Raw genomic sequence first — 102,494 nt, 5'->3', positions numbered from 1 at the left:
TGTCACCCTTTTCCCCCGTCTGCTTCATTCTTCTCCTCATCACAGTTCAGACGAAAGACTCCTCTATCGTTCTTTCCACTATCCACGACCTATATATGTCTATGAAGACTGTTATGAGAAAAACATGTATAGAAATGAAGATATATATATATATATGAATTATTATTAGAGAAATAAAAGAGTATAAGTAAGTTTGACTGTGATTTGAGTGTGATTTATCTTTTCTTGGTGTGGATAACCAAATCAGCTCTCAAAACACATCTGCTCACAATGAAACTTCCAAACCCATTACTGTAGGCCCCCTGGCTCTACTTATCTGAGTGTAGCTCAGTGCAAGCAAGTCTTTAACAGTTCAGTCATGATGGAGAGTTAATGGATAAAACATTTTAGGACATGTAAACCTACAGAAATACTCAGAAAGTCCACATCGAAGTTGCATCTCACCATTTTAACATTTTATCACAAATGTTTTTTGGTCAGAAGTGTTGACATCCTGTACTTCACAGTCAAACAACAATACCACCTCATACATTCACAACACATGTTACATCCCATGCAATTTGGCTCCAGAAAGTTCTGTTCACATGAGACCACCAACTGCTGCTTTTGGAGCCAAAATGGCCAAGGGGCATGCTCTTGGATGAAAGCCTTTGGTACAGTAAACCAGGTTCTGGTTTCTAAATCTATTCATCTCAGTTTCTAATCAAACGTTGAAATGTATGACAGATTTATGTAGTAAGACATGAGCTGCTCTGAAAAGCAATAGCGGTGTGCCCCTGGGTTTAATTCTGGGACCTCTTTTATTTAGTCTTTTCATCAGTAATTTGCTTTGTGTCTGCCCTCGCAAAATAAATACCCAAAACTGTATAGATGACAAAGTTATAAATATTCTTTGGGGAAAAAAAACATCAAACAGCAATCTGCTTATGAACTCTGTACAGCAAAAATTTATGTTTTAAACTTATGTTAAGATGATGAAGTTGTGTTTACATCTCTATGTCGATGGGAGAGACTGTGTTTTGGTTCACAAAGACGCCAATCAGTGGCCCAGAGCTAAATGGCTCTGTGACGAGAGAGCAGTGAGAGGTGGTAAAGGAGGTTGAGTATCCAGACGTCATCTGAGCTGATGTGAGAGCTTGGTTGCAGCTTTACAAAAACCAACTTCAAACCTAACTGAGACTTATAGTAAAGGTAAGCATTTAAAATCTTGGACTACAAAAAAAAGTGATCATTATCATTGTATCATAGTGGTAAATGATAGCGTTTTTAAATGAGAAAATCCTATAAATATACAGATGCATAGTTTTTTTTCCCCCATATTCTTCATGGTTTGCCCTTCCCCAGGTGAATCTATTAACAAGAACAGAGATTAGGGATCGTTGTTTGAGGGAAGCTGTTTGTGGACATTGTCTTGTCCCATTGTCTCATTTTATCAAGTTGCATTTTCAGCGAGAGCTGCACAAGTTTGGAGTTCACTACACAACAAAATAAGAACTCACCACTCCTCTGTCAGTTATCTCAAAATATATCTGAAATATAAATTAGCAATTTTTGCAGAACGTATGAACATACATGTTTACATCTATATATTCATAACATATAAACAAACATGCCCAGATATCTACCTAGTTAAAATGTTTTAGATGCCTCTGTTATGTTTAAGTTATATTGTACATGTCACATGCAATGTAATATTTCTTGGTTATGGTGTGATCCTCTCTGTGTGTTGTCTGATTATCTAAACTCATTTGCTCTTGCTGTGCTGATCTGTTTGTAGCATGGCATTACTGTTTTTTTGTGTACTAGGCCTAACGCTGACCTGTTTTTGTTAAATGTGTAGCAAAAGTGATAGTTATCTCTGTACGATCTGCGTTAGCCTCGATTTCAGGGTGAAGGTTTCATTATCCTGTTTCCTATTTGCATTTATATCTTTGCTGCCTTCGAAATGGTCCCTTGACCTTCCTGGTTACTGTGGATGAAAACTAGCTGGCTAGATTATTCTGGCGAATACACAGCAGTGTCAATTCAAGTGCATGGTACTCGCTAAATAAAGCAAATAAAATAAAACAAAGTACAATGGCAATCAGCTTTCATAAAATACAAATGAGAGCAGGCTCAGACTTGCTGCTTTAGATGGCTGTACGCACTCTTGACATTCTCAGTCAAAGGCATCCAGCCAGTTATTAAAGTGAAAAAAAAAAAATACAGACTAATTATAATGTGTTCATGTTATTCACTACCCAGAGCCCCTCTTTTCCCCACCGTTCACTCTGTTTTCGCCACCCTGTCCTCAGCCAACCCTTTCATCTTTGGTTGAGTTCTCCGTCCTTAGCTATCACTCCTAGGGAAGATGTGACAGTGATGGATTGTCCGTTGCTCGCGTAAAAAAGCGGAACTTTGGCTACTGCGGGTGTAACAGATTACAAGCACTTCAGCACGTTCTTCCCTGTGTCACAGAGGATCCGAGGCAACACTCATCCACTCTGTGTTATCTGTTCATCAATTCACTCCCACTCTTCACTGTTCCCACGCACACCACACTCACAAAAATCAAACACAGAAACACATGCCCAGACAGATGGCCTTGTTAAATGTGATCATTTTTTCCTTATGTGGTTTCATTTGACTGAAACTCTGTCTATTTACAGGTTTTATCCTCCCCATTCACCAATTATGACTGTTAGCTTATAATTAAACGGATATAAAAACTTCATAAATCAAGTAAGTATGAAAATGAGCTGTTCACATTTGGCCTTATTTTCACACTTATTGCCTTGTAAAGAGACCATCTGTGTGATTTTGCTGATACATTATGTCATTGGACCAATATTTACAATAGTTCTTTGTTACAACTGTTTTTTAAAACCTTCAGGTAAATCAGTTTAAAACAAGCTGACTGGGTGAAAAGAGCTGCTCTCCTGGGAGAACAAGTAAGAATAAAACGGGCCAAATTACGCACACTGCAAAACATCTTGTACTGGCTGGAAAAGGGTAATTATTTTTTTTTGTATTGTTAAACTTTCCCACTTATATATATATTTTAATTTTTTTTTTTTTTTTTTAAATACTTTTTTGTTCATAATTCAGGACCAAGATATCCTGCTCTGTTTACAGGATAATAATCTAGCACCAACAACCCAGCTCTGGGAAGCGTTAAAATGGATCCACATATCAACTTCCTCTTTAAACACAATCAGTTGTTTTACATTGTCGGCTGTGAAATGGCTTGTCTTTAACCAAGGTACTGTTTTACAGGTACATCGCCTCACATGCATTTTGACCTCAAAGCTGACTTTGTCAACTGGCTCCTTGTCAACACAGCTTAATCCAGCTATCATATCAGACTCAGTGTCAACAACCCACTCTGTACAAACACAAACACGCACACACACACATACGCACACGCACACGCACACGCACACACGGCAGTTAGACACAAATGGTTTAGGGTTTCACTCTCCTTTTGTGTGAATAGCAAAGCAAGATAATGCTCTTTTTTAAAAATTTTTTTATTAAATTGCAAACTCTTCAGCTTGAACACTCTGTTGACCATGGCCTGGTCCATATTTGACCATGTCCACTAGCTGACACTGAAGCAATGTTTCCATCCAAAAAGACAACAGAAACGCAGACCAGGCAGCGTTGTGTTAGTAAAACCCATGCAAGCTAAGACTACAGATCAGTCACATATCCAACTTCTCCTTCTTTCTGTGTATTTTATTATGGCAATTTCCTATGAGCTTGCATACCCACCCACACCACCCAACCACCCCTCAACCCCCACCACACCCACACACACACAAACACACACACACACACACACACCTCAAATGATGGAGACTTCCTGTTCTCCTGTCTGTTTTATCAGACACGATCTATATTAAACAGCCTGCCCCAGCCTTCTCTCTCTCTCTGCCTTCATCTAAGTCTCTACTTGTCTACCTATCAGTCCCCATCTTCTCTCTCAGCTTGGGATCATTACACTTTTTTTCCCCTTTATTTGACCCAGGGTTTCATGTGCTCTTTAAACCAGCTCACCACTCGTTTCGATTTAAACGCTGAAATGCCAAGCATCTTCTTTTCTATTACTGAAGAAGTGAAATCTCTCAAAATTTCACTCTTGAAACTCACTCATTTACGTAATCGAAATATTATATCGTCTTTTGAGACACTCTGGTGTTTGTTTGACTGATTACTGTTTAGTCTTCTCTAGAAACTCTTCATCATACATTACTCACTCCTCAAATTCTCAGACTCCAAATTCACAAGACTCTTATTCTATGACAGAATTTCCATTTTGCAGTGTTTTGGATTTTTTTTTCCTCCTGTTTTTTTTCTTTGCCTTTTGAATCCTGGCATTTTCCTCCTCGTCTCCTCGTCCTCCTCACTGTCACTGATCCTCTCCAGCACGGCCTTGCCTCCCACAGATCTGCCTTGATACGTGGCGCTGTGAAGACAGGAAATGAAACGTTTTTTTTTTTTTTTTGTCTCCTCTTTCTCCTGCACCAAATGCTGCCTTCTTTATCAGAGACAGCTTGATGTCGGCCTGTGGCTAATGAACTCATTTTGCACACAGAGAATGTTGTCTTATCTCCCCAAACACCCCCTCCACACCTCTGCCTTTCTTCCTCAATCCTCAATCTACAGTTAATATTATTGTTTCCAGAATGCTGAGAACTTCCCCCTATCTCCTTTTTCATTAAAGCCTAGGTTCTGAGAGTTGGAAAACAGAGAGAGAGAGAGAGAGAGAGAGAGAGAGAGAGAGTATATTTCAAAACAAAGAAGGGAGAATAGGGAGGAGAACGTTTCTGGGCTTAGCCTTCAGGTGGTTTTAAATGAGAAGTGTAACACTTTCTGCCTTTCATTAAACGAGAAGTGTAACATTTTCCGCCTGTAACATTTTATAGCACTTATACTACCGTTTTTCATAAAGTAATTATTGAAAATGTGTGGGCACTCTCATTTATAAGAAAAGAAGAAAAGTTAGACAATGAGCAGTGTGAGTAATGTGGTAGATAAGTACAATTAATGCACAGACTGATAGTTTAGTACGACATTCTAAGGACATTTTGCCTGAGATTTTGGCACTTATGATAATGTGGCAAATGGCGCCATCTATCTGCTAAAGTTGAATTACATGCTGAATGAACAACAAAATAAATTGTTCATCTAAAACGAACAAAATGAACGCTCCCTGGTTTGTCCTAGTCCACACTTGTTTCTGTCTCTCTTTTTAAAAAGCTGTCATTTGGTATTGTGATTAAATAATTTCATTGGTTAATGTAGGTCTATACTCACAGCTAAAACCGCACGGCCATGGAAGTGAGAGCAAACCATGGCCATGGAAGAGGAAGGGTAGAGATACTTCTGTCTGTAAGGCTAACATGCTCACATTCACCCCCAGTTACTGCCCATATAGTCACATGGACAGGAATGGATATATGCTGGGTTTTAGGGTTAATCTGTATCCTATTAGTTCTATAGTAGGAGCGGGCGAAGAAAAGAGCTTTGACGAACATGCCCTAGTCCATTTAATACCATTTTTATTGCCGGTTGATACATTTCTGGTAATTTCGATGCTGTGTGGAACATCTTCGTGGAACGCTCAATGTAGAATAACAACACCGGGTTGTAATAGTTTTTCCCCAAAGTCTGTCAAACTAAAATTTTCAGAGGCATATTCAACACCAGGCTGACACCAAGCAAAAATAAACAAATAAACAAAGTGCCACTTTAAGTGCCACGAGCTCCGCATAGGTTTGGACTCTGCCCCCTTATTCTTCCTTACAGAGGTCACAGAAATTCTCTTATCGTACCAACAGGCTTGTGAGGGTTGAATTTCTTAACAGCCAAAACGTCATGTGATTTCTTGCAACATGATCCGCTGTAACTCGTCATGTGAACTGAAAGTTCGTTTCCTCTAAAGTAAATATGGAGGAATTTACGAGTATTAACGGTATTATGAGACAACCAGGTAAATAAATGATAAGCATCTTGGCAGTGCTTGCCTAAACCAATGACTTCTTGGCTGATTTCCATCTCATTAACAGCTTGAATGTTTGTTGTAATTAATACTTTAAGGTGTCGCCTACAGTATCTTCGCCGAGCAATAGAGAAATGATCGTTTGGATTAATCAGGACATTCGTCTCAGCAGTAGAATAGAATCGCGCTGGGTATGGCTTCTGACTTGACCATCAACAGTTAAACTCAAGTTAGAGTGTCATTTTTTTTGTTTGCTGTTTTCTGTCCTTTCCCCCCTCAGGACTGACCGTGTCGGTGGGTCTGACACTCGGAATTCTGATTGTGGTTTTGGCAGTCGTTGTTTACATACCACCAGGATATTGCCGGAGGAGAACCAGAGATGAGGATCAACTCTCCCTTACAACTCATAGAATCTCGTGACCCCCGTCTACCTTTGTGAAGCTCAACAAAAGTAGACGGGGACACATAAAACGACTGAGAAAAATCGCCTTGGCTTCAAGGATCGGCGATAAGCAGCATGGCCATATATAACATACACATTTACGACAGTAGCTCAGATTTGCATTAGCCCTCTTTGGATAAGAACAGGCTTCACATAAAAACATACTGAACCCTTCAATACGAACCAGGCGATACCTCCTGTGTAGATCCACGCGGCTTTTCTCGGACTGCTAAAGAACTCTTTTTTTTCTGAGCGTGTTTGATCAAGAAGAAAATTTATGATTATGGAGAAGAGGAATCAACAGAAATGTTCTCTAAAGGCCTCGGCACAAGCAACGTCCATAAACATGAAACGACCGGCCATTATCTAATAAAGTGAGATTGCCTCCCTATTTCATTTCGTATTATTTAATTTATCTAGTTTAAGAAGAACATCTGGTCAGACTGCAATTCAAAATAATGACTGATATTAGCAATAATGCTGTTGAAGAGTTGAAATTAATCGAAGGCAAATTAATAATAATAATTTGATAATGGAGTTTGGTATTATTGTCTAATTGCTATCCATAAAGCATTCAGATGTTTTGCAGAGGGAATCTTGTCAGCTTTGCTTAATTATATTAAACACTGACACAGCTTTGACACGATAAAACATTCACGCCACATTGGACTATAAAGTTATTTAATGACGTTGCAGAGATTATACCCATGAAAATAGATAATCAAATACATATTCTTGTGAAAATCATCTTTTACTTTGGTATGCCAGCAGGGTCAATGTTATATGTACAGAAAAGAAACTCACTATAAACTATAACAGTTATCACATAATACAGGATCATAAGATATCATTTTTACAATTTCCTGTGTTTGTGCCATACTCTAAGACCAGATCAAATGTGTGATTGTATTGTGCATTTGTTTGTATAGCCTGAAGGGAAGTAAAAAAGCATCTATGCCAATGCAAAATAAAAATGTTGACTTAAGATATTCTGTTTCATTGTATTAAATTAGCCAACAAATAACCTCCTCAAATGCATTTACGAAGTAAAATAAAGATTAAGTGTACAAACTGATACAACACTGTGCTCTGGTAATACACATACAAACTGCAATAAAGAGAATAGTCTGTATAATTTCTTTCAAGGTCATAAAAATCAGAGAACAGACTGTTCTTTATATTACAAAATTTAGTCAGAGTCTGAGAGTGTGGCCACTCTTTTAGTTCCATGATACAAGGAAGTGAATTAGAAGACATTTGCCGTTGGGTAATGGGGCAATGAAAATCTGAAACATGGGGAAAGGGTTGACATGGGAAAGGCGATTAAAGGAGTGAGCCTGGGGAAATGGGGGAGGAATAAGACAAGGGGATGATGGTTGGAGTAGTAGATTTTAGGGGACGTGAGGCAGGAGAGATGAGCTGGTGAGGTAAAAACACCTGTATTTCTTCTCCTAAAATTGCAATACCTCCTGTGGACAACTGAGGGCGCTGATGCTACACTCATTGAATTTTTTGCCGTCGTTTAACTCACAATAACGTAACAAAATCCTGGAGAAGGTTTCTTTGCATATTCTCGCACAGAATCTGTTTTGGCTTTTGGCTTGGTTTGGTTCAGTGAGGACCCTCAGTGTAACAACCTTTGAACTGCAATTATTGTGATTAATCTGTAGATTTCAGTCCCATAGCAGTATTCTGTAGTTAATTTTTGCGTTTATGTATATTGAACATCTAATGTAGACCCCTGAGGCTTACAGAATTTCACGTCATAAAACATATTTAAACTTCAGCTGTACATTGGAGTACAATTATCCTGAGCACACTCAACCCTCTTCATTCAGAGTGAAGAAATAATAACATCTGAAACATCGCCGACCGGAATTTTGACATGCAACAGATCATTGAGCTTTTTCCAGATATAATGAGAGTGAGTCCTGCTGAGAGGACTAATCCTGGAGTAAATAATCTATAAGGTGTCTATGTCCGTGACAGGGTGACATCAGTTCATCCATCCATGCTCGGAAAATAACACACAGGAATGTTGACTTGTCACAGCATCAGCTTTCCCTTTCTGATGAAGTGTTTGTTTGTCTGTTTGTTTTCATCTGAGGAAATAAATTTTAACTGAATCATACCATAAAGATGGACCTAACTATGGAACACCATTGTCGACATTCACTCTCTCAGTCTATCTTTGTCTCTCTCTCTTTCTCTCTCTCTCCCCCTCTCTCTCTGTATCCCTCTCTGTCACTGAGCCAGCCTCCTTAGAGCTGAACTTTAATTAAAAGCTGCAATTCCTTAGGTCCTATTGTCTGCCTTGATGTTAAACCCTGACAGTTACCATCTCCACAGCAATCCCCCTAATCTTCTGTCTCTCTCTCTCTCTGCCCCCCCCCTCACTCGCTCTCTCTCTATCCTGCTAATCCACGTGCAGTAAGACAGAGAGAGTCACTAACAAAGGAATACACCATGGTGCCCATCATAAGCCACATTATTTGGGGGGGGGGGGGGAGCTATTGTTTCATTTTGTTGTGTACAATCTTAGAAAGATATGACAAAATGGACACACAAACTGTCCAAAGAAGGATTCTTCCTGTAATTTTGTATTAAACTGTTTCTCTTACCTCTTTTGATAGGCATAAAGAACATTGCACTAGAATCTCTCAGGATCAGAACCTCTTTAAAAGACTTAACTGATTGCCTTGGCACAGAAAACCCAATATGACAAAATTCAGAAGATTACAGACAGTGTGTGGAATTCAAATCCCATTAGTTATAATGAATGGAGCCTGGTTTTATGTTCTGATACATAATAATGTTTCCAAATGAACTTTTGAAATGTTCAGTTGCCCAAGATCTTATGAATTTATGTTATCAATCAATTCAACGAACATTCATTTTCCCTCTCTCTCTCTGTGTGCGTGTACATTGGTGTCCTTGTGTGAGCTAAACAGCTGTTTTATGGTGTATTACAGCCAGATGGGCCATAAAACAAGAAAAGCTACACTAGCATCCATCATGGGCATGAACTCTCATATACAACGAGAACTGTTTTTGTTATTCACTGAATGGCAATACATATGGAAACATACAGCAGGGATAATTTCAGGCTTATTTATAAAAAAAAAAATGATAAGCTAGGAAATGCATGAAATGACTAGTAATATTTAAATATATAGTTATTAAGGTGATGTAAGGTAATAAAAGACAGGCTGTAGCATTGATTAAGACTGGAGAGATAGAGAGAAGAGAATCCATCAATCAATGTCACAACAGTATAGGCAATCATTTTCTCCCTCTATCTCTATCTCTCTCTCTCTCCCGCTATCTCTCCAAGCTCAATTAGTCCCATCTCTCCCTTCTTTCACCCCCCTCCCCCCTCCCCCAACCCGGCTTGGTCAAACAGGCATAGAGCTCATTTTGGCCTTGTATGCCTCCTTTTTCCAATTCTAAGACATTACACTCTCAGCCTATAGCTGCATTAACAGTATCCCAGGCTATGGTGATACTTTGGTTTTACTGAAATGTTGTGTAGCTGCTTTTAGGGGCTGGAATTGGGGGTTGGGAGTTGAGGAGAGATGGGTGGGCTTTGGTAATCTGTGGCCCAGATATTTCAAGGGATTTGATTAACATCTCCCGTTTCCCATCCCTCACATCTTTCACTGCCCTGTCCTCCGTGCGGTCTCTCCTCCCTGCAGTATTTCAAAAAGATCTGGGATATTTATAAAGCATAGCTACAGCACTATAATAAGCAACCCACAAAATTCTCAGATTGTGTGAATGCATTGTTTGCAATATTGTGGTGAAAAGAAAACATGGGTTTGAAGGGTCAGCTATGTCTTGCCTGCCTGCAGTAAGGGACAAGGCAGTGATAATAGCAGCGTCTGCAATGTTGCTCCAGTGTTTAACTGTTTGATGTTCTCTCTTCAGCTGGCCTCGCCCTTTCTCTTTGTCCATATCATGTCTGTTATAATGAGATTATAACCACCAGACAATGGCCATGATTAAGATGAAGATATATGGAATTATAAATTGGTGTAAACTGTCATCTCTTGAAGACTAACTCATGGTCATTGTGTTTCTTTAACTTGTGCTTCGGTGTAAACTGTCATCTCTTGAAGACTAACTCATGGTCATTGTGTTTTGTATGTATATGACTTTGTGTTGTTATTTTTCTATGTGTGTTCCAGGATCATTTTTGCAGGTCATCTTGGGCCGTGTTGTTTTTCAAAGCTGTAGTTGGATCTTTGTTATGCTCTCCCCTTGAGATCCATCCCCAAATGACAATGAGTATTAGACACCAAATAAACAACCCAGTCTCTGTTTACTTCACCCCAGCACACCTCTATCTATCCTTACAAGCTCCCCAATGAGGGCGTGATGGTGTGGCGCCTGCAGGTTGCTATGCATGAGGTTGTCGCTATGGGAAAAAGGATCTTGTTCTTTCTTAATGAGAAAGGAAGCACAGGGATAGTGGCCTATCTCTCTCGCTGAAACATGAGCTCATAACTCAGCTAGGGAGTAGACTAGTGTGTATGTGCCTCTGTGTGTGTGTGTGTGAGTGTGTAACCATGACCACATTGGCTACATCACCGCAGTGGTGAATGTGTTATTAACTAAAAATGTGCTACAAACAGATCACCTTCCAAAATCTGTTCCTGTCAGCAATGTAATAAATTTAGTCCCAATTGTTTGAGAGACGTGTTAATGCACAAGTGATGTCATTTAGGCTTGATAATATTTCAAGCAGATATCTAGCCTCATATTCTTTCCTCCTGTTACTGTTTCTGTGTGAAATGGCTGCGCCTTTATGTTTCAGTTTAGTGTCAAGCATTTGTATTTGTGTGTGTGTGTGTGTGTGTGTGTGTGTGTAAGAGAGAGATCAGAGGCAGAGGCTATGACTGCAAGGACAAATTCCCATTTTGTATTGTCTTGTTAGGACAATTTTGGAGAGTACCCCCCCCCCCCCAGCACTATTCATGACTTCCTCAGACAGGGCAGAAGTACAAAGAATTGCAAACACATACACACACACACACACACACACACACAATATGACACACATATTCAAAACCCTTTGTGTACTTATAGACCTCTCTCTCTCTTTCTGTCTCTTTATCCATTTACCAATTGATTTATAGCCTATTTTCCATCCTTGTTCCAGCTGTATCGTCAGTATGGGAAGGCGATCATGTCCCCTTCTCTAAACAACACCTCTCTGTGAGGCAGTGGCTTACTGAAAATAAGGTAGTCCCTTGGTGTAATTGAATCATATATATTAACGGGCGAGATAAGAGAAATCCTCTTTACACTATCTTAGCCCTAAACATCAACAATTTCCAATGGCCAGGTTTAAATGCTTGGTGAATGTGTATGTCTTTGAGGCCTTAGTTCTAGCGGTGCAGTAAATTACAGGACCAAATCTGTTTTAACTTTCACTCGTTTGCCCGTTTGCCTTGGAACACAACAAAAGCCGCGAAACCTCTTTGATTCTTTTTGTGTTTTTCGCTTTAAAAAGATACATTCTTTTTAAGACCTTAGCTTGAAACACAGAATACGCCGTTTACAGAGGCGTTTAAAGCTGATACTGTGTCACTTTCCTCATCCAGGACACATACAGTTAATTGATATTTGGTCTGACAGCTGGGTGGTAAGGCGCATGCGTCACAAGCCGCTGAATGAACAGGAGAGTCAGTAGAGGAACGGAACACGGTAGGAGTCGAAGGCGATGTCCAACTAAGTTAGATACCATTCAAATTATGTCAATTTCACTGCCGCTTTCAGTTAGGTCTTCACTTCCTTGACCCCGAATGGCGCTGGTTACCGTGCAACGGTCGCCTACTCCCAGTGCTACCTCCAGTCCATGTGTATCGGTACGTTTCTGCTATATCATTTTACCTAGGCATTGTTATTTGCTTGCTAGCTAGCAAACCATTTTACTGATTTGTAAAGAACCGCTAGAGGAAGACTTATCGGTGCGCATGCGTTAGCATCGTTAGCTAGCAATCTAGCTACGGGAGTCAAGCTAGTGATGGCTACCCATCTTGCTCGTAGTCTCTTGTGCATAATTTTAGTTGGGTCCCAAATTTCTGGTGAACATGACTTGTCCGATCGAAGCACTTTTATGTCATTCACGAACTTATGTGGCAGTTCTTGTATCGCACTTTCTATGAGAGCAGCTGTACTGCACATAGTTTTCTGTGGTGGGATGCTAGCTGGTATTGATAACTCAGCCAGCTAGCTTATTTCTAGGCTACTCTGCTGAGAATATTTTAGCTTTCCTTACCAGGCATGGGAGGGTCAGCACATTTGTATCAGCTACTTAACTAGCTGATCACCTGCTACGAAATATATGGGAGTTAGGTCGAAATATATCCCCAGTTTGGTCTGGATCTCTTTTTTTTATACACTGAAATGCATCCTAATTTGGTGAAGCTGTGGGGCAGAGCAGCTGTCGCATTTGTGTTAAGGCTAGCTCAAATTGTGGGGAGATTGAACAGCGTATCCCAAGGGTGTGGTACATGAGATGACCCTTGGTTTGGTTTATTCATGGTTTGATAGCTGAGTCCGTTAAGATGTAATTCCAACCACGTGACTGGTTCATATTAGCTAAGTAAACAGTGTATGTGCTCTTTTACATCTAACATACCGAAGCTGATGTAGGATCTACTAAATTTGAAAGGAAAGGATAATGACTTCAACAGCCAGAGAGGGAGCTTACTTATCATTACCATTATGAAGAAACACTCAAAGGGTTTCACCTATTCAAAATGAAATCGTGTATAATTTTGGATAGTGTATTAATATGGTAAATGAATTGGGCAGTCATGCAGATTTGAGTGTTTTGAAGACCCAGTCTCCCAAAATGACTGAAGTCAGAATAGGCAGTTATCTAAGTGTTAAGATGTTGAGATGGTGTTTGTCAGTTTTAAATATCTCTATATAAGTTCACATGTTTTGTAGTTGTTGTCGCTGTTGTTGTTGTTGTTGTTGTTGAGTTTGACAGTTCTCTCTTCTGTCTGTCACACTTCCTCTCCATTTGTGGTGACATTTTACAGCCATCGTTCTCTTTGGTCGTTTTGATCATCGGGTTCTTTCAGGTGTGACATTTTACCAGAAGAGTAAACGAGAAGTGTTTGAGAGAAGGTTTATTGGCATTATCTAGCCTAAAGGACATGATTAATGATAAAAACATGATTTGGACGGGGGCGTGCTCTATAAAAAGTGGATTAGTTTGGTGAAGCCTAACTGTCATCCTTGGTCATGTCTTACTGTGTAGAGTACCTCACCTCCAGGCTGTAGGAGCCGTTGATGAGTCTGTGTGTGATATCCTGGTGCATGTGTTTTTACAGTATGCGCCGTAAGGCTTTTATGACTGTTATCCTGTACTTTTATGGCTTCGTTTATTGCAGGGGTTTTTCCATCATTTACAAATGATGATAGCTGCCCATCCCAGCGAGACGGGACGAGTGAAACCGACGGGCAGATAAACTGGGAGGGGAAAAAAATCAGGTTATTTTGTGTGAGCGAATGGGGCCAAATTTTTTTTTTTCCACCTCCCCGTCTTCTTGATATTAACCAGCTGCCTAGCATGTGACCCCTGGTGAGGAGCCCATGTGAGTCATCTTATGAGAAGCCTGGGGCCCTTCCCACAGAAAGTCTCCATTCAGTCTCCTCAGCACTGCTGGCATACTTCTCCCTCATTAAGATGCTTCTCTGCTCCGCTCACTCATCTGCCTCAGGCATCCCCCAACAAACACCTAGTCTTGTCGTTTGTTGTTGTTGCTGTTTGTTTGTTGTTGTTGTTGTTGTTGTTGTTTTGCGTAGACCTCGCCTTAGTGCCCTTCACCAGGTATTGATGCCGTGAACTGTCAGGTGTGTCAGGGCTGTTTGAAGACATTTTTTCCCAGTTCAAGCCTCTGTTTAAGCCCTTATGGAATGCATGGATACCGACTGTGTCCGTTGACATCACCGAGGTAATACCATTCCATGAAAGATCCAAGACAGTGAAAAGGGTTAAGATGTGGAAATTGGCTACACTTATTTGATTGGCTACACTAATTTGCCAGCAAGCTGAGTCCCCCCCTAACCCCTGCCCCTCTTTCCATGGAAGTGCATGGTAACCAGACGAAATAAAATCACAATAAGATCTGTAACATGACGTAAGATGTCATCTGGTCAGATACCTCAGAAACTGAGGCCATTTGTAAAGAGAAAATAAAGTTTCTTGCCTCTTTTTTTTTGTAATGTTTTCAGGGCGATTTTTTATTTTGTTGTCGTGTTTCGGAACATTTCTCCAATTGCATTAGTTTCACTGAATCTTCCTTTCATGGCGCCGTGAGGCCAGCCAGGGTTCACATTACTGAGTTTTATTTATTTATTTATTCATTTTCTGGCCTTGCCACACTGAATTCTTCTGTTTGTGCTGCTGTGGTCACATTATGCATTCGCACACAAGCCCACATCCGTCCTCACTGCAAACTCAGACCCAGAGCTGGACATCCCAGCTGCAGACCCAGCCCTCGTGCTCTGAATTCGGTCAGGCTGGTCCTTCCCTCGCTCCCTCCCTCCCTCCCTCCCTGTTCATGCCCACAGTCTACACATATCCATACAGGAGTTGTTGAGTGCGTGGGCAGCCTGGCTCATTAACCTAGTTTAGTGCCACAGAGCGGAGAGCCGACCGTGGTGCCCTGTCTCTGCACGGCGCAGAACTGGCCGGCTGATCCCTGGGAGAAAGTGCTCTGGGTTGGGGATTAATAGAGCAGGCTTGGATTAAAGCCTGTCTGTGCCTCTGGAGGGGTTGTAGACTGGACGGTTTTTGGGGGAAGAAGGCGGGGGTGGGTGGCTCACATGCCCCCTCCTCTCCACAACAGAATTTAGTGTCTGTTCCATTAAATGGGTCTCAACTACATCTCTGATCTGTAAAGTTAAGAAGAGAAGAGTCTATGGGTTATCAGCACTGATGACCTAATGAAGCCAGGCAGGCTTAGACTTGAATGATGCTGACATGGGGAAGCCCCAGAGAAGACATAAGCAGGGCCATACCATCACTGGATGGCTCTGTGGTTGGGTGTCAGATCCTGGTTCAGTAATGGGAGAACTGGACCGTTAGGAAAGGCAGATCTGACGCCCGGCTAGGCACTGCTCTGGTCAGGGGAAATCCCAGGACACTTCTTTTAAACTGATTTTAGCCCTGAATGTCCTCACTGCCCATTGTGGAGAGTGGCTGTATTATCCTCCACAAAGCCGAGGCTCACTGAGGGCCCAGCTCCGTAACGGATGCTGTAATACATTGACGGCGGGTTAAGTGACGTGCCCTGATTTTGCGTTAAGTGCTTCAGACTCTGAGGAGTGTTCAGGCAGTTTTCCATCTCTCATGGATAAGAAAAGCCCTTGTTACTGCCAGAGCTGTGGAGTCGGCACACAAAACCTTCGACTCCAACTCCTGAATTTATGATACCGCCAGCTCCAACTCTGACTCTTTGTAATTAGACTAATTATATATTGACTGAAAGCACACAACATACAAGGCATTTCATCTGTGCCAGTGTGAATCTTCAGGCTACTCTTTAGCACCCTGACCTGTTCAAGTTTGGGTTTAAAGGCTATAGCTATGCCGTTGTGGCTTTTTTAGATTACTTATTAGAGAAAACTTACAACATTAAAAATAGCGGGTATATTTTTATCAAAAGGTTATAAAGTAAAAGGATATTAAAGAAATAAACTATAAAAATACTATAATAGAAAATCAGCAACATCCTTCTTTACCAGTTCAAAAATCTGAAGTACATTCTACTACAATGATTTCAAAGTTAAAACTTAAAAAAATTGTACACTTAAAGTAAATTAACAAATAACCATTTTAAAAGAAATAAACTCATTTAGGTACATAACCCTTACTTTTCTGGATTAAAGCATTGTTTTAAGTGAATGGAACATGAAATATTACATTAAATGAAATGAAAATTAAATTGTACAAGATTGAAAAGTTAATCCCTACAAAATTTTTAAAGAAACATTGTATCTATAGAATAGGGATTAAATCCAAATCCAAATCCAACATTTACAAACAACATGTGTAATTTCATATGAAACGGGACTATTTGTTGACCTCTGCTGCCCAGCCGAGGTCCAAATCGTAAGCGTACGAGTCCGCAGGCCTAGCCTAGGCCCTAGAGTTGAACATTATTTTGGGGGTCAACTTATCCGGTGAATCTAGGCCTAAACCTATATTACACCTCTAATTTTGGGGGGTCGACTTATACGGCAGCGCACACGGTGCATTAAGTTGGAGTTGGAGTCGGTACATTTTTACTGAATCCGACTCCAGTAACCCAGTAATTGCTTCCAACTCCGGCTCCACAGCACTGGTTACTGCTGTTTAAACCGCTGTATTCATTGACCAGGCGAACACCTGCTTTTCCAATGTGTTCGCCAGTGTGTTTCACTGAATCACAGTAACCATCTTCTTCATACTTTTCAGAAGATATATGTGAATGTCTCATTTACTGCCTCTTATTATTTGAACTGAGTTGTACTGTTGGCCAGCTCTTTGCTGGCAGGCCTTGTTTTTGCTTTATGACGTGGCCTGTGTGGTGTAATGTACTGTAGTTATGTGGAGTGCTCCATCTATAAGCATTTTTTTTACAGCAGTGTTGTTTCTCTCCTCAGGAGGCGGGCAGCGGTGAGGATGAACGACGCTCCCAACCCCGGAGGTAAGACGACACCTCCTCTACCACGTCTCTTCCGTCAGGGCAGACGCTCCAACATTTTCCAAAAGTCACATGACTCAAAAAAATGACACTACCTTAGCAGAAGAGCGCTATGCTCTATCTTTGAGTTCTAAACCGTTCATAAGAAAAGAGAACAAAAGGCTGCTTTAGACCATTAACAGTGAATGCACCATTTATTACTTCAGAGATAAAAACTCAGAACTAAGCTACATCCATCCTAATCAGGGGAATATACGCCTATTTTGGATCATCAACGGAAAGTTTTTGCTAGTATTAGTATGGGCTTCTGCAAAACGTGATTGAATTCACCTGAGTGATAAAGGTCCCATGATGCTCAGATGACTGTGGGAACAGACAAGGTGCAGTACATATCCTGGCCACATGGGGGAGTCTTCTGATCAATGCTCACATCTACTAATCAGTGAGGAGCTCTGATAGAGGCATACTGTCACAGCTATTCTTCCAAACCTCAGAATCACTGTCACAGTTCATTTGCTTGTTTTTTGTTTCTTTTAGGGTTTTCTGTGTTTAAATAAACACACCTGCATAAACAGACTTGTTTTGGGTTAATACCGGCAGGAGTGAGAAGAGATTCAAAAAGAAAAGATTCAAGGAAATGTCAATGTCAACCTCTGTTTGTTTACGTTTTCTTTGTGGATAAACTAGTTTCAAACGTGTTTATTGGGTTATGGTTTATATAGACTTAGCTTACAGAGACCTGAAGAGGGAGGGGTGAATAAAGGCCTTGTAGAGACATTTTGCAGAGACAGACTCTGTGGCTATTTAAAGGTACGTTGTTTGCGTGACTGACTGTCAGACCAGCAGTCATATTTGCATAATTATCTGTAAAATCTGCATCTGATGCCTGCATGTTGTTTGTATGTGTGTTTAGATAACGTCAGGACCTCGTCTGGGACGTCAGCACCATTGTTCTTGCTTGTTTTTGATGTTAGATATTTATCTCCGAAACTATATCATGTGGAGGTGTGAAGTCCAGATAGACTTAATTATTAAGCTCTGTTTATCCAGATTTGGACCAAAAAAGTGAAACGGTTAAACAGGGCTGCCCCTGACCAGAGACTTCTCTAGTTGCCTAGCAGTCGTTAGTTCAAGCCGTTAGTTGACTCGTCGTGGCAAGTTTATAATTATTTAAATATATGGTTTTTGGGGCAACAGAAAATGGTTTGAGTTTCAGGGCTGAGAAAGAATGTTGTAAGTAACATTGGTAACACTGTGCTGCATTACAGAGAAATACAAAACTGTAAAAGTGAGCCTTTAAAATATAAAGTTTACAAGCACACACACTTTCGTAACTACCTAATGTACACGAAAGCTTAAAAATGGACAATATCCTGTTAATTTTCTTAACAACTGTATACACCGTGGTAAAGTCCCTATGGTATAGGGACTGAAGTGTCTGAGTAGCAACAATGTCTGATGGGTTCTCCCAGGTCGCCACACAATTAGGCCATTAATTATTTAGCGTGATGGAATAAAAACATTAGGCTACTCACATGTTTCAGATATGTCATGTTTGAGGTCGACGAGTGATAGGTGAATCCTTGCAGACAGAGGTTGCATGTCACCTTCTTGAAATTGTCCTTTACAAGCTCGAAATCATCCCACACTTGGGATGATTTCTTGCCCGACATAGTTTAATAACCTTTTTTACGACAATGTGCAGCTCCTGAATGGTGTTTGATCAGGTTTTTTTCTGCGACTAACCGACCAATGAAAACTTGGTCGACTAAGGCTCTTCTCATCAACTGACGGTTTGGTTGACTATTAGGGGGCAGCCCTACTGTTAAACTATGTCTATAGGTTACTAAACTTAATCTTTGTGTAATGTGCCCACAATAAGGACAGTTTACAGTTTGACAGAAAATTCTGTAGGTTTATGCCGTATAGAAAAACGTGAGCTTCTTTTCCCGATTCAGTGGGATTTTTGGGGGGGGGGGGTTGTCTTGTTTTGTTTTAAATGATGTGTGATGTGAAATGAAACAGGTGCACAGCTTTATGAGTAATGCCATGTGCAGTAATGGATGTTACACTTGTGAAGATGTAAGACAAAGTCACCCCCATCCACCCATCCTTCCAGGAACTGTTATCTGTATTAAAACAAACAAAACAAAAAAAAAAAAGAGAAACCAAACTATGTGCGGGATTCAATACCTCAGCTCGTAAGTGTTCCCATATGAGGGGCTCTCAGGCCTTGTCAAGTGTCTAACTGACTCATTGGGTCTTCTTACGCAACGCTATTTGGCCGTGCACTGTCAGCGACCAGACAGCCTCTTCTCAAGCAACATCACATGCTTTTCATGTTTCGGTATCCAATGCAAAGAGAAAAATACAACAAAAAAAAAACAACAACCCCAAAACAAAAGACCTTAAACTCTGCAAAACAAGTATCGCGCACCCCTGAAACTTGGCACCTCGGCTGAGCCGCGCACATGTGGGTTCAATTCCGCAGCGCATTAGGTAATTCTGTGGTGAGAATGATGTCATTTTTCTGTCGACCCCCGTCCTATTGGAGAGAACGCAGATTTAATTCGCCTGTGACTTCACACACAACCCAGCCCTCACACTGTAACTGCCTGACCCCTCTACTCACTTATGTAACAGTCGTCCAGTGCCGACCATGACTCAAAACCTTGTATTAAATACACCACATATGGTTTCAAGTTAAATAAATCCCTCCTAAATAAGCTGGTGTAATATATATATTTGTATATATGTTGGGAGTCCTTGAGTAAGGGGCCCATACTAGACCTGGAGTGCATATTGAAACGTTCCGCTGCTGATAGAAGAGGTGGAAACGTTCAGCTCATCTTCACACCTGCGGTCGTGCACCTTTTTGCCGCCTTCTCTCTCGTGAAGCCCCCCGCTCTCTTGTTTGCCTCTCTCTCAAAGGGCTGACAGGCTGTCGTACCTCGGCGGAGTGAGGTAACACACATGCCAAGAAGAAAAGTAATGGGGGCTGCTTACTGAAGCATTCCCAGCACATTCATATTTGCATTGGAAAAGTACAGTGCCTTTACCTCAGGCTATGTTTCATCTGGCACGTACGAAACACAACCCCTGTGCAAGCTTTAGTAGGTCACGCTTCCACAACATAATTATGATTTGTCTTCTTTTTTTCCCCCACCGGTCAAATATGAGAAGTGTGCCTGTTTTTCTTCTTGACATAAATCAAACTTGAGATATTACAGAAAACGTCATCTTACTGACAGCAAGATTAAAAAAAAAAAAAAAAAAGCTTTGTTGTATTTTTAATCTCAAGATAAGTTGTTCAAAAAAACACACACAGGTGCAAATGCACCTGTAAAAATAGTTTATTTATCTGGTTGGTACTGAGTACATATACTGTATTGTGTTTTTAATGTGAATGAAAGGTCAAAGGATTGTATATTTTCATTACCATAAAGCAGTGTTTTGTTTTTACTATGTTGATAGGACACTGTGGGTATTTTTATAGTGCTGACTGCCTTGGCCACATTCACACTGGCCTGGCATCAGTCCAACAGCGCATGAACCTCTTAAATGGAGAGCCAGAGGAATAGAAAGAGAGAAGTACAGGGAAGGAGAGAAAAACATAGAATTATGTTTTTTGCTGCAACTGCAGTGAACAGGCTCCTCTGTGGCTGAGCAGGTTCTTCAGGACTCTGTGAGTGTGTGTGTGTGTGAGAGAGAGAGACTGCTGATCTCGTTGAGGGAATGACCATGCAGGTGACACAATGAATCACGCCTTTGTACTTAGCCCTCTCTCATTTAACATGGCTTGTACACCAGCCAGGTGCTTTACCAACACCTCTCTCTCCTCCTTTCTTTGCTTTCTTCTCTCTCTCTCTCTCTCTCTCTTTCTCTCTCCACAATCTCAGTGTGATATTACAGCCAAACACCATCTCTGACACTCCTCTCCATCTCTTTCCTCCTTTAGTTTCTTTCCCTGTGGGGCTCTCTCTCTGTCCCATTTATGTGGCTCTGTCAGCTAATGTAGACCTACTCCCCTGCCTACAGCTCTCCAGCCATCTCAACTCAACAATGACTCAACTCAGAGCTCAATCCAGTGATAATCTCTCAGCACATATTTGATCCAGCCTACAATACAGATGAATACGACAGTCAGTGAATGCCGTCCCTTATTGGGTTTTCTGAGAAGGGTTTCTCACTGTTTTCGCCTGTGCCGTTAAGAGTAGGTAACATATGCATTCTCTGTTCCCATGTATAGGAAACAGCTGGCCTGGGGAGCAGGATGGTCATGAATTGGGGGTAACTGAAGGAGTATTCCAGATTTGTCAAAAAGGACCCCATGACCCTTTTTTTCCTAAACAGCAATTTACCATTGCACAACAGTCAACACCATATGACAACAGCAACATCTCAACTTACCAATCGAGGAAAATAAAATAGTCTAGAAGGGACGCTGAGATCATATAAACAGTTCTTGGGTAGTGCTTACACAACTCAGGTCGTGCACCCCTTGTGTGTTAGCTGGTTTGTGGCTTGTCCCGGCAGACTTACCCACAGCTGTTGGTGTTGGGAGAATGATGAAGTGCGTTTGTGTGTGTGTGTGAAGCAATGTATGCGATGCAGTGTAACATAAGAAGACAGGTGTGTTTATGCCTCTTGTCTAGTGATGTAATCAGCTTTTTGAAGCGATAGAGGAGTCTCTCTCTCTCGCTCTCTCTCTCTCTCTCTCTCTTTTTTTTTTTAAACCATGCACGTCCACACTTGACACCACGCGACTGTGTCACAACACCCTCATGTCTTCCAGCTTCTTCCTAATGTTGACACAGAACAGACAGTCAGGGTACACACACTGGTGCATTTCTCATACAGACTGATGGCTTGAGTGATAGTAGAACCACAGACACATACTCAGTAGATCTCTGACTGACAGCTGCCCGGGTCAGTCACGAAGACAGAATGCAGTGCTGACTGATGCCTATCGCAGACAGACAGTATTCTGCTCACTGCGCCACGGTTAATCCTATTCAAGAAATTCATCACCATCAGTGCGTTTTTTGTGTGTTTTTTTTTGATGATGTTGTTTTTTAATTTGTTTTTTGTACAGTATGGAACTCCATCTCGGTGTGATGCATGTATTATTTAGTATTCCCTGAGATTTTACTGAATTGAACGTAGGTGAGCTGGAGCTTGCTGAAAAGTGTGCCGTGCAGCAGAGAACTCCCTGAAGTGAACTGGAAAGTAAAGTGGTGTGAATTGGAAAATGGCTGTTGCCCATCGGACGACAGGCAGAGGGCTTACTTTACGCCACATCTGTATTTTAAAAAGAAACAAGAACTGTGCTTAAATCGGCTCAGTTTAGACAGTTACTATTTTTTTTTCATGTCCTGCTCCAATGATCTTAAGTTACCTAAAATCCTTATTTGCCATTTTTGTCCGGTTTATGTGTTTACCTTCTGAGTTTTATTTACTTCCTTATAATTGCTCAGAAGTGCCGTTCGCGGGAAAAGCCGTTGATAAACCTCACAATAGCGGCTTGTTTTGATGGAGTAAGACGAGCAATCAGAGGTGTGACGTAGACTGATTGCTCATAAATTAATTTAGTGTTATGCCAACACTCCACGGGTAAATATCAATAGACATAGACAAGAGAAAAGGCTTGGGTTTGTCTAAGCCACGTTTTGCACAGAATCGTGATTGAGTAAAAACATTTACATCAGTGATCGGCACATTCTCTATAGTTCATGATTTTGGGCTTTCCGTGGTTTTTCAACGGCTGAGAGAATTGATGCGATGACTTACATAACATTTACTGTGCTAGATGAGACGCACCTCTCCCCTGTGCAAACTTGTGGTTAAGTTCACCACACCGAGAAACTGTACGTCTCCAAATTCCAAGAGCGCTTAGAACGGGGGCTGGCGATGTTTTGGAGGCTAAATTTAGCTTTCCCTTTCCTTATTATGTTCTTTTTACTTTTAAATTCTATACATAGCGTGGCACTGCCACAGAAAACAACAACGGAAGGAAAGTACTCGTGACCGTTAAAGTGCAGGGATCATGTTCCCTCGCTTTGTCGTTGCGCGGGTGCCTGAACTGCCGTGTCTCCTGATTGCCCTGTATTAAAGGTGCTCAGATGAAGCACATGTCAGCAACTCCTCCTTCCTTCTATTCAAGCGTGAGTCCGCCGGAGCTTAAGTTCGTAGTCAAAAGCCCATGAGAGCAGTTTAAGTGGGTTGCTAGAGCTCGCACTCGAATTTTAATCGAAAGGAAACATAACTTTGTAGCTCTTATAGGCTAACGGATTATTTTTAGTTGTTTTTAAGACTGGCAGAGTGGTTTTATATTTGACGAGTTTACTTAGACTATCGAAAGACTTTATTTGGGACGCTTTGGAAGTGCCAGTGACGTCGGTGACTTGGTTTTTAATTATGTGATCAGTGTTTTTTTTAATATTTTACGTTTACCGGTCTACCTTTGGAGTTAATTAGGATTTAGTTCGATTCGTGCGGACACGGTATTTCAAGACGACTACACAAACCGGACTCTGAGTTCTATACATTCAATCTGTCGTTCCCCATGACTTGAGAAGACCGGCTTCAGCTTTCCCGTGGATATCCGGCCACGGTGTCATCAGTGCTCCGTCGTTCCTCAGCCATGACCCTTGGTAGCCTGGCCGTGTCTGGGAGCTCGGCGGCCGGGAGTTTCTGCTCTTGCTGTGGGGCGAAAATGATGCCATACTTTTCGGACAATGCAGTGGTGTCTCAGAATCAGATCAATCAACTGTAAGTTTGTGTCTTGGAAACAGTATTGCTACGTCGTGTGATTTTAATTGTTGGATGTTACTTTCACACTGCTGTTTTGTTACAAATGTATCCTGATTTTAGGCGAGATTAACCATGCTGTCACAATGAATAAATCGTGTGCCAATTCCACCAGCAGTTTTCTCAGCATAAAGCGTAGTCGCAGAATTAATTTAATTGTTGATAAGTATTATCTATTTAAGTTCCCCGCAAGATCTGGAATTTTATTAATCCGTCTAGAAAAGAACGGATTTAAGTGTTCTGTGTACGTTTGGAGACAAGCCATAATTTATCTTTAAATCAGAGGAGAAAAAAATTGCGAAATATTTAAAGCTGTGCAATTTGAACAGAATGCAATGCTTTTCTGAAGTGTGACGTAACAGGATGTATCGAGGCTTCCTCTCCCTGTTGTGAAATTAGTATTTTGGGAACGTAATTCACCTACCTGTCCGCGTTCTGAGCTCTGCCCGACAATACCCTTTATGGTAATCGATCGGGTCCGTACGAACTGCAGTACTAAGGATGATCGCTTATCGTCATTCATTCATAGAGATGTCAGTGATTGTGCATAAGTAATCCCAGGGCTCAGGCTATTTTGGCAATTTGACATTCGGCAACGGCGATAGCCCCCCCCTGCGTTGGAAAGTAATCGCCAGTACACACCATCCCAACACACTGTGAATACCTGTGGTGTGCTTTGAGTCATGCTTTTGTTTCTAGCACTGATAAGGTACACCTGATTCAATTAGCAGCTGCTTATCAAACCCTTGATGAATTAAATCAGCTGTACCAGCAGTGAGAGAACAGAAATGTTTAGAACCTGGGGTAATGTAAGAGTACTCTAGAGGAGAAACACTGGTTTAGTATGTGTTTTTAGAGCCAGCTCCAATTGGGTCCCTTTTTATGACAGTGATGAATGTGAATGTGTTTTTACTTTCTTTAGGTGTTCGGCAAAGGGCTTGTTTTCCAGATAAAGCTGAACAGTATTCATAATTTCTCTATTCAGGCAATAGTTCAGAGTTAGACGATACTTTAATCTCTAACTAAAAACCTGGCCCAGTCACCAAAACCATCCATCATTTTCTACATCACTGGTTGTGTGGCAACACTCACTGACTGGAAAGCATGAATTGCAATCATCACCATCGAAGCTTGTAATAGCGAAACTGAGAGTTTCAACAGGTAGATTACGTGTCATTTGCATACAGTTTACAGTCAGACTTTGTTTTTTAGAAGAGACTGCATCTAGGTAAAAATTTTGCATGTTTCCTTAATGCTGGAGGCAGTAGAAATGAAGCCTCGTTAGCTGCAGACATACTCTGTCCTCAGTCCAGTGTAAAACTCACTAGAAAATTACCTTGGAGAGACTTTTTTTTTTTATCGGCGTCTGTAGTTTCTGCTTACATTGGCTAATACAGTTCCTTGTGTGGGGAAGTCCACACGCTGTCATTATACACACACCTGAGCTGAGTCACTGTGGCTACGGAGGCAGTCATTGGCTTGTGTGAAGGGATCCTTGTTTGTTTGGGCAGTTTCCAGTGGCTCACTGCTTTGCCTACACATGTACTTTGCGTTAGCCCTAGTCAGGAACGTGTACCATCTCTAGTAATAGGTGGAGTCCAGTCAGATTTTTTTATTTATTTGGTTGGTTGGTTGTTTTTTATTCTGACATGGACATTTTCTGTTCTTTTTTCCCCATTTCTACACTCTTTGTACAAAGCAACGTTTCTAATGTGCAGTGTAAAATAATAAAGTGAAATAGTTCATTATCTGACAGGGAGGAATACATTTTCTCACATATCCATATGAAAACACGCCAGTTGACCAACTCTAGAAAGAGACTAGACAGAGAACTCAAATGGGAAAAGAAGAATTTGGAAGTCTGTTGTTATTGTGTGCATTGCGGAGGTTTTTATTGTTTGGGAGGGTTATCCTGTTGTTAAATTCTCGTGTGTGTTCGAACCACCACACATGCATTTCATGTAGGCACGTGGATTCCATAACTTCCACCAGATGCAGGGAGTTAAATTTTTTTCCCCCATCCCCTTGGAGTGAACTTTGGTCGAGGTTTTTTTTGTTTTGTTTTCCTGAGCTTTGTCAGACGGCGCACTTAGTCAGTGTTGGGAAGCCCCGAATGATATCACGGAAACGACAAAGACAATATTCAATTAATTTCCTAAAACTTGTTTCTTGTTTGACCACAAACATTGATGCATCAACTTATTTGGAAGTCAAGCCAACACTAAAGGAGGATGTCTGTGTGTCAAAGAACACTTTAATCTTTACCTACAGTCCCACAGATAATTACAGGTCAGAGTGAAAAGGAAGTTGTTTGAAAACCTGAAATCTAAAAGGAGAGATTATGTTGTTAGACAAAGTTCTGCTTTTATCGTAAGGCACACCCACAAACGCACACACACAAACACTCACATCACACACACACACATCTCACACACGTGCATGCTTGTGTTATTCCAGGAAGAAGCTGATAAGAGTGCGAATGTGACATGCTTAAGGGTGTGTTTTATGTCAGACAGCTGTATAAGGAAGTCAGATTTTAGGTCACCAGTGTGTGGTGCTACACTGAGAAAAGGACTAAGCATAAATAAGATGATATGCATGGCTTATGAGGATGGATCTGATGTCGTCTGATGGCGAAACCGGGAGTTGACCTTAATGTGACTGATCAGGTTTTCCAAATGACCGAGACGTTGCAGTTCCACCCATAACGGTAATGACTAAATGACAAGTCGATACAATACTTAAGCAGACACCGTTTTGACCAGTGGGAGTCTTTGACAGGATTGTTGAAGATTTTTTTTTTGTTGTTTCTGTTTTTGGGTTTTTTTGTTTTTTTTTATCCAGTCACAGCTGGGTTGCCTGTGACCTCTAGAACCTTTATATCCTCCTTCAGATTCTTCTTCTCTTTCTTTTCCTCTGTCTGCTGCTGTTAGGGAATTTCCCTCTTCTCCTCAAGTCATCCTGTCTTTAATTGGTCAGCTCTGTGGTCCAATCGGGAGCCTCGGGTTTTTCTAAAACCGGAATAGACCCAGACAGTCTGCCTTGAATTGAAAAACTTGAGCTCGAGGCTCAAATTCACATGTATGGTGTCCAAAACCAAGGTGACAACCACCTACAGATCCCTGCTCCATCTCATTACCGTTAGATCATCTTTTTTAATTTTTCCTCCCATGCTCTATATTTACCTATGGTTGGCCGTTTCTGCGTTGGCCTGCTCTGTGTATGTGAGTGTGTTCACACTTGAATGGTGTATATGGAACAGAGTGCAGTATCTGGGACTTGGAAGGTGACAGAATGCAGCCCCTTACCCTGCCGCCCCCCCCACCCCGGCCCAGTTACTACCACACTTCCCTATATTTCTCTCTATCTCTCTCTCTCTCTGCCCTGGACTCATAAGGCCTTTGCTCAGCCTGGGCCTATATTTATCTCTTGCCTTGTTTGAGAGTGACTAATATGGGCAGAGACAGGCAGGGGGGTCAGGCTAGTAGGAGGGGAGGTGAGACTCTGTCCTTCAGCACTCCCCCCTCCCAACCCCCCCCTTACATAGTGATGATAATGTCTGTGCCCTAACAAGTACCTAGCCAACACCGCATGCCAAAAGATGACCCTCCCCTCCCTCTCTCTTTCTCTCTCCCTCTCCCTGTCTCTCTCTCTCGCCTCATCATTCCACCCCATGTGAAAGAGTGAGACGAATGCAGACAAGTTATTTCTTCTGTCTGACCCATCAGGTTTTTTTTTCTCTCTCTCTCTCTCTCTCAGGCTGATGGTGTGAGTATGTCCTTACATGTCTGTGATAGTCAAATATCACTGTGGGTTAAATGCCAGATCCCAGTGACCTCTCAGCTCTGTCCGCAAGGATAAAACACTACCTTACAAATCAGCAGCGCACATCAGCCACTGCAGTGCATTCCCCTCTGTTTCTCTCCTTTATTGGGAGTTTTATTTATTTTATTTGTTTGTGCGTTTGTTTTATACCGCCTCCAGAGCCTAATTGCATTTGCTGTCTAGACCGGCGATCTTTTACAATCAGAGAAATGTTTCAAAAAGACAGGATTGCCATAGGCGAATTTCTTGACCTATAGAGAAGCATTAAAGCACATGTCAATTTGCACGTTTCTGCTACCTTGGTTTTTAGCAGAAGTGGAAATCGTCAACAGTCAGTGAAGTCTAAGTCTAAGGTGCCTTAATTGTTGCTTGAGGTCACCTGAGTTTGCCAGTGTTTTACAGTAATGGAAATGTAGCCAGTCATGGCTTGTCATTGGAGATGATCTACAGTAGGGACCCAAAACTGAACAAGTCTATCAATAGCCTGCATTCATTCAAGCTGCTTGGTATATATTTAGGGAAGTAAAATTAGCCACTACCCCGACACCTGGGTCCTCAGTGCTGCAGAGAGAGACAGAGATGCAGACACAGAGAGAGAGAGAGAGAGAGAGAGGCTTTTGGGCACAGAATAGTTCTTTCTCTGCGTTATACATCCTTCAATGCAGTTTTGAGATTCCAGCGTTTTAGTGTTCAGATTCACTTGCCTGCATGTGCTATTATCAGACCCAGCTCTGTTTCTACTCTCTCACTTTCTCTCTCTCTCTCCTTTTCGCCCCCCTCTCTCTTGCTTCCTTTCATTTCTCCTCTCCGCTTGTATAACTCTGCCTCTTCTCCTTGCCTTTTACGAGAGCGCTCCACTGTCCATCTCTCGGCCGTTATTGGAGCCAGCTGTCGAGGAGAGAGAGAGAAAGAGAGAGAGAGAACGAAACGGAGAAAACACATGGGCGAGAAACGAGTGGAGTAAGAGAAGGAGAGAGTGAGGGAGGAAACAGCTGGGTCAGGGGTGAGCGACTGGTGGGAAGTGAGCTCAATTCGAGCTGAGTGTTTTTGTTTTCTTACCCCCCCCCCCTCCCCTCCTCTCCTCTTCTTTTTTTTTTTTTTTTTTTAACTCAGGGTGTGACTGACCCCAACTACACAGCTTCTCATATTTCTCAATATTCTGCAAATGTTGGCATATTTCCTCCCTGTGTGTTGAAAGGGGTACACACATGTCAGTTTTTCTCTCACCATCTGAATGAGAAGGATTCTTTTTAGCGGTTAGGAGTTTTGTTTTTTTTTTTTCCCCCACAGTGAAATGAAATCCTATGCAAACCTTATTTGTGAGAATCAGAGGTTTCGTGTTAATCAGAGGAAGCCGACCTCCTTCCAGCATACTTGTCGTTCTGCGGGTTTGGGTTGAAACATATTTTGATGAAAAAGTATGTTCCAGAGATCATAGTCCTGTCTTCCTTCTCCTTCATTGAATCTGTTCTCAAGAAGCGCTTGGCTCACATTAGAAAAAAAACCCACACGACTAGTGTCCTTTCTGTAAGTCCCTAGAGCTTCAGGCATATGCATGCGAATGTCCTTCATCGAGGCCCAACCCCCCCCCCCCCCCCCCCACCCCCCACCCATTCTGTTTTCATGTTCTCAGCACTGGGTTGATTTATTCTGCTTCGACATCTCTGTCATGACTTGATTAGGTGGATCCTCAGCGTGCACTCGGTCTCCTCCAATACGCCTGGCCCCCCGCCGCGTTTGGCCCAGCCACGGGCTGCCGTGCTGGGCTACGGTAGAGGACCTCTCTCTGCCTCTCTCCGGAGGGAGAAAAAACTGGAACACGTCAGAACACTGTGTTCTGTGTCAGCGTGTGTGTTTTTGTGCAGCTACAATGGCTAAGACAGACCTGTGACCCATTTTTCCTTGTTCAGGGTAAACTGACAAACTGTTCTCTGTCTCTCTCACTCTCTCTCTCCCTATCCCTCTCTTTTTTCTCTTTCTTTTCTCAGTATCAGTGAAAGCTTCCTCACTGTGAAAGGTGCTGCTCTCTTCCTCCCCCGTGGAAATGGCTCCTCCCCCTCTTCAGTGCCCCGCATCACGCAGCGACGCAACAAACACACAGGTATGTCTCACACACACATACGCGGAATGCACACACACACACATACGCGGAATGCACACACATACTATATACAGTTTAGCACATGCAACTCCAGCCACGTCGATCTCCTCATTAAATTCAGTCTGATACCATGTGCCCAATAATGAAATTCAGCATAATGTCACAGTGCGGTGCAGTGCAGCTAATGGAATCAACCAACAGAGCTTACGCAGCCAAACACACCCCCCCCCCCCCCCCCCCCCCCCCCCACAGCTGAGTCTAAAGTTGTCAGAAGGTGGGCGCAGCAGCATGCGGTGGGGGCGGGGTTATCAGCGTACTGTAGAGTTTTTCCATGGGACTGTCCTTGAACTTGGGGGCCCTCGTTTATGCCAGCAAATGCCTGCCGTGGCATCAGACGCAGCGGCAGCTCTGCAGAGCGTTGGTGTCAGCTTTGATGAGATTATAGGACAGTTAAAGTGAAACTGATGTATCCTCAGAGGTATATCTGTGATGAACTAGTCAGGCCCAGGTGGGATTTACCATTTATATGTTAAAAAAAGGTCCTCTTTTTTTTTTCCCCCCTTTTTTTTTCCCCTTTTCTGAGGAAAGTGAGGCCATTAGCTGTAGCGTGTGAGCCGTGTGTGAGCTTTGTCTCATTAAGAGGAAGTGAAAGCCGTATGAAGCGATAGAGCTGTGAAATGTAAATTTTCAGACGCTTTGATGGCGGTGGCTGCGTCCTGAGCAGACTCCGTCCTCATTAAAGCAGAGTGACAGATTTAAGGGAGGAGACACTGACTCTGTGTGTGTGTGTCTGTGTGTTTGTTTGTTTGTCCAGGTGACCTCCAGCAGCACCTACAGACCATGTTCACCCTGCTTCGGCCAGAAGACACCATCCGCTTGGTGAGTGTACACACACACACACACACACACACCAGTGAATCGCTGCTTTAGCATAGTGAAATATGTAAAGCTCTCTCTCACACACACATTCCCATCCTCTCTCTCTCTTAGGCTGTGCGTCTGGAGAGTGCCTACCCTCAGTGCACACGCTACATGGTAATTGTTTCCACCAACGGCCGTCAGGACACAGAGGAGAGCATTGTACTGGGAATGGACTTCAGTTCCTCTGACTGGTCAGTTCCCATTACGTTTCCTCTATGGCATTATTTTTTTAATTCTATTTTTTAGTCTTTATCTTTCCTCTTATTAAAGTGTGTCTGTGTGTGTGTTTGTTTTAGTTCGTGCTCAGTGGGGCTGGTCCTCCCCCTGTGGAGTGACACTCTGATACACTTGGATGGTGATGGGTAAGAAATTACACACCCCTCACTTTCCTCTTCTAGAAAAATGCTGCACAACAGCCAAGAGCTGTTTTAACTGTGGTTTGTAATGTGTGTTTGTGAATGTTTGCAGGGGGTTCAGTGTGTCCACAGTAAACAGGGTCCATGTGTTTAAGCCTGTGTCAGTCCAGGCCATGTGGTGAGTCACAATCAGTTTGTATCTTTTACTCTTCCCTTCTTTTCTATTCTTTCTCTCTGTCTTTCTCTCTCTCTTTCACACACAGTCTCTTACTCATTCCTTTCAGCTCAGTGTCAGTTCCAGGCTGTAAAGCTTTATTGGCAAGACTTTTTAAAATAAAATATTTTCAGAGCTACTTGCGATACACACATTTACTAACATATATGGTACATACTAAAAACTATCAGGTGTTCTCACCCTCTTTCCTTGGTTTTCTCACCTTGTCTCTCTTTCCTCCCTCAGGGCTGCGTTGCAGTCTTTGCACAAAGCTTGCGAGGTGGCACGTTGTCATAACTACTACCCCGGCAGCCTGTTCCTGACATGGGTCAGTTACTATCAGAGCCGCGTGACCTCCGACCAGCTCTGCATCAACGAATGGAACGCCATGCAAGACGTGCAGTCCCACCGGGCAGACTCTCCCGTGCTGTTCACCGACGTGTGAGTACAGACAAGACTAACAGACCACACTCATTCGCATGCAGACAGACAATGAGTGAGGGACAGACAGAGAAAGAGTGAGAGGGAGAAAGAGGAACGGAGTCAGTCATTTCTGGGATGGCGGGGTTGCGTAAAGGAGAAGCGGTAATTTAATGACATTTCGCTCGCGCAGAGATTCCTGGAAAGGAGATCTTGTTGTGGCCGAAACACTTTGTCACACAGAGCGTGTCATGTGTGTCCCAGACTGTTCTGTTTGTTCCCAAAACACTGCAAGCACATGCACACCCTACATACACACACACAGTAACCCGTGTGTGTGTGCGCAAGTGTAAGTGGATGAACTTTGACACTGGGGGGGGGTGGTAATGGAGAGCTTTGCTGTGAGGGCTTTGAACTGGGGACACGTCTGCAGAAACACAGCCATACACAAGAGTTTACCAACACTACATTTCACAGAATAGCAGCTCCTACATTCCTACAGCGAACCGATGGTGCAACATGGGGCTTTGACACGGAGCAAAACATTGATGTATATCTCTGCCACTGGGCGGAGGAGGGAGGACAGGGGTGTTGTATTGGGAGGGAAATTCCCCCGGTTAGAGGTGGTCAGATGTGCATGTGTTTTTGTCTTCAGTGAGCATGGCCCGCCGCCGCGCCTTAAAATAGCCGCGCCTCTGAGCCAGCTTGATTTACGGTCGGAAAAAGCACGAGACGGATAGGTGGACTAAACAGACAGATGTAAACAGGTGCCGAAAAAGAGAGAGGAATGAAGGGGAGGGGAGTGAAATCGAAGGAGTAATTGAGGAGGGTGATGGTTTGTCGAAGCTTACTCTTTCTGGGGGGGGGTGGGTGTGGGGGGGCATGAGCCATAGATGTTTTATTTTCCTCGAGAGATGAGAATCAATTAGGTCAAGCAGAAACACACTGTCGAACTCTTATTAAAACCCGTCGTCCACTGGCCTGTGGAAAATTACACACACAGGCCATTGTGTCTTGTGTACAAAACAAGACAATGAAATGAAGGCATTCCTAATAGTCGGATCCTGCAGGGGTCAGAGCCAAAGTCAAGAGAGCGCTCTTTGTGCAAAGCTTTTGGTACACGCCGCTTCTATTCACAGTTAAGAGCCTTTCTCTTCATCTGTGTGTGTGTGTTCGTATGTTTACTCGCCTGTGTGTATTTGGGTGTAGCGCTTAGATATTAAAAGCCAATGGGCAGAGAGGCTTGTAACTCAACACCTGCACTGGGTCGCTTCTCAACGAAGATAAAAAATCTCTTCTGGTTTCTTGGCCCTTTTTGTAGAGAGGTCAGTCCGGTGTGTGTGTGTGTGTCTAAACAGGCTCTCTCTTTCCAGTGCTGGGGGAGCATCCAGCCACCATGTGAGCTTCTTGCTCAAACACACATGCACACACATACCCCATCACCTGCTTAATAGTATTTTCTCTTGTGGGAAGTGACCTACATTGAGTGTGTGTTTTTTTTAAGGGTTGCTGTTCTGAGGGCTTAGAGAGAATGGAGGCCCATTCTCATGGGAGCCAATCAGGGCTTGTATTACTATCGGCATAGGGACACATGTTCCTATGTAACCCTCAACACACACACACACAGAAGTGTCCCAGGAATGACGTGTGGTTCTCGGAAAAACCCATAGCAACAGTGGTAGTGTAATGCTAGTGGTTTGTGTTATGGTAATCAAAGTGTTTGTTGTTTTAAAGAGTTTATTTAGATAAGTGACACTGTATACACATTTACTAATGCATTTAGGGGTCTAACTTGAGTTTGTGTATGGGATGATGTTTTGTATATCGTTCTGAAGACGTGATTGTGTAATTGAGCAAAGCATGTTACGCGTCAGTTCTTTTTGAAGACGTGATTACGTGTTTGAGCGAAGTGTGTTGTTTGTTGACAGGCCCACAGAGAGGGAACGCACAGAAAGATTGATCAAGACCCGTCTAAGAGAGATCATGATGCAAAAAGACCTGGAGAACGTCACTTCCAAAGAGGTGCGACCCCCACAGCCCAGCCACGCCACAAGTGTTCACCTGCACTTTTCCCCCACCCTAATTTTCACCTCATATTACATAACTCATCTGCCATTTTAATTAACTAACTGGTGACCTCAGTTTGCTTTTTTTGTATGCCATATTTAGATGACTGTCGGTGGAAAAGACGTTGGTTTTAATTGTGCTGTTGTTTGTTTTCCCTTAGATTCGCACAGAACTGGAGATGCAGATGGTTTGCAACCTCCGAGAGTTTAAAGAGTTCATCGACAACGAGATGATCGTCATCCTTGGGCAGATGGACAGCCCCACGGAAATCTTCGACCATGTTTACCTGGTCAGTGTCCCCTTTCTCCTGCTAGTGTCGTGACCAAGAACAGCATTTAAGGGATTTGGGTTATGTGTGAGGTTTTTTTGGGGGGTTTTTTTTTTTGGGCTTGTCTTCCCAAAGCCTTTTCTGAAATTGTTTTGTTTTTGCATTTAGGGTTCGGAATGGAACGCGTCCAATCTTGAGGAGCTTCAAAGCAGTGGGTAAGCACTGTCACACGGCAGAGGAACTGTTTCAAATTACAGCCACTTCTCTGGCACAGAACTTGTCGTTAATTCACTCCTCTCTCTGTCTCTCTCCCTCTTTCTCTCTGTCTCTCTCCATCAGAGTGCGCTACATCCTCAACGTGACCCGAGAGATCGACAACTTCTTCCCTGGTCTGTTTGAGTACCACAACATTCGCGTGTACGACGAGGAAGCCACTAACTTACTGGAATACTGGAACGACACCTACAAATTCATCTCCAAAGCCAAGTGAGTGGTCAGACCGGACTCCCAAGGTTGTTTTTCTCTGGAGACCGTTATGGGTGTACTCAACAGGAGTTTGTCTTGGTTTTGTCTGTTGTAGGAAAGCGGGTGCCAAGTGCCTGGTCCACTGTAAGATGGGCGTCAGTCGTTCGGCCTCCACCGTCATCGCCTACGCCATGAAGGAGTACGGCTGGGACTTGGAGAGGGCTTTCGAACACGTCAAAGATCGCCGTGCCGTCACCAAACCAAACCCCTCCTTCATGAAACAGCTGGAGGAGTACCAAGGCATCCTGTTGGCCAGGTACGGAGACAACACACACTTACACAACGTACTTACACAACGTACACACTGCACATACATAAACACATTCCCCCTCCCCAACAAGTGGCCCGAATGTAATGACCTACAGCGAGAGAGAGACAGAGAGAGAGATGTTCACACTCCCTATATAATAACATTAAGTCTGCCAGGGCATCCTGCTAGTCAGGTACTTGACTACTGCACACACCTGTAACAACGCAACTACACCCCACACCCTTCTTACAAAACGGCTGAAATTGGGCGTACTGCCTGCCACTGACACACTTTTGCACAATGCAGCAGGATTACATATATCCTGACTGCCCTGTAAAAGCCGAGGTTGAAATTTCCATTGGCTCTTTGTACGGTGTATGCTACAGCAGGGCTTGGTTTCCATAGCAGTGTGTACAGCTGTACAGCTTTTGTACGTATGTGCGTTGCTGACGTAAGAGTGGAGAAGCAGAAGCTGCAGGGCCACATTCTTTCATTGCAAAGTCAATTTTCCAACCTCTGCCTTTATGTTGACTCTTTTTCTTTCAATCACTGACATCCAACACCCGATGGCTTTGCAGCATTTTCTTTTTTTCTGGTTGAGTAAAGGAAAGTGGTTGACACCCTTAATGACGCATTGTTCTTTTTTTGAGTCAGTTTTGTTCCATGCAAGAATAGGACCGGTAGTGTGGATTGTAATCCTCATTGTGTCCTCTCTGTCTCCAGCAAACAGAGACACAACAAACTGTGGCGCTCCCATTCAGACAGTGACCTATCAGAGCGTCGCGAGCCTCCGTGTCGGACCCCACACACCCTGGGCCGCTCGGACCCCCACAATAACAACCGCACCAGCTCACCCTCCCTGCAGCAGGTCCTGGGCACGGCTGCTCTTCAGGCCTTAAACAGCAAAGCCGAAGTCCCAGAGTCAGAGCAAGACCGCGCCGACACGCTCTCCGAGCCGTCCACACTCACCACCACCAGCAGCGCTTCCAACCACGCCCTCTGTGACTCTGAGGAGAACCTCCTCCTCTCCTCCCAGAAACCCAAACAAGAGGAGGATCCTTTCCTTCCCCCTCGGCCCAGGCCGCGGGCGGCCACAGTGGTGCCCGAGCAGAGCTCCCAGCGTTCAACTTTGCTGAGTGTAGCGACTACCGTGCCTATATCTGGACCTCACCCTCCACCCTTGCTCCACCTCATCCCAACGGCTCCCTCTCTGGAGCCTCCAGCTGAAAATGCTGCGGTAGATCACTGTAAGCAGTCGTCTCCATCTGTGCCTGAGCGAAACACAGACTCTGTCGAGCTGATACTTAACGCACTTGACTCAAGTGAATCTGAGGACTCTCATCAGATTAGCGAGTCCACTGTGTCAAAAAGCTTGGAGCTTTCTCTGGACAGTGGTTCTGGAGTTGGAGCCGATTTAGCATCACCGGGAATACCCATGGTTCTCGGCCCGTCCGGTCTGGAGTTGGATCTCCATGGTAACGATGACAATAACAACCCCAGTGGCACTCAGACAGAGTTATCAGATAGCCCAGTTAGCACAAACCCTTCCAGGCTCAGTACGGACAGCATCGACTTCTTCAGTGCCCGAGAGAAATTCCTCGGCCTGTCCCAGGACGGCTTGGCACGCTCCCTCTCGGAGCCGGCAGCTCCCCGGACGCCTCATTCCAGATGTCTCAGCCAGGAGCTGCAGCCCTCGTCTGCAGAGGATGCCGATGTGGTGCCAGCCAGCGAGGGAGACCAGAAAAACGTGAGAAGCTTGTCACTTGTTTTACGCTTGTAGCTCATGTTCACATTCTGTCTTTCTAAGAAGTCAGTCAAAACTGAGCAGTGTGACATTTTCAGTACAGTCAGACACTGTCACCTTGGTTATATTAGTGGTTGGGTAAGAATTGATGTAGCTCTGCCTCCTGCTGGAATTATGGAGAAATTGCACGAGCATTTAAACAGAAAAAGTACATACAGAGACATGATGGATATGTTACCTTCCAAACCTCTAGCATAATTATATAAGCTCTATCTGAAGAATATCGATCACAGGAAATGTTAATAATCTGTTATTTTCTCTCCCTCTCTCTCCGTCCCTCTCCCTCCCTCTCTTGCTCTCTGTGCTCCATTAGTGCTCTTCCCAACCAGAGGACAGCAGTGACATGAGTTCTCAGACTGTAGCAGTCTCCCAGCCCCACAGCCATGATAATGGAGTGTCTGTGCGTCACATAGTGACTGAACTGGAGTCCATAACTCACACTGTAACCCCCATCAGTCATCATTCTGCCCAGGAGGAGGAGGACGAAGATAACCAGGAAAAGGCAGATTCCTCACACACCCCCTTCATGCTGTCCACCAGCTGGCCCTCTGGCTCAGTGCGTCGTGTGACAAAGCAACTGGAGCTTAGGCTGAAGCAGGAGCTAGAGGACTCCCAGTCAGCAGGCGTCCCTTCCCCTTCCCGTTCCTCTCTTCCTTCACCCTGCATGGACTGCACTCAGCCATGCTCAGCCTCCCCGCCACCAGGGGGCACTGTAGACATGGCCTGCAATGAACCAGAAAACCGTCATGGTGGAGATACCAAAGAGCTGCACAATTCAAACTCTGAGTTAGATCCTTCATTTTCTGTATACCCAGTCAGCAAACAACCTCTAGATTCTGACCATGTTACAGTGAGCCCTCCTCAAGAGCTGGACCCTTCTAGCACCCTCTTGTGGTTGGATGGTGTAACTGAATTGGAGACAGACACAGATGACCCGGTGCGCCCAAACGCACAGCTGGCCCGCAGCAGCGAGGACTTGGAGAAGATTCAGGAGACTCTGCGGGAACTGCAGGCTTTTCTGTATGAGGCCACGGGGCTGGGGGGCCATTCAGGGACGGCTCAGGGCCAGCCCCCCCCAGCAGTTGGATCAGAGGAACAGCAACAACCAGAGCTCCGGGGCCCAGCCATGTGGCAGAGGGCTATGGAGATCGAAGCACGTATCCGCCAGGCAGGCCTTACCCCGCCCTCCCTCATGAAACGATCCGCCTCCCTGGCCAAACTGGACTGTCTGGAACTCTCTGCCAATGACCTGAACGACTGGGATTTCCACGCCCCTAGCCCCTCCCCCGGCCCTCAGCAGCCAGTTGCTGCCTCCTCCTCCTTGCCATCCACATCCCACTCGCACTGCCCCGACGACGCACATAAAAAACAGCGCATTTTACCTCAGAGCCGGTCCAGTCCTGACCCCCCGGCGCCTCGGCTGGAGCCCGTCAGGACGGAGGGCTCCGCCCACCAGCACAGACTTTCAAGTGGCAGTGTCTCCCTCGAACAGAGCCACTGTCAACCCGTGGTTACCGTGACGACGACGCGGCAGCAGCAGCACGCAAAGCCACACCCTGCGCGACGGCTCCGCAGAGCAGCAGACAAGAAAAAGACTGTGACCGTCCTATATAACACCATGTGACATTGGCTGAACTCTGACCTCCACAGACTCGGGGAGGGGGGGGGGACCTAGCCATGTGTCCATGGGTTAGGGGTGAAGGGGTGAGGGGGGGGGATTAGGATTAGCTGCTTGGGTGGGTTTCAGACACTGTGGTCTGTAAAACATGGATCAGTGAGATCCATATCTAAGCTGAAACTGTGAGCGTGTGCTACTGTAGGGATGTGTGCGTGTGTGTGTGTGAGCGCGAGAGTGTGTGTGTGTGAGTGACTGTTTGTTTGCGTCAGTGCATTTTTCCCTGTCCAGAAATTTTCAGATATGAACTGAAATGAGGGGACTGTTTCACAGAACATGCACTTTACATCTCATGGTTTTCACTGTAATTTTAATTTTTTTGTTTGTTTGTTTGGGGGTTTTTTTACGTTTATTTTGGGGAGTATGTTTGCACTGATTCAGAGGTAGCCTGGCTGTATGTTTCTGATGTATGTGGCGTTTTCTCCTTGTTATAAAATCAGGTAAACTTGATATGTACTTTTTTTATCCTGTGCTTTAGCTGTGACTATTAAAGAAACAAAACTGCATTAATTTTAACCATGTTTGTCATGGGCTTAATTCGATTCACACCAAATACAAATGAACCCTTTTTTTGGATATTTAACCCACCCTACCGTCAAACACAGGCAATAGTGCAGAGGAATCTTTTGCCAAGCTGTATTGTAAAGCAATGTGTGTGACATGACACGTGAAGTATGCGAGTTATAACTAGTTTTGGAGAAGAGCGCCTGTGTGTGGCCAGATAGAGAACTGCGGGGATGATGTAATGCCCTGTATATTACGGGGCTGTCTGATTTACTGCTGCGCTCAGATGTATCGTTTGTGCTGCATGTGCAGTGGCCTCCTGCAAAACAATCTTACTTGGTGTATTTAACGTCTGGCATTTTTATTGCTCTCTCTCTCATCCCTAATTAAAATAGCACTAAGAACCGAAAAGACGTTAAATGATTAAGCACGTTGCATTACAGGAGTAAGAATTACTTTAAAAACTACAGCCCGAATCCCTATTTAATGAAATGGCTAAGAAATCCCCTGTGGCTAATGTAGTCAAATACTGGTCTGTAGAAAACACAGTTTTAACTGTGACATCAGAACAAGCGCACAACTTTAATTAGAGCAAATACAATTAGAATACTTCACAATATCTTAAAACCTGAACCTGAAAAAAGTATCTGACAGTTTTGCCATGACCCAAGTGAACAGATTTCCCAAAAGCATTCCTGCTGCGTTATCCTGCAGTTTTAAAGCCTGTTTTCATTTAAAACTTCATCGACTGGCGTTCGTTCGTGTGCGCGCGCACGCTAGCTGTCGCCTCGCATACTGATGCACACAGGCGTTTATTTATGTCTCTGGGTGTTTAAAGATTCACGCGGCATAGTACCTGCGCTGGGCTGAGCTGCTCTTCAGAATAATGTTATTCATAGAGCTTGACTCATCCACTGTGTGCCGAGCCACCCCTCTGCAGACCAGCTGATTCATATTCGGAACGATCCCATCCATACCGAGCTTCTGACTCGAGCGTATCTAGAAACGTTTTGCCATCAGCAAGCGTTTTTATCGTTTTCTGAAGTAAAGGAAGCGTGCAAAGCAATCCGAATCACTGAAACTGAAACAGAGGATGCAAAGAGAGAGAGAGAGGGAGGGAGAGAGTGACTGGTGGAGTTCACCACCAGAGTTTTATTCACTGGGTTTTTTCCCCCTTATATGCATACAAAACATCTTGTGCCACCTGTAAGGATATCAGGTGGAGATTACGGGTATTTTGTCATACAGTCAATTTAAAAACTAATCAAACACAAAAAGCACCCGCATTCCCCCAAAACAAACAAACAAAAAAAACAGTGTTGTGACAAGCTTTCCAGGGAGAGCTCTAATGAAGCGTATGCTCTGTTTTCATTACTGCAGTCTTTATTCATCTCATATCGCTTGATCACTTGAGACTGCCAACGATTTCTAATGACAATCCACTCGTTTTTTATTATTCAGGCTTGGCTCAAGTCATGAATCAAAATTAAAAGCAGAGACACATAGGCGGTGCCAGAATACCATACAAACACCACAACTATACTCCACACAGACCCATTCATATCAGGTGCGAACGTGTTTTTTTTTTTAATTGATTGTTTTAATACATGGTTTATTAAAACTCATACAAGGACCTTTGCATTACTCCTCTAATTACTAAACCCACACCATTATCTCTCAGTATTTCCTATCTACCACACGGTAACACATGAATAAGTAAATATAACATCTTGATGTCTGGCACCCCTGTACTGTTCCTAGATCAGCCCTTATGTCATCTCATTTGTCAGGTTAAGTTATCAGTAAACACCACTGCCTAGTGTGAATTGTGCTTAAAAGAAAGTTCTGTCAAATGATGTCATTTTTTCTGCAAATTTAATTCAATTATATAAAGATGTCTATGGAAGCCAAAGAATGAATAACCAAATGGGGAAAAAAAAAAAAAAAAAAACTTGCAATGCAGAGGAAATTTCCAGTTTCTGAGAACATCTTAAAATAAACAGAACATCACAATAAGGAAAACAGGAATTAAAATGTCCAAAAGCTGCTATAATAGGAAAGACTAAAATAGCACCATTTTGTGTATTGTATGAACAACCACCCAGATGACTTTTGCTCATGGCAAAAATATGATCAGTATTGCAGTGAGAATCTGATGCTTTGAGATGATTAAAAATTAAAAAGAAAAATGTTCCCTCCAAAAAGATGCCTCTGGATAGACTGGAAATTTCCCATCTAATTCAATGTTCACTCTCCTAACTTCTGAAATTAGTCATGTTTCCACTACTTAGGACAAAAAAAAAAGGATCTTGCTGAAATAATTAGATGGTGCAGAGGCAAAACACAAACAGAATCCTCCCGCTGTCTTACAGCGATTAGCTGCCAACAGACCGCCTCACCGCACTGACGTCACATCATCACTCTATCCATTCATTATCCAGCCAATCAACTGTCATCACTGCTCTGCCTGTATGCACTCTACATACAGTACAATTGGATTTTGTGCAAATTAAAAACAAAAATCTAATTTACTAGTTCCTTTTTTTAAAAAAAGATGATAAATAAAAAATAAAGAGGGCAAAAGAGAAAGAAAGCATCGGAGTTCTGTAAGTCCGAACTCATCAGTGTTAGAGCCCACACAGAGGTCAAGCTTTGGTGGAAAACAAATGAATGAACAAACAAACAAAAAACAGGCTGAGTAATGTGTGAAGGCTTCCAGTGTCAGCTGGGAAGTAGCTCTGTTCATTTTCTCATTCATACACACACATAAACACACACACACACACGCACACACACACACACACATTTGTTGAATGGCCTCTCACCAGTCTAGTGCTAGTCAGTCAGTTAATAAGTCACTGGATAGTTTTTTAAATGTTGTTATAACGTTGTGGCATGAGGACAGAGGATCTGATTGGAGTCAGTTGGCTTTATCACCTCTGGGAAGCCCTGTGGTTAAACACAGGTTTAGTGGAAGGACATGTTGGGAAGTGGGGAGTGGTTTGGTTTAATAGAGCCAATCGCAGCTCTTCCTAGGTCACCTGTAGATCGCCCACTCTCCCATTCCCTTGTTCCCAGTGGCTTAATGTCCACTCACTTCTCCATGAGTGACAGCTGTATGATACGCTGCAGCTCTTCCTCCTCTTGTCTTTGCCGGAGCTCCGCTTCCTCCTGCTCGCGGGCAGACAGTTCCATTGCCAAACGCAGCTGCTCGTCATAACTCTTTGGCGTCTTATTGGTAGGTGTCCCCCGGGGACTGGCCACGGGGCTGGGTTTGTGCTGTGGGGTCCTGATAAGAAGGAGGATACGGAGCGCTGTGACTGATGCATTCAAAAAACATAGTTTCTTATCATTCATCAGAAAGTTCCACGTATTTCCATTAGCACAGTGTTACCATAGCAGAAGCCACTTAAAACAAGCGGCACCAAGCCGTTTTTTCTCTCAGAAAAGCGTGCTATCAAATACTGAGAGAACATTTTCACAGCATAAGCAAATTTTAGCTGCTGGAGCCTTGACAGAGCAAAATCTCTAGAACTATCTAGAACAAACAGTGCTGAGGAAGGGCCGTGTCTTTGAAGACCGGTCCAAAGAGAATTTATGATCTTCAGAGAGTACAGACAGGGTACACTGTATTGACAGTGAGTGCTGTGTCAATAGCTCCAGAAAATTATGTGTGTTGAATGAAGAACTGCTACAGAAACTCGCTGAGAGAGAGGGAGAGAGAGAGAGAGAGGGAGAGAGAGAGAGGGTAAACAGAGGAGGAGAATACTGACTGCGGACCTTTCGATGCGACTGGGGTCACAGGAAAGGCTGTGTGTTCCTGGCTTGCTGTTTGTCAGTGCCTCCCAGATAGTCACCTACAGAGAGAGTCAGTTTTAAAAGTATTTCTCTGGTTGGGAGCATATGTACAGTTGCATCATCTGTTGACTCTGAATCTAAAAAAATAAAATCTATCTATCTATCTATCTATCTATCTATCTATCTATCTATCTATCTATCTATCTATCTATCTATCTATCTATCTATCTATCTATCCATCTATCTATCTATCCATCTATCTATCCATCTATCTATCTATCCATCTATCTATCTATCTGTCTATCTATCTGTCTATCTATCTGTCTATCTATCTGTCTGTGTGTGTGTTTATGGTTCTGACCTGGTCGTACTCTGAGCCAGCCTCTAACAGGCTTTGCTGGATGGCGTACTGCAGCAGGTCGTCTTCCTCTTCACGCATGTTGTCTCTCTGGTTCCCTCCAAGTATACTGTAACCAGGCGGAGCCTCAAACACACACGCAGGAATCTCTCCTGCACGACATGAGCCTGACAGACACACACACACACACACAAGCTGGTTTATACATCTTTTTTGACTTGATCCATCCAGTAAAGTAATAGGCCGTCAGCGAAAGCAATGTTACTGCATAGGAGACAGACATAATATCGCCACTGTTTCACTGCTATGGTGAGAAAAATCATCAGAACAGTTTCCGTTCTTGGTGTGAAGTTATTCTGACTGTTCCGCAGCTCAAGTTGACAGTTTTGTTAAGTGTTAGGTAGCTAACTGTTAATTTAAGGCTTAATTCAAGTTTCAAGTGACAGAAGTTTTGAGGTCTTACTGGTGGAGCTGGAGCTGGATACACTGGAGGAGTCACTTCCTGGGGAGGGAGTCTCTGTCCTGGGACTCTCTTTCTGTCTGTCTCTCTCTGCCTCCGCTCGGCCCGTCACAACACTGTCCTCACAGCCGTTTAGATTTCCAAAAGTGATGCGCGCGTTCAGAATGTGGTAGATGGGTATCTCTGGGGAGTTGAGACAGATTGTCTAATCATCACATTTCTGCATGCCCATATATGTCACGGATACTCGCACACACGTTTGTTTATGTATGCATGCATATATGCATACACATATAAATATATACAAAAATCTGAGTGCATATGCCTCTGTTACTCTCCCTCTCTGACATTTCTCTCACCGATCTTGACAGGGAAGCCCGGGGGCAGGCGTAGGGTGATGAAGTCACGGAGTTTAGCGAAGAGGGCATTGGAAATAGCCATGAGGTCGATGATGGGGGCCACCTGCTCGGCCAGGGACAAAGGGTGGGACTCACAAAGCCACAGCTTCGCCTTGAACCTGAAAACACACACGCACGCACACACACATATACACACACATACAGATGAACTACCATGGTGTGGGGCACCTACTGATACACACTTCACTGTAAGGTGTGGATGACAACATGGGAGAGTGCTATTCACAGTACAACACTTTAACAGAGCTTCTATAGGCGAATTGTGCTTATATAAGGCAAACTGATTCTAATGTTAGAGGTAAATGAGACCAAGTTTTATATAAATACTTTTACTGATTGAGCAGAGGATTGGTTTTTCTCATTACGGCAAAAAAACCTATTTCCATGGCAACAGGCATGTGCCTCAGGAACTCATTGGACAGTGAAGGGAAGGGGGTCACCTCTGGGTCTTGGTGGTGAGTTGGCATGGATGGCCAATGTCGCGCTGGTTATGGGACATGTTGGGATTAAAGTATTCCTCTGCAGTCAGTGCTGCTGGGTTAGTGACTGGGTATGATGTCTGTGTGACCAGCGTCTGCTGTAATAGAACAGAAATGAGTCTTCAGCGAGAGGAGCAAGGTGAAACTTTTATCAATATCAGACAAGCAGAGCAGCCAAGAGACTTGTTTTCCCCTAAGCTCAAATAGATATTGACAGCAATAAACAGTGAACAAATAAATCAGAATTTAAAACTACTCAAAGCAACAATACTGTGACACTTGTTTCTCTTTCTTTCTTTCCTTTCCCTCCTCTCCCACCCACCCTTTTCTTACAAAGATCTTAACATGAAGTCCAGCTATGTACACGTGGGCTGTACTCGCCCACTTACCAGCACTGCTAAGTACTATACTGGTGGAAATGTACATCAACTATCAACAGTATAAGCAGCGTTCACTTTCAACTCCGTTACATTTATGAAGAAATTATACACTTTCTACTCCAATACATTTCTACTCCAATACATTTACATTTTGTTTCATTTCGCACGGCAAGCCGAAAGTCATTCTCTTTCCTTTATTTTCATTTTATCATGTGGTAGCCGATTGAACACTTGTGGTTCTAACTGACGCGGACGCACACAAACGGTGGAAGAACGTGTGTGTTCTGGAGCCTAACTCACAGGCCTGGGTACAGCACTTGCCCAACATCTACTCATTACTGCCAATGTGAGTGCGTCAGCCAGCAAAGTAGTCCTGTTCTGGATAGTTCCGGAACTGTTTAGTTCCTAAAAAATCCCTGAACTTCAGTGGAATAACGGCTTTAGCCACTAGGAATGCGAGCCCAGACGACTGTCCACAGCCTTATTGAAAAAAAAACGTTTAGGAAGGAAAAAAACGATCCATACTGGACGAACAGCTTGTTTTTTTTTTTAATCTCGGAACAGGAAAATAACTTCAAATATCTTCAAGGATTCAGCTCCAAGTCTCAGGACGGTCGTGTTTGGTCTTATTTTTATTCGTTATGTTTCTTTTCATCTTGCACTTGAGTACATTAAAACCCTGATACTTTAAGCCTATGACTCGAGTTGTTTTTTGAATGGGTGACTTGCACTTTTACTTGAGTCATTCTGTCATGGTTGTGTCTTCACTTTAATCTAAGTATAATATATTTTTCACACCTTTCCTACTTACTCACACGTGCATGCGCTCACACTTGTGCACACACTCAGTTACTCGCTTACACACAAACCCACTCACTCACCCCGTTGTTAGGCCCCATGTGTTGCTCGGCAATGCCAAGGAAAGATTGCAGGGGTGTCTTGCTGCCTGAGGGAATTACACACGTAGGGTATATACATTACCGTGGGTATTACATTAGCAACCTCCCACACCACCCACAGTCAACTGGACCACTCAGAGCCTCACTACCTCCCTAAGCAGATACACAGGTGTTTTTTAGGGACAGGGTTTCCTCTGGGAAGACTAGTTATTACTATTTTATGATATGGTTCTGCCGTGTGACACGACATACACGACACAGGAGAATACTTCTACACTGCAATGTCTTCTTTCTCACTGATACACGTACTGCTAGAATGGCAAAGGTGACGCCACGACCAAAAGCGATTTTTCACACAGCGCTCGTAAACTATGAAGATTTCTGGTGTTAGTTTCAGTATACTATACAACAGAAAATATATAATACATATTTGTAATCTCTAATATAGAAGTGTTTTCATGCCAGTGAGGTGAGAACGTGTGGGTACACACAGAGCAGTTGGTTTGTGAGTGATGTGTACCTTTGGGTTTGGCTTTATGCTGATCATTTAGATGATCTGTCCTGGTACGAGTGATTAGCTCCACGTTAGACGCAGCATAGACCTAAGAGAGAGGAGGAGATACCTTTCTAAAGTGTTGAGTAATAGTGGGAACCTTAGCGGAGTTTACAGTTAAAATGATGATTGCATCATTTTTGATTGCACCAAAGAGAAGCGGTCCAGTGGAGTTCGTTATATGAAGTATATAAAGTACATGCTTCAGCACGGGCGGAAAAAAAGCACAGAGTAAGCAGTTACCTTGGACTCGTAGCCGTTCACCACTTCTGTTTTTTCACTGCGCCAGCCCAGAATGCCTGTCTTATTCCTACAGAGAGAGAGAGACATAAAGATGGACGTATAACACAGGGTGATGACCTGCAGTGAGGGGTTAGTGTATTTTCATCCTAATAATGAGTCTAAATGGTGCTTTACTGGCATCTCTCCCTGGCATGGGCGCTCTGATTCTGTGCAGCCTACATCCTATAAGAACAATAAAACTGGAAAGGGCACAAACATCTGAAATATCTCTCCCTGCTGTCAGTGGAACCCGCCGGAATAAACGTCTGGAGCAGTTTCATGGAGTGCTGATGTTTTGATGCCAAAATGGATAATAATGGATACTTTCACTTTTGGTGCTCGTTCCCCCGTTCCTCTTACCTCTCGAAGGATATGTTGCGAGTGTCCAGCTGGGTGGTGACCACGGGGGCAGAGAGACGTGCCGCCACCTGCTCGTCTGTAGGCTGCAGCGCCTCCAGCAGGCCCAGAGCCCCGCTGCTCCTCCTCGAGGACGGAGACGCCAGCGAGGAGACGGTGGGGAGCGTCTCGCAGAACACTAGCTGCCTGTCGTGGTCAACCTCCATCACCATGGCACTGGAGTCTGAGAGAGACAGACAAACGGGTGGAGGAGACAGGAGCTAGTGAGCAGCGTTGACGTGTTTTAGCTCATTCACTGAACTGACCGATTTAAGAACCTCAAGTTTGGGCAAAAACAACCGATTAAACCTTAAAAGCTGGCGCGAAAGGTCACAGAACGAAAAACCCAACAGAGTCTGATTTCAGGGATCAAAAATTGCAAGGCTAGGGGAGAGAGAAATGAAGAAAAAAAAAAACAAACAAAAAAAAAAAAACAAAGCATCTCCAACTATGCCTGAGAATTCATACCATGACCACGAAAAATGAAACTTCGGTTTCCTCGTTGCCAGGTCATCTGCTCGAAGCCCATGAGCGTAGTGTCCACTCGCAGACACTGGCCGCTCTTCCACACGCGGTATGTGTCACTGGGGCAGATCCGAGACACCAGGGGCACTACAGGCCAACGGTTAAGAGAGAGATCAGCTTCAGTAGGGTTAGCTCAGCCGCAGTGAAGCCGCGGTATTGTTCAGACAGTAAAGGGACTAGTAAAGTCCCTATTTTAACTTACCCCAGCTTGTAAACTCCCATTTCATCTCTACATAAAAGTCCTGAGCCTTAGAGAGAGACAGAGAGAGATAGAGAGAGAAAAAGAGTGAGTAAATAAAAAGCACAAAGTTTATGAAGTTAAGAGTGACTGTGAAGAAATGGCACTATTTGGATGTGAATGCTAGTAGAATGGTGAGACAGAGATTGATAGATGTAGAAAATTGGAGGGAGATATAAATAATATTTCTCTGTGGGAAAGATAGAGGTTTCAGAGAATGAGGTATGTGTTCCTCATCCATCATAAACAAATGGGAAATGTGTTTCAAAAGGAGGAAGGCCTAGGGCCAAAGAGAGAGAGAGAGAGAGAGAGAGAGAGAGAGAGGGAGAGGTTAAGACAGGTTAGCCTTCTGACAGACTGAGGTCCTGTGTGAAGATATAGTGTGTCAGTTTTATTCAAAGGGATCACTCAGGTGTGCTATTGGCTGACTTCCCACTGTTAAGCCAAAGCTAGGTGAGCTTCCCCTGGCCCATTATTCAGGTGAAATCAAGTGTGAATGAGTGACAGGACGATCCCTCGTTCACAGGTGAGGTTCCATTCACCAGACACGACATATTCCAAACACCACAGCGCAATTCATCCGAGTTAAACCAGCTGCTCAGCTCTGTGCTTTTTGTCAATTCAGCTCCAAATATTTTATCTTTGTACAAAATCTCTCTCTGTTGAGTGAGCAGCCTGTTTATGGGTTTTGAAACCAATATTTCCGTGTAAAGAGAGCAGAACGACAATTTCTGAAACTTGTTGATGAATTTGTTATTGTTTTTATAGAACTGTTTATTATTTTATTTGTTTTTTAAATTATTTGATGTTTTATTTGTATTTTTATGGCGTGTGCTTTTTCCCCATTGTATCACCTGACGCAGTCTCTCCAGCTGAAGGGGAATCCCGGCTAGTCTCTTTGTGGTACGCTGGTAGTCACGGTAACGCAGGACTAGACGCACCAGCTCCGGGTTGCGTGTGCTGATGGCCTCTTGCAACACTGTGGGGGAAAAAAAGATTGAACAAAACATGTTATCAGAGACAGTTACTCATGTCTGTGAATACGAAACGGAAAAATGTCCAAGAAAACTCGCCTTTGCTCACAATGGGAAAAGCAAAGTATGGGTGATTGGTCATTTTTTTCAGTCTGCAGCTAAAGTGAGACTTTGGTTTTCAGTTCCTCACTGTGCAGGCTATTTCTGATCTAACTCAGCAGTAATGCACCTGATGTATCACCTAACAGTTTTGAAAGTAACTGTTGAGTTAAATGAAATTTGTTCAAGCTGGCTCTGAAGTTGATGGATTGCAGTTGCTTCCATATTATACTGAAAGCTGGTCTTTGATCAGTTTTTTTCTTTGGTTCATAACTGTTACAGCTGGGACAGGAAGTTGAGAGAGCTGATCCTGGATCTGAAGTGGAAGAGGAGGGCTTGTATCTCACCTGTCCATCCATTCCTGTTCTCTTTACTGACGTCAGCTCCGTGCTGCAGGAGTACCCGGGCACAGTCCAGGTGTCCCAGGGTTACTGCCAGGTGGAGGGGGGTACGTCCCCGGGGGTCCAAAGTCTCCAAATTCACCTTCCAGAAACAGAAGGACACAGTGAGTGTGAGTCAGAGAGAGAGAGAGAGAGAGAGAGAGAGAGAGATGTAAGAAAACTGATTACAGTTGCTAGCTGAGTTCTTCTCTGGCATGGAACACAGCTGGTAAAAAAAAGAAGAAGAAGAGGGGGAGGCTGCAGCGAACGAGTGTGATGGAGAAAGAAGTGACAGGTGATAATTAAGCCATCACACTCTCACATGACAGAGAAAGGCCTCACACCATGTCTCCCCTGGTGACAGTGGGAAATAGCCGCACACTCAGAACTGTTGCCATTGTAAATCAACCAGCAATTCTGATGCTTGGAAAAAAAAAGGAAAGAAAGGAAAAAAAGACTTGTTTTTCATTGTTCTCTAATCTGGCCTCATTCTCTCTCTCTCTCCCTCTCTCTCTGCCAACCATCGAGTTTATGTTCACTTACTGAAGAGAGACAGATGTACACACACACACACACAAGTGTGCACACTCTCTCTCTTACACACACACACACACACACACACACACACACAGGTAAAGTAGTAAAGTTACTTTATCTGTCGCTCTCTCTCTCTCTCTCCCTCTCTTTTTCAAGCTGCTTATCCTAATTAGGGTCACAGGGTGCTGGAGCCTATCCAAGCGCTTATTGGGTGAAAGGCAGGGGAAACACCCTGGACAAGTCGCCAGTCCATCGCAGTATGTATATATATATATATATGTGTGTGTGTGTGTGTGTGTGTGCGTGTGTGTGTATACTCCGACCTTGCACAGGCAAAGGTTGGAGTAGTCAGTAATGCATAGGCCAGCACTCTAATGTGAATATGCTGATGAAAGAGTTTTGCTGTGTGAGGAGCCTATTGGTTGATAGTTATTTATGGAGAGCCTATACGGAGCACCTCTTCAGACTTGCAAATCATAATGGAAACATATTATTGTCTGGGGATTAGGCTGAGCTGCATTGTACAGTCAGATTCAACTCATGTGCAACAAAAATACACACTGAACCCACCCTGTGTATAGCTACTTTGTGTGTGTGTGTGTGTGTGCGCGCGTGCGTGCGTGTGTGTGTGAGTATGTGTTCGGGTTTAATTTTATATTGATAATACAAATGGGATCTAAATGTCCTCATTAACATATGAATACCTGAAAAAAACAAAAAACAAAACAAAAACACAGAAGAATTTAGGACATTCTGCTAATACACACTGAATAAGAATGATCTCCCAAAAATTAAGGCACACCTGTTCATTTTTAAAAGAAAATGACCCAACATATTTGTTTTGTGTTTATGATTATGGTTATTGTGGATGTTTAGGGTTATAGCTATCAAGCTTTACTGACAGTATGTGGAGGTCAGTAAAAAGTCCTCACATATTCTACTTATAATAGTGTGTGTGAGTGTGTGTGTGTGTGTGTGTGTGTGTGCGTGTGTGTCTGTGTACCATGCACTGATGTGCTGTATAGCACTGACACAGAACTGTGTGTCAGGGGAACGTTTGAGGTGTGTCTAAGCTGGTTGGCTGGCTGCTGTCCCTGGTCTCCACACAGGGCTCTGTAATTAGTCTAGCCCTCTTTAAGCACACTGTAGCTCACAGCTCACAACTACTGGGGCCCAAGCAACACCTCCCTGTTCCCTTTCCCCAAAGAATAGAGACAGAAAAACAGCTGAATGCACACAGGGAATTGAAACACAGGGGGTAATCAAGAGACTGTGCGTGTGCGTACGTGTGCGCGCGCGTGTGTGTGTACGTGTGTGTGCACGTATGTGCATCACATGTGTGTGTTCTGTTGGGGCAGGGGGTTGTTGGGGATGTATTGCTATGGCAAACAGGAAGAAGAGGAGAAGAGATAGTAAAGGAAAAGCCTGAAGAAGATGCCGGAAAGTGAAGGCGGGCACTAGCAGCTTGTCGGGAGTGCCAGGCTGCCACCTCAGCCTGGCATGAAGCTCTGCTCAGCCCCGAGGGCGACACAGAGGAGTAACAAAAGCTCAAAATGATAACGGTGGGGAGGTGGAGGGGGGGGGGGGGGGGGGGGGGAGGTGGAGGGGGAGGGGGAGGGGGCTCAAGGCTTGAAAGGATGAAGAAGAAAGTAAGGGAAAGAGAAAGAACAGATGGAGAGCAAAAGAGATTACACTATTTTCCATTTCAAGTCCCCGAGAAGGAATAGCATAATGTGGTCCCATGCTGTCTCTGGCCTAACACAGTAGATTCAGCACTGATAACCTGAGTCTCCAGTCTGACACTGAACACTAGAGTGTCAGGGCTGGGTGAAAGCAAAAACACATGCTCCTGTCCTCTGGGACCAGGCTTTGGAAAATACTGGTATGAACTGGAAGATGGACTGGGAGATAGAGAGGAAGAATAATGAAATTGGCAAAATACATCATTCAACAGGTTTTGTTAGAGAGAAAGACAGAGAGAGAGAGAGAGAGAGAGAGAGAGAGAGATGGATGAAATCGCATGCTGTGGGGGGTTGGGGGGGGTGGCTGGAGAGCACAGGAAACATTGGTTGTTATAGACTGGCCTTCCATTGACCCTGTCTCCTGCTATTTATACTAAGACGCTCACACACAAACACAAACAGTCAATTGAACTGTTGCATTAGCTCACAGACACACACACACACACACACACTCACATACACACACAGAATCACTGGAAATATACATCTCCCTGAATTCCAAATGAACAAATATTGATTCGTTTTTACAACTCTACTCTCTACAGCAATCCTGACCTCTGTAAAAGTACTTTTAAATAAAGCACTATTTTTCAGCTGCCTTCTTTTGTGTGGCTAATATCCCAACAACAGCAGCAACAACAACAACAACATCAGCAACAACAACAATAAAACACTGCACATTTGTCTCTCCCGTGAGTGAAAATCTCATGGTATTCCCACACCTGCTCATGGAGTATTCCAGAAATTGCACACTAACACACTAACACATTTACTCACTCACATGTGAACTATGTTATTCTGACAAGACATATTAACGCAAACACATACTGTATGCATCCATTGAGCGTTTGTTCCCATAGGCACAACTGATAGGACACTGTGTTTAAATTTGGGGGGGGTCTTCTCACATACTCAGAATGAGCATGCTCTATTGCACACTGCCATCCTCCATCCATCCTCTTTCTCTCTCTCTCTCTCTCTCTCTTTCTTTCTCTCTCTCTTTCTCTCTCTCTCTCTCTCTCTCATTCTTAGTCATTTGCCTGCTGGAGGCTGCATTATTGATAGCCATCTCTGGCTGTAGCATCTGCTTCAGCACTCTCTCTGCCTTGGCTAATGTTCTCTGGCAGCTACTTAAACCAGCATCAATCTTTCATTGGAAGTCCAAACTGTGCATGTGGGGACGAAAAAAAGCAAATCATACGTGTTTGTGTGCATGTGCATGCGAGAAGGAGAGATGCATATTATTACGGGATAAAAAACGTGGTTAAATATGAAATAAAAAATTGCGTGGGCAGAGATGTGTGGGTACAGGCATGCAAGAGCTATGCATGTACACACACACACACACTCACACACACGCAACCTCAGGCTGAAACACAGTGCAACAGCGAAACTAAACAATGGAATGGTCCAAACTTGAGCTGTGACTATCTTCATCTCCGTTTACTGATAGATGTTGAACAAGTGAAAGGGATGGAAAAAACAGGTTAACACAAACGGGGTCTGGTACAGTAGAGAAATGAAATTCTAGCTGAGATGGATGGAGAGCTGACGGACCAGAGGAAGATGTACACTTTCTGTAAATAACTCTGAATCGGCCAGGGAACCTGCCACATGAGGGAGATGAGAGAAATGTGGCTGTGCTTTTAACTGCTTCTCCTTTGACGTAAAGGGGGCCGACATGCAACCTCAAACGCCTTTAAAAACTCCAGAAACTATTCATGAGCACTCGAGTGGAAGGCTGTCTTTAAATTTGCAGAGAAGAGACCACAGAACACAAATCCTGTGTCAAAGCAAAAAACTAGATCTAGCCTAAATGCCCCTTTAAACATATAATGCAGATACAATTATACTATATATATATGTATATTTAGGAGGAAATATATATGTATATTCACACACCGTGACCCTACCCCTACCTGGTGTTCATACACACACACACACACACACACACACAGTATTATAATTCAATATGTAGCACGATATACAATGTACAAGGTAGTGCTATCATGAAGAATAATAACATAACTCATATCATGCCCAGGATCATATTAGCGTATGATGAATCATTGCCATTCAGAGTCAGTAGCATTGTAGAGTCCCAGATGGACAAAGTACATTATGAGCTTCTCACAAACCACTCAGAAGCCTTATAAACATTTACAGTTTTCATAGAAATGGGCTTTAATAAAGTTTCGATGCTACCACACCCTCTGTTTACTGGAGAAACACTGGACCCATACAATGACTTCTACCCATACATCTGGCAAAGGTCAAAGGCGCTTTTTTTTTTTTTTTTTTTGCACCCAGATAAGAACTTTCGTGATGTCATGTGTAGTATTTTAGGTCATTTTTCGTAAACAGCATGAAACTGCTGAAAGGAGATAAGCTATATGTGGAAGTAGAGGAAGTTGTGGCGGAAGCAGGCTTGACCTGTTTCCATAATACCACAGACAGGGGAAGTAGGGCCGACTGCATAATTTTCTGCATAGTTTTCATGTTGTGTATCCAAAAGGCTACATGAGGTGTTTTCTTTCTTTCTCATTTTTTTTTTTTGCTTAAACAAATTAAAATAGAGGAAGTTACTTATGGGTAAGGCAAATGACTATGCAAAATAATGTATCCACTGAACCAGTCCTGAGAGTGTGATGCTAATAGCCTGCATGCTACAGTAAGCAGATGCATAACTATAAACAATCCTCACTGAAGTCTTTGTGAACTGACATATTCAGAGTGGTATTTAGAGGAGTTGCCAAGTGTGTGTGTGTGTGTGTGTGTGGAGGGGGGGGGGGTGTTGTTGTTCTAATGCTTAGTATGGAGCTATAATGAAATCAGATATGTTCCATGAAGTACCATTCATTTCCTCCATCTTTCCAATTCACGGAGCCAAACAAACGCAACATATTATTAGCTGAGCACGAGACATCTTTTCAATCTTCAACTATTGTCTGTCTGGCTCTGTCCTGCTCTGTCTTGTTAAAAGCTTTCTATAAGTTAACTAAATCTCTCCCCCTCAACCCTCCCCTCTAGTTGAATCCCTAATGACGGAGCTTTGGTAAAATTAGTGTTGGGTTTCACTGCACAGAAGTGGAAGTGGAGGTGAAAGGATGCTGCTGCCAAAAGAAAAAAAAAAGGACTGGAAGAGAACTGAGATTGAACAGATGTTGGGGGGAAAAAAGAGAGAAGTTATCTGAAGGGATAGGGTTGTGTTGCTGAGGAGGTCGGATTCGTGTTAATCTAGCTTGACGAGACTAAGAGCTGTTGATTTTATGTGGACACAAATCTGTATGGGGCAGCAGTGATTTCTCTCCTTTGGACATGTGCTTGAGCCTCTGTCAGCACACAGTTTAATATCTCTGCTTCTGCTGCTACAGACATATCATCCGCTCTGCAGTAACCTTCCTCAATCATCTACTCTTTTCTATTCCCTGGTTTTTTTTTTTCCCTGTCTACATCTACCAACCTTTTACTTCCCATCTCTCTCTCTCTCTCTCTCTCTCTCTCTCTCTCTCTCTCTCTCTCTGTCTGTCTGTCTGTCTGTCTGTCTGTCTGTCTGTCTCTCTCTCCTCTGGGCTGTCAGTTGTCTGTGTTGTCCCTCTCCATCTTGTTTTATGACACTGTCAAAAAAGCAAACTGCAAATGGAGCTCCTTCCAAATCTCTTACTGTCTTCTCTCTTTTCTCTTCTCTTTCCAAATTCATCTCTTTTGCTATTCATGTCCCTCCCTCCCTTCCCTCCTCCAGCTTTATTTTTTGCTTCTCTCTGTTCTCTCATCGACACCCAACACCAATGACACAACCAATATGCTGGTGCAGCACCTTTTATCTCCTGGATGGCTCAGTGTACCCCCCCCCCCCCACACACACACACACACTCCTCCTGCTCCCTCCCTTCCTCCTGAAGCTCTTAAGGCAAATAATTGTCATGGTATTGACACCCCTCTCAACACGTCTGCAGACATGAACACCAGCAAAACCTTCATCCAATCCCTGAGAGACAGACAGAAAGAGAGAGAGAGAGAGAGAGAGAGAGAGAGAGAGATGCACACACACACACACACACACACAAGCACACCAATCCAATTCATTCTCACAGCAACTCAACACTGCACCTCAATCTCTTGAAGTCTGTTCTTTGAGCCTAGGCCAGATAATCCTGCCGGTGGTGTGTAAATCATGCAGACTGAGAGAAGTTTATATCGCAGCGATAATTAACCAGGTTAGGGCTGAGTTATGACCAGCATCTAGGAACACAGACGCAGAACAAACAGGGTAGGACGGTAGCACGGTGACTTAAGACTTTACATTTAAAAGAGAGCTTAACTCTAGTTATTTCTGTGTCTGAATGACTGTAGAATACAGGCAAAATGTTAGAGGAAAAAGAAAAACACCACATACAGCTATGAGGTAGATTTAGAAAGGACAAAGGCTTTTCTTAATTTGCCTTCTAAAAGCTTGGACCCACCCAGGTATATAAATGAAGGCAAATTGGATTAACTAATGCCAGGTTTCCATTTTTGGCATTTGGATTCATCCAAGACAAGTGTGTGTCTGTGTTCTGCAGCCACGGAAGAGACTTGACACCTTAAAGTGCAACATGAATGAACAGATATTTTAGTGTGCTCCCAGTCCTCGCAATTGGTGCAAGTAGCATTTTCATTATCCCATACTGACACAAAACCACTTCTTTTTTTTTCCACAGTAGTCCTTAATTTTGGCAACATTGGTCTCATATTCTGAGGCACATTTAACACGGTGTATTGTTTGAACATGGGCCTCAATTCTGGTGATCAATGCTTATTTCAGTTATACAGGCCTATATATGCAGTATGTGTATACATACATATAGCTAATGACAAATTGACAAATACTCTGTGAACTGACATGGTACATAGCACACACTGTGGCTTGATAAATACAATAAAGACAGTCTCAAAAATCTTGTAGAGAGTCTCTGTATGGCTAATTACAGAAACTGATTTGCATAATGGTCTCCTAGGCTAACAACTGGAAAGGAATATCTACTCAGTCTACACTGTTCTGTTTGCACCCATGTTTTTTGCTTTAACTTGTCACACACAATATAGACATGGACCTACTCCATCGTGGTGCAATCTGTAGTGAACTGTTTGGGATATTAGCAATTTCCTCCTTAAGTGCGATATATTTTGAGACCATTACTTCAACCTATGCCTCTAGGTTAATCACGACTGTCTTCTATCCTGTCTTTCCCCTCAAATATCTGTCAACCTCTCAATTTTCTTGGGTCAACATGTGGTCTATTGTATCACTTAGTTGAAGCGGTAAGGCTCCTTCGTTGATAATTACGCCGTTCAGTTGTTGTGTTAAATTTTTAAGGAAGTAATAAACATGGCAAACACACCCTACCATACTGACATCGGTAAGCTAATATTCAAACCCTATCAACATGGTTGCTGTGTGAGAGCTACGCGAGAAGAAACGGTAGCACGACTGGCATTAGTCACTCATACACTTGTGCAGTCTACAGCTCTTCTATTGTGCATAGCCTCCTTCTCAGCTCTCATTTTAACAGTCAGTATAAACGAGCGACTTGCACCCGCAGCGCGGCTCTTCTTCCAAAAATTACTGTAACCAAACCGCAGTGAAACGACACTTAAACAAATGATTGCAAGAACAGGGTGTGGATATCCCCAGTGTTGTGCGCTACCACACTAACAACATCAGAGAAGCCGATCTTCTACTGATATCCTGCCCTCACACTGACCATTCAGTTAGTTAGGAGATGCTTGTTCTGAAAATCATAAGAAGGCAATAGTATGGCTTTCAGCAAGAGTGAGAGAGTTATTGCATTATCTGTAAAAACATAACGTGTTCAGACTGAACTCTGTTTTTGATTAATCTCCTGTCAATATATGGAGGCGTATGAAATATCAGTCGACAAAAAAATGAACTGTCACAATATTTTTCGACTCCAACTATATTAAGAACCACACCGGTCTCTTCGCTTGGCACACCTAAACCAGTTCTTATTCTGTTATACATGGCCCACCCCAGGACCCAGTAGACAGAGACACGGTGTAAAACCCCTTCTCACCTGATCGCTTGCCGTGAGCTCTTTCTCCAGTTGCCGGTGTTTATTATGCCAGACAAGATAATGGAGAGGATAACGACTCTTTTCCGGAGTTTTCTTGGCAGAAATCATCCTCGCTGCATAGTTCGTTGGTCTCCCGATCCGTATCCTTGCTTTGCGCTTGATTATTTACTTTTACAAGGGGTGCGCGTTATTTTATTGTGACTATTAGGAAAAATTCTCTCCTTTTCTCTAAGCAACATGTCTTCCGTATCACATAAATGTCTAATGGGCGAATACTTAAACTATCTGTGGATACTGTGAGATTACTCAAACCTAATATGCATGTTAGTCGTCCTCTCTCTCTCTCTCTCTCTCTCTCTCTGTCTCTCTCTCTCTCTCGCTCGCTCGCTCTGCCTCACTTGCTCCCTCTCACTCGCTCATCCTTTAAAATCAACGAACGCCCATAAACGCATAAGTCTCAATCGCTCCCATCCCTTTACCGGTGATAGTGCGATAGGTGCTGATGCTGCCGTTGTTACTCTTATTAAACGCTTGACAACCAACAGTGATGTCAGGATTTACCATGTATGTCTACTCTTTGGCATTACCTATTTTTGCGATTAGTTTTTATTATTGTTCTTGCCATTGAATTCAAGTTGATGAACTACATCCCAACTGTCAGTTGTTTAATATGACTGTATTATAGTAATAGAATATTCGCATTTGTCAACTATTAAACTGTGTTCTGCCATGTTTACCATTAAACATTTAGCCCATTAATCGAACCATAGTTACAATTTATTTCTTATTTCCTCAACCCCCTGTTATTTTGTTTCCTGGTTGCTATTTTCATAAGCGCACTAGATACAGCTGTTATTAATTTCCATCTTTGCTAAATCCACACATTTTCTCGAAAATATAAAACCTTTCACATGAATGAGGGGTAAAGTCATCATCAAGGCAGTATGTGATTGGCAATATCCGCATGATCTCAGCACTTCTATGATTTAGCTCAACTCTCGTGAGTAGCGGACTGTATGCGAGAAGAGAGGAGGGCGATAGAGGGAGGATTTTAGGGACACATTATGCCTGTGCTGTATTTCTGTGTGAGGTGCCAGATGTAAATATACGTCGTATTTAGATACTTTTCAGGCTCCCACCCCTTTTCTCTTTCAACAGCTATGAAGCAGTTTGGATAATTGTTAGCTAGAGTTAGCCAACAGTGCAGACAATCGGTATTACAGAGGGAGTCGTTTACGTCCGCTGGATTGTACTGACACAGTAAGAAAGACACATATCATTACTGTTAGGCTATAGACATAAAACGCAGAGTCGTTCCTCTCAACAAGGACAGAGGGAGGAAAGGGGAAAAGATAGAGCGAGGGAGAGAGAGAGAGAGAGAGAGAGAGAGGGGTGAGGGTCGGGAAGACTGGAGAGCTTTTCGCCGGCTTCCGGGCATTCGGGGCGGCATCGGAGCTGCAGACGTCGCTCTCGGGAACGGCAAACATCGTCGACATTCAGTAGAGTTTTCAATAACCACTGCGAAAGTGGTACTTATTGAAATGTCGAGAAAAGTCCAAAGAAGCGAGGTGTGCGCAGACTGCAGTGCACCAGGTACGTTGAAATTTATGGTTCAGCGTTGTTGGAAGTAGCTAACTCGTTAAAGGGCGAGTTAACGACAGGAGGTGGAATAGCAGGCCCAAGTCTGCCTTTGGGATACTGGATCAATGAAACAGGAAAATGGCCTTGAATCACTGGCTGTACAGGCGCCCATGGAAGGCAGTTCTCCATGACAATATCCAGATAGCTTGCTTGCTAACTATTACCTTATAAGCTGTGTTAAAATGGTCGAGTGGGACAATGTTTACACCTTTCCTGCCAATTTATATCAGACTAACCATAGCTAGCTTCCTAGCTACTTGCGTCTGTGTGCCCACTGATGTTGGCCAATAAATATAATAATTTTATGTACTGTCCGCTTGTTAGCTAGTGTTATCAACGTTCCGTAGCCAGCCGTTTGACGAGTGGCTGACAAGTTAAGGGGACATTTCACCTCCTTTGAGCTCCCTGGGTAGTTAGCTTTGGTTAAGTTAGCTATCAAGTTAGCAAACAACTAGAAGCTAAGGATAACGTTAACGAACGAACACAGGGTAGATATCTTATCTTGTTGGGTTGGCAAGCCAGCGAATGAACTAAGTTGTCCAGAGACTGTAACATTGCTGTCTTGTTTAATGTGTTACCACTTGTCGAATTCATTTATTAAGCTAACTGCCAGCCTACGCACTGTTTACTGTATTAGCATGTTATTAGCTAGCTTGAAGTGTTCACTAGATCTTGACTGGTGATTGATGCTGTCTAACCTAGCTTTCTGGGTGATTCCTGATGGCAGATTTGTAGTTCATCTTCCTATTTTTAATAGCCAGTGATGTTAATTTCCCTCAGTATGAGTAATAACTCTAGCAGACACGCGACTGTTCTGAGGTCAGCAGTCCTATATGGGTAGTTGATTTAGCCAAATCAAGCATAACACTGTGAAGCTTGTAGGTCAACTCACTGGATAGTAAACTTCTGATAACTTTTTAAGATCCCATGTTTTTATTTGTCACTTGTCGTTTAACAGTCTTATAACTTCTGGGCAACAGACTAACAATGAAACACAACAGTTCTACCAAATCTTGCGCTTCATTGTAGCTGTTATCATCACTTGCTAACCTAACGTTGCATTTTCATATCTGGTTACCTGCTAGGATAGGCAAAGCCGTTGTTGGCACGGCTTGGGTCACTTAGCTTCACTCAGGTCACAAAAATTACTATGTTGTATTGTGTTATCTGGCAGTAATACTACCATATTTGCCAACAAATCAAAACTGACTGCCATGGGAAAAATATACTCAAATATTCCCATAGACGCTAGGTGCTCGGCAAGTGTGATAGCTTTCGATTGCCGGTTAATTTCACAGCTTTCATGTCTATCAAATTGTGTAATATAATAGAGAGATACTAATTTTCTCATTATGGTCTGTTATTTTGATGGCAGATCCACCATACACAAATGTAACGTAAAGTTGACAAAAAGATATCTGCCCCCGGATCCCGTCCTAATTACATAACTTGGACATTTTCGTATGATTCTTTGCTTACTTTCTCACTGAAATTTCTGTTTCCTCGGTCTTGCCATCCATGTTGAATGTTGCACTAAATTCAGTGCTGTTCAGTGGCAACTGAAGTCGTAATTTATTTAGATCTTTCTCGTTTTATGTTAATATAGAAATGATAACGAAAACGTCACACTGCTACACAGCTGCAGATGAGTATCGTAATCATCAAAAGAAACATGGGTATTCATTGGACCCAGACATGACCCGTGTATTTGAGACATAATAAATATGATTGGGTCTCTTTGACTTGAGTCTTGTTTACCTGTTTCATGTTTGTCAAATCCATGGGTGTGTCTCAGTTTTCATTAATTTGATTTATTCTGAATCATTAACATAAACCCATTTTCATTACTTGAATCTCCTCACAACACCATTAGCTTTGTAGAGAATATACCCTCCAGTTTTAGGATGCTCTTTTGAAACAGGGCTTGAGAGGAGACACAAGAGGCTCAGTTTGGTAGTCAGCAGTGCCAACCCTGTTATTGTGGTCATCACTGTGGGCCCAACCTTGGCCTTGCAACAGTTAGCTCCACCTGCCCCTTGGGGGGGCATTGCAGCTGCTCTCCCGTCCACAGCTGCTCGTTCTCCAGGAATATGTGTGTGTGTGTGTGTGTGTGTGTGTGTGTGTGTGTGAAAGAGAGAGAGTTCTCTTTGCTGCTCTGGTCTGTGCTGTCTCTGCATGTTGATTTATGTTGTGACTTTGTTGTGACCCTTCAGTACCCTACAATCTTCTAGCTGACACGCTAATGCTACCTGAATGCTGAAGGCCACGTTCCTGTGACTGGAGTCCTTCCCCAGCTTTGTAGTAGAGGAATGTTTTTGGTGTCTCCCTTAATTGTGGTACTATGCTGACACATGATCGTTTACGCTGCCAGACCATCCTTCATCATTGAGTCCGCATGTTGGAGTTCACCACACTTTAGCGGTACAGGGAGGAATAAACAGACAAAACAGGAGTTTTCTCACTTGTGTCAGTACAAAACAATGTGGCACCATATGCAGTGTAGTGTAGTGTGTGTGTGTGTGAGAGAGAGAGAGAAAAAGAGAGAGCATGCATGTGAAATTTCATTAGACACACACACACACACACACTGAGTGCAGTTAAGGTCGGAAATGGAGAGGTGGAGCCGTATGGGTCCATCAGTGAAGCATGAATTCTGAGTCTCAACTTTTTCGTACGAGATAAAGTAGAAGCACATCTGTGTGTACGTCCCTTTATGGCAGGGATCTGCTCTCCTGTGTACACTCTCCATCACAGCTGCGTCTGCATCCTTATGTTTATGGTCAGCATTATGCTGATTGGATCTCCAGGTTAAACTCCTGTCTTAAGATGTCGTTTTAGTAATTGAACGCTCTGATGTTTCTGGGCGCACTCGTGTTTCATTGGTATTATTGCAGCCCGTCACTCTTGCAGTGTCGGCTGTAAAATCATTTTGTCCTAAAAACATTGTTATAGCCCTAGGCATGTGCTTTAAACCTAGTTGCTTATTCACGTGTAGTACACTTTTTAGGTAACTGATTGTAGTGCTGATTGAGTTTGTAATTTATGGATCTCTTAAGAATAAAAAACTCTGACTGACATCCATTGTAATCTTATTTCATATACTGGTTGTGTGAAAGACTTCTACCCACTATCTTACAGTATCAATGATGACTGGCAGCCCCTGTGTTTGATATTGTGCCTTTATCTGGGCACTGTCTGCTCACTGAATTCTAATCGCTTTTTAAACACTGATAATTACTATTGATTCGCACACTTCACCAAAGCAATTCACATTGTAAGCAATGATGTCTCCTACATCCCAGTGTACTTGTTTATGGAGAACTGGTGTCATGCTTGAGTTTGTAGTGCAGTGATGTTCACAGAAACCCCAGTCTACCGTGAATGTAGGTGATGTTGGATGTCTCATTTAGCTTGGCCCTGAGGGGAGAGCCGTAGCCGGCAGCAGGCTCCTGTCACAATGAGACTCGGTCATTTTGCTCTCACCTGAGCATAACCTTGACCTTACCCGGACTTTTTTCCCATGGAAAAGTTTGGCCCTTTCCCCGACCGCAGGCTTCAAATCTGTGTCGTGACCGTCCCTCTTGTTCACGTCACCGAACTAACCCCAAGGGTGACTCGTTCTCCTAAAAATGAAATTTAATGACTTCTGCAGTGGCACATTCCATGGCTCTCTCTTTCTAAAGGTTGTGTTTAAATTTGTTTTGTTTTGTTTGTTTGTTTGTTTGTTTTCCAGCTTTGCGTGGTACTGTTATTGTGTGTGAGTGAAGTTTGGGACTGTTTTAAAGTCTTTTCCATGTGTCCTGTTCCCAGACCCTGGCTGGACCAGCATAAATCGAGGTGTCCTGATCTGTGATGAGTGTTGCTCTGTGCACCGGAGTCTGGGACGCCACATCTCCATCGTCAAACACCTTCGGCACAGCGGCTGGCCCCCCTCACTGCTGCAGGTACACAGGGGCACAGGGAGACACCTGAGATCACTACCTTCCTTAAAACCTGTGGCTCATTCCTCTCTGTGTGTGTGTGTGTGTGTGTGTTTGTGTGTTTCAGATGGTGCAGACCCTGGCCAGTAACGGTGCCAACTCCATCTGGGAACATTCCCTGCTGGACCCAGCGCAGGTGCAGAGTGGTCGCAGGAAACCTAACCCTCAAGACAAAGTCCAGTAAGTGCACCTGAAGTCCCTCTGAGGCTGGCTCTAAAACACACACTGGGAAGGATTAAAAGACAAAAACTAAAAAAGAAGAAAAAAAAAACCAACCCAAAAAACTGAAATCTGCTTACTTGCATGAAGGTAAAGCATTGAGTAAATGCTTACAGTGGTTTAAAATCAAAAATATCACACAATTCTGTGATATGACAAGCATTAGAATACATGGTGTGAGCTTAACATGGGGAATGTACCGAAATGTTAAGCAGTAGTAAAAGTCTGTCTGAGCAATCATGTCAGTAATTGACTTTTTAATCAAGCATCTCCTGCACCACGAATCCATTAGTGAGGTGACACTCAACTCTCTCTCTCTCTCTCTGTCTCTCTCTCTCTCCTTCACTATTTTTCCAGCCCTACCAAGTCAGAATTTATCCGAGCCAAGTACCAGATGTTAGCCTTTGTTCATAAACTGCCCTGCCGAGATGATGACGGGGTTACAACCAAGGATCTCAGTAAGGTGAGGCCAGTCAGTCTGTCTGCCCGTCTGTCTCTCTCTCTCTGTGTCTGTCTCTCTGTCTGTCTGTCTGTCTCTCTCTCTCTCTCTCTGTGTCTGTGTGAAGGGTGAAGTGTCCAGCTGAGCTCCCTGACTGCCTGCCCTCTGCAGGACTCCCCTTAATGACACCACGACGGTGAATAATGCAACCTGCTGTCGCGATATCGAATGCTCCTAATGAGGAGATTCACAGGAGCGCGCTCTTTATCCCTCTCCCTCTCTCTCTCTCTCTCTCTCTGCTCATCTCTCTTATTCTTTTACTTTCCAGCAACTGCACTCGAGTGTGCGGACGGGCAGTCTGGAGACGTGCCTGCGGCTGCTGTCTCTGGGAGCTCAGGCCAATTTCTTTCACCCGGTGAGCCCTTTGTCCCACGCCCGCCGTCCCCTCCCTGCCCGCAGCTCACAACAATAACTCACAACACAGCAGTACCTCCTACCTCCAGTCCTGGGCTCTCCTCTGTTTCAGCACAGCTAACCATCATATTCCTGACTGGTTCAGTCAGTGGACTGTCTGAGCTCAGCTGTAGCATGAATAAAGTGTTTAGTCCATCTCTGTAGTGGGGTTGAGAGTAGGCTGCTAGATCTCAGGCTGGAAGAAGCGTCACATATGGGATTAATGCTGCTTTCTCTGTGATGACAGAACGTCTGTAGTATGGAGTGGTTTTTTTTTTTACTACTCATGTGAACCACAGGGTCCCAGGGGAGATGATTGTGGTTGGTGTAAGAGAAGGAGATCTCATGTGTCTGACCCCCACCCCCTTTATTCTCTCTCCTCCAGGAGAAAGGTACCACACCCCTGCACGTGGCAGCCAAAGCAGGGCAGATATTACAGGCCGAGTTACTGGTTGTGTACGGGGCCGACCCTGGTGCTCCAGACATCAACGGCCGCACACCTATGGACTATGCCAGGTATATATCACACACACACACACACACACACACGCATTTGACCAAATCTGTGAGTTATCTCTAACTACTGTGTGTTGCTGTCTCTGTTCCAGGCAAGCAGGGCATGTGGAGTTGGCGGAACGTTTGGTTGAGTGTCAGTACGAGCTGACGGACAGACTGGCCTTCTACCTGTGTGGCCGACGCCCAGGTCTGCACACTCAGCATTTTCACACAGCAGATGCATGGCAGACAGACCAATCACATCTCTCGTTAAAGATATTAGACTGGCTCCACCCACAAGTCTCCACAGTGTTTTTATGATGCAGCCTGATGCCTGCATGACTGGAAATGCATTTTCAACAGGAACCTACTGCATCGTTAAATAGTGGTTGCGGCCCATAAATGACAAGGGCTATAATAACTTCGTGAAATATGTTTTAATGATTTTACTTTTGGCCTCTCTGCAGATCACAAGAATGGGCATTATATCATTCCTCAGATGGCAGACAGGTAAGATTTAGATGTGTGTGTGTATGTGTGTGTTTTCATATATTGAAGTTTAATTTAGAAGTCTGTAATTGAAAATCTGCTGGTATTTTGTAGTTGTGCATTCTGTGTGTGGTGTTTGTTTTTTTTTTCCCCTTCGAGTGCACACAACATAAACTTGATGCTTAGCTCACTTGGCAGTGGGTGTATTTCAGTGTTTTGGCCAGCAGGTTGCGCCGTGTCTTTAGTCAGTTTGAATCAGGCCTCAGAGTCTTTAGGGCCCACACTAATGCTGACTTGCCTGTCTGTTCGCTGAGCTCTTTTCACCGCTGAGTGAAAGCCATCTGAGAATGCCACTAAAAAATGACCTGCCCAGACATAGCGTTGATGTGGAGGTCTATTTCTCTCTCTCTCTCTCTCTCTCTCTCTCTCTCTCTGTCTCTTTCTGTCTGTCTCTCTCTCTCTCTCTCTCTCTGTCTGTTCTGTCTGTATGTGTCTCCCTGGCTCTTTTTTTCGTTCTTGCTCACTCGTTCTCTGTTCTCTCTATCTCGCTGCGCTTGTGGAGCCAGAGCTCGCCCTAAGTGCCCGACACAGAGGTATCTCTCTCTCTTTCTTCTCATCCCACCCTTTTCCAGACCCCTCCCACCCTCCTCTTCTGTTTTTTTCCCCCCTCCACATTCCCTTCATGCAGGTGGCAGGAGGAGAGAAGGAGGAAAAGAAATTAATTTGGGACTTCTTAAAGCATCTGACTGACAGTTTCAAAGATATTTAAAAAAAAAAAAAGATTTTTATTAGAAACAACATCAGCATCATCAGCCTACACTACTCTATACGATATCATATCTATCACTTCTATATACGTCGTTATTATAGATATGAAATATGGGGATAACTCTAAGCATTGTTAAGAAATACTGAATATTTTGATGGGTTAAAATAATGATGGAATGACAGTGAGGATTGTGTGACCTCCTCATAACAGTAGTTCTTCTCCTGTCTCACTCTGCTCCTCACCTCCTCAGAGAAAGGCATGATCCATCCATAACCCTACTCACTCCTTTTTTTTTTTTTTCTCTTTATCTCCACATCTTTCTCTGTCTGTCTGACTGTCTGACCGTCTGACTGTCTGTCTGTGTGTCCTTTTACCTTTTCCCTGTCCTTGTCTCTGTGTAGCCTGGACCTCTCAGAACTGGCCAAAGCCGCCAAGAAGAAACTCCAAGCGGTGAGTGAAAGCTCTCTTACTGCTGCTGTTTTTTCCCTCCATCCCTCCCTCCATCCCTCCCTCCTCCCTCCCTCCTCCCTCTCTTTCTCTCTTTTACTTGGTTATGAGTTATGAGAGCTGACTTTAACATTGGTTTTTATGGTGCACTACTATTCTCTCCCAGGTTTAATATACGTTATATCACTGTGTATTTAAACTTGAAGGGAAGTTTAAAAATTTTTCAGGTCAGAGTATCGTGTAATAACTCCAGACATCTGTTTTAGTTTACTTGTGTCGAGTGTTTGTGTGGTTTTCTCAGCTCTGTGCTTGCTTCTTCTGTCAACCGTAATGCCATATGTTTCCCTTGTGTCAAACTTGCTGTTTATGCTTTTCTTTAGCTTTAACAGTGTTTCAGTCTGTTATTTTCACTTTGTATTTCACTTTTGTGCATTTCTGTCATTTGTCTGAAATACAGTGTCAGAGATTAATGAGTAATGGTGTGTGTGTCTGTGTGTGTGCCTTTTGACAGCTAAATAACCGTCTCTTTGAGGAGCTGGCCATGGACGTTTACGACGAGGTGGACCGCAGAGAGAATGATGCTGGTGAGGCTCTTTTTCTATTCCTCTTTTACCATACCTTCTCTTTACTCTCCATCTTTTCCTCTCTCTCTCTCTCTCTCTCTCTCTCTGCCTCCGCCTCTCTGGCTGACTTTTCCTTTTGCAGTTGTGGAATCTGTTGAGGGGCGTGGGGTTAGTCCTACAAACTCGTTCCCTGGGAGACCACATGTTCCCTCCACTATAAACACCGTCTGTAGAAGGGCATTGACTTAGGAGTCAAACTTGGGGAGAGAGAGAGAGGGGGAGAGAGAGAGAGAGAGAGGTAGAGAGAGAGAGAGAGAGAGAGGAAAAACATTTAACCCAGGAAGGAAAGTGAGGAAGACAGTGAGTGTGAATTGGCAAGGGAGTGCCTCTGGAATTCTTGAGTCTCTCCCTCTCTCTCTTTCTCTCTCTCTCTTTTTCTCTCCCACTCTCCTTCCTTTCTTTCCTCCTCCATTCAGAGAGAGGAGCAGTAGGTTGCTGTGGTGGCAGGCTGGGACGCGGCAGGTAAGCAGGGCTAGATTAGAGGCAGGGGGCTTGAGACGTGTGGGGTAGAGGAAGGCACTTCCCGGGGTTGGGGGGCCAAACACACACTGTTAACAGCCTGGCTCCGTTTTTCCAGCCATGGAAGTCTGCCATTTTACTCTGAGCTCACTCGGCAAGAGACAACAAGCCTCAATAAGACCAAACTATGAGTGTGCTTGTGTGTGTGTGTGTGTGTGTGTGCTTGTGTGTGTGTATATATATATATGTGGGTGGTAGGTTGTGTATGTGTGTGTTGAAATGAACGACCTTGCTGTTATTCATTCTCACACATACTTATTTTTCTGTCTCCTTTTCTTCCTCCTCTGCGTCTGTCAGTGTGGCTTACGACTCAGAACCACAGTACGCTGGTGACGGAAAGGAGCGCGGTGCCCTTCTTGCCCGTCAACCCTGAATATTCGGCCACACGCAACCAGGTAATCAGCTCATCCTCCCCATTAACCTCCACATCTCCACCCCAGCGGCTCTCTCTGTAAATGTCAGCATTGACAAAGCTGAAAGACCGGCTGCCATAAGGGTGAAAAGAGACTGTTCCCTGTGAGAGAAGCCAGGACGGAGGCTCCCAGGTGATAGATAGACACCGACACAAGCAGTGAGGAGGAACAGCGTGTTTGCAAGAGGGATTTAAAAAAAAAAAGAGGAGAAGAAGAACAGAGAGGGAGTACAAATGTGAGAACAGAAGGGCAATGCAGGCTAGATGATGTGGGCTGGAAAAGGAGAGAGAGAGAGAGAGAGGATGAAAACAGGAGTCTATAAATAGAGAGTTTGTGGCTTGATGATGTCTGAAGCCCAGCGCTGGCCGGTACAGAGAAGGAGAAAGGGAGGGGAGAGAAGGAAAATGGAGGAGGAGGAGAAGAGGGGAGAGAGAGAGAGAGAGAGAGAGATGGTTTCCAGCTGTTGAAGTACTGGAAATCTGCGATGCCCCTCACCACCGTCGCCAAACACACACGTATTACTTCTTGCCATTTAAACAGGGAACATATAAACACCGCACAGTCATTAAGCGCCGAAATATTTCCTCTGAGCTGATTGGCCAGGAAGAGAATTTCCTGGTCTCTTAGTTTATGTGAGCTTGGTCTTGTGTAGAGAGAGAGAGAGTGAGAGAGATAGAGAGAAGCAAAGAGGAGGGACAGAGTTGACTCACAAGCAGTGGTCAGCTATTCCACCCTCTGCCACATCAACAGCCTTCCCAAGGTCACACTTGCATTGTTCTCAGCTCTTTTTATTTTATAAGGTGGCTTTTTGTCTAGGGGAAATTTAGTGGTTTTTGCTGCTTCATTAGCAGGCTGTCCTCCAGAGTATGGGTATTACTGCTTTGGCTTGGTTTTTGCCCAGCTGTTCCACAGCTAGAATTGTGCTTAGCTTAGTGTAGATTCATTACAGCATCCCCCCCCCTTTACATCTTTCCAATTTTTTCTCTCCGCCAGGGCCGGCAGAAGTTGGCGCGTTTCAACGCCCGGGAGTTTGCCACCCTCATCATAGACATCCTGAGTGACGCTAAGAGGAGACAGCAGGGGAAGGGTCTTACCAGTCCCACCGGTGAGCAGTGGAGCGTAAATCCGTCCTTAATGAGACACAGTGATAGAGCTAGTGCGAGCAGCCGTGTGTGTGTGTGTGTGTGCGCGCGCGTGTTTGTGATATTATGGTGTATATGTGTTGATGATGGTATGTGTGTGTTATTATGACGTGTGTGTGCGTGCATGAGTGCATGCACACTGATGACAATGATGTTATTGCTGTGGCAGTGCTGATCTCGCTTGACTGACTGTTCTCTGTGTTCACCATCCTCTGGTCGGCAGAGCCCGTAGACCTGAGCCAACCAGATGACGACCAACACGATTATGACAGCGTAGCGTCTGACGAAGACACGGACAGTGAGCTCACTACGCAGAATAACAGCAACACTCAACGCAACAACCGTGCTAAGGTTAGACGCCTGTTCTGCTAAAGCCACGCACACACACATACCGATCTGCCCATTCACTCAGCAAGGTGTAAGTTTAGCTTTTAGGCCATGGACTGTCAGGCCAGGCTAATAGTGAGTCAGGGAAACTGAGACATAACAATAAGAGGATCCTTAAAGATGTACCAGGAAAACTGCCAAGAAAAAAAACCCTGAACATCAGTGACAAAGACCCACAGCCAAAGCTAATGTCTCTGAACGGTGGGACGCTGTTTTGGCAGTGGAGGCAAAGCGACGCGTGAGACCTCTTTGGCTGCGACCGCAAGAGAAGGACGAGGCTTTGGAGCTGTCTTCGCACGTTCTGTGACTGCTTTTAGAATCGTAGGGAGGTTTGTCATTCCTCCCAGCCTGTCCCGGCATGCAGTGCGGGAGCAGCGGCGAGCCCCGCTGCATGCTTTGAGGGTGACATCACAGCTATTCCAGGCTCCAATCAGAGAGCCATTGTTCTGCAGTAGGAGGGAGGAAGCCATGTTGAAGCATGCTCTCATTGCCACAGGAAGTGTCAGAGCTTCAGTAAAGAGAGAGTGGAAAGAATGCCTCACTGTTTTCTCCGCTTCTCCTCCTCCATGAGCACACAGAGCAGCCTTCTCAACCTGCTTACTCCTCCGTTTTGCTCATTTTAGTGCATTTGTTTGGCCTGAAGTTTGAGCGAGTCCTCAGAAAACTGTAAGGACTGAATGACGTAAAAGCAGAGGTACAAAACATAATCCTTAGCTTTGCATTTCTGTCTTTATTTCAGTACTTTTGTCCAAAAGAGTTCTCAGGGTGGACCATGTGCCGTGCTATGATCTGCTTTGCTTTAGTGTAGTCGTGGAAGCACCTAGTGGTGAAAGCTGTAAACAGTGTGGTCATTGTAAATACTCAGGAACTGTGCATATGTTTTGACAGAAGTCCTGGAGAGTTGGACTTGTCGGTATTTAAATTTAAGAGAATGTGATGATAGTGAAGTGGATTGTGGCTAATAGCTGTGTGTGTCTGTGTGTGTGTGTGTGTGTGTGTGTCATGTGTCTGTGTGTGATGTCTGTTGTGTTGTCAGAGCATGGACTCGTCGGATCTGTCGGACGGACCCATCACTCTGCAGGAGTATCTGGAGGTGAAGAAGGCTCTGGCCTCATCTGAAGCCAAGGTCCAGCAGCTTATGAAGGTGAACAACAACCTGAGTGAGGAGCTGAGGAGGCTGCAGAAAGAGGTAGCCAACACACGCACATAAATACGCACACCTGTCTATATATACAGACACAGATATATACATCATCACATACCATACATACATAAATGCACATACATGTCCACCTCACTCATGCATGCAGACACACACACACACACACACACACACACGTCCATATGCACATACACAGGACCTGGTCCCTGGTTACACATACCTGTTTCAGCTGTCACAGGACAGCACACTGAAGATTATTCTGGTTTTCTGTCATTGAGATGTCCTTCACCATCCCGCATTCAACAAGCCCAGCAAGCTGGGAATTAGAGGAGAGGGGTTTTATTCTACCATTTTAGTTTTGTTATTAACTCACTGTGTGTGTGTATTGATTTACACTGATTTTGGGTGATTTGTGATTTGCATCTTAATATATCATTTCACTCCTCATAATGTTGTGTCAATGTTGTCATCATTACCTCGTCTGCAGTGTCAGTTACCCACAATGCACAGTCACCATATACCTAATAACATGTACACATTCATTCACAAAGAATCTGAATCAAAACCAGCTGTTCCAGTTGTTTAAGTCGTTCTCATGTGTTGTTTGGGGCTACAAGACATTTTGATGTAAGTCCAGCATAGCTCCACAGCACAGCACATTCTGTGTCTCCAGTCCATCCCTACATTAAAAGACACTGAATCAATGTAACACATAGTCCCTGCATTTCTCTCTTATGCCTGCCCCCCTCCAGCATGATATCACAGGCCCTGTCTTTACCCAGACTGTATCCTGTTCCTCTGTGTGCGTTTGTGTGTGTGGATTTATTTTTGACCCCTCCTCCCCCCTTCCTCCTCCCCTCCACCTCTCCCTTAGATCACGCGGATGCAGATGGAGAACAGTGCGTTGCGGGGGGGCCAGGCAGGGGGTGCCGGGGGTTTGGGCAGCGGCGGCGGAGGCGGAGTCGGGGGTTACCCCGGGATGTGGTCCGGAGGGGTGAGGGGGGTAGGAGGAGGGTTAGGCGGAATAGGTGTCGGAGGAGAAGGGGGTAGTGGGACGGACTCTAGCCTGGGCGTCCCCTCCTCGACAACCCCTCTCCGAAGGGACAGGCAGGCCTTCTCCATGTACGAGCCTGGTTCCGCCGCTCCCAAAACCCTCTCCCCTGCTCTGGACTCCCTGGCCGGCCGCCTGCAACCCCTCAGCCCCAGTGTAAGTGTCACCCTGCGTTTGGCAAGAGTGAATTAAAGCACACCACCGCCCTCTTTCTCTCTCTTTCGCTCTCTCACCTGGCACTTCCTCCACAGTGTGGGCCGCACCACTAGCCTTCCCATAATGCCTGGCTATGGCAGTCCGTTCCCTTGTACCGTCCTTGCGGCAGCTGCTCTCTACTCACTCCTCATGTCCTCACATGAAAGGAACCAGAGTTCTCCTCACTGAGAAACACTGCTCTTCACTCCTCTGTCTCTCTGTGCCACCACAATGGCATACGAGTATGGATCAGAGCAGGACAAAGCATCACAGGCTTTGTAGTTTGCTGTAGAGGATAGAAACGCTCTCTGTGCTATGAAAACCTGCACCCACCTTGCCAAGAGAGATTATCTTGTCAAGATGAGCATGTCCTTAATTGGATAGAGAGACTATCAGAATGTTCTTAACGTTTTCCCCAGTCCAATTAACCCTGTTCTTCACTCTGCTCCACACAGTATCTAACACTGATCAAATCACAAACTAGTGCTAATACACTGGAATACTGTCTATGAGTCTTGGGTCTACTCTCAGGGCAGTCAATATGGAACTACAGGGACTTTGGAGATAAATCATAGCTCTCTCTCTCTGTCTGCACACTGCATCACTGTCACACATCTGTTTGACATTTTGTCTGTCTTGGTGACTCTGCACCCACCCACCCTCCACTCCATGTGTTTGAATACTCCACACGCTGATGCACATACTTCCATTTATTTATATGCACCATTTCCATCCATGTATGTCTCTTGCATATACATGGATTTTACCATGAGTCCTCTGCGGGTGCACAACGCTTTATTTGATTGCACTTTGTTTTGCATACTTTTTTTTTGTCATAAAGAGGTACCTGGTCATGCCCTCCCTCTGTAGATTGACTGAGACAGCATAGTGGTACATTAGTTGGCTGTATGTACCACTGCTGAATGTAGCTAAGGAGCATTAGACTGTCTTGGCTGTTTATATTTAAGTGGTGGATGGATGCTGTGTCCCTGTATGTTCTCTGCACTCTTTTGGTGACATGGTACTTTTCTTACACTAACTGAACTAACTAGGCCAGGACCAAATGAGACTTAAGTAAGACTAGATTGACCATGGAGCTGGCTTCTGAAGTGACACAAACATAATGCGTCATTATGGCTCAAAATAGATGAAAGATGAATAATTTGATGGGTGATCCGCGTCTTCAAATTGTCTATCTGTTGCTCCTCCACAGCTCCATGTGCAGTCTGGTCTCTGTGAAAGTATATTTAAACCTGTAACCTATCTGAGCCCAGGACTGTTAACACCGCCTACACAATCAGTGTATTCTCACTCTTAATCTCAGTGATGTCTATACATGACTGGGATCTGCAGGTTTGCTCATTTCTGGCCAGGGTTTAACCTGCTGAATGTCTATTAGCGTCTCCTCTCTCTCCTCTCAGTAGGTGCTCAGTATGAAATGTGCGTTTTGTTTAAATGTTTTATTTTTTCCCTCTGACTGCACTCGTTCTCAGGTGCGAAAGGGGGCACCTGCAGCCCCTTCTCCGTATGGTGGACACCACCTCTCAGGGTCCACTGAGGTGGGGAGGTACATGGTGAGTCAACCCCCGGACCGCCCACGGCTCCCTCTGTTTCCGTACAAACTCACTTCATGAGCCCATGAAATGTTTAAGATGGCGCCTAATAAATAGTTAGTTGAGCATGTCTTTTGTTTGTGATTCTCATTGCTAGCCTTTGTGTTCGTCAGGTCCCTAAAGTGGAGAAGCATGGTAGTGGCACAGACAGCGATTATGACAACACTCAAACATATGACACATCTCTCGGGTGAGTGGGACAGAGCTTTGTGTCATACACTCATTCTTGATCCTGTTAGTCCGCAAAGCCTGATTCCTGCCCTCCAGGAATATGTATTCACAGGTTTGTAATCTTGAATTTAAGTGTGTGTATGTTTGTGGAACAGGGTGGGGCGTAGCAGTGAGGAAGAAGGCAGGGGAGAGCTGGAGGATGAGGGTGGAGAACCCGACCCCACCCTGCCCTGTACCGAGGATGTCATTCTCAAGACAGAACAGGTGACCAAGAACATCCAAGAGCTTCTGAGAGCCGCCCAGGAGTTTAAACACGAGAGGTAGGATCTGTTCTGTGCAGCATAAATACATCAATACATTAAATACATCTGCCCAATCAGGCTGCAATCATGATAAAAACATCAATACATTAAATATATCTGCCCCGATCAAGCTACGCTCATGACAAATAATAATTTACGAAGAACAGCATTACTGGTTAAGAACACCAAACAATAAACAGAGTTACACAAAAGCAAGAAGGTACACACACACACACACACACACACACACACAGATAGATAGATAGATCGGTCAATTTAATAAGTTTAGTGTAATACAATATTTAAAAATTGAAAAGAAACAGAGTTTTGGGGGATAATAGATTTTCAGATTGAGTATCTGCAGAACTGACAGTCTGGACAAATGGTTGATATGTCTGTCAGTAACACAGCCTGTGCCTTGTCTTTAGTTTTGTGCCGTGCTCAGAGAAGATCCACTCAGCTGTCACAGAAATGGCTTCACTCTTCCCTAAAGTAAGTCTAATGCTCCCTCTTTCATATTCACTCATTCTTTCTTCATCTCACGCCGTTTGTTCTGTTGACTTGATTTAGGCTGATACAAGTGCATTACATTGATTTTCTCTCTCTCCCTGTCTCTGTCTCTCTCTCTCTCTCTCTGACAGAGGCCGGCTCTGGATGCTGTACGCTCCTCTCTGAGGTTGCTGGCGGCCAGCGCGTCCCGCCTGCAGGTAGAGTGCCGTAAGGCCGCGCCCTCTGAGCCGTCTGCCACCACAGTGGACTACCAGCTCCTCACGCAGCAGGTCATCCAGTGCGCCTATGACATCGCCAAGGCTGCCAAGCAACTAGTCACCATCACTACCCGCGAGAAGAAACAGTGACCACTGCAGGGCGAGGGGGCACCGATGGGCAGGGGAAAGACAAACAGACAGGTGGAGAGGGAGGAGACGGGGAATGCTCGGCACAAAGGAGGAGGTGTGATCGGAGGGGTGTGAATCAGATGAAGAATGGAACATGAGAAAAAGGAAAAAAAAATACAATGCTACGCAATCGAGATAAAGGAAGACACAGAATTTAAGATGGAGGAAATGAATGAATGGAGACATGTAGGGAATGAAGGAAGAGGGTCTGGTGAACGAAAGAGGAAAAAAAACAAGCAAAACAGAACAAAACAAACAAAAAGAGAACAGAAAAATAAAAGCTACAAGCAGCTACATTAGCACCAACGCGGAAAGACGGTGAACACACGGGAGAAATACAACGGAATGGCTCTTATCATCTCACTCAATCTCTTATTGCTCTTTGTTGTTCTTTGGTAACGGGGGCTCTGTCTTCTACATCTCCTTGACAAACACATACACAGACACACAAACATGCACACACGCAGAGACAGACGCACACATATACGCGCACACACACACTCTCGCAGTGTTGTGCTGGTGACCTCTGAGCAGTTTGACTGTAGCTCCTCTGGCTCTCACACACACAAAACACACTCCCAGCTCCATCCTTATAAACCAGGCTTCAGTCAGTCCCCTGACAGCATGGAATATGCCTACCTTTTCATCTTTTCTTTCCTCTACTTCTCCAAGTAGTCTTTCTTTTTCTTCTTCTTCTTTTTTTTTAAATGCCGCTCCGTTGGCTTGTACCTCTTGGGACAAAAGTACTGACTTAAAAAAAAAAAAAAAACACTTACACTGGATCTATTGTAATGAGTATAGTTTTGTATTATTGTTACAGTTATTGTCACTGAGTTTTTCTTTCGATTTTTTTTTTTTTTTTTTTTTTTGCGTTGTCACTCATGTTTGTCAGTCAGTAGCGTTAGAAGAGGAGGAAAAATGGACGCGGGGATACTAAACAACGCTGCTGACTCGACACCACCGCACGTACTCTAAACCTGTGAAATTATCCTCAAAGAACTCTCCAGAAACACTCCCATTCCTCCCCACTACAAGTAGCGGTCAGGCTCAGGGCCTGCGTTCTCTCTTGCTACGTCTACGGATCTCTCTCGTTTGGAGAAGCGGTTGAACAATAGCCAAAGGAGAAAGGGGATGTACGATATTCTGTCTTGTCGAAATCCCCTTTCAGCACAAAAAGACAATGGTTGCTGTTAATGTACGGAAAACACTAGAATGGCCAGAGGACGAGGGAAGAGTCTCGCGCTCTGTCTCACTGAGAGATGGTAGCACAAGCTATACCAAGCTCATCTCAATCACTTCGTAATGGGATTACTACCGGTAGATTTGCCTAAAAATATTATTAGCACATCTGCTGTATTCTCTGTCTCGTAGGCTATTCATTTTTGGGGAACAGACGCGTTTTAACAAAGACTTCCATATTATTTGGATGTCACTTACTGTAGGTATTTGTTCCGTTGTGCTTTTTTGAATATCAATTTGCCGCCTTCTTTTATTAGCCTAGTGATTTCTTGGAATTGTGTGAATTCTTCCTTCCTGGACCAGTTAAGCCTGTTCATTCTGTTAAGAATACATCACATTTTTTTTCGGGGGGATAGGGTTGTACTCATGGTTTTTAATCAGAGTGTACGCCGACAGACTGTACTGTATATCAGAGTCCGAAGACCCTTGCCTTTAGCGTAGGTGAAATAAGCTACAAGTGATCGAATGTCAGTTATTGAAGACGGGTCCCGTCAACCGTCTCTTGCTTGGTTCTGATTACAGTATACAACTTATTCCAGATTCCCCTCCAAAAGAAGCCTGTCTACTGCTGGACTTTTTGAGGCATCGATTCGATGCGTAAATGGTAGATTTAGAGTAGTCACGGTCCTGCTAGCACAGCCAACTCTCAGTTTATCTGACAGGTACTTTTCATGAGACGTGTGTGTGCGTCCGTGTGTATGGGAGAGAAGTCAAACTGGAGCTCTTAACACACACTCCCAAAGCACGCTCACACATACACTTGACCACGCGCACTATTTATCGACAACACTACCCTGTCCATCAACCTCGGTTGGCAAAGCACTACGTTAGCTTGATCAAAATTAGTTCACTAATACGTGGTTACTTTAGCATTTTTCATATCCTATTTCATTCTTAAAGCCTTAAGCTCCTGTTGCATTCTTTATTTTGTGTGTGTGTGTATGTGTGTCTATATCTATGTATGTATGTGTATGTGTGTGTTTATACCGGCCAATCCATCCCTTGCATTTCAATTTTAAGTTGTGATCTCTGTTTTTTGTTGTTATTATTGTTTTGTTGTTATTTTAAATCTATGTGGGAAATGGGATCATATTTATGTTCCCTTTAAAATGTGTCAAAAGATTGTCTTAGAATTGTTATTGCCTTTGCACATCTGCTAGACTGGTCTACAGTGGCATCATGTTGTCATGCACGGCGTTCATTGATCATAAAACTGCTCGCGCTCTCTCTCTCTCTCTTCCATACCTTTTACCTCCCAAGAACAACACGTGTAGAGTAGACACATATATATTAAACATATGATATATTTTCTCAGTATTTTTTTATTAAGCTAAACGTCTGATTATTTTTGGGAGATATTCTTTTTGTCCCCCTATTCACCATCTTATTTCTTTGCCATGGTGAACGTAAGGTCAGAGTGCAGAGATGGAGAGAATGAGGAAAGAGGGCTTCGTCCCTCGCTTTAGCACTACGCTCATCTCAGCTCGGTGGACCTGAGGTGGGAAGCCATTGCACATGGACAAATCCACCCCTCCCCACCCCTTAACTGTACCACTCTTTTAGCCACTGACCTGATGGGTTCTCTGTTTACCCAAACTGTAGAAACCACAGAATCTGCCTGTTGCGTTCTCACCATTACCCCACCATGCCTTCCAGCACAATGCACAGAATTAGCCATTGTCCAAAAAGATTTAAAAAAAAGCCTGTCTATTATGCGCCCCCCCCCCTCCCCTCTTCCCCCTCCCACATGGAAAGTGGTTCAGTTCAGGCACTGGGTGCTGCACTGAGTTGCTTGACGACTGTTTTCTATGGAGCGCATGACTCCTCCTGTTGGAGAATGGTGATGGGACAAATTGTTTTAGTGGAGATAAACTGTACAAACTAGAAAAATAAGACTAAGCAAAAACGATTAAATCATACTAGAAAACTCCTAAGCTGTACATTTGTAATAAATAAAAAGAAAAGTTCATGTTAATTGTCCTACATGATTGAGTTATTGTTTTGATGCGTGTGTGTGTGGGACTAACATATCTACTCTTCCAGATATCAAACTATGCTCTACTGTCAGAAGTACTGTAAGTCCAGGTAAGTTTTAAAGTGTTTTATCCCTCATCACTACAAGCCTATCCCAGGTGTAAGGTGGGAGGCACCCTGGACAGGTCACCAGTCCATCGCAGGTGTGGCATAGCTGTCACCTGCTAATCATGTCCTCAATCCAACAGTATAGTATAAACCTGTTTATAAGTGAACAACCTGCAATGAGGCCTCTGCCACAGAACTTCATCTGTGTCTACTCATTTTCAGGAGGATTTTTAAACAGAAGTGTTGATTGAAATTCTCATTCTCACTTTGAACCTTGTTGAAAATGAAAGGCTGTTAGCCAATACCCAATCAAATTTTAATTGGCTTTTCGGGAACAAGTGGAAATATATTAAACAGTATAATTCTGCAAAGAGGATCTTCAGTTGAGCATTGTTTGGAATCATTTCAAACATTAAAACTGCTCTCCACAGTTGAGCGGTAAAACTTCTGGTGGGTCTACTACACGGCAGAGGGCTCAGTATTTCCTCCATAAATGACTAAAGCTTAAACAATTAAGTAGGTCTAACTGCCTGTCTTGTATGGTCATAAATTGTGTGTATACACTCTTCAATTACTCTTTCCACAGGGCCCAGAATGTCTTTATTGTTACCACAGCAAGCTATTAAACAAAGCACCATTTCTAATTTACCATTCAGATGCTCCGGGGCTTGGCTTTGCTGCTTCATTGGGTTCAAGTAACGGCCTAAGTCAAGTCCAACTATAAAATGACCCAAACATTGTTAGATTATGTATAATATATATCGCTGACTTCAAACTGATGGATTCAAATTAATTTTGCTAATTTGTTTCAGTATGGGGGGAAATAGGGTAATGAATCTGCTCAAACTTTGTATGTTGCTGTTCCAGGCGGAAAGCATGAGCTAGTCTATGTGCAGTAATGCATTTAAACTAAAAAAAAAAAAAAAGGATTTATTTATCCCTAAAACCATTATATTTAGGCCTAAGTCATGATCTGGACACCACTGAGAGTAAGTGAGAAGTTTGTTTCTTTTGATAGAAAACAGAATAAAAATATTTGTGTTGAACCAAGTATGAACTTTAAGATGGGCATCTAAACTAAACAGAGTAAAAAGGGCAAGTTTGTTCATGGTTACATCAGGTTTTTAAATGGCATAGGGGAGTAACTGTTGACACAGAGTTTGCCAAAAGTGTCTGTAAAATACACTACTGTTACCATAATACAAATTGTCTAGCATTACCTCAGTTACAAAAATACTCATATTTAAAACATATAAAAATAATGCACAGTGTACCAGTTTGGAGTGGCACTCACAGAGCAAAAGCAGTAGTGCAGCAGTTGGAAACAGATGTATGCTGTAACATATGGTGTGGTTTGGGTGAACCATTTAAACAGCAATACTCAACTCAGAAACACGGTGCTTGAGCTCTGCTCACAGAAGCGACATCAAAATGACCGAATACAATAAAGGCATCGTAGAAAAAGAAAGGTTGTGAACCAAGGCCTTTGTAGAAAAACGCAGTCTTAAATACATCAGTGTACATGTCGTGTGACAAGGCCTCTGTCAGTGGTTGAAGTGGGCGCAGGTGAGTGGCGAGTGCGTCAGGAGGAAAAGTGCCGTTGCCCAAACACGGCCCCTCTCTGCTCGGTCAGTCAGAGTCCTCCTCGTTGCTGGAAGTGAGGAGCAGAGGGCACTCCTTTCTCCTCAGTGCGCTGCTGCTCCTCTTCTTCCTCCTGCTTGGCAACTTGAGCCGTCTGCGAATTATATCTGCAACACAGACACAAAGACGGTCCTAGTCAGTGGACGTTTAACAGTCTTAAACCAACGTTCACTCCAGTTTGTATACCTTTTTAAACACCGGAAGACAAAAATAAGCCAGTGATTCTAACCTCCACACCTATGGATCCACCCAACTCTGTACTTGCATGCACACATCTGATTCATTTAACCATGCAGGTGTGTACTGAATCTGAATGAGAGAAGAGCTAAGTCATAAGGCTCTCTGTTTAAGTCTAAGCTCAGAAACTCAGACGCACACGTACACACACACACTCTCACTCACTCACCTGCCACGCTCTCATAGTCTTGATTCATGTCCTGCCAGTAGAGACTAGGTGGTGTGCGCCAGTGGCGATAAAGTCGTGTGTGCAGCACAGACAAGGTCAGCAGCACCAGGAGAAAGCCTAGAGCTGCAGCGGCCCACACGGCCTCATCAGTGCGTGGTGTGGGTATCCTCTCTCTAACAACAGCACCCCCTATTGGAGATGCGGTGTGCGGCAGACCGCAATGCTGCTGCTGCTGTCCCGAGCACTGAGCTCTGATTTTCTGCTCCTCTGTGTCTGTCTTAATTCTGTGTTTACTTCCCTTCGATGTGTTTTTCCTGCGTGGTTTCATGTTTTCTGATGCTCTAGGTTTTTCCACTTCTCTCCCTTTTTCCTCATTAAGGTTATCTGTTTTTTTAGACGCTTCTGTTTTTTCCTTCTTTTCATTCTCTCTTGGTTCTTTAGTGTCTGTTGTGAGGTGGAGAGAGTCTGATTTTTGGCTGCTGTCTGTGATCGATGTAGCTGGTTTTGTGTCAAGTGACCTGTTCAGCCATGGTTCATGTGTACTGTTCTGAATATGGACCAAACCAGGTTCTGTTCTGTTTAGTGCAGCTGCTCCATTTAGCTTGCTTTCATTTCGCACAGTCTGGTTTGCATTCTGTGTTACGTTCTGTGTTACAGCTCTTCCCCTCCTGGTTCGTCCTCTGTTCCTTTCTTCCTCATACACAGAGAGAGTGTCTTCACAACACTGTCTTAGCAACTGCCAGAGACAGATACAGGTTCAATAAAACAAAGATATTTTAAAATGTCAAAGTAAATCCCCTCTTGCCCACATATTCGTGTAATTCAATATTCACATGCACATACCTTAATTCGGTCCTGTTGAGACAGATCTTGATTTGTGCCTCTCAGTGCTGTGCCTACTGATTTGGTGGACGCAGACTTTGTCAAAAAAAGACTGTACTTTGGCCTTTGGTTGGCATTAGCCCAGCTGATGTTGGAGGAAACGGAGAGCAGCCATTCACAAATCTCCAAAGCGTTCACATGGGAAGTTTCTAGAGTGCGACCCCAGGACACCAGCGCAAAAGGCTAACACAGAAAAAGAAAAAGAGAGAGGGGGGGGTATTACAAACACAAGAGTTCCAACGTCTTCATCCGAAGTGTTCATCGCCATGAGATAATATTTCTCTGAAAATTTTCAGAACATTTTCAATTTGCGCATTTCCTCTGCTTGCATTTCTGAAGTACATTCAGAGATGAAATATAATGTATTGAGCAGTGAACGAAAACTTTATGCCACAGAACCACGTGTCTTATCTCTAACAGGTCTTTCAGTAAACATTTAGTGATAAGGACAGCTTTTACACTGTCTGGGTTTTTTTAGACTCACTCTGTGTTTACTGAGCCAGGGGTAAGCTGTGAGAATATAGTGAGACAGACAGGAGTGTGCAAACGCTGCCAGCCTCCCGTAACCTTCCACTGAGGCACAAGGGTGATAGAGAAATACTATTGCTCCATGCTAAGAGGAAACAAACAAACAAACAAAGCAGTCCAAGATTCCCAGTTATTAACAGATGAAAGAATAAAATGATTTCATTGGAGATTGTTTTTTGGCGGGTTGTATAGAAAATGTAGTAATCTCTTAGATTTGGGTCACCTAGAAATGAGCATAATTTGATAAAAAAAAAAAAGTTTGTCAGAGTTGTCTGGCATTGGCTCTGGTTACCTTGAGGTTGTGAAGCCAACGCTGAGGCGGGCAGTACAGGTACTCTCCACTTTCAGCCCACACAGGTCTATGTGCCCCACTACAGACGATATACCAATGATTTCATCAGTGCATCTGTCTTTACGCAGTCACTCACATTCTCAAACGCATAGACAGCAGAGCCGCTTTACGAAAAGAGGCCAGGACACAAAATGACAAGAAACAATACTAATATCGAACAATAATGACCTCATTTTATTTCACTTAAAGGACTTGGATACATTATATGCATGTATAATGTGCCTGGCTTTGTAAAACAGCACTCACTTGTTAGGTATAGAGTGATTATAAATGATGGGTGTGTCCATGCAGACGTGGTAGGCTGGCTGTAAAGGGGAGAAGAGCAGAGAGCAGATAATGAAAGTAGACTGCGATCTGGCAAAGCTCAAGAAACACACTGTTCAGATTAGTGGAGCGACAACAACCTCCACTACTCTTGGCTTAAAACAATGCCCGAGTGATTCCATTACTCTGTTCATTTGTATACAAGTCAAAAATAAAGATATTAAGTTTTAGTTTTTCTATGACAAGAAGCATGACACTGATCTCTGACGAAAGGAAACGATAAGAGGGGCTACAGCTGCTACTGTCAGCAGGCCAAAGGTTTGTTTTAGTTAAACAGTTTCATCGCTGCTCGAATCACTGAGCAATATTGATTTGAGTCTTACCTTAGGATGATACTTTGTGTCAATACTAGGAAGCCTCTGTAATAACAGGAAAGAGAGAACACGCGTCAGTTATTCCAAAAAAAAAAAAAAAATCTAATTTCTCAGTGTTTGTATACAAGACATGGATCTGGATAGGCTATCTTTCACGAAATACATCTTGTTTTGAATCGAGTTCCCTGCTTGAGGCGTTATTGACATCACATGCGTGACGTTTACCGGGCAAGACTCCGGCCATCGCTCCTGACAGACGAACGCTGTAGATGGCGGTAGGTCCATCTCCAACCGTGTCTGGGACATGGATAGTCAATATGAGTCACTACGAAAAAAATACTGTCTGTGCCTAATAAACGAAGAAGTCAACCAAACAGCCAATAAACCAGCCTTGTTGCCAAAATCATATGGTAAAAGTCAATAAACTCGAAAGAAAGCAAAGTGGTTTACATGTTAGCATTACGTAAAGAGAATGAAGTTGCCGTACAGTACCTTGCCGCTGTCGCAGTCATACAGCGATGCAGTGTAGCAGCACTGTGTTACGCAGAGCCATATGAGTCCAGACAACAGAGTCGCTTCTCTGAGAGTCATAACGTTTAAACTTCACTAACAAAAAGTAATACACATTGATCGAAGAGTGTTCCAGTTCAGTGTCGTATTAAGGCTTCTGAGTGGTATTACGGCCAGTGGATCCTATGTGAATTCTCCTTGTCCTGTTCTCCAAGTGTTTATCAAGAATTTAAAACATACTGAATCTCCACACTGTCGAGTCAGCCTATCCATATTAAAGCAACAGGCTGGCTGGTCAGACTACACGACAGGATGGTCCGACGCAAAAAATGAGCATACGGCAAACGGTCATATCCACCAAAAGCGAAAAGTTTCAGTAAGTGGCCTGACGCAAATCCATGGCAGTTTTGGTGAATGTTGTTGTAGTTCGATCTTGCAAAGCACTTTCAAATACGATGCTATCGCTGTAGGATTAACTAACCCGAAAGACAGAATTCACAGATCTGACGAAAGCAGTTTTGGGAAAGCATACATCGTCACCCCGTATAACATCACTTTATCCCTTTTCCTATTATAAATACCAAAGTACCTAAAGGGAACGCCCACATAATCCGTTCAGTACGGTTGCTCAAAAGGACCAAATAGGTTCCGTCCTGCTGTAATTGCCTGGAAGCGATGAAACGTGGCATCTAATATGTCCTTTTGAATTACACGTAAACTGTCAATTGACAAGTAAATCTCTTAATGTGTGTGTGTTTTAAGAAAACCAAAAATCATTTTTGGTCAAACCAAAATAAATGAAGTTTTAATTATGGTCCATAAACAAAGCCTGATGAGGAATTGTAAGTGCAACAATCAGAGATCTTAGAAATCGTTAACTGCACCTACACTTTCACAAATAGGGACATTGTACAATGTTGGCACAATCACTGTTAAAATCGCCCCTAATAGAGACAATTCACACTCAAATGAAAGTTTCATGCAGAACATAGGTATATTTTAATTGGCATATATCTCTAGAAGACCTTAATATTAGGGATGATTCGTGATTGAGCAAAGCCAAAAACCAAGAAGCCAAAAAAGCCAAAATAGCTTTCCACATATGTGATGAAAAACTTAAAGGAAAACAATAAATACTCTACAGTTATCTTTGAGTGGGTTTTGGGGTTTCTTTTTTGGTTATTTCTACTGTATTTACTTTGGTTAAGTTTCAAATCATACAAGTCACCACAACTGAATAATTTCCACTGTCTGAGGTAGTCTAAAGCCCCCCCCCCCAAAAAAGGAGCAGGACAAAAGGTTTGTACTAAAATTACTTTATTACAGCTGACCCTCTCTCCTGTATTCCTCCATCAACACAATTGTAATTACAGTACAAACAAAATAGTACATATGACCCTAAAATTTTTATCTTCCTCTGATTCATGAAGAGTTTAATACCATTTCCATCAATTTATTTAGCTTTTAAACATTTTATGTATAACCTTTATAATCTTTTTTCTTTTTAGACATTCAATAACATGTTTTTCACAATCTATACAGTTGGATACAGGTTACATATATGAGTTGTAGTGGTGATGCAGAGTCAGAGAATGAAGAATACTGACGTTTCTCTTTACAGAAATGTACCCCTTTCCCCTTCAATTAGCCTGTCTCTCCACTCTTCCTCCCTTCTCCACATTGTCTGTGAAAAGCTCAGGGGTCCATCTGAACCTCTGCAAATCATTCCAGGTCATTCCATCCAAAATCAGACAGCCCTCAGACCAATTCATGAGAGAACTGGCCCACATGAATACAGAGACCATCCGTGGGCATCATCACTTTAGTGCTCAAGGAGAACTGGCCCATGTTTGAGAATGAACTGTTGTTTCCATGGTATCTTCCCCCACAGACACTGGTTCATTCTGTTGATTGGGCTTTATACATGATGGCATTGGCGTTTGGATCTATGTAGTTTATTGCCTGATTGGTCTTTACATATTGTGCACAAATATGACTGCCATTTTTTTTTTAAATCGCACCTGGACTATGTTTCTTCTCAAAACCTACAAAAAAAGACAAAATTCAAATTTGCTTAAAATCTGATGTGATGACATGCAGGACAAGCTGAGACTTGGGATAGAGGAAACAATTTTTGAGGGTTTTTTTGGTCTGATTTCAAATGCAGTGACCCATCACTATGTGAAACCATTTGGATGTGTGGGGTTGAAGCTGGGGTGTGACAGGTTGTATGGGGGGAGGAAACAATGCAGTAGTGTCTGTGATTGGATGTGAGGGCTGAAGCTGGGATGTGACAGGTAGTTTGGGGGGGTGGGGGTAATGCAGTAGTGTCTGTGATTGGATGTGAGGGCTGAAGCTGGGATGTGACAGGTAGTTTGGGGGAGTGGGGGTTCCGCATTAGTGTCTGTGATTGGATGTGAGGGCTGAAGCTGGGATGTGACAGGAGAGAAGACAATGCAGTAGTGTGTGGGTTTGGCAGCTTTGAGATGGCACAGTGTTTGACCAGAGGGTGCACCTCCAATACCCCTAAAAAAAAAAAAAAAAGAAAAGAAAAGAAAAGAAATATTTCTATCACTATTTTATATATATATATATATATATATATATATATATATATATATATATCCTATAGATTCAGTCAGTAGGACAGTTTAAAATTAAGATAAAATTTAAATTAAACTTGAATTCAGGCTGAGGGAGGGGATATCTGGTAAACAATTAAAATAATTATTATTAAAAATATTTTCCACTTCCCTCATACCAAATATGTATATTTAAAGAAATTAGCAAATATGAGGGAAATTCACTTGATTCTAAAATTTATCTCTGTAACTGACAAAAAACCCCACCAAATATCAGTATAAATATCACTATATCACAAATGTTATGCCAGCCAAAGGAAACGTGAATTAAAAAGAAGAGAAAAGAAAAAAACAAAAAAAAGATAAAAGTTGTCTAACATTTCGCCATCTCTTCCCTGCATTCTCAGGGCCCTGAAACAGTTTTCATTCTAGTGCACAAAGTGAGGGCTCCGTTCTCACACAGGTTAGAACTAACACAACGCTCTTTACAACTAGTAAGTAGAGAGGATGGGAGTCAACTAGACAATGGTTCAGAGGAGTGCTGACTCACTGGAGTGAGGCAATGAACAAATTTAAACGATGAGGAGAAAAAAAAAAGAAAAAAAAAAGAGAGAACGAAGAAAAGGAAAACAGACAGTGTGCAGAGGTGCTGTGTAAACACACACTAGTCCCTGAAGTTCAACTCTTTGACGAGACACCCCCCAGAATGAGTCTCCAAAAAGAAGAACAAGAAAAAAAAGGAAAAAAGAGCGCAGCAGTCCTAGTACAATGGTCGTTACTCTAAGTACTTCTCTCTCTTTGCGTACGAGCACATTCTCTTCCATCAACTGCAAGAGAGAAAAATTACAAAAAAAAAAAAAAAAATGTCGAGCATTTCCTTGTTGTTATTTTTCACTGTTTGAAAGTGACTTTCAGAAAATATACAACATGAAAACTGTCCCTCACACCACATGTTTAACTAAAACATCTCTTAAGGTTTGAATTATCGGTATTATTATTATTATTATTATTATCATCATTATTATTATTATTATTTTATTTATTTACATTTTCTTTTTCATTTCAAAGTACTTTCCTCTTTGAACAGAAAGGATCAGGCCAGGTTTCATTCAATCTTGATCATAGAGTGCAAACAAACACAAATGAAGTAGGTTACACTACTGCAGTGTTTTATCACTGATGTTCTGTGCTGGATTTTCTCTAAAGTGGAGATAAGCAGGGCCAAAAAAAAACAAACAAACAAAAATAAAACCAGCAAGGAGGATGTTACACACACATACATTTCATTCATTTACCAACCCAAACAATCACAGGTCAATCAGTGTGTGTTAATTTGGCATTCATGACCGCTCCCTCAGAGTTTGGCCTGAACCCTGACTGCAGTGTGAACGAATACAGACAAACTGGGACCAGAGACAAAGAGAGACAGGGGAATGGTAGGAGCCATCAGCAACAGTTCTCAGATGCATCCTGTCCAGTGGGACCTCAGACTCTACAGACTTCACGGACCGTGTCCACTTGAACCACGGACCCACGGAACGTGTCCACTGGGACCACGGACCCACGGACCCACGGAACGTGTCCACTGGGACCATGGACCCCAGGGGACCACAGACCGTGGAGGACACAGGGAAGGAGGGGTTTTAGACTTCTGTGAGAAAATTCCCTGAAAGCATTTTAAAGTCAAATTCAAAGTCATTTGAATAGCTTTTATATACTCTGATGAAAACAGTGTTTTGATGTTCTCATGTTTTTGGCTGTGTTTAATGTTTAATGCAGAGGAGAAGGACTGTGTGCTTCATATGGATGGTTTTTATTTTTGGTTTTTCTGAGGTGCAAATATCCTCTCTGTCCTTTTTCTAATGTCATAAATCAGGACTGGAAAAGCATAACATTTGCTCAGTCCCAAAAAAAAGCAAAACATTTGCCCAAAATACATTGCCCAGCCTGCTGTCATGGCTCTAAAAACACACACATACACACACACACAAGTAATTTTTACAGAGAAGTAATCTGAGTGTCTCTGACTCTCCCAAACTTTTCTTGCTTTTCCTGCTTTAGGCTGTGTGTTTACATCACTTCCTGTCTAGTGATTACTCATTTCAACCATTCGGCCTGCAAACTCCCCTGCTACATTCATCTTCACTACGTACGTTTTTTTATGTTCACATTTTACCCAACAGTTTCTACAGTTTCATAATCACATATATTCTTTTTCTAAAACTATTCATCTCTAAAAGTGACAACATTGACCTGCTACCTGTCATACCTCTGATCTGTGCGTTTTTCTTTTTTCCTCCTCATGTCTCCGTCTCACTCACACAACTAATCTCTACTTCAGTCGCATTATGTAATACCCTGAAACTCAACAAAAAAACCCCAACGTACTGAGAACCCTGAAAGAGTTGGTCTAGAAGCTCCACTAACAATTCAAATAAAGTGCTTCTGTTTGGCAGCGGTAAAAGAAGGCACTACAAAAACAACGGCTATTTTCGAGAGTGCGTCACGACGTTTCAGCCAATCTCTGAATCTGGCCCACTGCATGTCACGGTCCACTGAGGTCTGTAAAGAGCGTCGCTGTAGTTTACTCCCATCAGACGGACGAAGCAATGCCTTGACCAGGGCAACGCCTCACTGTGCCTTCTCTTGTGAAGCTTATATAATTATGGAGAATCAATACGCAGTCCCCCGGGTCTGCTCTTCATTACACTTATCACCCTGGGGACTTCGATGGAAGAAATAGGCTCTCTCTCTCTCTCATGGAAAAATATCTATAAAATGATTTAGGGAGTGTTTCTGTAAAGACACATGTTATGAAACATGAATGTCATGACATGTTTGTACTGCATAGCCAACATGTAAACGCAGAAGGCACTGTTTGAGGGGGGAGGGGAAAAAAAAAAACACACACATATAAATGTCTTACGCACTTTGGCTAAGGAAAACTGCAAAACCTGTAAGTGTTGGCATAGCTTGACGACAGTTTCCTAAAAATGATATTCTCCAGTGACTGTGGGGGTAGTAAAAACACAGATGTTTAGGCAGTGTTGTCTGCCTGAGAGAAAAAAGGGGGAAAATGTAAACATCATGGTCCTGCTTTGGATCATCCTTTCAACATACCTACATAAAAAATGCAACCACCAATATCCCAAAGCACCACACTTACTCTTCCTTAACCTACTCTTTAGAGTAAGATGGCTTTCCTCTGGATGCCTCCTATTACACCAGATCACCACTAGGGGTCAGAGTAGATAATGCAATATTTACTCTACAGATATTCACTCTGGCCCACGATAACTGTACCTCCCTCTTTCACTCAAATTTTTCAAGATTTGTGGCTTTGGATACCACAAGCTTAATGACTGGCATAGTTAGCGAGTATGTGTCCTTACATGAGCTGATGTCTTTTGGCACGACATTTGGCCGATGTTGTATCATTGCACCACTTTATTTACGGTGACAGACTTGATGGGAGTGATTATTTACAATGACGAAAAGAAAAGCTGGAAACAATTCGAGTACATTTATCTCAGCCAACAAACTTATCTATTCTCGCTTCAGTGTGTCTGTTACCACCTTACTGCAGACTATTAGGCTCTGTATACTTGTTTTTTTCCCTCTCTAATATCACAAACTTTAAAACTGCCAACACAACAGACTATTCATAAAATCCCTCTTCATATGAATACAATTAGTTTTTTTCTCTCTGGACTACAACACAATGTCTACATTATAAGTCATTTCAATATCAGTCCCCTTTTAGAGGGAACTGCACAGTTATTACTCTCATCTCTCCCTACAACAGCCATCTTTACACTGCATCTTTTTCACTCGTATTCCAATTAAAAACAATTTCTTTTTAAAGACGTTACAACCCGCTCAACGGAGAAAAGGCTCTGACAGCAGCATCGTCGCCTTCAGAATTCTTATGGTCCAAATCCCATCAATCTATGATCTGGGATGAGCTCAAAACCCTAAAAACCCCAATATACCTAAAAACAAAAAAACAAACAAACAAACAAAAAAGCCTCTGGGTTGACCCCTGTCAGTAACCATAACAGCAGGCTGGCAGAGGGACAGTGGAAGGTCCTTGCAGGCGTTTGATTGGCTGAGTAAGCGTAGTGATACTGGCTCTCAGGTTTTTTGTTTTTTTTTTATCACTGCTGTAGATGTTTGTGGGACTGGAGATTGTCTGGGCTGGCTGTCTGTACCACATTCTTTTGGTTTTTAAATCCACTTAAAAAGAGATATTAAAACTTAAACAATAAAACAGGCTCTATTGGCTCTGAAACACACATTGGCTCTGAGTACAGTTTGTATGGGGTGTGTGTGTGTACATATAGATGCTTCTGTACTTAGTAAGTTAGACGCTGTAAAAGACAAAGACATTTGGGGCCAGCTAGAGTAGTGTAAGAGACGAAAAAAAAAAGACTAATTCTAAATCTGCATGTGTGACGACAAACTGCCATGCAGAGGTAGAATACCTATTGACCTGAGTGACACTTTATCTACACTCACATGCGTGTCTTGCATGTAGGAGAGCTGGAGAACAGAGGGAGGAGGAGGAGAGGAGGAGGAGAGGAGGAGGGGAGAAGAGGGGAGGTGGTAGGTAGTGCAGCTTGGGCCGGTTCTCTGGGCCAGTCTGCGGTTTTGGAACCCTACGTTGTCATTGTTGCTGTTGCCGTGCGTGCGTGCGTGCAGCTGGGGTGGGGCCTTTATGTGTAGGACAGGTGTGAGCCGTTGGAGATCTGAGAGGTGATGCTGGTGCTCCTGCTCATTCCTTGCTCCCCACGCCCCCCTGAGGTGGTCCTCCTCAAAGCTTGGGGGCTGTCCCGCGGCCCCAGCGACCCAGAGGAGGCGATGCACCACTGTGTGGGCGCGCCTCCCGGGACGCCTTGGCTGTAGCCCGGTGGGCCGTGGGCCCCTCCCTGACTGGAGTGGTAGTAGTGACCGGCCCCGGAGTGGGGGCCCTGGAGCAGGGAGTGGGACTGGTGAGAGACCCAGCTGGCCGGGGCCCCGGGGAAGCTGTGGCTGAGGCCCTCGGGAGAGATGTCGGCCAAGACCATGTTGTTAAAGCCCAGACGCATGCTCTCCGAGTCGAAGGCCTCTATCTCTCGCGCCTGCCGCTCCAGCAGGCTCCGGATCCGCTCTGAACGCTCGTTCTGCAGGGCCATCATCTCTTCCTCAATCTGTGGGGTGAAGGAGAAGAGAATGTGGCACATTTTAACGCTGTGCAACAAGAGCTGCTTTCACAATTACATATCGAGCCTGTCAGAGCAGGTCCAAAAACCATGTCAAAGAATACTTTGCCAATCTCAGAGTGTTAGTTACATAACCAATCAGCACAGAGAGTCGGACTACTACAGACACAGAGGATCTTTGAATATCAGTTCCAGCTCAACCACAAGTCATATGTAAATGTAACAGGGACATGGTGCTTTGCTGATGTCTGCAGCTTCTTCCAACTGAGATTCAAAGTAAAGACATACCCCAACATTAAGAATGTGGGCAAATCAAATTTCTTACCCTTATTATGTCAATTAATATACGACTTGCATCAACAACATAGCACTTTTAATAGCACATTAAAATTTACATTACTGAAAGAGGAGAGAGACAGAAAAAGTGCCTTTAACAGGTAAACAGACCTTCTGTTCGAGCAGTGCTCTACGCAGGGACACTCTCTGTTCTAGCTCTTTCCTCTCACGCTCCTGCTGGGCCTCTGTCTGCATCTTGATCTTACTCTGGTAGGCGTTCAGTAGCTCCAGCTCCTGCTGCAGCTGCATCCTCAGCACCTGACACTCCGCCTCCTGAGTTTCATCCAAACGCAACTGACCGAGAAATGAGAAATGTCTTTTTATTGGCTGACTGTTTTCATCGTTTTAAAAGGTTTACTGACAAATAGGTTTTAGCCATGGACATGTATGTGCATCATACCTGCGGGGTGAACTGACCAGAACCCAAATTCCACGACAAACATTTAAGAACTGTTAGTGAACACAAATGAGGTCTTTCTTTTTCCCCTTTAATGCCTTCTCCTCCCAATTTAGCTGCAACCAGTTACCTTATACTTTTGTACTCTACCCTCCGTTCGCGTGCTAGTCGTGGGGGGGGGGGGGCCTTTGGCCACCATGCCCCATGTGCAGTGGCCGGAGGACATCCTGTGGTGAATGCATCTGGGGAGCATTGTGTGCACATTACACCTTCTTGGAAAAGTCCTCCATGTACTGGTGGATTTGAATAAAATACATAGAGCACTTTTCCATGCTATGCCTCCCAGATCCATCCACCACTAATCTGCCACCCATGGCCTACCAGCCAGGGGGAGATCATATCTCGCTGGCTTCCCACCCTTGAACGCTGCCAACCGTGTCCATGTGGACACCAACTCGAGTCAGAAGCACTGCTACCACAATATTGAACCCTGGGCCTATGAAGTGGTGGGCTAGCATCTTTTCCCCTATGTCACACCAGTGCCCCTTACAAGAAGTTGTTCCAAGAGCATTTCCCAGATCCCCTAGCTTTAACCACAAGCTCTGGTGTGGTGGAACATGTGAAGGAGAAGGAGAAGGTTGTGTGTCTGACTCACAGCCTGCGTGGAGAGCATCTCGTTGATGGAGTGGTCGTACTGCTCGGCCAGGATGGCCAGCTTGCGGGTCTGCTCCTCCTTTAGCCTCTTCAGCATGCTCTTGTGGTCCGACTTTGGCGTGGTTTCCAGCAAGTGGTTCCTCAGAGCCTTGTACTGTCGCGTCTGGATCTTACACGTGTCCTGGAACTGTTTCTTGATCTGCAGCTCTTTGGACTAGCAGACGGGAAGATGAAGACGTCGTTCGTAAATCAGCAGTAGTGGAGTGTGTGATTGATGAGAAGACACGAGTGTATATACGAAGAAGTGTTAAAATAAACAGAGTAGAGTAAGGAGATCTGTGATGGAAGTACCTTGAGGCTCTTGGGCTGCTGACGGACTTCCATGGCGTGCTTGCGACGCAGCTCTCTCTCTCGGCGTTTGTTGTACTCCTGCTGGTTGGTGAGTTCGGTCTGGTGCTGTGTGCGGATCAGGTCGGACCGGACCTTCTGGATCTGGGTCAGGTGCCGGAACTCCAGGTCCTGCATGGACTCGTGGTGTCGCAGCAGCATGGCGTGTTCTAGATCCTTCTGCGTCTGTCGCTTATTCAGTTCCTGATACAGCAAAACAAGAAGAGACGAAAAAAAAGGCACAAGCCGTCAGATACAGCAAATGCTGCAAGTTCTGGAACAAAAGCCAAGTTCAGTGGAGACCCAGATATCATTCACTACAGAAGTTGTTAAGACTGACATACTAAAACAATGCAACGAACTTGCAGTCCTCTCAGACTCTGACGAGGTGAGCCTTGTCACTGGCTTTGCCAAACCCCTGAGGACAAACTGAACTGAATGTGGTGAGCGACAGAGTGGAGGGTGCACTGACCTCCCGTGCCTGGTCTTGCTCCACGTTGTGACGTGCAAGCAGAATGCGCCGCTTGAACCTGCGGCACTCCAGCTCCAGGTACTGACGCTGGTGACGGAGCAGGTTGGCCTCCTCCTCCGCCTGGACATGCTGGATGTTCTCCTTCTGCTTTGAAAGCCACTCCTGCTTCTCCTTCTTTGGCGTCGACTGGTTTTCACTCAGCTCCTGCAGAGACAAAAGCATACATGTCCTGGGTGAGACAATTGAGCGCCAAGCCATGGAGGTGCCATCTCTTCACGTTCTTCAAAAAAACCCAAAAGCCTGTATAGATGTTTTGTATCCTATGGTTGTTGTGACTCCTTTACCTCTTTGAGTTTCTCCTTGCGGAGTTTATAATCCCGTTTCTGGGACTCCAGGAAGCTGGTGAGCTCCTTCTTCTGCTGGCTCTGAATGTGCTGTTGGAATTTCTTCTCATCGCTGGCAAAAGCCTTTATCTGGAAAGACAGGACAACCTTTCATTACCATCCTTTACCATTACCTTTCGACACTATCCTTTATTGTTATCTTTCAATACCATCCTTTACCATTATGTTTCAATACCATCCTTTACCATTACGTTTCGACACTATTCTTTACTGTTATCTTTCAATACCGTCCTTTACCATTACCTTTCGACACTATCCTTTACTGTTATCTTTCAATACCATCCTTTACCATTACCTTTCGACACTATCCTTTACTGTTATCTTTCAATACCATCCTTTACCATTACCTTTCGACACTATCCTTTACTGTTATCTTTCAATACCATCCTTTACCATTACCTTTCGACACTATCCTTTACTGTTATCTTTCAATACCATCCTTTACCATTATGTTTCAATACCATCCTTTACCATTACCTTTCGACACTATCCTTTACCATTATGTTTCAATACCATCCTTTACCGTTATCTTTCAGAGCCATCCTTTACCATCACCTTTCAATACCATCCAGTCAATCAGATTAATGCGATAACAAAAAAAGACACATAAGTACAGAGGGGGGATGGACTGTCCCTATTACACTAAGGGCCATCATTTTGTTTAGTTGTTTATAACAACTCTATGAAATGTGTCGTTTAAGAGTCTGCATTACCTCTTTCTCCAGGGCGGCCTGGTGTTTCTTGATGAGTTTCTCCATTTCGGAGGCAAAGCTGTTCCTCTGACTCTCCAGCTCCTTGTCCAGCTTCATCCGGTGCTCGTCCATCTCTCCCTTTAGTTTATTCTCCAGGGCCAGCAGCTGCTTCTGATGCTGCCTCCGCATGCGCTTGTACCCAGACATCTGCTCTCTCAGCTCCGAGTCCTGTTCATGCTCCTGGATCTGACGCGTCACCTAAAAACACACACACACGTATACACACACACACAAAACTTGGTTTTATTAACAACTACAGGAGGCTCGTCAAAGATCTGTGGATACAGAAAAGGTGGTGATGGCATTGTGTAAGATGAGACGCTTGGGGAGACGGTTCTTTACCAGTGAGGCTGTGCGAATAGTGGCAAAGTGCTCGCGGTTGCGGTAATGACGGCGGGGCGCCGGTGCTGGGGGAGACTGCGGCTCTGACTGTCGACCCTGAGCCTCCGGGTCCTCCTGATTACCCTCTTCTTCCTACATCGAAACAACACAACACAGCATATATGTCATGAGTGAGACAGTGATCTAACAGGTCATATATGCCCTGAGGTTCAAGCCCCTAGAATGAACCAAATGGTGAAAGAACGGAGTGGCACGCAGTGTGATCATGCTGGGCGGCCCGTACCGGTTTGAGGTGGATGACAGAGCCGTGGGATATGACCGTGTGATCTCCCGCCATTACGTCCAGTTGGCTCCTGTCATCTTCGGCAGCAGCGGCGTCGGGCAGGCTGTTGACGGAGCTGCTCTGGGAACTGGCACTGATGGACATGCTGGGGATGGACTGGTTACTGCCCACACTGTTCACCGTACCCGTACGGCCCACGCTGGGCTCCGACTCCTGGGGACAAACACACACATACACACGTCACACTCGGTACTATATACCAAGCTACACCCAAGAGAACCTGTGCATTCACTAATTCAAATATTCTTTACTGATTCAAGGGTTCATTGTGCAAGAGTGACTATAGTGGTGCCATGAAACTGAATACAATAAAGAGATAACAGTAAAGAGGGCAGACAGTCCTACACTTAAAGAACTGCTCTCCTAGCCTGTAGTCTCACTTAAATCTGTCACCGGGAGACACTGTAAGACACATGATTTTTCATCTGACCTAAAGACCAATAGTAAGGAGGCCATGGGAGCGAGAAGGAGAAGAATGGTTGTGAGTAAGAGATGGTCAGTAAAGGAAGAGAGAAGAGCGACAGACTCTGTAGTTAACAGAGGTCCAGGCAAGGTGGGATGAACTCAGAGCAGGAAAAAGAGTACATGATGGTTATCAGACAGATCTGACAGAGAAGGGGATTGTTTAAAATGTTTGTCATTAAAAAGGTGACGGACCTCCTCCTCGTCGGCTGCCTCTGCTGCAGGGCCGTTGTGCGCCTCCTGGAACAGGATCTTCTTCATCTTACGGTACTGCAGGTTGTCCAGCTCTCGCACTGCATCTTTGGTCCGCAGAATCAGGTCCATCAAAACAGTCTCCGGCCGCTCCCGAAGAACAAATGCGTGCTGAGGGGAGAGGGGACAAACAGACAGAATCGAGGGAAAAAATGAAGGAAAATTTGATTTGACCATCTCTAAAAAAAATGAAAGCTTGCATATACTTGTTCAACACCTTACACCTTTATATTATACAAAAGGTTATCGAATTTTTTTTTTTCCATTTGACATGTTTGTTATCACAGCCATTTAATCATCTTCAGTGTGACTTAAATAACACAACCGATAAATATCAGTGTGAGTCAGAAGAGATCACAGAGACACTGCGTAACTCAAATGCCGCAGGAAACCACGTGGAACATAACTCACCTTCAACTGGTTATTGTGGGTGCAGCAAAGTGTGATTCTGAAACCATTTAAGCTGTGTTTTGTCTACATACCTTCAACAGCTCCTCAGAGTTAGGCCTGTCCTGGGGCAATTTCTGAAGGCAAGAATCAACAAAATTTCTGAAGTAATCCGTCCTGTAGAGAGAGACAGGGAGAGAGACAGAGAGAGGGAGGGAGGGAGAAGGGAATTTTTAATATACCGTACATTCTCACACCCAAACTGGGCTGAGGCCACACTAAATGGTGCATGAGGAGAAGACACAGGGCGAGTGTCATGAAAAGGCCAGGAGCCTCTGTGGAGCTCACCATTCGCTGGACTGCAGTGTTGGGCTCTCATTCTGTGCTATGTGGTATAAGGCACTCATTGCATTCATGTTGAACAGTGGAGGCTTCCTCTCAGCTAAAACATAAAAAAAAAACCAGATTAATCAGGGAAGGCAGAGCACGTCAAGACAAACAGTGTGGAGAACAAGCTGTAAGGCAAGACTACGAGAATTTGTTTGACAGCTCGTAGGCAAATCAGAATGGCAGGCGAGTGTTGAAATAAAAGCGTGGAGCGTGGAGGCAGCGAGGAGGGTCAGGTTACCTAACTCAATGCAAGTGATTCCCAGAGACCAGACGTCCACCTTCCCATCATACTGACCCTCATCCATGGCCAAAATCACTTCAGGGGCCATCCTGACAATCAAACATACACCAACAGTCACATGACATACACGAGTGTCTGCAGTAATGGTTCTTAAACAGAAACTAAACAAAAAAAAAAAAAACCCTCACAGCTGTTTCATAAATTCCTACTGATTTTATAAGACACATAATAAGGTCTTAACTACAGCTTATTCAGAGTTATGCGTCTTTATCAGTTCTTAAGACCGTGTGATCCTGAATATGCCTTTTATCATCCCCATCACTGAACATGTATTCCACAGAGGTAGGTTAGAATGAGAACGAGGAAGCTCTTGTTGTTATTTCTTTATTAGTGATGATTTGGCGCTACACGGTTCATCTGTAATCTACGAGGCTGCCCACACGAGCGGGGACTGCCTGAGGCTCACCAATATGGAGTGCCCACAAAAGAGTTGGCCGGAGAGGCAATGGAGGCCGAGCCAAAGTCTGCCAGTTTGACCTGCCCTGGCTCTGTCAGCAGGATGTTCCCAGCCTTGATGTCTCTGTCAGAGAGAGGGAGAGAGAGAGAGAGAGAGAGAGAAGGAGAGAAAAAAGGAGAGGGTAAGGGAAGGAGAGGAGAGGAGAGGAGAGGAGAGGAGAGGAGAGGGAGAGTGGAAAAAAAGAGAGGGAAAGACAAGGGGTGGATTGGTGGAGGAGTGGAGAAGAAAGACGTGGGAGAGGAAAGGAAAGAAATGGAGAGGACAGGAAAGGAGAGATGCCATTTCACTAAAGCAGGAGAAATCGAGAACACGTGACTACAGGAAGTGACATCATTCCTCACCGAGTGGGAGATGAGACTTCAGAATCCGTGCGGGTTTTTATTTATTTAAGTGCGTACTTTTTGGGGCTGGGGGTGATAAGATCAGCTCTCTAACGGGCTGAGCCGTGTGTGAATCAGCACTCACCTGTGAATCATGTTGTGCGAATGAAGGTACGCCAGACCCTGCAAAGCACCGTGAGTAATCGCCGCTATTTCCATCTCCTGCAGAGGTTTTTTGTGCACTGGAGGAGAAGACGTGACAAAAAGAAAAAAAGAATCAGGAAAAGCAGCTACATACTGAATATACATGAGGACTGCAGAGATCTCTGTCTGTTTGCTTACCCTCCAGGAGATCTGAGGCAGAACCCAAACAGTACTCCATTGCAAGCTGAAAAGACAGAGAGACATAAGGTAGTGTTATGAGCCTATGTGTCCATTTAAAATCATAATCAGATAACACCCAGAATGAGAAATAGTATACACCAAAAGAAAGAAAAAAAAAAGCTCGTTTGATGTCATCAGTGGGAGTATGTGAACTTTGCTCTATTTGGGTTATGGGTTAACCAGTATTAAAGTCATACAGGAAAACAGCTGAGGAAAGGAGACGAGACAGTGGTGTTGTTTTTTTTGTTTTTTTTTGCAAGAAAAGACTAAAGAGAGAAGAGACTTCTCACCCATGCCGTGTGTTCACGCAGGTAGCATCCTTTATACTCTATACTGTTAGGATGCTTTAGCCTCTGTAAGAACTTCACTTCCTTAATTATGTCCTGCCATTTCTGCATGGGGAAAGCGAATGGAGAAACAAGGTTGACTTCAGTTGACTCAGATTAAAACCATAAAGTTTGTAAATAAACATTTCAGAGGAGCACTGATTCTTTTTTACCTCGTTGGATTGCTTCCCGCCATAGGACATTTTCTTGATGGCCACCACCTCAGAGGTGCGCACATCTCGTGCCTGCAGAGGGGAGAAGTTAAAGAGCACAACTCATTCTCTTTTCATGGTGCTCCCTGACCCTTTATCCACAATGTCTAATCTGGATGTGGATGTTTGGGGGGGGGGGGGTGAAAACAACCCCATGTGTGTTTTCATTTGTGGAGACTCACAAAGTAGACGGCGCCGAAGCTGCCATGGCCGATCTCTCTCAGGTCAGAGAAGAGCTTCTCGGGATCCTCCTTAAAGAAGAGCTCTGAGATCTCGGGGTCCTTCAGACACCCAGCGCGCGGGGCGTGGGGCATGCTGGGAGGGGGCAGGGCCGCAGGCCGCCAGTGACTATCTGGGTCTGCCACACGACGGCCCCCACCAATAGCTCATCTGCAAGACTGTGGTCGCATACGGATTAACACCTTGAAACAGAAAGAGAAAAAGAGAGAGAGAGAGAGAAAGAGAGAAAAAGAAGTAGTGGTTGGTTGTGGGTGTTGACAAACTGACTGTCAGACAGAGCGCTGGTCTGTGTGCTGAAATAAAATGATGTATTTAAAAAAAAAAAACAAGCCCCACACTGCTGGCTCGTCTCATGCTAATCCATAAAGTGCAAAGAGTGAAGAGGCACTCAGGAGCATTTCTCAGAGAAAGGATATTTCCTCTTTGTCATAATCATTGCTGGCCAGAACAGTCTGTTCTAATCCTGAGCCTGGTTGGAGAGAGAGAGAGAAAGAGAGGGAGAGAGAGACAGAAGTTGAAGAGACCAGAACCACAGCGCTGTCACTCCCACTGGGGCGATGTCACCACAGGCCAGCCCTAAACGGAGAGTCTGCTCTTCTCTGTATCCTAAAACAGCCCACAGGCCTTTAACGTTTTTAACATTACAGACAGTGAGTGACAATAGAAAAACCGGAGTCCATTTCCCACAAAAAAAACACATCCAGCCCATTTCTCTCTTAGATCCAGTCCACTCAGCAGGTTACAGGAGTCTGAAGCTGTCTGCACTGGTTCACGCCTCCACTCCCTGTATTGTTCCACAGCAGGGAATTCTTAATGGACTAGGACCACCTGTCAGGACCCGACATCCCCACTGTGTGTGTGTGTGTGTGTATGCGTGTGCATTTGTGTGTGCGTGTGTGAGCTTGTGCATGTGGATGAGTGTGTGTGTGGGTGTGTATATGTGCATATGCGTGCATGCCTGCGTGTAAGAGTGTATATATGGATGAGTGTGTGTGTCTGTGTGTTTCTGTGGGAATATTGTGATAGGCAGGGATGGGCAGTGGTGCCAAGCAGAACCCTGGAGGAAGGACCACATATAGCTCCAGATCCCCTCCAAAGCTGCCCAACAACTCGCTCCTCTGTTGCCATGGCAACAGCATCTCCTACACCAAGGCTGCCACCGATCTGCTGGGGGGGGGGCACTTACTTCCTCTGCCAACATTGCACCCTGGCTCCTCACGTCTGCCTGATCTACGCACACTGACGACTGACTTCCTCACCATCACGCTGACGTGAAACACAAGAGATAAGACCACGGAACGGAGTGGAATGGAATGGTAATGGAAATGCATACCACACATAGCATAAATCTGTCGAGCATACCTAGTTAAGATCTCTCTGACAGACAAAGTGAGAGAGTGAGAGAGAGAGAAAGAAAGAGGGAAAGAGAGAACACGTCGGCTATAATTGACCATTCAAAATGATGCTATTCAGGATAAGATGCGGGACAAGCTGACCTCAAAGACATGTGTTACCTATTGACCTCTGGCTTGACTATGCCAGTACTAAGAGGCAAAAAAAAAGTTTAGGACTGTATGTAATCAAGGCTTTTAGAATGCTCTTATTATCAGAAGAGTGCGGTTACGAACACTCCACTAAAATGATTTGTCCAGTGCCTAGTTGGAGAGCACAGAAACAAGGCCATCAGTCACGACTTTTGTTCTGAATGCAGGGTTTTTGTTTTTCGCTCGCCGATTGCTGATATGACACATACTTTGCAGATTACTAAGAAACAATTCAACATGACACAAGGCAGGATTTAACACTAATATCCTTTTATTTTTTACCCTCAGAATCTCTTTTTCATAAGGGAGCTCCCACAAAGGGAATATTTGCATTTAAAAATAAATAAACAAATAGGCTAATTACACTAATAAAATTAAAAGTCTATTTTAAAACTATTTTGTGATGTAGGTCTTTAAGTACTTAAATACTTTTAAACAAAGACAAACAGCAGTTGAAGTGAGGGGCTTGATTCGATAGAAAAAAAAAGTTTCATAAATGTTTTGCTTATTTTGAACTCTCAGCGTACGGTTCAGTGCTGTGTGTGTAGGAAGACAATGTCTATGACTAACTCTCAGTCTATCCAGATAGTGTGAGGCTGCTCAAAGCAAGACTCTCATTCCTGTAAGTACAAGGAATTGTACAGAGAAGATTTCTGTCCTGTGAACTAACATTACCCATCATTCAACAGCTCTGACACTCCCTATTCAAACACAAATGCTATTGCTATTAGTAAACACCAGCAGTCATCAGGCATACAGCACTGACCTCATTTTAAAATAGCACTCTGTTTGTTTGTTGTTTGTGCCCCCTCCTCCTCCTCCCTGCCCACCCCTGATGAGTTTAGCTCAGAGGATGGACTGCACAGACAGACACGACGCTGACGCCTCAGTCATGAGACTGGCCCCAGCGAACGCCCGGTCCACGGGAGAGCTCCCTCCCAACCCGACACTGGGTTTAACACACACACACACCACCCTGTTGCGCTGACAAATACACATCAACACACAATCAGCTAACTAACACACACACACACACAAACACAGCCCTGACAACAATGCCACTCACTGTACGCCGCACTAAATCAACACAATGACCAACACCTCAGAAATCTGAATAATAGCTGAACTCACCTGGCTAATCAAACACAGTATGACTCACTCACCATACCTCAACACGCAGACCAAGACAGCCAACAACCCCCCCACACACGACAACACAACTCAAATCACACCTCAACACACAGACCAACACAGCCAACAACCCCCTCACACACACAAGACAACACAACTCATAAATCACACCACAACACACAGACCAACACTTCACAAATCTAACCAACGGAACTCACCTGGCTAACCGAGCTCACTACGACTCACTCACCACAACACACAGACCAACACAACCCACAACCCCCTCACACACAAGACAACTCATAAAACACACCACCACCCAGCTCCAACGCAGAAATAACACAACACAATGAGTAACGTGGACTGCAAATAACCAGCAATTCATTAGACTGAATAACCAATCACATTACAAATCATCAACACACACACACACACAAAAAAACACCACACTGCCCAAAACCAATAGACATCTGAACACATGCAAAAAAAAAGACAAGGCTGCATAATCTAACTGAACCATGTACTGTTAGAATCCTATGTTGATTTAACTGTTCTTGTAACCATCGTGATGAGGAATGTATTAAATGAGAAAAGTATATGAAGCAAGTTATAGGAACTCGACGTTTGACTTCTTTGGTATTTATGGCACCTTATTTTCTTTCCTTCTGAAAGAAGAAGTGGTAGTTGGAGAGCAGACAGAGGGGCTGAGAGATGAAAGCCATTATAGAGATGACAGTGTTGCGTGCCAGCCGGGACAAACAGGCACAATCGGAATGTGGTAGAACTGGATAAGGAAGCAGGACAGCAGGAATTCCCTCCACATGCTCGCCCGTTCTCTCTCTCGCTCTGCCTTTACACAGCATCTCTCCCTCAACTTCCTGTTCCTTCAGCTATCACCTACCAGAGCTAAACAGTCCTGTTCCTGCTAATCAGTAGGACAGGTTCATGTATTCCACTGCTTCTCTCTTTGGTCCTGCTGAATGCAGCCAGCAAACCACTGTAGCCTTTCCAAGGTCTGAGTTTTTCCAGATAAACACACTGTTGAATGTATGTTGATGCATGTGGAT

The 102,494-nt window shown here is 43.9% G+C and overlaps 5 protein-coding genes across 7 annotated transcripts; 2 read left to right on the top strand and 3 right to left on the bottom strand.

Annotated features, from left to right (window-relative positions):
* The first annotated feature begins 23,777 nt into the window (after positions 1 to 23,777).
* On the top strand, positions 23,778 to 38,320 carry ssh2a (slingshot protein phosphatase 2a). The gene is made up of 14 exons (XM_030778130.1): positions 23,778 to 23,905; positions 29,758 to 29,870; positions 30,685 to 30,749; positions 30,861 to 30,982; positions 31,088 to 31,153; positions 31,260 to 31,325; positions 31,608 to 31,802; positions 33,710 to 33,803; positions 34,009 to 34,137; positions 34,285 to 34,331; positions 34,456 to 34,602; positions 34,697 to 34,897; positions 35,615 to 36,638; positions 37,009 to 38,320. Exons 1-14 carry the CDS (start codon positions 23,778 to 23,780, stop codon positions 38,317 to 38,319), a joined length of 3,708 nt encoding a protein of 1,235 aa, XP_030633990.1. The 3' UTR covers position 38,320.
* Positions 38,321 to 41,967: 3,647 nt separating this feature from the next.
* Positions 41,968 to 57,575, bottom strand: ankrd13b (ankyrin repeat domain 13B). Of its 2 annotated transcripts, none has more exons than XM_030777634.1 (15): positions 57,468 to 57,575; positions 49,082 to 49,217; positions 48,516 to 48,640; positions 47,626 to 47,671; positions 47,367 to 47,510; positions 46,863 to 47,082; positions 46,464 to 46,530; positions 46,188 to 46,269; positions 45,650 to 45,714; positions 44,350 to 44,486; positions 43,850 to 44,007; positions 43,494 to 43,673; positions 43,034 to 43,197; positions 42,655 to 42,731; positions 41,968 to 42,163 (listed from the first exon to the last, which is right to left on the bottom strand). In XM_030777634.1, exons 1-15 carry the CDS (start codon positions 57,573 to 57,575, stop codon positions 41,968 to 41,970), a joined length of 1,905 nt encoding a protein of 634 aa, XP_030633494.1. The 2 variants fall into 2 exon arrangements, with proteins under 2 accessions (XP_030633494.1, XP_030633493.1); XM_030777633.1 differs by having other exon boundaries at positions 41,968 to 42,188; positions 42,644 to 42,731; positions 44,350 to 44,483.
* A 1,277-nt stretch (positions 57,576 to 58,852) lies between these two features.
* git1 (G protein-coupled receptor kinase interacting ArfGAP 1) lies at positions 58,853 to 75,549 on the top strand. Its single transcript, XM_030778129.1, has 21 exons — positions 58,853 to 59,060; positions 62,919 to 63,052; positions 63,156 to 63,268; positions 63,665 to 63,770; positions 64,075 to 64,161; positions 64,585 to 64,715; positions 64,808 to 64,902; positions 65,162 to 65,204; positions 65,408 to 65,410; positions 66,354 to 66,402; positions 66,911 to 66,983; positions 67,839 to 67,936; positions 68,948 to 69,110; positions 69,329 to 69,447; positions 70,520 to 70,672; positions 71,520 to 71,852; positions 73,385 to 73,465; positions 73,618 to 73,694; positions 73,831 to 73,995; positions 74,406 to 74,469; positions 74,619 to 75,549. Exons 1-21 carry the CDS (start codon positions 59,009 to 59,011, stop codon positions 74,832 to 74,834), a joined length of 2,355 nt encoding a protein of 784 aa, XP_030633989.1. The 5' UTR covers positions 58,853 to 59,008; the 3' UTR covers positions 74,835 to 75,549.
* A 4,189-nt stretch (positions 75,550 to 79,738) lies between these two features.
* On the bottom strand, positions 79,739 to 82,806 carry tp53i13 (tumor protein p53 inducible protein 13). Its single transcript, XM_030778128.1, has 8 exons — positions 82,798 to 82,806; positions 82,651 to 82,686; positions 82,250 to 82,308; positions 81,944 to 82,022; positions 81,608 to 81,736; positions 81,085 to 81,306; positions 80,242 to 80,977; positions 79,739 to 79,942 (listed from the first exon to the last, which is right to left on the bottom strand). Exons 1-8 carry the CDS (start codon positions 82,804 to 82,806, stop codon positions 79,824 to 79,826), a joined length of 1,389 nt encoding a protein of 462 aa, XP_030633988.1. The 3' UTR covers positions 79,739 to 79,823.
* A 7,642-nt stretch (positions 82,807 to 90,448) lies between these two features.
* Positions 90,449 to 98,826, bottom strand: taok1a (TAO kinase 1a). 2 transcript variants are annotated; one of them, XM_030776570.1, is made up of 19 exons: positions 98,695 to 98,826; positions 98,474 to 98,545; positions 98,265 to 98,366; positions 97,933 to 97,978; positions 97,736 to 97,832; positions 97,220 to 97,333; positions 96,751 to 96,842; positions 96,471 to 96,564; positions 96,218 to 96,299; positions 95,679 to 95,846; positions 94,962 to 95,174; positions 94,679 to 94,810; positions 94,298 to 94,534; positions 93,525 to 93,653; positions 93,181 to 93,384; positions 92,673 to 92,912; positions 92,323 to 92,535; positions 91,382 to 91,564; positions 90,449 to 90,922 (listed from the first exon to the last, which is right to left on the bottom strand). In XM_030776570.1, exons 1-19 carry the CDS (start codon positions 98,824 to 98,826, stop codon positions 90,449 to 90,451), a joined length of 3,024 nt encoding a protein of 1,007 aa, XP_030632430.1. The 2 variants fall into 2 exon arrangements, with proteins under 2 accessions (XP_030632430.1, XP_030632431.1); XM_030776571.1 differs by lacking the exons at positions 92,673 to 92,912; positions 93,181 to 93,384.
* Between the last annotated feature and the right edge of the window lie 3,668 nt (positions 98,827 to 102,494).

Source organism: Chanos chanos, chromosome 6, assembly GCF_902362185.1.
Source record: "Chanos chanos chromosome 6, fChaCha1.1, whole genome shotgun sequence".
Taxonomy (NCBI): Eukaryota; Metazoa; Chordata; class Actinopteri; order Gonorynchiformes; family Chanidae; genus Chanos; species Chanos chanos.
Note: the sequence above shows the minus strand (reverse complement) of the source record. Positions and strands in the feature narration are given on the sequence as shown.

Bases quoted from the DNA above. Each gene is read 5' to 3' on its own strand.
- taok1a (XM_030776570.1), bottom strand. From the start codon at position 98,826: ATGCCCCACGCCCCGCGCGCTGGGTGTCTGAAGGACCCCGAGATCTCA. The intron at 96,565-96,750 runs GTAACCTGACCC...TTTATGTTTTAG, and splicing joins AATCACTTGCATTGAGTTAG to CTGAGAGGAAGCCTCCACTG. The intron at 93,654-94,297 runs GTAATGCAGACT...CTGTCTTTCCAG, and splicing joins AGGCCGCCCTGGAGAAAGAG to ATAAAGGCTTTTGCCAGCGA.
- ssh2a (XM_030778130.1), top strand. From the start codon at position 23,778: ATGACCCTTGGTAGCCTGGCCGTGTCTGGGAGCTCGGCGGCCGGGAGT. The intron at 31,154-31,259 runs GTAAGAAATTAC...GAATGTTTGCAG, and splicing joins ATACACTTGGATGGTGATGG to GGGGTTCAGTGTGTCCACAG. The intron at 31,326-31,607 runs GTGAGTCACAAT...TTCCTCCCTCAG, and splicing joins GTGTCAGTCCAGGCCATGTG to GGCTGCGTTGCAGTCTTTGC.
- ankrd13b (XM_030777633.1), bottom strand. From the start codon at position 57,575: ATGATTTCTGCCAAGAAAACTCCGGAAAAGAGTCGTTATCCTCTCCAT. The intron at 48,641-49,081 runs GTGAGATACAAG...TTTCCCCCACAG, and splicing joins GAACAGGAATGGATGGACAG to TGTTGCAAGAGGCCATCAGC. The intron at 43,674-43,849 runs GTGAGAGAAATG...TCAACTCCCCAG, and splicing joins GGGCTTCCCTGTCAAGATCG to AGATACCCATCTACCACATT.
- tp53i13 (XM_030778128.1), bottom strand. The intron at 82,023-82,249 runs GTGAGTGCTGTT...TATCGTCTGTAG, and splicing joins AATCACTCTATACCTAACAA to TGGGGCACATAGACCTGTGT. The intron at 81,307-81,607 runs GTGAGTCTAAAA...TTTCTGTGTTAG, and splicing joins CCTGGCTCAGTAAACACAGA to CCTTTTGCGCTGGTGTCCTG.
- git1 (XM_030778129.1), top strand. From the start codon at position 59,009: ATGTCGAGAAAAGTCCAAAGAAGCGAGGTGTGCGCAGACTGCAGTGCA. The intron at 59,061-62,918 runs GTACGTTGAAAT...TCCTGTTCCCAG, and splicing joins CGCAGACTGCAGTGCACCAG to ACCCTGGCTGGACCAGCATA. The intron at 73,996-74,405 runs GTAGGATCTGTT...CCTTGTCTTTAG, and splicing joins CAGGAGTTTAAACACGAGAG to TTTTGTGCCGTGCTCAGAGA.